At 33.2% G+C, this 135389-nt stretch overlaps 8 protein-coding genes and 1 long non-coding RNA gene across 9 annotated transcripts; 6 read left to right on the plus strand and 3 right to left on the minus strand.

The window, feature by feature from the left end:
• The first annotated feature begins 8110 nt into the window (after nucleotides 1–8110).
• On the plus strand, nucleotides 8111–29779 carry LOC134257918 (chitin synthase chs-2-like). Its single transcript, XM_062740491.1, has 17 exons — nucleotides 8111–8166; nucleotides 8382–8982; nucleotides 9067–10193; nucleotides 11076–11166; nucleotides 12149–12258; nucleotides 12803–12900; nucleotides 14434–14587; nucleotides 16183–16777; nucleotides 19678–19815; nucleotides 21463–21646; nucleotides 21749–21949; nucleotides 25085–25482; nucleotides 26027–26191; nucleotides 27391–27587; nucleotides 28638–28684; nucleotides 28837–28881; nucleotides 28973–29779. Exons 1-17 carry the CDS (start codon nucleotides 8111–8113, stop codon nucleotides 29584–29586), a joined length of 4821 nt encoding a protein of 1606 aa, XP_062596475.1. The 3' UTR covers nucleotides 29587–29779.
• An 11251-nt stretch (nucleotides 29780–41030) lies between these two features.
• On the plus strand, nucleotides 41031–54417 carry LOC134257921 (chitin synthase chs-2-like). The gene is made up of 15 exons (XM_062740493.1): nucleotides 41031–41530; nucleotides 41713–41803; nucleotides 43028–43137; nucleotides 44761–44855; nucleotides 45426–45576; nucleotides 46736–47042; nucleotides 48153–48321; nucleotides 48401–48601; nucleotides 48914–49122; nucleotides 50745–50933; nucleotides 51588–51752; nucleotides 51949–52145; nucleotides 52729–52775; nucleotides 54117–54167; nucleotides 54251–54417. Exons 1-15 carry the CDS (start codon nucleotides 41031–41033, stop codon nucleotides 54415–54417), a joined length of 2649 nt encoding a protein of 882 aa, XP_062596477.1.
• A 5261-nt stretch (nucleotides 54418–59678) lies between these two features.
• LOC134257922 (uncharacterized) lies at nucleotides 59679–70646 on the plus strand. Its single transcript, XM_062740494.1, has 15 exons — nucleotides 59679–59907; nucleotides 62872–63536; nucleotides 64012–64171; nucleotides 65520–66308; nucleotides 66801–66979; nucleotides 67088–67253; nucleotides 67439–67506; nucleotides 67649–67700; nucleotides 68202–68323; nucleotides 68419–68577; nucleotides 68861–69064; nucleotides 69214–69317; nucleotides 69499–69646; nucleotides 69946–70094; nucleotides 70197–70646. The coding sequence occupies exons 1-15, from the start codon at nucleotides 59679–59681 to the stop codon at nucleotides 70414–70416; spliced, it is 3414 nt and encodes a 1137-aa protein (XP_062596478.1). The 3' UTR covers nucleotides 70417–70646.
• A 5644-nt stretch (nucleotides 70647–76290) lies between these two features.
• On the plus strand, nucleotides 76291–83211 carry LOC134257917 (hemicentin-1-like). Its single transcript, XM_062740490.1, has 9 exons — nucleotides 76291–76442; nucleotides 76619–76738; nucleotides 77407–77506; nucleotides 78512–78690; nucleotides 78932–79093; nucleotides 80129–80272; nucleotides 80522–80545; nucleotides 82036–82120; nucleotides 82209–83211. Exons 1-9 carry the CDS (start codon nucleotides 76424–76426, stop codon nucleotides 82813–82815), a joined length of 1440 nt encoding a protein of 479 aa, XP_062596474.1. The 5' UTR covers nucleotides 76291–76423; the 3' UTR covers nucleotides 82816–83211.
• A 5366-nt stretch (nucleotides 83212–88577) lies between these two features.
• On the plus strand, nucleotides 88578–97755 carry LOC134257924 (uncharacterized). Its single transcript, XR_009990035.1, has 4 exons — nucleotides 88578–88674; nucleotides 88821–89002; nucleotides 89100–89261; nucleotides 97620–97755. It is a non-coding gene; the product is annotated as an uncharacterized LOC134257924 (long non-coding RNA).
• Nucleotides 97756–98162: 407 nt separating this feature from the next.
• LOC134257919 (uncharacterized) lies at nucleotides 98163–100787 on the plus strand. Its single transcript, XM_062740492.1, has 3 exons — nucleotides 98163–98238; nucleotides 98329–99008; nucleotides 100228–100787. Exons 2-3 carry the CDS (start codon nucleotides 98492–98494, stop codon nucleotides 100281–100283), a joined length of 573 nt encoding a protein of 190 aa, XP_062596476.1. The 5' UTR covers nucleotides 98163–98238; nucleotides 98329–98491; the 3' UTR covers nucleotides 100284–100787.
• Nucleotides 100788–102728: 1941 nt separating this feature from the next.
• On the minus strand, nucleotides 102729–107342 carry LOC134257915 (glioma pathogenesis-related protein 1-like). Its single transcript, XM_062740488.1, has 7 exons — nucleotides 107262–107342; nucleotides 106529–106657; nucleotides 105074–105130; nucleotides 104086–104215; nucleotides 103507–103616; nucleotides 103122–103207; nucleotides 102729–103002 (listed from the first exon to the last, which is right to left on the minus strand). Exons 1-7 carry the CDS (start codon nucleotides 107262–107264, stop codon nucleotides 102897–102899), a joined length of 621 nt encoding a protein of 206 aa, XP_062596472.1. The 5' UTR covers nucleotides 107265–107342; the 3' UTR covers nucleotides 102729–102896.
• A 2929-nt stretch (nucleotides 107343–110271) lies between these two features.
• LOC134257923 (GLIPR1-like protein 1) lies at nucleotides 110272–113851 on the minus strand. The gene is made up of 5 exons (XM_062740495.1): nucleotides 113840–113851; nucleotides 113459–113588; nucleotides 111088–111194; nucleotides 110698–110786; nucleotides 110272–110514 (listed from the first exon to the last, which is right to left on the minus strand). Exons 1-5 carry the CDS (start codon nucleotides 113849–113851, stop codon nucleotides 110346–110348), a joined length of 507 nt encoding a protein of 168 aa, XP_062596479.1. The 3' UTR covers nucleotides 110272–110345.
• Nucleotides 113852–128542: 14691 nt separating this feature from the next.
• LOC134257916 (BTB/POZ domain-containing protein 7-like) lies at nucleotides 128543–135312 on the minus strand (the record flags this gene model as incomplete). The annotated part of the gene is made up of 6 exons (XM_062740489.1): nucleotides 128543–129178; nucleotides 129622–130000; nucleotides 131564–131739; nucleotides 131951–132258; nucleotides 132498–132573; nucleotides 135104–135312. Coding segments are annotated over 6 exons (1301 nt in total), but the record flags the coding sequence as incomplete, so codon positions are not given.
• Nucleotides 135313–135389: the final 77 nt, after the last annotated feature.

Below are 135389 nucleotides of genomic sequence, written 5' to 3' on the forward strand. Positions count from 1 at the left end.
CTAGGGAGTTTTGATGTAAAATTATATTGCACAAGCTCAAAATCTTCTTGAAATATCGCCCGGAAATGATAGTGTTACACACAGACAGAATTTTATAAATTTACGACCTTGAACTTTGACCTTTTGACCTCAAAATCAATAGGGGTCTTCATTAGGCCACAGGGAGTTGTTCTGTAAAATTTCATTGCGAAAGCTCAAATGGTTCTAGAGATATCGTGTAAAAACGAAAGTGTTATAACAGATATAATTTGCTTATTTATGACCTTGACCTTTGACCTTTTGACCTCAAAATCAACAGAGGTCTTCTTTAGTCCATAGGGAGTTGCTATGCTAAAATTCATTGCAAAAGCTCAAAGGGTTCTCGAGATATCGTGTGGAAACGAAAGCGTTACAGACAGACAGAAAGACGGACGGACGGACGGATGGACGGACAAACCCAAATTAATATCCCCCACTTTTCAAGCGGGGGACAAAAACCGATGCATGTTCAATATGAAATCGTCCAATTAAACATTTGGAAAGGAAGGCGAAAGTTTTTGATGTAGCAAATATTTTGCATATTATCATACAGGCAACGAAGGGAAATATCATCATATATGTCGTACTTACAGAATACCATATCCAGCTTGAAATAGAGAATTACTATAATTTTACAGATTTGTAGACAGGACACATAAAAGTACCTCTGGAAACTCCGTATACTGAATCGGATTCATGCAAAGAGTAGAATTAGATGCCTTAGAGAAGTAAGCATCCCCTGTCGATCGGTCAAACCGCCTTCAGATCGCTATATTGATCAGGTAGACAGAGTGATTTAGTATAAAACAATTATCTAATGGTAAGTATGGAAAAATGTAAGCAGTAATGTAGCCAGATGGTAGATTGTATTTGCAAATTATGACAACATAACTCCCATATAAAATGTTCGAAATGCGGGCATTAAAAGTGGTGGTTAAAATTTCCGTAACATCTACTTATTTGCCAGTACCATTTACCTCAGAGCATGCACAGGGGCCGGTAACATATAATATTTGATTAAAATACATAATACAAATTGTATATATAGTGATTTGGTAAAATCAAATATTGTATGTTACCGGCCCCTGTGAGAGCATGCTAGCTACTGTGTATCAAATGTGTTTGGATGTATATACATTAACACATAAGCACGTGATAGTGAAATGAAGCTTTAAGAAAAAATGAATTTTTCAACATCAGGGGATGCTCACTCCTTTATGGCACCTTATCCCATGATTTGGAGGTCCGTGTTTGCTCTGCTCTTATTTTGCATTGTTTTATGGACTTTTGATTTTGAATACTGTTCGTTATCTCCTTATGTTTCATACAACGAATCCCGGTAAAAAATAATATCAAAGTATATTTGACATAATAAAGACAAATGCTTCTTCATTAAGAATGGATTTTCGAAATTTCCTTTCTTCTCATTGTCATCTATAAACACTTGCTTTCCAAAAACCATTGCAGCTGAACACATAGGTAAATGTATATTTAATCTTATATTAAAGATTATCATAAAATTCTTATCTTATTTTAACTATGATATTATCTTAGAAGATGTCTGAACTCCTCAATGACAACCAGCAATATGTTTAAATTCCTTTGTTCTTTTTTTAGAAGACATGTTTTTGTATACTCATGAAGCAGATTTAAATTATTTTTCGATGAAGTTTTATCGATGAACAACACAGGTTTCGTGCAAATGTTGATATTGTATAAACCTAAATTGAACTCTTTACTAGAGAAGGACACTGATGGTAAACTAATAACCAGATTCTGCTGATAATTGTGATATCTTAAACAATTCTGCAAGAGATTTCGGTTTCTGCAATAGATAAAATATAAAAGTTTCAAACTTATTGACAAAATTTGAACATTCATAATTATAATGCAGTCTTTAAAAAATTTAAAAAAGTAAAAGTATAGTATTTTCCTACAAATAAGTTGAACTTGTTAAAAAATTGAAAAAAAGATCAGTAAATGTTGAAATTTTCAGTCGCAATCAATATAATTACGCTAAAATACTCTGTTTAAAACATTTACATCACAAATCGTGCAGTGTATTTTAAATTTATAAAAACCCAAGGTATTCTTAGTCTATTATGCAAACTACGGCACACTGAGTTTTAACGATTATTACAAAAGACGCATTCATTTTATCCTGCATTAGTAGTAGTAGTGTTTATTTGTGTTACCAGACAATTTTGTAAATATTTTAGACCTATTACCGGTATTGGGCAAAAATACAGCCCTCAAAATTCGGGGACATGTTTGTTGAACAAACCTGTATACCTTGATTGGTTGAGATCGGTCGGGGATATGATTTGAATGCACAAGTATTTGCTGCTCAAAACTAAACAATCAAGAATATTCATCTTGACATAGATTGTACCTTACAACCAATTATAGACCCACAGGCGTTTAAAGCATTTATGAACTATCAGCTCTTTTTCTCTCCCCCATTATAACGTGCGCAAACGACTCAGAGTCCAAGAGGACACCAAACACTGCAAAGGTATGAAATTGAAAATTCTTTTAGCAGTTAGTAGAAATAAAGTAAAAAAAATAATGGCACATTTTTGGTTTGATACGATATGTTAAAAAAACATTTATATAGTTTTTCGATGGTTAAAATATAATGTTGAAAACAGGGTAAATTTCGCCCCGTTTTATTTTCGCCCTAAAACGGGCGAATTCAAAGAATTCAGTATAATTTATTAATTAAACGGAAGTGTGACTGGGCGAATAAATTCAAGACGGGGAAAATTCTTTGCAAGTGTGAAGGGGTGAAAAAAAAGGCGAAAATAACCTTGTGTACAGTAATTATATTTTATTGTATTCCTACGAAAAATTACGATTAGGAAGCACACATGTCTAAAAAAAAATCATATTAACAATAAAGATTTTGTATTTATTAATGCGGTAACTCACATTTTTATTATTTGTATTTATAATAATTCACATTTTTATTATTTGTATTTATAAAAAGAATGCAAATACAACGAAGGTTGAAATAATCTTGGGACGAAGTGCAATTTGCTTTTCAAGCATTTAGAACATAAATGTTTACTTCCTAGCAACAAAACCCTTCTTTTTCAACATGCAAAGAAATGATAAAATATTTAAAATTTCTTTAAATCTTTGGTTTGAACATACTAGTATTTTTATTGTTTAGACGTTACAACAATAGTATCAGACACAAGTAAAAAAAATTTAGAACGTCCTCTCTTCATAACAATTAATTGCACAAAGTATTAATCAAAAATTTATTTACACTAGAACCAAAGTTCTTTGATACCATGCAGATCAAATTCTTTATTAAATTAGAAAATCTAGCATAACCCCGCTCTTTGGCCTGTGTAAGGAAAACATGACAAGGCTTGTTAATCTAAGATTATAAGTTGCTGACGGCGTAGATCATTGATTACGAAAAATACACACAACAATGGACCTTGTGCAAAATAATGCTCGATGCAACTGGTTTTTAAAATGCAAGGAAGACCTCGAGAAGCATTGTTTAACAAAGCTACGCAGTTTTATAAAAGAAGTGAAGTTTAGGTTTCAGTCAGTTTAATACAATGAACGTCACTCATAAATTTCTATCACAATAGCTAAAATAAAAAAAAAATAAAATGATTTGCTGCTGCGGCTCCAATGCACTTTTAAACAATATAGAGGTATGTCCTACCGTACATAGGTAAACTACTGGTATCAAAAAGATTAAATCATCGATTAAAAGCTTTTCAAGGATCTAATTCTTCGTTAATTGGTCAATTAAAAAATACAAAAAGATAATGTCAGATTAGATAAAGGCTAACTTCACCTAGATGGCGATTTTAAGGTTCATAAATCCTCTGCTCACTCATATAGAATGTTGCTTTAACTTTTATCATTTTCCAAAAGAAATGCATTTTATAAGTGAAATACAAACATTTATAACATAGCTTGCTGGGCAAAATTAAACAAAAAAGACATTTCAACTTGACAAAACTATAAAGGAATAATAGACATTTAGGTCAATAAGAGTTATCTCTCTTATCAGACTATCAATGAACCTTAAGAATTTATTTAACGAGGTTGGTTCCTGATATTTAAAGTCTTAAACTTTTTTTTGTCAAGTATATTTATAATTTTTAAACACATAGCTTAATTAAAACTCAAATTAAAGAAAAGATGGGGGTCCATGTGATTTTGGGGCGTTACAGTACATTAAAAAAGACCTTTTTGCACTGAAAATTGTGTCTTAATAAAAAATTACATCGACATTTTCCCTCCAATATTCTTATCCAGATAAAGCATGTAACAAAATAAATTATAGTCTATCTAAAAAAGGCACTTTAAAATTCTGACTAGCAAAAACTTTTCAAATTTCTTTGCATACTCAATTATTTGAACTTTCTGCACTCACAAAATGTGATTTTTCTGGCATTGAAAATTTGATAAGCAAGCAAATTATTCTTAAGTCTTAAACTTTTGCTGAATTTAAGCAGATAGATAAACGTTGTCTTAAATATTCAGAAAAGAACATCAGAAGTGGAGGTATATGATGTTAAATTTTAGATATTATTTTTTAAAAAAAGTGTCACTTTTATTTTCAAATTGGCTCAATATTTTCCTGGACTTTTAGAATATATTTACTATATTTGCCATAACTCATTGAAAGAATTCATTAAAAATTATTTGATATTTCAAAACCAGCATAAAACATTCACTGCAAAAAACATCTTTGTGTGCGACCAGCATGGGAAAATACAATATCCTCTGCAGAGTTGTCGTTTGTTCCTCTCTCAGGCAGTGGTAGAGAGTGGGGGAAATTGGAATCTGAAATTAACAGTACTGTATATAGATTGGTCGTTTTCTTCTTAAAAAAAAACCTCCCGCCACAAAATATAGTTCCTGATTTAATCTTACTTGAATGGAATTTAATCGCGTTTTTGTCATTGAATATAGTTCATTCTGCATTGTAGAATCCAGATTTAATGTTAGAATTTAAAAATGATGCAGAATTTTAGAAATCATATAAATCATATAATTTGACTTTGGTACATATGTATCATTTGATATGATTAATAAATAAAGCGCCTCGGTTGACAATGGTTTTCTTGGGGTGAAAATTTTCAATATTATGCTTTCATGTAAGTAAGTTGAATCTGATTGGTCGAGAAACATTTGTTAAAAACACTATTACCCGCTGAATAAGGAAGCCATGCACGCCCTCCAGCGTAGCAACAGTCAACATTGCTTGACGACGAGTGACTGCGCAGGATTTATACGCGCATGGTTCTTTTAAGAAATAAACAACAATGTTAACAAGAAACATATTGACGCAAGCGGCCGCAAACCAATTAATTAATTCTTTCATAAAACAATTAGAAACTGAATTCTTATATTTATCTGTTAATTGATACGTATCCCTGTGACATTTAACATTGGAATGCGACATTCCAGGATTTTCTTCAGTACATAAAACATGTACATTGCTACATGTACAATGTATTTAAGCAACTTATTCATAGTCCTCTGCGTCCCCCGCACTCAGATTCATTTGTACAAACGAACTCTGGCGGAAGTTTGATGTTTAAGTAGTTTTACAACTTAACCATTAAAACTAACGTTTAAACTTATCTAACTAGAGATAGTTTAACTTTAAATAAAATGTAACAACTATTTGGGGCTCCTCGCTTGCTCAGAGGATGTTAAAACCCCAAACTCCCTCTAGATCCGCCACTACATTTCTTCTCTATCTTGTTTTGGTGTGAGATGTGGCGGGAAAAGGCTTGGCATATTGTAAAACGCGCTTTATCCTTGTCTGTTGGAGAAAAATCTCCTAATATTCTGTCTGATAATAAATTAAGATTAAGTCATATTTTTGAAAATTTTCCGTATTAAAAGTATATTGTATATATTTATATTTACACGTCATTTTAAATTACATGTACAAAAAATCCTGTTGAAGTAGAGAAAGTAAATTTGTTTGTATATAACGCGGCCCTTGCTTTAGACTATGCCCAACATGTGTGCTTATTTCTCCGCACTTCAGTTACGTCGGAGTTTGTCAATCATGATTGGATGAAACATTTAACCCATTATTTATAAAATTTTAATCTTATGATTATGTGCGTTTTTGTTTAACATTTAGTCACTCTTTCTGAATATTCTATTACATGAATGTTAAATATTTTTTATTCAAATTGTTCTAACTCCGCTGAAACGCACGGCAACTTAAAACTTTCATATCATATAACCGACCGCCTCCTGGCGGCCGGTAAAAAGTTCTCTGGGAAATGAACTTTTAGTTGGTCCTGTGAAGCCCGAAGGGCTTCTCAGTAGATTTGATCACGTACCAACTAAAAGTTCATTTCCCAGTGAACTTTTTAACATTGTTGTTTATTACTTATATTTACATTTGAAACGAATACATTTCGAGTTAAATTGTATTTATTACACGAACAGGCCAACGAAGTGCTATGTAATGACGCGCAATAACCTAGAAGTTGTTTGGTCAAAATATCACATCGCTCTGTGATCCGGTCGCGCTATGACCTCTGACCCCCAAATGAAATTCACATAGAATTGAACGTATTTTCTTTTCAATAGGTTCATCTAAGAAAGATATTTGCAAATGTAAATATTGTTATATGTATTTTTATATAAACATTCAGTATAATATAATAAATATTGCATGTAGTTGAGTGCAAAGACATTGGAAATGTAAATATAAGGCCATTAAAGGAAGACAGCTCTGAATTCTTGTAACATAAACTATTCAGATGTTTACTACATACAAGCATATACCCTTGGTTTGGAAACGTAAAAACATACGTAATATTACAAATATTGCAACAAATATACCTTGTTTGAAATGGATGGAAACAGAATTTGAGAACATTCCATGTATCTTCAACAAAAAAAGAAACGCATAGTGTTTTACTCAAGAAATTTTGAAAAAGTATGTGGAGCAACTATTTTTTTTATCATTGAATACCTGTGACCTATTTAAAGTACAATATGGGCTTTTAAACACAAACTCTGGAATTATTTCCCTTAATTAATTATGTTTATGAAAATAGTGTTTCACATGATTTCTTGTAAATCGGGGGTCTATTTTCATTGATACTTTGGATTTAGAGAAACAATAAACACTCCTATTAAACCCATATTTAAGTTTTGATTGCAATGTTGATGCTGCAATGCCACGCCTAAACAAAGATGAACGCAACATGGCTTTTACAGTGAAACTAACCGGAGCTTCACAACAGGAAGTTGCAAATGCATTTGGTGTACATCAATCGGCTTTGTCTCAAACAGCTAGGAATACGGATGACAGATCAAGAACTGGCCGTCCGCGGGCTACCACACCCAGACACGACCGTAATATCCTCCTTCAGCACCTGCGCAATCGACCCAGAACTGCTGTACAAACTGCTGAAATCAGCGTAAAGTGCACAGATTGTTCGCAGGAGATCGAGAGGAGCTGGTATCCGTGCACGACTTCCTACGGTGGAAATCCACTAGCGCTGCGAGGTCGCAAAGGACACATGGATTGGATAAGACGTATGCCTCTAGAATTTGCAAGCGTCAATGACATCAACTTAACTTGTCAATTTGGAACATAGGACATGTTTGGTTTTCATCCCAACACACTCTAAAATCACTTTTAAATATCAAGATTTAAACTGAAAATTTAGATATCATGTTTTATCTGAATATGCGTTTCTTTTTTTGTTGAGTATATAAGAAGAAGGTATGGTTTGGGCTTTATTATTCCCTTAAGATTTCATGTTCTTATAAATTTATGAAATTGTTTGAGTAGATGAATATTATAAATCATTCAATTATATGGCATAAAAAAGGATCATGGATTTTCAATGATTCAGAAAGACTGAATTTTAGTTTCTTACATCACTTCTAAATTTTAGAAAAATACAGGACAAGATTTGTATTGAAACTGTACCCTGTTCTTCAAATTCTAAAAGTAGTTGAGTATTCATTTAAAACTTAGCTGAATATCAAATCGATTTATTAAGATATTTTGCTTGAATAAGATTTCCTGGATTTTTCTAAAACAGAAAATTAGGTTCTTATATTGGAGATGACAAGCGTTCATCATTTGGATCTTCCACAGAGCTCTTCAGCTCCGAAAAAACGGTAAGTGGAAAAACCCTGAAAGGTATTTATATAATTCTTCAACTAAAATTATAAATTGGCAGTTTTATAAGGTAATGTAATAATCAAGATGTAATTGGGAAATTAAAATAACTGTACATGTAATAACAGTATCTTGATGCTGAGCTCAAAGTAATGCAAATGACAGCTGCTAGATCCAATTTTTTTAAAATATTCAACTTTATCCTATATTTCAGTAAATACGACATTTTTGACAAAAGTCCCGAGGTTGTCGAAGATGACGTCAGGCGGAACTGGTTAGATAGAACCCATGGCTGTCTGCGCCTTCTCTTCCTCTTGTCCTTGTTTGTTTTCATCTTATTCACGGCTTTTCTATCTAGATTCAGTTTTCATATAATTTTGATAAACCTCAATCCTCCAACTGTTTTTACAACCTTGAACAAGTTCGGGGGTGACACAACCAACACGACGGCTTCTTTTGTACCAGCGGATGTTCATATATCATGGGTCTGGGCATGTTTCCTGGTTTTGATAGCGCCATCTTTACATTCGTTTGCTTATTATTTTTTGCAATTTTACAAAAATATTGGTGTAGTCGAAAATAAAACAACACGTAATGACAAAAAAAACAGTACGGAAGACGATTTTAAAAATGATACAACACGTGATGACAAAAAAACACGTGATGAAATAGACACTCGTAGTGAAGATGATTCTGAAGATGAAAAAACATGTGGTATCAAAAAGGCCAGTATTGAAGCTGATTTTGGTATCTATATTCCGAATAAAAGAGAAACAAATGGGAAAATCGAGGAACAAGTCATACCACTTAATTGTGTAAGTATTTACAGGTCAATTGCCTAATAAGTCTTAAGTTTAGATTTGTTTGTGTATTTTTTATCGTTGCATTTTCTTTTATAGTGTATCCAAGCAGCTTTAATGATAGAATTTGGAGTAGTTCAAGCTATTGGAGAAACTTTGGCTGTTTTTCTGCTGCTTCCCACATTTGATCAGGCGTCTGCTGGAATAATTGCTACTAATATGACTTTGCTTGTTCCTACTATATTAAACGGATGTGTGAATCCTTACTTTCGTTGTCGCAAGAAACTTTTTAAAAATGCTGACAAAAAAGAATCCGAAAAGAAAAATGCTACCAAAAAAGGGTTCGAAAAGGAAAATGCTACCGAAAAAGAGTCTGAAAAGGAAACTACTTCCAAAAAAGAGTCTGAAAAGGAAAATGCTAACAAAAAAGAATCTGAAACAGATGGCAATCAACGAATCAAAATCAAGCTATTGAATAATTTTTTTCGATTTTCCATGGGTTTTTTAACTTTTTGTTCGTTTTCTTGTCTTATTTCTTATGTTTCCTTGCTAGTAGATAAAAATGATGTCAACTCTCTTGGTGGTATAATTGCTCTTACAATTATAAATATTTTCTTTTCGTCAATCGGATTTTGGGAAAATGTTTCTGGTTTCAATTTTGAAAGACTTCGAAACCATAGGAGGATAATAATGATGGCATTCTCAGCGTGTAAAATTGTTACTTATTTTATCACTTTTTTGGTAGCTTTTAGTGTTCTGGGTGAACACGACAGCATTGAAGTTTTGTTTGGAATAAAAACCAATGCCACGGTAACTATGCTAGAGAAAAGCATTCGTCTGGTCAGTACAGCAAGTTTCCGAGAAAACTGTTTTACAGAGCACCCGTTTTACGTAGCTCTTGTTAGTTTGTTTGCATCGTACTTCTGTTTCAAGGCTAGCTATCAAGCTTGTAGAACATATCTCCAGTGGCCAAGCTTTTCTATTCCGCTCATAATAAATTTGGTTTTAGTACCTATACTCGTTGGACTTTACTTGAAACCAAATGCTTTCTACACGACGATTGAGAAATGTAGTATAATTTCTGAAGACTGGGATTTCAATGTTGACAGAGAAGACACAACCAGTAAATGGATGATTGGGATGTGTGGTGCCCTCACCTTCGTTAGTATTCTTATGCTGACGACCTACGTTTGGCGAAACGGGATGAGGATTAAAAAATTAGAAAAGTAAGTTTTACTTACCATAAACTTAACTAAACATTATTCAATAAAATACCATGCATGTTTATCATTGTTTTTTTTCATTTTTAGTATTTACTTATTGCAAAAATAGTATTAGCACATGGTTGCCCTGCTTTTCCGTGATTTACGGTGCTACTTTTCCGCGATTGAATGGTGGATATGCAGATAACAAAAAGTATTCAATATCAAAGTCCATTAAACAATACAAAAATAGGAGCAGAGTAAACACGGACCCCCAAAACATCATGAAGTGGGATCAGGTGCCATGGAGGAGTGAGCATTCGTTATAAATCAATTCTCTCTCTCTCGATAGATCGATACATTATCTTGCCTTTTTTTTTTAATGATAGCGGTAGGCACTTATCTGTAATTTACATGTATTTTCCCCATAGAGTTCTACTTGGTAGTATTTACAGTGTAATACAAAATTGAATGAATTCTCATTACACTACTCGATGATGTTATAGATGTTATGGAAATTGGTCATAAAGAAATGAATCATGATTTACGTATTGAAAAGTCATGCAGTGCGTTAAAGAATGTGTATTGCCGATGAAGTGTAGGTAAATAAAGCAAGGCTTGAAAGTTACAGTTACAACAGATACCGTCACAGTGGTAGATACAAGAAAAAAATATTCTCCACCATCTCAGTAGAAAAATGACCGAAGCTGGTGGTAAGCAGGTTATATATTACGAAATAGGCAGATGCAAAGAAGTCGCGGAAAAGGAAAACATATTATCGCAGGAAAGCTGTATATCCTATCCCGGAAAAGCAGGCGTAGGATTTATTTTACTCGGAAAAGCTGTGAATCGCGGAAAAGTGGAATCTTCAACTACAACCACTAACTTTTTCTGATCTATTTACAGGATATTTGCTATGCCTTTTTACGCTGGTTATGCTATTGACATAACGTTACTTTGGTCAAGAAGACGGATAAGGAAAAGCAGACGTGTACATGTAAGACTGTAATAATCTCTAATATGAAAGTGAAGTAGAATACAAAACATTGAATTTTCTATTTATTACATTTTTTAAAAAAAATCTTTGATTTTTCCTTTGCCTCTGTCTTTTTGTAATACAGTCATAGGCTCGTGACGTCATAGTTGAGCGGTTGAGACGTCATAGCTATGTGAGGTGAAAACAATGTAAACATGGATTTAGCAACATATTTTTGGTAATTTTGACAGTTTTATTCGCTGTCAGAATGGTTTATTTATTTCCATCTATCTTATATTAGGCCAAGGAAGATTTTTTACAGCAATCTTCGTTATGGGAAGGGAAATCAACTTCTTATATTCGTCACACTGTACAGGATAATTGATATCCTTTCACACTGTGACTCAATGAATAAATCACAGTATTTCACAGGTGATTACTTTGTTCCATATCAACCCAATGTATCAATTTGTCTGTGTGATTACGATTCAAGTAGTCCGATCCTCGGGTTCATAAAATCAACAGTTAAGGATATTTGATCCTCAGCTAGGAAAGATATCTCTAAAAATTATTATCTAATTAAAATGCATCAAATTGAAGCTTAAAATTGAAAAGCTTAACATGTTCTCTGCCTCTTCATATATTTGAAAAATATTAGATTAAATAATTTATGCTAGTTACCTACGGTAATTTAAAAATGAATGACATTAAATAATGTGTCGTTTTTTTACATATTTAAAATTTAGCCTTAAGGACAAAAGAACTCTTAGGAAAAATTTACTTATAAACAAACTGTCACGGATAAATATAATTTTTTCAAAAGTTAATTTTGTATACATGTACTTCGTATAGCATGCGTAACATCAGTGACAGTTTGTTTATAAGTAAACATCGTTATCTTATTTTCCTAACGCTTATGCTTCACGGGGATCACATGTTTGATTATTTGTTAACTAGATTTGATTTCAAGAATATGGTAGAATCTCGAATTTTGTTTTTTTAGGCTCAGGTCAACAATGTAGATGAAGAGTCCATTCCAACAATATACCTCTGTGCAACTATGTGGCATGAAACAGAGCTTGAAATGAAAACACTTTTGAGATCTATTTTCAGGTAATATTTATTATAGATACAAGAAATTTGGAAGTTGAAGAATCTATTTGTATAACTTTATGTGCAGTTCAAGTAGATTTGATTCATAACAAAAGAATACAATTCTATTCCATTTGCATTTTGATAGCATATTTTAATTTTATAACTGCTACACGTACTCCCACTTTTAAGCTCACCTGAACAAAAGGTAAAGTTATAGCTTTTCAGATCAAGGGATATCAGTTGTTTGTAATACAACCTGCAAATCTTTAAATATATAATATTTTCCACAGTTTACGATTCAACAGAAAGAGTTATGTAATTAACTCCTACTGACTTGTTGGAATTTGGACTCACACATCCACTTGGGATGGTCTTGATTTTAGTTTTTCCTTGTAATTTTTGTCTCAGGTTATGCTTACAAATTCTCAAACTTTATCTTTAGTGTATTTCAATTCATTTCTTTCAAAATGTCTATAAAACATAGCGAAAATTTAAAAAAAGTTTTTTTTTAAACTTTGAAAAAAACACACGCTTAATATAATAGCAATTTGACTTATTATAGATTAAATAGGCATCAGTTTATGATGGCAGTGAAGCAACACTACTTAGCAGAGAATGGAATTCGGGAGAAGCCAAATGATGAATTTTATCAGTTTGAAGGTACATGTATTTTTAAATTCTAATAAGTTTTTAGCTCACCTGAGCCGAAAGCTCAAGAGAACTTTTCTGAGAGTTAAGTGTCCGTGTGTCGTTTGTAAACTTTTCACGTTTTCGACGACTTCTCAAGAACAACTCGACCAGTTTCAAGCAAACACATCATAAAAAATCTTTAAATTGGTAAAGGGAATTTAAATTATTTTCAAAGGAAGTACCGCGCCCTCTTTTGAATGAATATGATTAAAACATAATTGAAATAAGTGACATATTTAATCTATTATTTCTGCACCATAAATGAGAAACTTGTTTATAAGCTTCTTTACACAGTGAAGATTCAAGTTTGTTTAAATTATGACCCTCTACTATAGGATCATAATAGAAGGAAATATTTTGCAAAAATACTAGTAGATGGGGCCATATTTGATGATCAAAGTTTTACATGGAAATAAGGAAAAATATTTAAAATCAGCTCCTTAAGAACATCAAACAAAGCCACGATTTCAAATGTGGAAGTATTCTCAGGTATATACGGAATTTAGATTCAAATTTGTTCATATGTTGAATCTTTTGTATAAGGTGGTACATGCCACAACAGAAGAACAATATTTTACAAATGAATATATCAGAGAAAATCAATACTGTAAAAATAAAGCCATGATTGGTCATATAGATATGGAAGCATCTTCAGTAAGTGTAAATTCAATTTTGTTGAAAATAAGAGCCCCTCCCCGCCGATCTCGGGGTAGGTTGGGGCAGCTTATGTATTTTAATTTTTTTTTTTTAAATCAATACTGAACTGACTTCTGCTTTTTGCTATTCAAAGTGCTCAGATTAGCACATGGGCTTGTTGTTTTAATAGACTGTACAATGAGAAATTGTCATTCAATCATGTTAAATTTTAAGTGATTTTTCAAATAAAACTTAAGATATTCATTGCATAAAGACAATAATTTGTATCCAATTAAAGACCTAATAGATTAAGTATCCGTCTTTGAGATAACGGATGGATTGTCTGATATTTTAACCATAACATATTGAAGGTGTTTTTAAATAAAAATATATACACCACTAAGTGAAATTTCAAAATTTTGTGCATTGTTAAATTTAATACACCCTGAATTTACATGGAAGTCTATGGACAGCGCATGTGTTACGATTAAGATATTGTGAAAACTAAAAAGTAATCTGAACTAAATATCTTGGTGAAAATATGCATTAAACTCTCTTTATTTAAATATGAAATTTTCTTCTTTTCATCAAGGACAGAAAACTCTTCAAAAATGTTTTAGGTGCAAAATGGCTGGCTTATTATATATTATCAGTCATATGAATTTTGCTCATTTCACTTTCATCGTTATCTAGCAATACGTATTTAATTACTTTAAGACAATTCAAAATTGTTCAAATCTACTATCCCTTCATTATACATTGAATACCTTAAAAATCATGTCATTATGTCAAATATTATAATCAATAATTTTGCAAATATCGTAAAAGTGGTTTCAGTAAAGGTGCATATATGTATCGTATTTTTAGCCCACATTTTTTTTGATGACGCATTCAAGGAAAGTAAAGAAAAAATAAAACCAAAGGGTCGCGTGAATAACACAGAAAGAAGGGGATTAAACCCTGGAGAAGAAACCAACGAATATGTCACACAATTCATAAAATGTATCGAAGATACTGCAACGTATGTTTCCTTACACCAGTTCAACTTGTACACAGTGATTTCAACGGTTAAATAGGATTTTTGAAATCCCTGTAACATCGACTTATGTGTGAGTATCCTACCTCTTTTTAAAAATTGAGCGTATTGAGCATTTCTTCAACATCGAAATAATTCGGAGATGTTAAGTCCAGATTCCAAGACCATAAATTGACAACAGACTTCAGTCAATCAACATTTTACAGAAAAAATCAGTTATTAAAGGACAACAATTAGTGCCTATCTGAAGTTAAGTTAGTTAGAAGACGATCTCTGAACACAACATAAAGGTTTTTATTAAGGATCGAACTCCAGCATCTTTTATTATCAAATTCAGAATATTTTTTCTGCAGAATCAGAGTGCTTTTTAACAAGTATTTTTAAGACCCATTCAAGTTTCGAAAATTTCAGAGTTCCATAGATTGCATTTGGAAAATCTTCTTTTCTGTATTGGGTATTTGGGTATATAGCAGACAAACTAATTTGCATGGTCATGATGAGCAGGTACTCCTCTTCCAAAATTATAAAAATCCACAGCCCCTGGATCAGTTAGGGCGGGGCTTTGTTGAATGTTTATCATGAGAATGAATTATTTCAAGAAAAGCTGTTCCTCTGTTCCTTCGACAAGCTTAGTGCATTATCACCCTCTGGTTTTCTCCACCTTCGTGATGAATTGGAGAAATAGCTGTGTCTGATGTGAGATACTCACAATCACAGTATAGATCTAAAAACTTAAGACAGAATCAAATCCATAGAATTACATTGAACTTTATTGCATCAAACTAGATCAGTTTTAAATACAAATTAGAATAAATGAATCATATTAAATTTTACAAACAGTAGTACAACATCTAAAGTGTAAAAAGTTAATCATTATTATTATTGTAAACAAAGTCATGAGTGCTATGTCAGAAACACTGTCAGAGAAAAACTCATTTACGAAAGAATATACATACATGTACATACTTTTTATAAAAACAATAAACTATAAAGCTTACCAAATAAACCATTGTAAAAGTTTGTCATGATGATTAATAGATAACCGAATATCAAAGTTTAAATAACTTTTAACAATTTTAGAATTTTAACATTAAATGTTCTTCAAAGAACAAAAGAGGCCAGCATGAAAGGGAATGAGATGTATGTTCTAAAACTGCTAAAGCACTATTGCGTAATCGTGATAGTGACAAATGAGGGCAAGTACATGTACACGCAAATCAATAGATTTACTAAATTACAGAAAAAAATTGTTACTGAGTACTAGCTAGTTATTTTGTTGATCTTTACCTATCAGTTTATTTTATAATATTTTATGCTTCTATGGGTCCTTTACAATTAATACTGCATTATACTAAAATGGCTATTAAGGCCCTAAGTCTTATTCCCCAATCCAGACTAAACTTGCATTGATGATACATTAAGAAATGAACACTCTTGCTTACATTTTTCGGATGACAGACAAGTTTTGAATTTTAAAACAAGTCTGTACCTACACATTGACTGCGGACCAAATTTGCAGCCAAGAATATACACTCCTTTTTGAAGGTCACCAGCTTGATTATCTATTTTTCATCTCATAGGTCTTTTTATCGGATAAATGAATTTTCCACCTCAAAGAAATATAGGACACCATATGGAGGAAGACTGGAATGGGATTTACTTGTTCCAGATTTAGATGAGCTTAAAAAGCTTCTTAAATCGAAAAAGGATAAATCATCTTCAAAAGATAAACAAAGATACCATTTTCTCGGCTGCATTTGTGGAGGTAAATCCGAAGAGAAAAACACAAAATCCAACAATGATGATGGTATCTCTAAAGCAAAAAACAATGAACCCAGTGTTGAAGGTAGTTCTGAAAACAAAAACATCGAATCCAATATTGGAGGTAGTTCTTCTAAAAAGAAAAGCAAAAAATCTAAGGGTAAATCGCCTAAGAAAAAGAAGAATCGATCTAACTCGGGATGTATAATTGAAGACAATAAAATCAATGAATCCAGTACTGTAGGTAGTTCTGACGAACAAAGAAAGGAATCCAGTTCTAAAGCAGGTAGTTCTGGTGAAAATTCATCTGAGACTTCAACAAAAAACCTACCAAATACGTGGACAGTCCCATGTAAACTAATCCTCCACCTTAAAGACAAAGCTCTTATCCGCAAAAAGAAGAGATGGAGTCAGGTACATTTAAGAATATATACATTTGTGGTATCTTTCCATTATATAAACATACAGAGAGAAAATATCTTAAATTCTGTATGAAGTTTGTCAGAGGTCAATATATGGCCGAATCACACGGCGCAATAATATCTACCGTTACATAGAAATATAGAACGACTTGCTTTTTAGCTCACTTGAGCTGAAAGCTCAAGTGAGCTTTTCTGATCACATTTTGTCCGGCGTCTGTCTATCTGTCTGTCTGTCTGTAAACTTTCATATTTTCATCTTCTTCTCAAGAACTACTAGGTCAATTTCAACCAAACTTGCCACAAAGTATCCTTAGGTAAAGGGGATTCAAGTTTGTTCAAATGAAGGGCCAATCCCTCTTCCAAGGGGAGATAATTATGAATTAGTGAAAAATTAATGACATTTTTAAAAAATCTTCTTCTCAAGAACCACTGGGCCAGGAAAGATGAAACTTATAGGGAAGCATCTTCAGGTAGTGTAGATTCAAGTTTATTCAAATCATGTTCCCCGGGGGGAGGGCGGAGCCACAATGGCCTACTAAAGTTTTACATAGAAATATATAGGATAATTCTTTAAAAATCTTCTTCTCAAGAATAATAAAGCCATGATTGGTCATATTTACATGGAAGCATCCTCAGGTAGTGTAGATTCAAGTTTGTTGAAATCATGACCCCCGGGGGTAGGGTGGGGCCACAGTGGCCGACCAAAGTTTAACATTGAAATATATAGTAAAATTCTTTAAAAATCTTTTTCTCAAGAATAACAAAGCCATAATTAGTCATATTTACATGGAAGCATCCTCAGGTAGTGTAGATTCAATTTTTTTCAAATCATGACCCCCGGGGGTAGGGCGGGGCCACAATGGCCGACCAAAGTTTTACATAAAAATATATAGGAAAATTCTTTAAAAATCTTCTTCTCAAGAATAACAAAGACATGATTGATCATATTTATATGGAAGCATCCTCAGGTAGTGTAGATTTAAGTTTGTTCAAATCATGTTCCCCGGGGGTAGGGCGGGGCACAATGGCCGACCAAAGTTTTACATAGAAATATATAGGATAATTCTTTAAAAATCTTCTTCTCAAGAATAACAAAGCCATGACTGGTCATATTTATGTTGAAGAATTCTCAGGTAGTGTAGATTCAAGCTTGTGCAAATCATACCCCTCTCCTTTAAGGGGTGGTAGGGACTACTTTTGGGTTTAAACTTTTCAATAATAAACTAGTTTCTGTTTTTATGCTAGCCGCAGTGCTCAGGTGAGCGATGTGGCCCATGGGCCTCTTGTTAATAGTTTTCAAGTATAAAAATGAACAAAAATAAGCAGGTGAAATAATTGTGTTATTTACAACGTAAACAAGACAAGTACTTCATACATTTTTTAGCGATCGATTTCATTTAACCTGTGTATATAGGACTAGAGAATATACTAGGCTAGCCTTTGTTCACAAGTTGTACGCGTCACTTTTTTCAGTTGCACAGTCTCTAACTTTTATCATTATTTTTTGGTAGATTTTAAGTTAAATCTTCATAATATAGGCTAAAACTATATTTTCCCCATTAAATTCTACTCACGATAAATGTGTAAATCTATTGGAAATTAAAACATTGCAATCATGCCACGAACAGCTGAGAAACACCTCGATCGTAGCTGTCGTACTTCAATGTAAGCTGTCGCCAGTGTACATGTCTCCGTGTTAACATAATAAATATGACTTCAGCTACTGAAATCGTAGATTAAATGTGTTTTTATCAAATTTAATACCTGATTGCAAATTAACTGTCTCGGACAAGTGCCTCAACCCATCGGATCCATCCATCCCTTTCAGGCGACCGAAATTCCTCCAACTTTTTATCATTAATCCTCGGGCGTGTTTCTTGTGTCTTTTCAGTATTAATTATCAATTTTCACAAATAAAAATATTCCCAGACAAGAATCTTTTCACTATAACTGATCACAAGTAGCCTTTAACAAAATAATCCCTTGGAAATAGAATTCTTAGCCTGACGAATTCAAAGCGTAACCGCCTTTCAAGCCGATTTACACCTTGCATACTTTTGACGGAAATCTAAGGCGACCGGTTAGTGCAATATTTATATCCGAATATAGATCTATCTAATTTAATGTTTAATTGTCCATCTCAAATGTATATATAAGTAATAAATAACAAGTTTATAAACTTCAATGGGAATAGAAGTGGGTCGGTACGTAATCAAATCTTCTGAAAAGACATTCGACGTTCACAGGATTTGATCACGTGACCGATCCACTTCAATTCCCATTGAAGTTTATAAACTTGTTATTTATTTCTAAATTCAAATAAGATACGATAGATATGTTTATTATACCTGTACTGATTTTTTTCCTAGTTAGGCAGTAAAATGTGAATAATTCCTTAGAATTCTCTGTGAATGGCCTAATCACCGTGCCTTAATCAAATGAGCATATCCCTGCTTCGGAAGCTAATTCCCCGGTTATCCGTAACCCTCTATATATTAATTTCATATCGGTCTAATATGTTAATGGATTAGTCCGGTAGCTTATTCCCCGTCATTCGTAATCCTCTATTATTTTTTTTTACTTTTGTATCGGTATATAATAAAACAGTTAAAAAGTATATTATTGAGGGAGTTAGCAAGATACCAGTTCCCCTCGACCAGGACTATTTCCCGAGGCTGCGCGTTGGATAATAGTCCTGGCCTTGTGGAACTGGAATTTTGCTATCCCCCTCAATGATATACTTTAACTGTATACATATACACATAATATCATTATTACAACTTGATACCAAGAGTCGTATTACATCGAGTTAACAATCGCAGGTTATCAGATCAACTTTAAATTTAATCTGATGATCCAGATGATTTTTTAATATATGGAACCTTTTTGTAGGTGATGTACATGTATTTTCTTTTGAGCTACAATTCGATAGCTAAAAAAATTGGATTAAAGGGGACATTTACCGAAAATTCAGAAAAACCAACAACAAGTACATCCGAGGCTACTCAATCAGAAAAAATGAAAGAAGGGGTAAGTCGTTGCTAATGAATGCTTTGGTATAAAGCATCTGTGGGTAAAGTGGAACCAAAATTAATTTTTATGGTCTCTACCGCTTTGACGCTCAGGGTGTGACCAAATCATTACAATTTATACAATTACAAATGTATGTTAAAATTATATTTATTTCTGGACGTGAAGCAGTAAAATCGACGATATGATTATATTAAGTAACAAGTATTTAATAAACACCATGAATATAATGCCATCTATTTTCAGGATTCAAGAAAAGGCTAGGTTAGTCATGCATAAAAATGCATTATAATCCCCTCGCAACAGAGTTGCAGGGGGTTTTATCATTCACATGTTAGAGTATGTTTGTGTGTTAGGGAGGATGTGTGTGAGGGAGGGTGTGTCTGTTTCTCCGTCTGAAACGACAGTGACGTATTTTGCGTCAGATTTCTTCCATCGGAAACCGTTCAATTCATCTTTGAACCTCTTTTACTATGTATACATCTGTGATCGATATAAGTATTTGTGGAGTTCTCTCGTTCCTGGGTGTGTTCAGCTCTTTTTCCGTATAAACAGTAGTCAAACCCCACTCCAACCAACTCTGAGTGATAATTTGGTGCGCCGCATTATCGCTCGACGTTTCCTTTTTATTAATATCTAATTTATAGTGTGTCTGCATATAACGTCATATTTATGACGTCAGAGTATTCAATTTTTACACACGAGTACTTTAAATCATGAAGTTTTTCAGGATATAATTTTTGTCACATTATATGTCCGTATAGCTTGGTAATAAAGAAAAAAATGCTGTCAATGCTATTTGTAAATGTCAAGAAATTGCCGTGCGGCGACCACTGATATTTAACTCCAAGTAAATGTTGTTTATAAATGCCCAAAGAACTTTATTTGGTCATAACCAATATTTGCCCCCCAAAATCAAACTTTGACGGAGAAATATTTAATTATGTTCTTAAACAGGGGAATATATGCTGACTTCAACACACTGAATATTTTCATTAGCAATGATGTCATATGTTTGAAATGGCGTCGCGAAAATGGCGTAAATTTAAAATTTCCATGATTTGTATCAAAAAACGTATATTTTACGTCGATATTTTGAGTAAAAGTCACCGAGCGCAGATCTGATCAGGCTCAATATTTTGATTTTATGTGTAGAATGATAATATCAATGAAATATGTAAATGTTATTTCTGAGCAAACTTGCGCTCTATAAATTTTAAAGCTAAAATTGTTGAAATTTTGTACATTTCGTCCTCTTTCTAAAAAATGACATAAAATCGAACTAGTTTTTGACGTCACAAAAACAAAAATTGTCAATAAACTATTTTGAAACTATAATATGATCTGTTAATTTAAATTTCTTATACAATTTATAAAATTCAGCACATTTCAGGAATTTTTCAAAATTTTACTTTTGTGGGGGGCAAAGATATGCAAATACCGCAAATGGTTCTTTCCCAACTTTTTGCCAAAAATTGATTTTTGTCGGTTGGTGCATGAAATATCGCGATTTTCTGGGACAACCCTCATATTATATATATATATATATATATATATATATATATATATATATATATATATATATATATATATATATATATATATATATATATATTTTACTCAAGCATTTCAAGTGATAACTTGCAGGAAAAGCATAATTTGGAGGAGGAACGAAAGAAGTTTGCTGACGTTATAGCCCCAAATACATTTATCCTTGCTTTAGACGGTGACGTTGATTTTAAACCCGCTGCTGTCCTAAGATTGCTGGAACGGATGCAGAAAAACAGTGATGTGGGAGCAGCTTGTGGTCGAATAATACCAATGGGTGGAGGTAATCGCAAAACAGGGGGTAAAAATCTCTATCTTAATCAAATTACAAATTATTTTTGTTTCCTGCTTGCAAGATACATGTTTTTCATAAATAATTATATAGGCCCTGTTGTGTGGTATCAAAAGTTTGAGTATGCAGCTAGTCATTGGTTACAAAAATCCACTGAACATGTTTATGGCTGTGTCCTTTGTTCTCCTGGCTGTTTCAGTCTCTTTCGGGCTTCTGCTCTAATGAGCACTGATATCATAAAGATTTACACAAGTATCCCGTCAACTGCTTTTGAGTATGTCCAGTACGATCAAGGTAAGTAAGACTTTTACAGTACCTTTCTCTCTGAGTCTTTTCTCCCTTAGTGTTAGGAGTGAAAACATAAACGATAGAATTAATCAGTTAATTATCGCATCTTAATAATCACAAAAAAGTAAACATCACAACCTCGTATTTTCTCCAATATAGTGCTACTTGAAAATAAAAGAATGATACTTATATTAAGTAAATAAAAAAAATAAAGGAAAATGATGCATGTATGAGAGAATAAAACAGTTGAACTTTTTTTCATATTGCATAAAAATGTAATCGAATAATAGTATTTATATGAATCAGTTTTTTTTAAGTGTAATTACATGTAAAAATATGAATCAACTGGCTATCGAAAACAGTCTTGCTTCGTATGGTAAAAAAAGAATAACCCAATTCAAGTTGATATTCATCCTTGTGAAATTATTCAAATGACAATTCCATGAGGGGAAAATTTATTTAGCCTGTAAATCAAAAATTATTTTTTGCTTCTACTCTGAACATCAACCTATGTTGGGCTATCGTTAATATAAGCAATTCTTTTCTTTTATGTTTTCGATTTTGTGACCTTCACAGTGGAAATGTTCCCCAGCTGTTCCACTGAGTATCTTAGTTTAACTGGTCGAACGGTCATAAATGAATTTTCTGCAGAGATCTCCCGTTCCAACAGCACGTTATTTGTAAAAGCTGTTTAGGTATATGCAGTTGTTTGCTCGATAGGATATATTTCCTAGAATTAAGAAGTTGCAGCCAGTAAATTGGTAATGAGGCTGTTAAAGCTGTCTTTGTCAGAAATGTGCTGACAGAGAAGTCAGCTTCTGTCAGAGAATAGTTTGACAACAACTACCCCCGACTCCCATTAAGTAATGCGAAAAGGCTGGATGGCTGTGTATGTAGCGTTTTCATCCCCAGGGGAAGCATGTTTCTTTTCTTCGTTGTCGAGATTTTGATATTTAACAGAATTAATTGTTGAATAGAGAATTTTACTCCCCTGCTTCCTTCAAAATAGAAATATTATTAGGTTGTCTTTATTACACCACACAAAAAATTAAACACACCTTTCGAAAATGACGTTAATGATACATTTCACTTCAGTGTCATTTCATGTTTTATGTTTACGTACTCCTTTTTGAGGATTTTTTTTAAGGTCTTCCGTTCCCAACGGAAGACCTTCTACTGATTCTGATGATTAAGATTATTCTTATTATTCTTTTTTTTTTCCTTTTCCTAGACGCCAACTTTGAGGCCTCATATTTCACTCATTTCTCAATGGATTTTGCTCAAATTTTCAGAGTTTATAGACGTTACTAAACTCTATCAGAATGCTATCTAAAATTTCAAAAAGTCATTTCCGGTTTTGAGTTATTTCCCTTTAAACAAAAATTTATAGGCTTTCGTTTCCAGACAAAGACTCAGAGACGGCTAAAGCTGGAGCAGAAATTTTACTGATTTTAGATAATACAAGGATTGAAGTTGTGCATGGCGGTTTTTGTTTTTCGATTTCTCTATTCAAAATGGTGCTATATAGGGGTCAAAAATTAGAACGCCTAAAAGAACGAAAATTTACACATATTTTGCTTTTTATCTTCTAAACTAAAAATATTTTGTTAAAACATATAGAACAAAATTTGTGCAGAATTACAAGATCTTTCAAATGATATCTCGAAAAAAGGGCTGACCCCTAAATTAAGGGATCTAGAGGGGCCAAAAGTTTTTTCCAGATATCTCAAAAAGTATTGAGAATTTGTAATACATCCAAGAAGCAAAGTTGTTCAAAATGTCAAGCTTAATCTATTGAAGTCGTCAAAATGCGTCCGGCGACGTCACTTCCGGTCAAACCGGAAGTAGTCAGAAAATGCATATTTTTGCCGTTCTTGACAAGTTTTTGGGTAACACATGTCACTGGAAGCATAAAACTTAATTTTCCGTCCATCGACATCACTTCCGGTCAAACCGGAAGTAGCCAAAAATAGTTTATTTTTTGAAGTTTTGATGCAAAATTGAAGTTATAAAGTGACTGGAGACGACTAAGCTCATTGCTTTCTTTTGTTGACGTCACTTCCGGTCAAAACAGGACGGAAGACCTACTCGTTGCTTTGCAACGAGCTTTGCTCTAGTTTCTTTTTCACTGTTTGTTAATTTTACCATGATATGACAAAACTAAGGGTGTTACAGAAGTAGAATTATTATATATCTATATCCCTGAAGCTGTGCAAAAAAGATATCAAGTCAAGTATTGAAATAGGAACCCATAACAGCACAACTTAAACGGCTATGAAATTCTGCCCAATCCAATCATAATAGAATCTATTGCATGAATCGGCTTTAGGAGATTGATCTGTTTCTGAAACAAAGCAGTGGATGAACAGAAGGGACGAAATTTGGTGGCAAAATCTTTAAACACAACGTAGAATGTATGTGGTTGACAGTTACATGTAGCTGGATGTACAACTGGAAATCTGCATGTGAGTTTCGTGTGGTGACTGAACTCGATTTTGTCATCAGTCAGGGTATATGTAGCATTTAAAATATGTATGTTTTTAGAGATGCATAATCTACATTTGATATACTGATTGACGGTGTGGGAAGGAATTTCAACAACCTCGTATACGGTCGTTATATTGACCTTGTTAGAAAAAATAACCAAACATTAAATGCAAGATGTTTTTGTTTTCTTGTGACTTTTTAACCTTGAACCTTTTGTTTGCCCAAGGAAGGATTGATTGTGTGGTTGTTTATGATATTCACGCGAATATCTGTATTGTAACAGTTAATGATTATGTAAAAGAAAAAAAAATATTAAATAGCTATCTCGTTAAAATAAGATGTCACAAACATATATTTCTGTAGATATTCAGAAACAAACCTAATAATTAATCATGCCCGGCAGGTGAAAACTGATATCTGTTGACTTGGCCGGTGACTTGCGTTTACCTTTAGATATTACAAACTATTTGTGACGAACCCTTTCGTTATTAAAATATTTAACAATTCGTTATAAGTCAAAACTAATCAAATCTTGAATCAGTCTTCTGATTGGTTAATTTAGAATTTGGAATCTTGTAATTTTAATTTGTATTTTGACCCGAGAATGATCCTTTGTGTGTTTGTTACATTATAATTAGAATCCCTTGTTTTCAGGAGAAGACAGGTGGTTGAGTACTCTACTATTAAAACAAGGTTACAAACTGGAATACACAGCAGCCTCTGACGCCAATACCTATGTTCCCGAAGGGTTTTTCGAGTTTTTCAACCAAAGAAGAAGATGGTCCCCTTCTACTTTAGCTAATATCTTTGATATTATCTCGAGTATTTCATCTGTAACAACCGAAAATGCTTATGTCAGTAAGCTATATCTGGTGTACCATATGTTTCTTTTCGCTTCATCCATAATTACCCCAGGAACAATTTTCCTTATGATCCTTGGGGCTACTGTTTTGGCATTTCCAGTTATTCCACTCTGGGTAGCCTTCGTCATCAACATCACACTTATTGGAATCTTTATGTTATCATGTGTGTTCGCAGAAGAGAAAACACAGGTTAGCATAACAGTTTAAAGTTTTATACATTAAATTTATAGGGCTTCATGCGTTATTTAAACTCAGATTTTTTTTTAGCATAAATTAGATTTTATATACTGCTATATTGTGTAAAGTTATAGCAAATTTAAATGAAAAGTGATTGTTTATTTTATTTTATATTTCACTAATTAAAACGGGCCAGCCTTCTGGAAGAAGATGCTGTCGTGGGTTTCATAAAAGAGTTATTCCACTCTGCATTTGTATATCATATTCTACTGGTATAAAGGTTGTTCAAAGAGAAAAATCTTCTCTATAATATTTAATACAAAAAAGTATTTTTTTAGATTTAATGATTATTTAGATGTTTACAAAATAGATAAATAAATGCAACAAAAAGTACTCTTTTGTACATTAACTTACTTTAAATATCACGATGGACCAAAGTGATACGGAATTAATTTGTTGAGTTTATAATTCTCAAGCACTGGTCCTGAAAAGTTGAAAATAAATTGGGGTTGGTTGCAGGTAACATGCATTTTGTAATTTTACAATGTCATTGCAGCTCACCATAGCGTCTGTAATTTCTGCAATTTACGCTCTGATGATGGTGGTTGTGCTGTTCGGTCTCATCATTGATGCAATCAACAGTGGCTTTTGTTCAGTTACAAGCTATTTTTTCTGTTACGTGGCAGGGACGTTTCTTTTGGCGGCGATTATGCATCCAATGGTACGTATTTTGAGCAAAAGTCACTAAACGCAGGTCTGCTCCAGCTCAATATTTTGATATAATGTGTAGAATGATGATATCAATGGAAAACGTAAATACTGCTCTGGAACAGACCTCTCTGTAATTTTATTTTGAAAAAGTTGAGCAAATTTTGTCTATTTTTCCCTTTTTCTGAAAAGTAATACAAAATTCGAATAGTTTGTGACGTCAGAAAAACAAAAATTGTCAACAACTTACTTTGAAACTATACTATGTTTTGTTAATTTAGATTTCTTTTACATTATATACAAGTCAGCACATTTTAAGAAATTTTCGAAATATAACTTTTGTGGGTGCAAAAATTTGCAATTTTATATATACGATAGTTCTTTTGCTTCTGAATATGGTTTAGTGTAGTCTAGCATCTCTTCATACAATACATGAACCCCATTCATAAATGAGGAAGATGTTAATCAATTTTCTAAATAAGATTATTATAACTAGGCTAATCATGGTTGTGCCTGTTTAATTAAAGAGAGATATTTGAATTGAAGTTTCCTATATATATTATTATATAAAGCGTCTATGCTTCATGTGGCCTAACACTACTCTTAGGAGTCATGATTTGAACTAAGATTAATCAAAGCTATCTGATGAAGCTTTCAAATAAATAAGACCCATCTTCTTTTTTATTGAGAAGAATTTTAAAAGATTCCATTCAATTTATAGTTAATCTTAATCATCTTACCTGGAAAAGGTGAGTTCTTTATTTGAACAAACCTGAGTTCGTTTAGCTAAAGCGTGCTGCTATGTGACAAGATTGGTTAAAATTGGCCTGAAGGTTCTTTTAAAACAATTGAAGAAAATGTTATAGTTTACAGACGGACAGCCTTCTGCGGACAGACAGCTGGACGTTCACAGGATGTTTTCAATTTTAACTTTAAAATTTATTCTCGTAGGTAATTTAAATGTATAAAAAAAATTGTAAATAATTCATATATCTTTTTGTAATAAAGGAATACAAACTATGTTCTCCATTATAATTTTGAAAGGTTTTATTTATTTATTTTTTTTGCTTGATAAACTTGATCAAAAGTAAAATTAATATGTGTTATTTTGTATGAAAAATAGATGATCTTTATCATCCGATTTTTTTTTTTTTTTTTTTTTTTTTTTTTTTTTTTTTTTTTATTTTTTTTTTTTTTTTTTTTTGGCTACAGGAATTTCACAACATTTTTTATGGAATCGTTTATTTTCTGGCGGTTCCTACCACGTCAATGTTACTGTTGATTTATGCTTTGGGTAATCTACACGTGACGTCTTGGGGGACACGTGAGTCCAATAAACAAGGGAAGAAGCGTAAGCAAAAACAAGATAATCAAGAGGAAACCTCGTGTTCCTGCTTTGGAATATGTAGGTATGTGTACATATAGAAGTGAAACTTGTTTCAGAGTATTAAAAGGAAAAATGTCTTACCAAATAATGATATCACTGATATAACTTTTCGCGAAATATATACTCGTATTTAAAGATAAATGGTTAAATTTTCATCTATCTAATAAAATTTCCATTTGTACGGTAGTTGAGTAACCCAAACGACCAAAGAGCATTTTTGTCTACTCGAGTAGTGATTTATTCAATGCCTAATTTTGTCATACATTCTTAGATTATGCGTAAAACCAAATCACATTCTAATGATGTTGAAATTTTAAAGGTTCCCTCTTATGATGACTATGAAAATCATTCAGTTTGCATGGAGTATATAGTAAATATTGAGGTATCCGCCTAATAGATGACAGACTGTTGCCATAGACCTCCCTTGACTAGAAAAAGAATGTCTGAATCATAACTTGAAACCAAATGGAAACTTGAAACATGACCACCCGCTTGAAAAGTGGAAAGGTGTATATTGATCAGGATGTCCGTCTATTATTACGTCCGTCTGTATGTCCGTCCGTCTGTTAACGATGAGGTACCCATCTCATATCTGCGACTGTTATCTGTGTCAAAGCACCTTTGATAGGGTTTTCCCTACATACCGGTATTTCAATTTAAAACTGATTCACCAACATTTAAAGTTTTTCTCGTTTTATTTACACCTGGTACAGTCCACCACATGCAAGACTTTTAAAACTTACATCCAAGATAATTTCCTCTTCCACGTTTGATCTATGTTGGCGATCCAATCCAAGTTGCACGTGTGTTCTCTGAAAAGATTTTCAGATGATTTACACCCAAAGCAAAAAATAAAAATTTTTCGATGGATTTTAAATTAACAGATTCAGCAAAGATTAATTTTAAATAGAAAGTTAATAAATGAGTGCTCGAAATTCTTACCGATATTTAAAAATTTTAGGCTAACAATTAAAAAAAACACTCCATCCCTCCCAGATGGAAACAACATACTCCTGCTCATGCTATAAATGAAATAATGTGCACAATTCATACATTACTCTTTCGTTTAAAGGTGTAATTGTCTGCCCGCGGCAATGGCGAAGATTGCGAAAATTAAAGGTACTGCACTTTTACTAAGATCCCTGATTAACGGAAATGTGTTTGATATTAAATGTAAAAATTATGATTTTGAAAGTGGAATGTACTTTGTTTTGCTTATTTTCTCTATTTTATTAGAATCATACTCAATGTATTTATAATATTTTGTGTAGATAAAAAAAAGAAACAAGAAAAAGAGAAGAAAGAAAAGAACAAAGGTATTACTTGTATCTCTATGACTTCAAACATGGCATACACTTTTTTTTTTTATCAAATTATGTTGTTTCCGACGTTTTTTTTATTCCCCAGGGAAGAACCTCCCTCCTGTCGTAAATACAAGGACACAACTGTTAGACGATGCTCTTGAAGTTGTAGACGATGAAAAGGAGTTCTGGGACGAAATCATAGATAAATACTTGAATCCCAAAATGAAAGAGGATTCTAAGAAACAAGAGAAACTATTGAATCTACGGAATTCGGTCTATGCTGGATTTATAATGATAAATATAATCTACATAACTATTGTCTTTGTTATAACACAAGCAAATGAACTCAATAATGACGTATTTACCGTACGTCTACCTTGTCCGAATAGAACTGGTCACTTCGACGTAGATCCTATTTCTATTGTTTTCTGCATATCGTTTGGACTTGTTCTGTTTTTCCAGCTGATTGGGATGATTATTCACAGATTCTCCACCTTTACACATATTGTTGCTGTGTCCAAAATAACAGGGAAATCATTTATAGACAAACAGAAGAAGGAAAGAAAGAAAGCATATGATTCGGCGATTAGACGAATGTTTAATGATTCTAGTAGTAACATCATGGTGAAAAGCATGGCTGATCGAGGAAAATCTGAAATGAATACAACTATTAAAAATTTCAGAAAAACAACAGATGGCACCTTAACTGCACAATAACTTTAAACTTTCATTAGATATTGCAGAGTAGTTGATGAATGTCAGAGAGTGGCGTAAAGTGTAACTTTCATTAACGTATAACGACTCTCTCTCTCTCTCTCTCTCTCTCTCTCTTTGACGGTGCGAACGTGTGTGTGTATTTGTATTTTAGTTCAAAAATGATTGGTTATTCTAATTAAAATGTTCTATTTGATGTTTTATGAACTTTTGGGGGATATTTTTAGCTCACCTGAGCCGAAGGCTCAAGTGAGCTTTTCTGATCATATTTCGTCAGGCGTATGTCTGTCTGTAAACTTTTCACATTTTCAACTGCTTCTCAAGAAGTACTGAACCAATTCCAATCAAACTTGTCACAAAGTATCCTTGGGTGAAGGAGATTCATGTTTGTTCAAATGAAGAGCTACATCCTCTTTCAAGGGGAGATAATAAGGACTTGGTGAAAAAATAATGGCATCTTTTAAAAACCTCAAGAACCATTAAGTCACGAAAGATGAAACCTATATGGAAGCATCCTCAGGTAGTGTAGATTCAAGTTTTTTAAATCATGACCCACGAGGGTAGGATGGGGCCAAATTGTACTATCAAAGTTTTACATAGGAATATATAGGAAAAATCTTCTTCTCCAGAACCATTGGGCCATGCAGGAAAGATATGGAATCGTGCTCAGGTGGTGTAGATTTAAGTTTGTTCAAATCATGACCCCGGGTGTAGGGTGGGGTCACAATGGACCTTAAAATTTCTATATGGGAGTACATAGGGAAATGCTTTCAAAGTCCTCCTCTGAAGAACAGCAAAGCCTTCATTGTATGGAAGCATCTTCAAATAGTGTAGATTCAGTTGCAAGTTTGTTCAAATCATGAACCTTGGGGTATGGTAGGGGATGACGGCATCATATGAAAGTTTAGATTTAGGAAATCGTTACCCCCCCCCCCGAACTAGGGTAGGGTGGGGCCACAATTTGTAGATCAAATTTTAACTTAAGTAAATAGAGGAATAAATCTTCTGAAGAACAGAAAAGCTATATTTAGTCATATTGGCATGTAAGCTTCCTCATAAAGTGATGATCCATATTTCTTCAAATCGTGACCCCAGGGTGTAGGGAGGAGCAAATATGGAGAATCAAGAAATCAATATATTTAAAAAATATTTTAAAATCTACTCAAGAGCAGCATAGTTAAATGCTATTTTTACATTAATGTGGAGGCATCATTAAGTAGTATAAAATTCACCCACTCCAAGTTAACTTTTTAATACTGCAATGATCTGTTTAATCGCAAAAATTGCGTTTAAAGGCAATTAAAATATTTCTTTCTCTGAACTGGCCCCAACGATCTTCCGTAACCTAGTCTTAGAATGATGTGTATGGGAATAACGAACAGTTTTTAAGCTCAAAAGTCCATTAAACAATTAAAAAAAACAGGATCAGATCATACATGGACCTCTAAAACATCAGAAGTTGGATCAGGTGCCATGGAGAATTGAGCATCCACTGCCGACCGGTCTCACCCGCAGCATGTGCTCTTTTTCATGATTGGGGAAAATTGGAAAATCCGCCAACAATTCAGTGATCTACTGGTCTAATAATTACTATGAAAAAACGTCAGTCAGCATATGACTTAAGGATAAAGTGTATCTGCAGACAAATTCATATAAAAAATACAACAATCAAAAACGTTCAAAATTTATTTTAGAGAAATAAAAAATGTATTTTTACAAAGTAAAATCTTCATGAAAATACGTAAATATATGCCACTTCAAGGCAACTAGAGTTTAATAATAAGTCAAATTCTTTTGCAACTCAGGGGGCAGTTTAACCTCGGAAAAGCCCACCATTTCTTTTTTTTAGGGGGTGTATGTTTGGCAGTATCACACATCCAATATATAACAGTAAGTAGTAGGACTGACTTACGGTATAATCCCTGATCTTTATTAAATAACTGTATCTGCATTGACAAAACAAGTTGAAAATTTTCATAAGATTGGCAACTATTTGCTAAAAGATTGGCAACTATTTGCTAAAATATGCAGCGGTTAGATCTGTTCTTATTTCAAAAATATAATGACATTATTGTTTTAAATTGATATATTATATTAACATTGTTGCAAAATGTCAGCTTTTATTTTGTAACTTTTTTATTATTGGTGTTATTTAAAAACATAGATATGATAGTTCTGTGACTTCTTTGTTGAAACCCTGAATGGTTGAGACTGGCCGAGGATATGATTTGGATGCACAACTATATTGCTGCTCAAAACCAACAATAAACAATGTTCATCTTGACCTACCTAACAACCAATTAAAGATCTAAGGGTGTTTAAAGCAATTATGAATTATCAGCTCTTTTTTTCTTCCCCATTATAACGTGCGCAAACGACTGAAAATCCAAAAGGCTGCAAAAGACTTGCAAAGGTATGTATTCTTTAGCATTTGGAGGAAATAAAATAAAAATTGTAGAGCATTTTTGGTTTTTATATATGACACGATATATTAAAATGCATTTATGAAATGTTTTATATAAAAAGTTTTTGTTTTGTTTAAATATTGTACAAATATGGACTTTTTGGGTGTTGAATATGGTTTTGTTATTCACCAGAAAATATCAATATTGACCGAGGCGAAGCCGAGATCAATATTGATATTTTCTGGTGAATAACAAAACCATATTCAACACCTAAGGAGTCCATATTGTTTATTATATAGTCTGGATTTGAATAAATAAGAGATTGAAGGCTGCATGACGACACTATTTTCATATATTCCGTCATTGAAAATTTGAAGAAAAAAATGTACAGATTACAATTTGTAACCTATGTGTTTTTCTTCCCGAGTTTTGTTATGTGTAAGACGTCCAAATAATCCGGCGATAGTTTTGTCACAAAGCTGCTGCACTGACCCTCTGGTGAATACAGCCTAAAATCCGGTAAATGTATAGGCCTAAGTGTTATAAACTGTTTCCGCTTGTATAGATTATATAGGGACTATAAATAGACTATATGCATGTAATAATGTATTACTAAAGATTTGTAAGCACATGCACGTGTTTCAAAAAATTCCTATTGGAAAAAAAAAATTTTTTCTCTTTATTAATGCAGTAACTCACGTTTTAAGCAATATTTGTAATATATAAGAATGGAAATATCCTTCTTTGGTAAGATCGGAATATTCTTTGGGCCATGTGTAATTTGCTCTTCAAGCATTTTAGAGCATAAATGTTTACTTTCTAGCAACAAAACCCTTCTTTTTCAACATACAAAGAAATAATAAAATAGTAAAAAAAAATATTAATGTCTTTGATGTATGCAGACCAAATTGTTTATTTAATTGAGCTTTCTAGCAAACAATCGAGAAGAGAAAAAATCGCTTTTTTCTCCTGTGTCAGCAAAACATGACGAGACTTGTCAGTTGCATGGCGACCTAGATCATTGATTGCGAAAAGATACACATAATAATGGACCTTTGAACGAAATATTGCTCAATGCAATTGGTTTTTTTAATGTAACAAAAACCTTGAGAGGCAGCTTTATGGAGAATTCAAGTTCAGGTTTCAAACTTAACATGTTAACTAGTTAATTTCTATTTTATGATAGCTATAATCATAACAATTAATAATTTGTTGCGGCGGCTTCAATGCACTTTTAAACAACTATATAGAGGTATGAGGTCTTACCGTAAATTGGGAAATGCTATTATTAAAAAGATAAAAAATTGATTAAAGGCTTTTAAAAGTCTTGAAATTGGATAATTGGTCAATTAAAAAATAAAAAGATAGGTTTGTTGTTGATTGTACCTAGATGACGATTTTGAGAAATTATTTAAAAGGCATGTCAAAAAATTCTAATAAATTAAAAACCTTAGGTCAAATTTCTACACAATTTCAGTAAATAGTAATTGCACACAATACCAATTAGTGATATCGAGTTATCGGTTTGGGGGTCGAGTCAAAAGGGGAAGGTCCCTTGAATTTTGAGATCATCTGCGTATGCAGAAAAATAATTAGCAAAAAACTACAATATTTAATTTTCGGTTTACCGAGACATGCACCACTCTGGTATTTTACAGTATACCGTAGTAACGTACTTTGTTGCAATACAAGTTTCAATCTAAAGTTTAAACTTTTAATGTAACACTTTATTGGGCTAAATATTGGCCGCTAATTTTTCTACGATTTACACTGTAATGATCGACTTCATTATACGATCCCAATTTTAAATGGCATGGAATCCAACATATACAAGTAGTATGCAGTCAAAACGCCTTGTTTGAAATGTCTAATTCGAGGAGTAATTTTGAATTGATTCAAAAGTTAGCTAAATATCAAACTGTTTTATTAGAATTTTTTCTTGAAAAGGAATTCCAAAATATTTTTAAACAGCAAATGGTGTCCTTAAATTGAAGATGACAAGCGTTCATCCTTTGGATCTTCCACAGAGCTCGTCAGCTCCGAGAGAACGGTAAATGAAAATTAAACATTGAGAAGCATTGATTTTAAAAATTATCCTTAAATTAATATAGTTTGATATGGTAATGTAAATAATCAAGATGTAACTGGAAAATTAAAATAATCGTTACATGTAATAACAGTATCTTAATGCTTAAAGCTGACATGAACTCTTAAAAAGGCATCAGTTTTCATCTTTGTACGACTTACTACATTCCTGTACGCCCTTGTCCGCCATATTTCTTCGATTCCGCCATATTTAATCGAAGATTTTTGGCCACCTGTACCTGCTATATATAGCCTTGTAGAATTGTTTCACTTGAGTGATTTTCTAGCCCGGCTGTTGACATGTACACATCTCCGATGGCATAGTTTTTAGAAGTCCATAAACTGACCAAATACATGTTTGAAAAGTAAGAATTCGACCCAAAAAAAATTTGAACTATACCGAGAATTAAATTATTTTTGAATGCATTTGCTGCAATATAGAAAATACATTCATGTACAGCAAAAATCCATGAAGGTCGAGAAAACGCGTCAAACGCAGTGCTAAAACATTTACCTGAATATACTGCTATCGTTACAGGGATGTGCACATGTCGAAAGAATTATCCTATTTTACTTTTATTGAAAAATGCATCCCAGAAGTCATGTAATCCATTACTAACTCAACAGTAAAAGATGCTTGGACACACGTGGCCCATGCCGATCATTTTATTTCGTCAGGGAAAATATCAAAGGTTGAAAGCTCAGTGGGGTTGATTGAAAAAAATGCAAGTAATTTTTTTCAAAACTAAACATTACTCTTGTCTGTAAATGTTGCAAATAGAATTTATGGTTACATGGATTAAATTCATTAAATTTATAATAAAGCATGCATTATTACGAATCATTCACCTTTTGAAGATATTTTCCTGTGATAGGAGGGGGGGGGGGGTGTAATAAAACATGCATATTAACACTCTCATAAAAATAATTTAAGAAAAACGTCGGAAACAGATTGCATTTCTTTATGATCAATTATTATCAAATGAATACTGTGTATTGGCTTTATTAGACCTAATATAATTTGATTTAAAGTTATTTATAATTTTATGCACAGTGAATGAAAACATATCCCACGCACACCCAAAAGTCGAAGTGCTGAAATTCGAAATTCCCAGAAGAAAATTAAGGAATCGTAATTTCCTTGTTATATGCACATCTATGAACATTGTGTCCTAAATATCTGCAAAGTTTGACGAAATTGTGTGTAGCGGTTTATGAAGAATTTCGCTGACAAACTGCTCATCTTTATATTCAAGATATGGCCAAAATCTATATGTAAAAGTGCGGAAATTCCCGAAAAAATAAAGATTTCGGAATTTCCTGGTGATGTGCAAATCCAGACACATTGACTCCTATAAATATCTCGAAAGTTCGACAAAACTCTGTGCAGTGGTTTATAAGAAGTTGCGCTGACCAAAAAAAAAAGGGCTGACTGATGGGTCCAAAACATTATACCTCACGCAACTTGTTGCGAGGGGTATAATAAACGAGTTTGATTCTGTGGTACAATGATAATGAAAATAGAATTTAATGTGAATTAAATTTCTAGACATAAATAATTAATGATTACTAGAAAAAGCAGATAAAAAGAGAGAGGACCCACCCCCCCCCCTCCCCCGTGAGGATTTCCGCATTCTACCTACAATTACCTTTATAAAAATTCCATTGTCTGTTGTCCAGGTTCAGCATATAAGTGTCGGAACCGGCCCGGGGGTGGCTTTTTTACAAATACATGTATATACTTAGTATAGACATTGAATATTGCTGCGTAGGTTTAGTACCCCCCCCCCCCCCCCCCCACCGCTTTTCACAGACAAGTCGCAGTATAGGTTAAAAAAGAGGAAAGTGTTGGTGTTTGGAGAAACATTTGGTTACTGAAGTTTGAACCCCCCCCTTTCCCCCACACGAAATAGGATATTCGTGTTTAGGAAAAGGACATTTCCCCCCTTTTTTTAAGCTTGTCAGATTTTTTGAATGTATAAAAAAATTTCTTTGCACTTAGCCCCCCCCCCCCTTTCAATTTGCTTCCGACGCCAATGCGTTTGAGAAGGTATTTGAGAAAGTTCCCGATGTACCCATTCCTGTGATGTATATTTCACGTTTATTATATCTCCCGCTTGAAAAGTGGGAGGATATTTAGTAATAGTTATGTCCGTCCGTCGGTCTGTTACGCTTTGGAGTACCCATCTCTTATCCGCAAATCCTCTTATACCACTTAGTGAAATTAAATAAAACTTTCACAGAATCTTATAGGTTTATTACATATTACCATTGTGCACCTCCTATTTTACTTTTTGATCCGACACGTATTTTGGGTTTAGCGACAACAGCAAAATATGGACTTTGCCATTATAACCATATGGGAGGCGGGGGTATCATTTAGTGAGCTCATTGCTTACAATACCTCTAGTTGTCCCCCGCTTGAAAAGTGGGGGATATTAATTTGGGTTTGTCCGTCCGTCCGTCCGTCCGTCCGTCTGTCCGTCCGTCCGTCCGTCTTTCTGTCTGTCTGTAACGCTTTCGTTTCCACACGATATCTCGAGAACCCTTTGAGCTTTTGCAATGAAATTTAGAATAGCAACTCCCTATGGATTAAAGAAGACCCCTATTGATTTTGAGGTAAAGGTCAAAGGTCAAGGTCATAAATAAGCAAATTCTGTCATATTTATAAATTCATGTTAAAACACTTTCGTTTCCACACGATATCTCTAGAACCATTAGAGCTATTGCAATGAAATTTTACATAGCAACTCCCTGTGGCCTAAAGAAGACCCCTATTGATTTTGAGGTCAAAAGGTCAAAGTTCAAGGTCGTAAATTTATACATTCTGTCTGTGTGTAACACTATCATTTCCGGGCGATATTTCAAGAAGATTTGGAGCTTATGCAATGTAATTTTATACCAAAACTCCCTAGGACGTCTCTCGCCCCTCTCAAAGTGCCCCGCCCCGTTTGTTTTATTAGTGTTTATAGTATTACTTGTCGCTATTTTTAGCGCAGGGGCATGAGGAGAGTTATTGCGTATAAAACAGGTTCTCGGCGGACTTTATGTTCTTATTACATCTATTAGAACTGTTTAATAAAGGCTAAATAAATCAAACACCATGGATTGTGTAAAATTTTGAGAATACCGAACATGAAAACATGAATATATACATGTATGTGACTTTAGTTCTGCATATACTTTCCACCTAGAAAAGCGACACCGTGGTGTAATGGTTATGTCTCTCGCTTCAAATGTGAAAGGTCCCGGGATCGATAATCGGTCGATCCTTTCTTTTTTTTTTTAATACCTTTTTTTTTTTTACTAAATGATAGTATTCAGCATGTGAAATGAAAAATTTATGAGATTATAAAATCATCATTACAGTGTGATAAATATTCCATATACAAAAATCTTCTATACACATAATAAAGAATAAGCAATCAAATCTTTATATGCATATTGACATACATGTATTTTATTTCCTTCAGTATACATGTATACATTTAATAATTCTACAAATTCAGTCAGGGGGAGCCGACTTTTTCCCTAAGCGGGGGACACGAATTCTCTGAATTAGCTTGTTTCTCTTTCAATTTGGCCGTTTGGGTTATCTTTTCGTCCAAATTAAAATTATTATTCAATTTATGAAGTGTCGACATCCCGCCTGAAAAAAAAACCCCTTGATCTGTCCTAAGACTTAATAAATGGACAGCACAAAGTGCGTAGGATCTTATACCTATTATTGCCCTAAGAGATGGTTACAGAGTGAGAGAGAGAGAGAGAGAGAGGGAGAGAGAGAGAGAAAGAGAGAGAGTTAGTTCAATATACAAAAGAGTAAATAAAAATCATCCGTATTCAACCAGTGTCAAGTATACCTACCCTAGCTTTTAGAATTATCTCCCAAATACTCCTACAGAAATTATTTCTATATATGAAAAAAATAGCTAGACTATCACGCAGAGATACTGAAATCTTGGAGAGAAGTCTCTCTATAACACCATAATTATAAAACATTTATACATACCTCAAAATCATAATGCACGTCTAATCATACTTTGTGGTCGGAGTGACACATTTTAAAAAAAAAATTAAAATTGAATTCGGCAGAGATGTCTGTCTTCCAAGAATATTTAGATAACGGTCATGTCAATTTTTTTTGCACGCCCCCCCCCCCCCCGCCTAAAAAATCAAATGCCTAAATGTCAATCTGAATAGGGGATGGCATTTCTTCGTGTATTTGTGTGTTAAAGAACGTATAGATTTATGTACACATAAAAAATTGTATTCTGGTTAACTGCTTTTAAGATTTGAAGTAAATAATTACCGTACATCAAATTACTTGGTTTAGATTTGAGATTAGTACTACAATAATCAGTTATAATTGACAAATGAATTTTGCGACGCAAACCAACTGCAGACTATATACATGACTTTGTATAGAATGTATATTAGAACTACATGTAGATAGACAATTCACAATTATAGCCTCTGAACAGCAGTTATAATACCCCCCCCCCCCTCAGCCGCGCAAATACCAAATAACTTCTCTTTCCACTTGTGATATTCTCCCTGACCAAAATCTGATCAGCACGGACTAGGTGTATCGACGTGCTTGTCTGTACGGAGTAATGACAGTGTGTTTACTATTGAGCTTCTACGGAGTTTATTTCTTTTTTGTGATGCATATTTCAATAAATGAAATTCAGGGTGTATATCACTTGACTTGTGCACATCTTCGAACTGATGCAGTAACCTTATTACCAGGTATGGGTACGTTTACAGCGTTCGAGGCGTTTTCTCGATATGCATCAATTGCATAGGGGCTGAAAATCAAAGACGTTGATTGTTTTGTGCCATTCAAATGATAATAATTTCAAAATGTGTTTGCAGATTTTACTGCTTTTTATTTCAAGTTTATTCTGCATAAATTGGCGCACTGTAAAAATACGTACTCGTGCATCTAAATTTCTCACCAAACTTGCATTTTTTTTCTTTTGATTCAAATCAATAATTATTCAGAAATATGATTATTATTTTGTTTATTGTGGTTTTGAAATGTCTTGATCTCCTTATGTGTTCTCATATGCTTTACCATCGGAGATGTGCACAAGTCGATACCCAAACCAAAAAATCATTCAACTGTAACGAGCGCATTGGGGTATACATCGTTACAATGAGACAAGGTATCTGAAAGAAATATGGCGGAATACGGCTATCGTTGGTATAAAACAAGTCGTACATAGATGAAAATGTTGCGTTTTTAAGAATTCATGTCAGCTTTAACTTAAAAATAAAGCAATTGACAGCCACTAAGCCCAAAATTATTTTTATACTCTACTTTATCCTATTTTGTAGTAATTACGACAGTAAATACGACATTTTTGACAGAAGTCCTGAGGTTATCGAAGATGATGTCAGGCGGAACTGGTTAGATAGAACCCATGGCTGTCTGCGTCTTCTTTTCCTACTGTCCTTGTTTGTTTTCATCTTATTCACGGCTTTCGTATCTAGATTTAGCTTTCATATACGTTTGATAATTCTCAATTCTCCAACCATTTTTACAACCTTGAACAAATTCGTGGGTGACACAACCAACACCAAGTCTTCTTTTGTACCAGCGGATGTTCATATATCATGGGTCTGGGCATGTTTCCTGATTTTGATAGCGCCATCTTTACATTCGTTTGGTTATCATTTTTTGCAAGTTTGCAAAAGATCTGACGTGATGGAAAATAAGATAGAACGTGATGACAAAAATAACAAATCGAACATTTTCCCTGGTTTTCATAAAAGAGGAAAAGATGGAAATGTTGAAGAATGCTGTGAAAAACTTAAGGAACTTGATTTTGTAAGTATGCATTGAGATCAAAGAACTTTATTCGGTAATAACCAATATTTGCCCCCCAAATCAAACTTTAATGGAGATATATTTAATTAAGTTCTTAAACAGGGGAGTATATGCTGACTTCAAATCACTGAATATTTTCATAAGTAATGACGCCATATGTACGTAATGACGTCACAAACATGACGGAAATTTCAGTTTTTTATGAATTTTACAGAAAAATGTACATATTTCGTCGATATTTTGAGTAAAAGTCACCGAGCGCATGTGTGTTCAGGATCAATATTTTGATATAAAGTGTAGAATGATAATATCAATGAAATATGTCAATATTGTTCCTGAACAAACTTGCGCTCTATAAATTTTAAAGCTAAAATTGTTGAAATTTTGTCCATTTTGTCCTCTTTCTGAAAAAGGATATAAAATCGGACTAGTTTGTGACGTCATAAAAACAAAAATTGTGAATACACTGCTTGGACACTATAATATTTTCAGTTAATTTGTATTTCGCATACAATTTATTGAATTCAGCACATTTCAGGAAGTTTTCAAAATTTGACTTTTGTGGGGGCAGATATATGCAATATACCGCATATAGTTCTTTGTGATATGTTCATGCGTTTCATTCAAAGTTGAAATAAAGAATTCGCTTGTAAATAATTTTTTAATTGAATTTTATGCTACATTTTCTTTTACAGCGCATCCAAGTAGCTTTATTAATAGGAATTGGAACACTTCAAGCTATTGGAGAAAGCCTAACTGTTTTTCTCTTGCTTCCGACATTTGACCAGGCGTCCGCAGGAATAGTTGCTACTAACATGACTTTGTTCGTGCCCTCTATATTAAACGGATGCGTGAATCCTTACTTTCGTTGTCAAAAACATCTTCAAGATACATGTAGGCCTAAGTGTTTGATTATATTTAGATTGTTCATGGGTTTAACTACCCTTTATTCTTTTGTTTTTCTTATTGCATATGTTTCTTTGCTAGAGGAAAAAAACAATGTCAATTCTCCAGTGGGGCTAATTACTCTTACAATTATAATTTTCTTTATTTCGTCAATTGGATCATGGGAGAATGTACTAGGATTCAATTGTAAAAGACTTCGGGATAGAAAAAAAATAATGATGTGGTTATCTGTGTGTAAAGTTGTTACTTATTTTATCACCTTTTTGGTAGCTTTTCATGTCATGGGTGAACATGAGAGCATCGAAGTTTTATTTGGGAAAAGAATCAATTCTACAGTAACTTTATTAGATAAAAACATTCACCTCATCAATACCGTTAATTTCCGAGAACACTGTTCTACAGAGCACCCGTTTTACTTAGCTCTTGTTAGTTTGTTTGCATCGTACTTCTGTTTCAAGGCTAGCTATCAAGCTTGTAGAACATACCTCCAGTGGCCAAGCTTTTCTATTCCGCTTATAATAAATTTGGTTTTAGTACCTATACTCGTTGGACTTTACGTGAAACCTAGCATAATAGCTAATGACTGGGATTTCTATACCGACGGTTATACCACCGGTCAATGGATGATTGGGATGTGTGGTGCCTTCACCTTCTTAAGTATTCTTATGCTGACGACCTACGTTTGGCGAAACGGGATGAGGATTAAAAAATTAGAAAAGTAATGTAATTTTTCTTTCCACAAACTGAAAATATACAAGTACATTATCATTGCTTGGTTAATTTTTTATTTAATCTTTGCTCTCCTGTTCCTTTCATGTTTTAATATAATATTAATAATATTTTAAATTATTTATTTGAAGTACATGGAATTAAAACTTTGCCTCAATCTTATTTTTACAGAATATTTGCTATGCCTTTTTACGCTGGTTATGCAGTTGATGTAACATTACTCTGGTCAAGAAGACGGCTGAGGAAAACTAGGCATGCTCATGTACGATTTTGTTATCTAACTTGAAAAAAAGATTCTTTAATCAGAATTCTTACTTGTATATACCAGTATTGTAAAATCAAATATATTCATGGGTGCAAATTTTCGAGGTTTGGGAAAAATATTGATACATGTATATCGGTATTTGATTTGATTTGGTTAGGGAAGTATAAAGTAATAATGCATAGTATTAAATTAAATTTTACATTTTGTAGTGGTCATAAATCCGTGGCTCTCTACATACCTCGAAAGCAACGAAAATTAACCCCCATCGAAAATATGTGCTTCACAGTATTGCATTTCCATTTGTTGTAAAATATAAATTATATTTGTTATAAATTGAAATTATTGTCTGAGTCATTTATGATATGTTTAAATGACGAAAACATTTTTTCCACTTCTGTATAAGTGTTTTGTGCAATTGAAAAAATAATTGTTTTTTTTTATTTATACCTTCTGAATATTTTCCCGTTACCACTACCGCTAATCAATCAGTAAACAGCAGTAAGCATTACAACTGTGCAGATTTCTTGATCAGTTGCTCTTCCATCAATGAATGTTAACACACAATAACATACATATCAGAAATAAAATATTTAATCGGCTGAATCCTACTTTAGATGTTTATTCCAATCTGCACTAATATAAAAATAAGTCACTTTTTATTCATTAGTATGGAAATAATTTTTTGCAGCTTTCGCTGAAAAAAATACTTTACCCACTTACTCGCAACAGCTGCAGCATTTGTTCCCCAACTTACAACCTAAAAACATTTTGTTGTCTAAATATCAATTTTAAAAAATATAATAATTCAGCGTAAAGATCTTTTTTTTTTTGAACGATCGTTTGACCTTTGGGTAAAATACATGAATTTGTTTAATGGTAGAATTTCAAACTTTAACCCACATATATTTGTTTCATGGTAAGTAAGACTGTATAAGTATGGGTGCCATTTATATGAACCGCCTATTTACCTCATACATTGTTCCTAATTTACTAAGTAATCAGATATTTTGTATGGCCGTTCCTCTTTTATGTGTCAATTTTGTCGTAATAACCAATTCGTGAATTTGTTGTTTACGACTGAAGGTAAACTGGTTGTTGTGCACAAGTATTATAAGCGATTGTAAATGTTGTTTTGTGGTATGGTAATAATTTTTGTTTCCTTTTGTTTCCTAGCTAAAGACGCTTTCTGATGCTGAAAATTTTTTTACTATGCTTTTGTAGACGGATTGCAATAAAGCAGAAGCAATGCCTTCTCCATTTATTTACCTCTGTGCAACAATGTGGCATGAAACAGAGCTTGAAATGAAAACACTTTTGAGATCTATTTTCAGGTAACAGTTCTTATAGAAGCAAGCCATTTTAACTGTTTTGGTAAGAGTCCGGAAGAGGTTGTGCATAAGCTAGGATTCTGTTTGTATGTTTGACCTTCCATTTATAAACAATAGCCTTTCAAAATGCTTCTGCTTCTACAGTCAGTTAAAGTCAGTTGGCACACAGCTGTATTTTACATTAATAAACACAATACTAGTATTATTAAATCTCATTATTAGCTCACGTCAACGAGTTCGAGATGAGCTTATGCTATACTTCGACGTGACGTTAGCGTGTGCATAAGCATCGGCATACCAGGTTTAAGCAACTTTATGGCCTACCTGAACTTAAATGGATGAAGCATCTTGGGATGGACACTACCAAGCTTGCTTCAGATACGGGATCTCACCTTCATTTCCAGATGATTGATAAGGTTAAAGTTTTTGGAGCAGGTCCATTTCCAAGTAGCTATAAGTACTACATCGACCATACATGCATGTATGATGCATATAGGGCCCAGACTTGATTCGGGTGAACCTGAAGTACATGCACATTTTCTTGATGAGTGACCAGTTTAAAGTTTTTGGAGCAGGTCCATTACCAAGTACCTATGAGACCTACCTGGACTAAACTTGCATGGCTGATGCATCTATTGATGGACGGTACTTGAATTGCTCTTGATGCAGGATCTAATTACCTACATTTTCGTGATGAGTGACCAGGTTAAAGTTTTTGGAGCAGGTCTATTCACAGTAACTACATGTATAAGCCCTTCCTAAACCAAACTTACATGGATTAAGCATCTAATGGTGGACTTGCTTCGGATGCTGTATCTGACATGCAGTTTCCCGATCAGTGACGAGGTTAAAGTTTTTTGGAGTAGGTATATTCCCAAGTAACTAAAAGCCCTACCTGAACCATATTGCATGGATGAAGCATCTAGGGATGGACACCAACAAACTTGGTTTGGTTGCTGGATCTGACCTACATTATCCATATTGATGACCAGGTTAAAGATTTGGAGCAGATACATTCTCAAGTAAATTTGATGGCCTGTTGTGATTTAACTTGCATTGATGATGCATATTAGGATGGACAATTCGTGACTTGATTCTGATGTAGGAAATAGAGACATTTTCTTGATCAGTGAGTAGGTTAATAATTTTGGAATGGTTCAATCCCCAATGAACTTTATGACCTTCATAAACAGAACTAGCATGAATATTGTTGTCAGAATACACACTTGCTATTAAAAATAATGTGATTTGTATTATTAAAACTGATAGCATTCGTCGAGGTGAGCTTCGTTGTCTTTGACTTCGTATGTTTTATTTAAGTAATCGATGTTGTTTTGTCATAAATGTGTTATGTATGTGAAATTCTTTTTAAACAAATCATCCTACATTTTTTTGTTTGATATCAAAGTACTTTGTACTTACTTGTATTATGACAAATAGGGTTGCCAATAATTCTTTAAAAATTGACAATTTTGTCAAATTTTAAGAAGACTCCACGCAAATTAACAACGGACGTACAATTAATAGCACTGATACCTACCCATCCTACCCTATCACCCCAAAAAGTAATTACAAGTTATGGAAACAAAAAAGTGCAAGTATTTTGAATGTTTTGAATGATTGTAGATTAAACAGGCATCAGTTTATGTTGGCAGTGAAGCAATACTTAGAGAAGAAAGGAAAACGGAAAGAACTAAATGAGCAATTTTATCAGTTTGAAGGTAAAGTTGTTTCAGTAGAATCAGTACACACACATCCTCACAACCACACAAACATCCACACATATTTTATTTATCCTATAATTTAGGAAAATGCAATTATAAAGACTATAATATTATTTGATCGATTTATAATAATTCATGTAAAATTTCTGAGCCAATAAAACACAATGTTTTTAATGCCCTTGAGACCTCTATTTGTGAAACTAAAAATTTGAAACCTAATTGCATATCTACAGTACAACTTTATTGATAATTGGGCATACGAATACATTTTGTGTTATATGATCTCATCGAAATAAGTTTGTTTACCTCATAATGTCTTCATCATAAAAACATTGGATAGTTTAAATATATTCTACAATAAAAGATGAGATTATAAAATATGAAAATCTGAAATCGTAAAAATAAATATATGAATACATGTGTCTGTAAGATTTAATTAATTTTCAATCAGTCTCTGAAAAACTTTGAATTTTAAACATATTTTAGGTTTAATCAATACCATTTGTAATTATGACTAGAATATCGTTTATCCTATTGTAACTAATATTAAAAATGCTTTATTTTTAGCCCATATCTTTTTTGACGATGCTTTCAAGGAAAATAAGAAAAAAGTTAAACCAAAGGCTCGAATAGATGGTAAAGAAAAGAAGCTTTTTCCTGGAGAGGAGACTAATGAATATGTTACACAACTTATGAAATGTATTGAGGAAACTGCAAGGTATTTTTCAGGGCAATTCTTTATCCTTTACCAAACCTTACTTTTATTGCTATAAAATACGAAAATATATATAAAAAAAAAATAGTGATTGCCTCTCCTCTGCATACGTTTTTTCCGCGGCGTGATAAACGTCTAAAGAAAAAATGAAGTTGCAACGCCCGAAGCCCTTCCCCTTATTCCAATTTGAAAGAGGATTTCAAGTTGGGACTATGTTTCTTTTTGTTATTATATGTCAATTTTTTTTAATGAAAGTAGTCATACATCCCCCCACCCCACCTCAAAAACCGCATCCCACCTACATGCGGTATAAATGTATAGACATTGAATTCATTCAAAGTCTTAATCTGAGGGGAAGGTCAATATATGTCTAATTTAGACTACGGCACACAAGTAAATAGACATTTCTCATAACATTGACTACAGTTTTCACCACTCAGACAATCTTGACAAACTGTAAACGTTCGATCGAGAGAGTGAGAGGAAGTTAGAGAAAGACTGAGAGCGAGTCAAAGTACCGTATTTAATACCTTTAAAATACATATTTTGCTATACTTTCCAGAGACCAGAAAAGCTTATGCATAGTAAGGCGGAAGTCATCCGTCCGTCTGTCTGTCCGTCTTAAAAAAGATTTTTAAAACACTACTCCTTCTACAGTTTTGGGTGATTTCAATATAAATCAGCACACAGATAGACAACGCTAGGATGCATAGTCTGTTTTATTAATTTAATTGATTTAGATGAACGGTGTTGTCATGGTTACAAAAAAAGAGATTTGTCGGAAACTCTTTGAAACGTTACCCCTCTTGCAGTTTTCGTCTGATTTCAATAAACTTGGCACACTATTAGATTATACTAAGATACATAATACTGTATATATAAGCTTTTGATTTCAATGACCGGTATGCCATGGTTACTAAAAATAGAAATTTCTGTAAAAAAAAACTTTAACGCTATTTTTTCCTACAGATTTGTTTTGATTTAAATATAACTTGGCACAAGTAGACTGCAGTAAAATGGATAATTTTCTCAGTCTATTTTGATTTTGATGAATGGTTTTGCGATGGTTGGTAACTTTTAAAACTTTCAAGTCCAACTGATTCTTTTATCTACCTTTGTGCATGATAATCTCGTCAGAGACTTGGTTAATTCTACTCTTCAGGTCTTTTTATAAAATGGATGAGTTTCGTACCTCAAAGAAATATAGGACACCATATGGAGGAAGATTAGAATGGGATTTAATAGTTCCAAATTTTGATGATGAACCAGTGAATAAATCTAGCGCGGGAAGAACATTTAGTTCTGATGAAAACAAAGACAATGGATCTAATTCTAGTGCAAATAATTCTTCTGAAAAATCTTCTAAAACTCCATTAGAGAATCCAGAAAATTCTTGGACAGTCCCATGTAAACTTGTCCTTCATCTTAAATACAAAGCTCTTATCCGCAAAAAGAAGAGATGGAGTCAGGTAAATTTTAGATTTATAGGACACTTTTATTAAAGAGATAAAGCTTTCTTTTTGAATTCGTCTGGTTTAAAAATTTGTCGACTCCAAAGAGGACAATAGAGACGAACATTTTTCAGTTTACGATAGCATTTTCTTGTAGGTGATGTACATGTATTTTCTTCTAAGCTACAATTCGATAGCTAATAAACTGGGAGGAAAGAAAACATTGACCGAAAATTCATCAAGTTCAACTGAGACTTTTGGATCTGAAGAAATGAAAAGAGGGGTTAGTCATTTTCAGTAAACGTTATGATGTCTATGGAAAGAGTCAAAATTACGATTTGCATGGTCTTTAGGTACTGTAATTTTTGGCCAAACCATCAAAATAAATGCTCTCTCACAACCTCAAAAATTCTTTCCTCCTGGATATTTTAAAAAAGTCATAATTTCTAATTATACGATCACAATGAGTATCTTTTTACCCTGTGACTCTACTAAAAACTAGCGTTGTTACAATCATTATCTCTCGTGTTAGCGGTCGCCCACGTGGCGCAGTGGTTAGAGTTGCAGAGTAAGGAGTTGATCTTTGCGTCCAGGGTTTGAATCCCACTAGACATGAAGAGCGGTCCTTCGGATGTGACCGTCGAAAACAAGGTGTCACAGTAGGTGCTGGCACGAAAAAAAATCCCTCACTTCTCCATGGCCATCAGTGACGATTATAGGTCTGAATTTTAGCCTTCCACTGGCAAGTGGTGGGGTCTCTATGTGAGTGAAAATTTCTCGAGAGGAACTTAAACAACATACAATCAATTCATTGGTCTAGGGTTAAGAGATTTCGTAATGGGTGTAAGTTTGTCAAATTTTAAAGATACGTTATAGCTTTTACAACAGATACCAAAGTGGTCATAGAACGAGAAACTTGATACCTATAGGTGACCGCACTAGCCCATGAAATTCCTTTTAATGTGTAAAGCAACTATGACACTCAATGGATTCATGAAAATCAAATTGTTGATAAAAATTTTGAAGAAACTTAATGAAACTGTGTTTTATTTACGGAAAAAGTTACTAGTTTATATTTGAAAAATATGAAACGACGCAATTTTGAGCATTCTACATGATAATTGGCAGCAAAATGGCATTTCGGAGAAGGATCGTGAGAGATTTGCAAACACATATATCCTTGCTTTAGATGGCGACGTTGACTTCAAACCTGGCGCTGTTCTAAGATTGCTGGAACGAATGCAGAAAAACATTAATGTTGGAACAGCTTGTGGACGAATCATTCCAAAGGGCGGAGGTAATTGCTCAACATATTTAATCTTAAACTTGATTTGATTTATCAAATCAAGCTTACAAGATTTTCTCTACATCTGTAGGTCCAGTTGTGTGGTATCAAAAGTTTGAGTATGCAGCAAGTCACTGGTTACAAAAATCTACGGAGCACATTTTTGGATGTGTCCTTTGTACCCCTGGCAGTTTCAGTCTCTTTCGGGCTTCTGCTTTGATGAGCACTGATATCATAAAGATTTACACAAGTATCCCGTCAACTGCTTTTGAGTACGTCCAGTTTGACCAGGGTAGGTTTAATGCTTTTGTGTATGTTTATATATATTACGGATGGCCATTTGTAAACTGGTTAACCGATTACTCGGTCGGAACGATAAGCATCGGCTAGAATTTCTGTAATCGGTTAGTTGCAAAACATAAATATAGGTTTTTCAGCACATCTTAAATATGACACTATGTGAAAGGATAAAATTTTGAAAACTTTTTACACTCTAACATTTTTTTATTAAATAAATAAACTGTATTATTTCACTGTTGAAATTATTGTAAATATACATGCATGTATCATGTCATTTCATGCCACAACACATTTTTTTTCTCAGGAGAGGACAGGTGGTTGAGTACTCTTTTATTAAAACAAGGTTACAAACTGGAATACACAGCAGCTTCTGATGCTAATACCTTTGTACCTGAAGGGTTATTCGAGTTTTTCAATCAAAGAAGAAGATGGTCTCCTTCTACTTTAGCTAACATTTTTAGCTCACCTGAGCCGAAGGCTCAAGTGAGCTTTTCTGATCACATTTTGTCCGTCGTCCGTCCGTCCGTCCGTCTGTCCGTCCGTAAACTTTTCACATTTTCGACTTCTTCTCAAGAACCAATGGGCCAATTTTAACCAAACGTGGTACAAAGCATTCTTAGGGGAAGGGGAGTTTAAATTGTAAAAATGAATGGCTAAGTTCCTGTACAAGGGGAGATAATCAAGAAAAGACAAAAATTGGGTGGGGTCATTAAAAAATCTTCTTCTCAAGAACCACTGGGCCAGGAAAGCTGAAACTTATGTGGAAGCATCCTTGGGTAGTGTAGATATTAAATTGTTAAAACCATGACCCCCGGGGGTTGGGCGTGGCCACAATAGGGAATTCAAGTTTTACATAGAAATGTATAGAACAAATCTTTAAAAATCTTCTTCTCAAGAACCACTGGGCCAGGAAAGCTGAAACTTATGTGGAAGCATCCTTGGGTAGTGTAGATATTAAATTGTTAAAACCATGACCCCCGGGGATTGGGCGTGGCCACAATAGGGAATTCAAGTTTTACATAGAAATGTATAGAACAAATCTTTAAAAATCTTCTTCTCAAGAACCACTGGGCCAGGAAAGCTGAAATTATGTAGAAGCATCCTTGGGTAGTGTAGATATTAAATTGTTAAAACCATGGACCCCAGGGGTTGGGCGTGGCCACAATAGGGAATTCAATTTTTACATAGAAATGTATAGAACAAATCTTTAAAAATCTTCTTCTCAAGAATCACTGGGCCAGGAAAGCTGAAACTGATGTGGAAGCACCCTGGGGTAATGTAGATTCTAAATTGTTCAAATCTTGACCCCCGGGGGTTGGGCGGGGCCACAATAGGGAATACAAGTTTTACATAGAAATATATAGAACAAATCTTTAAAAATCTTCTTCTCAAGAACCACTGGGCCAGGAAAGCTGAAACTTATGTGGAAGCACCCTGGGGTAGTGTAGATTCTAAATTGTTGAAATCATGACCCCCGGGGGTAGGGCGGGGCCACAATAGGGAATACAAGTTATACATAGAAATATATAGAACAAATCTTTAAAAATCTTCTTCTCAAGAACCACTGGGCCAGGAAAGCTGAAACTTATGTGTAAGCATCCTGGGGTAGAGTAGATATTAAATTATTAAAATCATGACCCCTGGGGGTAGGGCGGGGCCACAATAGGGAATCCAAGTCTTGCATAGATATATTTAGGAAAAATCTTTTAAGAATTTTTTTCTCAAAAACTACTGGGCCAGGAAAGCTGAAACTTATGTGTAAGCATCCTGGGGTAGAGTAGATATTTAATTGTTAAAATCATAACCCCCAGGGGTAGGGCGGGGCCACAATAGGGAATCCAAGTTTTACATAGATAAATTAGGAAAAATCTTTTAAGAATCTTTTTCTCAAAAACCACTTGGCCAGGTAAGCTGAAACTTATGTGAAAGCATCCTTGCTAGTGTAGATTCTAAAGTATTAAAATCATGAAAGGGGAGGGGGTACGGGGGGGCATGATAGGTATAGCAAGAGGGGAAATCGGGTAAAGAACTTCATCACCCAAGTTACTCAGGTGAGCGATGTGGCCCATGGGCCTCTTGTTGAAATTATCTCTAGCCTATCATCAGATACAAGAGAGAAAGGATTTGTTAGTAAGCTGTATCTGGTGTATCACATGTTTCTTTTCGCGTCATCCATAATTACTCCGGGAACAATTTTCCTTATGATCCTTGGAGCTACTGTATTGGCATTTCCGATCATTCCAGTCTGGGTAGCCTTCATCATAAACATCACACTTATTGTAATCTTTATGTCATCGTGTGTACTTGCAAAGGAGGAAACACAGGTAAATATACCGATTCGTGTTAATTTATACTGATTGAGGGAATTGGTCAAGTTCCAGTTTGAAAAGACCAAGTAGTAAAGTATTTCCCAAGGAGAGAAATAAGTTTTGCTCTCGGGAAACACCAATCTGACTGACTCGTTAGTTCATCAATATGCTTAGTTTTATCAAACAAAATCCGCCGAAACATGGCTGAAAAATTGCTGACTTGGCGTTAGACAATATACAATCAATCAATCAATTAATTATAAAAAAAAAAAAAGAGGATAACAAACAGTGATCAACGGCATAATTCAGTTAACAAAACATACTTAAGGTTAAACATCTACATTCATCAGAGATTGGATCAGGTGCTTAGGGGGAAGAATCATCCCGTGTCAATTTGGACACGTACATGACCTCGAGCCCATTTCAATTTTTGATCAGGAAGGTGAAGTACAGGTCAAATTTAGTATAAAGGTAATGACTAAATACATGATAAAAATACATTTAGAATATCAATTATTTTGTCCCCAATTTTGTTTTTAGTTGTAAAATTCATTACTTTACAGAGTTAAGATATATTTTTATTTCGTGTTCGAAAATGAGGCATATTTTGGCACATCCTCGTTCTCATTTACCCTTTTAGACAAATGTTCTTTTGCATTTTAATTACAGCTCACCATAGCGGCTGTGATGTCTGCAATTTACGCTCTGACGATGGTGGTTGTGCTGGTCGGTCTCGTCATGGATGCAATCAACAGTGGCTTTTGTTCAGTTACAAGCTACTTTTTCTGTTACGTGGCAGGGACGTTTCTTTTGGCGGCGTTGATGCATCCACTGGTAATTGTTTGAAATGTCTTTAATTATCAAAAAAAAAAACCATTGTTTTTTCTTTGTAAGCATTTAGCAAAGTTTTTATCTACTGTTATTAAAAATTACAGATACATTTTAAAACAACTTAATCATGTACTCAGATTATCTTTACCTGCATCTTATAGTTATGTAAGAAAAGTCTTTTTGAAATGTTAAACAACAGGAATTTTACAACATTTTTTATGGAATCGTTTACTTTCTGGCGGTTCCTACCACGTCAATGTTACTGTTGATTTATGCTTTGGGGAATCTCCACGTGACTTCATGGGGAACAAGAGAGTCCAACAAACCGGGAAAGATAGGTAAACAAAAACTAGAGGACCCAGAGGAATCATCGTGTTCCTGCTTTGGAGTATGTAGGTATGTCCAAAACTTTTGGAGTATGTAGGTACATGTATGTCCATAACAAAGTAATACGTATGGTATTTAATTCCCATACCTGAATTGTTTTGATATGGTATAAAAATATGTAACGAAAATGGCAAAAGGAATAAGGCATCAATCAAATTTTAAATTATTACCAGTAACAAAAGATATAATTTTATGTATATGTAAGTTCTATGGTATGTCTATTGAAAATTGTTAGCAAATATAACCCTGATTTTAATTAGATCGTATATTGAATGACACTTTAAATTTAATGTAAGCCTTAATTTAAAAAAAAATATTTTGATACAAAATATTTCGTCTAACAGTTCTATACATAAGACGGGGCAAAGGGAAATGCTTTATCCTCCAAGGCACCTTGCCCCGGGATCATGAAATGTCTTAAGCTTAAATAAAAATCTTCATACTGTACTTAAATTTTATAGAAGGTAAACAGATCAAAATTGAAATGTGTTTTAATTTTGATTCATAGAAATGTATTTTGCAAATATTTAGATCAATCCAATAATTAATAAACATTTTACAGGCAATTTTATTTCTCTATTTTCATTTATAGATGTATTTGTCTGCCAAATGCAACAGTACAGGTGAAGAAGCAGAAAGGTACAATACTTTTACCGGGAATTCAAAATTTAAATTTTTACATCCCGTTCGAGAATTTTTCACTCATTATAGAATTGTACGCATCTATCGATGAAGCCTCTTACTCGGCAGTTTAGGCCATTGATCGGTGAGGGTTCTTTATCATGCCAATGCCTACCATGACACGGTATATTGATAAGCATTTTTAGCTTGCATGAGCCGTAGGCTCAAGTGACCTTTCTGCTCAAAATTTGTCCGTTGTCTGTCGTCTTTGTCGTGAACTTTTCATGTTTTCATCTTCTTCTCAAGAACCACTGGACTTATTTCAACCAAACTTGCCATAAAGCATCCTTGGGTAAAAGGGATTCAAGTTTATTTACATGATGTGCTACATCTATGACCCTTTTAAGGGGAGATATTTAAGAATTCGTGAAAATTTGATGTCATCTTAAAGAATCACAGGGCAAGAGAAGATAAATCTTATGTGAAAGCTTCCTTACATATTGTAGATTCAAGTTTGTTTATATCATAACCCTTTGGGTAGAGTAGGATATAGAGATAACGAACAGTATTCAATATCAAAGTCCATAAAATAATACAAAATAGGAGCAGAGCAAACACGGACTTCCGAAACATCAGAGGTGGGATCAGGTGCCATGGAGGAGTGAGGATTCCCTGCTGACCGGTCACACCTGTTTAACGCCGAGTCGCAATACTTCAGTCAGTCATATTTCGGCGAACAATCCTTGGAATTGACTAGTCTATTAAAGAGTTATATAAGGCAAAGCTTTTGTAAAGTCAGGCATTCAGATGGTAGCTGAAGAAGTTGGATGCTGAATCAGCAATAAAGAAGTTAAGGTATCCCATCCTCACAGCAAAAGATTAAATAAAAATTGAAAGCATAACAGATGTGTAGGTGTTGAATTCTCAGTATATTTAGACATACCCCGATAATTCCCATTTATTACTTATAGCATGTAAAAGATTTGTCTTAATTTATGACCTTAGAATGTGGTAAGAGTTATCTCCCTCTGTGTTCATTAATATCAAATTTAAAGAAACTGAAGAACAGCGGTAAGTATTCTGTGGAATTGATGTTAAAATTCCATGGTTAGTAATATTGATATAGAAGCATCCTGAGGTAGCTATAGTGTAAATTAAAGCCCCCCCCCCTCCTTTAAAGGGGGCATAATGTTTAAACATTAAGGTTAGTCGCGACCTTCCAATAACAGAAGGATTGCTCTATTGACAGAGCAACCGTCACGGTGAAAACTTGGAATGAATGTAAAAAAAGTTTGATTAGATCTTTGTGTTCTCTACTATTCACAAACAGCATATAATCTTACAGTATATCATCTGTAGATAAAGCAAAGAAACAAGAAAGACAAAAGCCAAAGAAAGAGAAAAATAAAGGTAAAAGCTCCAACGATTAATTTTCATTTATATTCTTTATCCACATTGTTGTTAATGATATGGTTTGTTTTTCATTATCCCAGGGAAAATGCCTTCTGCTGACATAAACACAAGGACACAAGAGAAAAAAACATTGTTATCTGATGCTGATAATATGAAATACGATGAAAAGGAGTTCTGGGACGAAATCATAGATAAATACCTGAATCCCAAAATTCAAGAGGACACCAAAAACAGGAAAAATTATTGAATCTACGAAATTCGGTTTTTGCTGGATTTATCATGTTAAATATAATCTACATAACTATTGTCTTCACTATAACACAAGCAAATGAACTCAATAATGACGTATTTACCGTACGTCTACCTTGTCCGAATAGAACTGGCCACTTCGACGTAGATCCCATTTCTATTGTTTTCTGCATATCGTTTGGACTTGTTCTGTTTTTCCAGCTGATCGGAATGATAATTCATAGATTCTCCACCTTTACACATATTGTTGCCGTGTCCAAAATAACAGATAAATCGTTTAAAGACAACAATAAGAAGGAAGTGGAGAAAATGTGGGATTTGGCAATTGAAAGATATAAAACTAATATTAATAAAAAGGATTAGTTTCCTAGGGCTGGGGTTTGAACTGAAGAATAACTTGGAAATGGTCAATGAATAAGAGTATTGAGAATATAGCAACAGTACTTTAATTTCTATAAAATGAAATACTATTAATCTTTTTTTATATATTAAGAACCTAACAATTTCCAAAGCATGATTTAGTGCTCTTAATTAACCATATGCAAAAATGATGCAAGTATGTATTAGCTGTAGTGAAATAAAAATATTCTAATAAAGCTGAAATTATTTCAGTTCATGTCAAAATCTTAGCTTAGCTCAGCCATCCTCACTCACATATACCCTCACCCACACACCTTTGCACGCAAACACATCCTCTCACTCTCAAACACACACCCAACACTTGTCTCTCTCTCTCTCATATACACACCCTTACACACAAACACACCCTCTCTCTCTCTCACACACACACACACACACACACACACTCTCTCAGAGACACCCTTCCTCCATCACATACATTGAAATACAACTTGGTTGCTTTGTGTTTCCTTATTATTGAGTTTTTTTTCAGCCTTGTCCATAACATATGGTTAATAATGTTGTTTTCGCAATCCCGACAAACTTTTAGAAACTTAATAGAAACATACTGACATAACGAACAGTATTCAAAAAACAATACAAAATAGGAGTAGTGCCAACACGGACCTTCACAACATGAGAGGTTGTCAACTCAGTGGATAAATAATGGACTAACAATTAGTATTAAAAACTTTAGTCAGCATTTGACTCAATGATAAATTGTATTTGCTGACAAGGTCATTATATCGACCATAGAACTTACAAAATGATGATTTTAAACGAGACTGATATTCTTGTTTCGTCAACTTGTTTGTCAAAACTTTACCTAGTTTTAGAAATTGTTATTACTGAGATGTATAAACTCTGTATGCAGGTAATGAAGGTATTTTGCTGCATTAGTAAGGGAAGTTGACGATTAGGAAGTTTAAGTCATCACGTTTATCATAGAGCATGGTTGTTAGATTACCATTAACGTCTTTTTCAAGTAATACATCCAAATAAGAAACAGATGTGTCAGACTCTGTGGTATCCTTTATCTCAAGCTCACCGGGATATATCGTGTCGACATAAGAATGGAACTACCATTATTACTTGACAATATGTCGTCGATACATGTATATCTAAATGAAGAGTTGAAGGCCACAGAAAGTGTTTTTTTTTCTTTTTTGTATAAGATTTTGGACAAATTCTGCTTTAAATTAATACAAAAAAGGTCTGCTAATAACGGAGCGCAATTGGTACCCCTGAGGAATACTTGGTCTCCAAAAACTACTTTAGTTAGATATTATCAATCATGCAGGAACTCAAACATCTTTTTGATGTCAACTTCGGAGTACTTGTGTGTGCAATCATAATGTTTTTAACGAAATAATTTTGCAAAAAACCAATGATAAGGTAAAAAAAAAATTAGAGTTTCAGCTCAGATGAGCTTTTCTGATCACATTTTTCTGAAGTCCGTCTGTCTGTAAACTTTTAACATTTTCAACTTCTTCTCCAGAACCACTGGGCCAATTTCAACCAAACTTGCTACATAGCATCCTTGGGTGAAGAAGATTCAATTTTGTTCAAATGAAGGGCCCCGCCCTCTTTCCAGGGGAGATAATTAAAAAATAGTAAAAATTTGGTGGCGTGTTTGAAAATCTTCTTCTCAGGAACAACTGGGTCGGGAAAGATGAAACTAATGCGGAAGCATCCTCAGGTAGTGTAGATTCAAGTTTGCTCAAATCACGACCCCAGAGGTAGAATTAGGCCACAATGGACGATCAAAGTTTTACATAGAAATATATAAGAAAATCTTTAAAAGTCTTCTTCTCAAGAACAACAAAGCCCAGTCATATTTATATGGAAGCATTCTCAGATTCAAATTTGTTCAAATCATGACCCCCGGGGGTAGGGCGGGGCCTCAATGTACTCAAAGTTTTACATACGAATATATAGGAAAATCTTTAAAATCTTCTCAAGAACAAAGCCATATTTGCTCATATTATATGGAAGCATTTCTAGGTGGTGTAGAATCAAGTTTATTCAAATCACGACCTCCGGGGGGAAGTTGGGGCCAAGATGAAAGTTCAAACTTCTAGGGAAAAATTCCACAGTAAGTCATAGAATATGCAAGCATCCTTAGTAAGTATAGATTGATTCAAATCATAACTCACCCACTCCCTTCCACCTTTTAGTGGTAGGTTGGGACCTCATGCATTTTTAAAAGCTCCCAAAAATGGATTGATTATTTTCTTCCAGTACTCAGGTGAGCGATGTGGCCCATGGGCCTCTTGTTGATGAAAAACCAGCTGTCGCTGATATCAAAAAGCCTGGACTTTAATTTATCGTGAGCAGTGCTTCTTTATAGAATTTAAAAGTAAAAAAATTCAATGCTGGTTTTGGTAAAGTTCTGTGATTTCAGATTATCCAAACGTTCATTGGAATTTTTAAGTATTCATATCTGATTTACACCACACAGTACTCTTGAAGTTTCTCCTTCACTTCTGTTTATATCTTAGTGAGAAGTAAAAAATGAGGCTTGGTTTAGCATTAACTGGAACCCGCTATGTATTTTTGTAAGGAATTTTATAAAGTTTCGGAATCCGATATAGATATGGTAGTTCAAATTCATTTTGGTTCTTTGGGATATTAAAACTGACATATGATTTTAAAGAAGTTCTTCCTTGGAATGGCAACTATGAGTATAAGTTGGATTACCACTTGTAGAATTAAATCTAAATTCTTCTACAATACAATTTACATATTAGTAATGGGCTTTACAAACGAAGACAATGTTGTTACCTACTTTGTCGGCAGAGACCAGTCCGCACTGATCATGTAATTAATCTAATTCTTTTTTTTCACTTCTTGATTATTTAATACAGAAAGATAGATGGTTTTCAAATTGGCCCTTCATATTTTAATTCGCGATTGTAACATAGATATGATACATTTAAATCCATTCTGTCAAAGTGTAAATTATTATCTTGCGTACAAGATGTTCAGCTAGATTATACTTTTTTTCTTTAACAAACACGATTGTATATAATTTTTCAAAGAGATTACGTGGTGAATCTTATTATCTTGTATGGGATACATATTTTGTCTTTAAAGTAGTATTGAGAAATAAAACAATGGTATATATTTTTGGAATAAAACTTGTTTAATCAGAGATCAGTAATATCAAATCACTATGAAAAAGATGAAATGAAAATATCAAAACTTTATGAAACGGGACAAGAACTTTAGTTCATTTCGTTTTAAATAGTTTTACTCCAATTTATCACTTTAGTAGTTCCAAGTACATTCATAGTGATTAAATATTTGACCAAAAAAATGTTTTGTTGTGTTTAAAAACACTATGCAGAACGTACTGGACAAAAGTTTAAGCAATGGAGAAAGTTCATTTCTGAGGATATTACATGTATATTTAAATTTTCTCCTTTAGAGCGCAGTTAGTTTTTTCGTACAGAGTAAGGATAAGGGATAGAATAAAAATAATTGAAGTCTTCAAGTTTATTATAGATTTTTTGTTGTTTTTTAAAGCAATAAAGATTTTATTGTTTATTTTCGATAGATAGTAATTAATCAATAGAGACATCGTCAAATAGATCGTTTATCATTTATCTATTCCTACCTATGGTCTTTTATTACTTGAACTGTTGGTTTCATCAACAAAGAAATAAAAATGATACGAAAATTCAGAAAATGAAATTTATGATCAGGAACCATATCGATACTTTAAAAAATGATCTACACCCTACAAATGAAATCATATTGTTTCTTTGAGCATTTGATGCATATAAACACATTTCTAAGATTTCCGTCAAGAAACTAATATAAGGAACAAAAAGGAATACGGTATATACAATGTGATGAAAAATGGGTTTTTTTTATTGTATTCAGTATGAAATGCCAATGATAAAGTTCGTATAAAAGGTATCTGAATGAAATGGGGAAGTATATGTACCTTTCTAATTTGTTTGGTTTTATGTCCCCTTAATCGAAGAATCAGAGGGTATGAGTGAGGTAGACGATGGAAAAAAGTTACAAGCTCTTAGTTTTTCAAAAAACCGAAAGATTGCCGAAAATGAGATGTTTATAAATAAGTCTTCGAGACGAAAGGGTTACAGTATGACATAAACATGTAATGCATATTAAAATGAATAAATAATAAAAATTGTTTGTCGATATAAGATTTAAAGAAAAAATGAAACGGAGGGTTTTTTTTTTCAAAGTAACTGTGAAACAAACTTACTTCTTCTTTATGTTTCACAATAAAACCACATGATTGCTTTCATTGACAGTACAATGTGCAAACATACGATAATTAATATATTACCTCGTATAGCAATGAATGATATACCGAAAATGTTATGGATTAAAATATCAAATTCTATTTCTTTACTTCAACCGCTGTTTCTCATATCGCCAGCAATTTATGGAGTCTAGACCAATCAGATTTTAGTTTTTAACGGGAAAATATAAAAAAAAAAATGATTGTAATTAAAGATAGACCCCTAGAATTTCGTGAAAAAAGAGCATTGTTAAATAATGAAACGGGGAAAATATCGATTATTTTCTACGTCATTGATCTGACAAATCAATTTTAAGATGTCACGTTTAATTCAGAAAAATGAACAACGAAATACTACCTGAACAACTTAAGCCAAATAATTCTTCCTGTAAATACTTTGAAAGATAGATTTCAACAAATGAATTCTAAATGTGGAAATATATATATACACGTATATATTCTTAAGGAAGTCTAAGCAATAACTGAAAAGGAAATAATTATTCTTTAGTAGATAATATTCTGTTTGTGCTGTCAATGTCATTTTTATTCTTCACTTTTGATTGTAAACATGCAGAGGAAAAATGAACGCAAATAACGATGAACATGGGAATACAGGGATGGAAAAACTTGTTTTGAAAAACGAAAACTCACTTCAGTCCAATTCATCTTCGGGTTCTTCGGGATACAGTGCTTGTTCAAGAGTCCCAAGTCTTGAGGAATTACAGCAAGACGAATTTGTTAGCGTTGAAACATTTGAACGGGAAGGAATTGACGAACCAAATATACTCCGAAGCATAGTGCAGACCGAAGGTAAGCAATCTTACATTTACCGTTTAATGAAAGCAAAACATATCAAATGGCAAATTTTTAACCTGAACCTGATGACAGGGAAAATAATATAAAGCTTTAAAATAAAACACATGTAAGAACTACCCAAACCCATGGGCCACTATTTTATTCATTCCTTATAAATCGATTTTATTAATAAACCTTGTTATACCCCTATTAAACAATCCCCATGTAGTCTGTACTTTCTTAATTTAAAAAGTCTAAGATACTGACTGTTTTCCCCGACGGTCGGTCCAGCAACTGTTAAAAAGACATTGCCCGCTGTTGTCACTGAACTGAATTATCTTTTCATTTGGCAAAGGAGAATAAAAGAACAGTTATCGACCGATTTCTGTTGTTTTCACTAACTTGAATACGCAACATTCCTTCTACCTAAATAAAAGATATGGAGAGAACAGTATTCAATATCAAAGTCCATAAAACAATACAAAAAGGAGCAGAGCAAACACGGACTTCTGAAACATCAGAGGTGGGATCAGGTGCCATGGAAGAGTGAGCATCCCCTGCTGACCGGTCACACCCGCCGTGTGCTCATTGTCATGATCGGGAAATAACGGAAAAATTCGTCGTCAATTCAGTGCATGTATAAATAATGGACTTACAATTAGTATGAAAAACGTCAGTCAGCATTTGACTCAATGATAAATTGTATTTGCTGACAAGGTCATTGTATCGACCATAGAACTTATGAAAAGATTATTTTAAACGAGACTGCTGATATTCTTGTTTCACCAACTTGCTTGTCAATAATTACCTCGTTTTAGAAATTGTTCATACGTCGTTTAAGAAATTGTTCATACGTAGAGCATGCTTTTGCGTATCGAATCAACTGAGATATGTACACTCCGTATGCAGGAGATGATGGTATATTGCTGCATAAGTAAGGGAAGTTGACGACAGAAAAGTTAAAGTCATCACGTTTATCATTTAGCTTGGTTGTTAGATTACCATTAACGTCCTTTTCAAGTAAAATATAAGTATGAAACAGATAAGTCAGACTTTGTGTTATCTTTTATCTCAAGCTCACAAGAATATATCGTATCGACGTAGGAATGGAAATTGCTATTGTTAATTGACAATATGTCGTCGATATATCTAAATGTCGAGTTGAAGGCCAGAGTAAGTGTTTTCCTCTTTTCACGCATGCTTTTGCACAAATTATGCTTCATATAGATATAAAAATAGGTCTGCTAATAACGGAGAGCAATTGGCACGCATGGGAATTCCAGTAGATTGTTGGAATACCTGGTCTCCAAAAACCAAATTGATATTGTCAATCAGAATCTCAAGCATCTTTCTGATGTCAACTTCTGAATACTTGTGTGCGCAATCAGAATGTGTTAAAACAAAATAATTTTGCAAATGAGGTAAGTAAATTTACGAGTTCTATTTTTATGAAAAAGCAGCTGTCAATGATATCAAAAAGCCGGGACTTTAATTTATCGTGGGGAATGGATGTGTATAAAGTTGAAAAGTCATAAGTTTTTAAGCTGTTGATTTTGGTAAATCGTGTGATTTCAAATGAATATAATACGAAGTCCCGATTGCAAGTGTAACGGATATCAGGAGATGCTTACTCCTCGGCACTCTGGAACTTCCAGAGCTCCTTGATTTATACTCTGTTTTCAGGTTTTCAAGTACATGTGTACATGTATATACTGTTTGAATATCTTTTCATATTTATCTTTTAATCATTTTTATTGATTTCATTAATAAGTCGACATGTCGACTGCGTGCCGCAATGGCTAGAGCCATTGAATAAGGACCTGTGTGTGTGTGTGTGGGTGTGTGTGTGTGTTTTAGAAATTCACATTTCCAAAGAGACTAAGTAAACTTTGTTCTTTGCAGCCTGTTTGCTTTTCACTGGTAACCATTGGCTCCTCTTTACAAATGTATAAGTGAAAAATTCTCGAAAGGACGTGATACAAAAATAACATATGTCGACACGCATTTTATATCCCAGTGATTTAGAAATAAGAGATAAAACAGAGTCTACATACCTGTTGGTATATTTATTTCCCTGATTATACGCTAATGGCCAACTGACAATATTACTCTATTATAAACGGGAAGACTTCAGCTTTATCGTCGTAAACTTCTGTAATATTATATGCAATTGTATTCTTCTGTTAAGTGTTTGTATCTCTAACTTCATTCATACTCAAGAGAACGACTATTTTTTAAACCGAGGAAAAGTACTGACTAATAAGTTATAAAATCTCGGAAAAAGTCGAAATTTTGAACGTTTTAAAATCTTGAAAAGAAACAATCTCAGTTTCGCCATATTTTCAGTTTACATTTGTAGTTATTTGTTGGATATAATTTAATACTTTTCATATCTGCTCTGTATAAAACCAATGGCGAGCGTGACCAGTCAATAGTATGTACATTTATTGACTGGGTTCGAGAGCAGCATGCGTTTTGACTTCAACCAAACAGTTTGGTTCGAGAGGTCGACAAAACGCATTTTGCCATGGAACAAAGATAATAAATGTTTTGTTATAGCTTTTACTATTTATTTTGAAATATTAGAATTTAAATTTTGTTTACCTGCTGCATTGAAGTTCTGTCGAACTCCAACGAATGGAAAGAAGTTAAAGTTGTCCCGCCCACCCTGTGACGTAAGCGGCCGAACATCTCATCAACTGGTCAAACATGTCACTTTGCGGCCAAACATTGAATTCTATGCCCTCTCAGTAAAACATTGGAAATGACTTTTTTTGCATACAATTTTATAGGACACAATTTTTAGTGGTATAACAGAAATACTTAGTCCATTTATGAACTTGTCCTGTTCATAATTTTTCATGTTTTTATAATAATCATAGGATCGACTTTTTTATTATTGCCTTTATTGATTGTTTGGTGATTTTTTTCTATTTGATGATTACTTTTGAGCATGTGTTTTATTTTTTTTATTTTCAGAAATAAATGAGATTCATAAAGTCGAAGACTACGTTGAAAAACTTAAGACGTCAAAACCACATCAAAGAACAGATATAATAAAATTAATACAGACCGAATTGTTGCCCCACTTAAAAGCTAATGACGACATACGGAATCTGTCCACTTTACTTACATGTGGTGATGAGGACATACAATCCATAACGCTAAAATCCCTGAAGTCAATTTTATTGACGCTAGAAATCGGTATGGTTGAAATACAATCTTTGGAAAGTTGCTTACAAAACATATTAGTGTTGATGATGTCAGATGAAACATCCCAAGTTTTGTGGTTTTCTATATGTCCAGTTGTTTTGCGTGTTATAGCATTTGTTTCCATACAGTTTTGTTATGTAAAATCAGAGAGGAAAAAGACGTCTGAAATAATGTCCCCAATAGTAGCCCATTTAAAGGACTACGCTGAAAAACTAACAAAGCATTGGCATAAGGAAAATACGAAGGTCCACAAAACTATTCATTGTATTGTGCATTTTCTTTCAAAATTTGAAAAATTTAAAATGAGTGAAACTCTCATAAAAATTCTTGGAAATTGGGAAGATGCATTTTCAACAAAAGACAGTGACAAGGATTTGGCAAAGCTAAGGATACACGAGCAATACATTTTCGCATTTGGATTGATCTCAAAGGTATAATTTTAATGCATTTTAACTGTCTCAATAAAAGCTACATGTACATGTATGTCAAAATTGCAACAATGAGTAACTTTACTCTTCAAAAGAACCATGGTAAGTAAATAAAACACTATCCTGTGCCAGTCATGGATCAGTTATTTGCATTCAAGACTTAGTCGAAGTTAATTGCTATTCTTGGGGGAGTGAGCGGAAGAGGAGCAAGTTAGCAAATAATGTAATGTTGTTGTTGTTTATTGAAATGCATAATAAGACGGAGACAGTAGAATGAGAAGGAGATTGAGTATTTAACAACATTGTAAAAGTAATACTGTAAAATAACATATTTTCAAGGGCTCAATATGCCCAACTAAAGAAACATGTTTAATAAAGTAGAAATGGTTCTACGATTAATAAATTAAAAGCTTGAAAGATTATTAAAAATATCAGTAGCTAATCGCAGTTTTTATTAAATTGTTTTATTGGTATTTAGATGGCGAGAAGTCCATCGTTGTTTCGCTGCAACTTTATACAGTTTCTTCGAGCAACATACTGTTGTCCTCATCGTCTTGTGGAGAGGAAGTGGCATGAAGAGTTATTTCATTCTCTTACAGAACTACTCCTTACTGGAGTAGCCGACGTCTTTAACAAAGGTTTTATCTTAGTCTTTAAAGATTTATATTTTGTTTACAATTTTGGAAAATTTGAACTGGTTATCTTTTGATATATACACTTAACAAAACTTCTAAGTGTTCATTTTAATAAATGTATTATTTATTGGAAAAAAACTTAATAGAATGGTATGAAATTTTCAAATTATTACAACAAATGAGTCTTCTCAACAATTATAGAAAGAAAACCAAATATCACCGATGAAAACCAATGTTCCGTGACGAACCTTAAAAACAATAAATCTGTACTTCGCGGCACGTGTTTTGTTTAATTAGCATCTTTTTGTGATCATTATCAAATTTTAAAAAACTGGTTTCACAAAAAAACACACAAAACATTGGCAAAATGACCATTGAGATAGAAGGGAAAGCCGTTGGAATGTTGATATCTGGACCATATTTGCACCACTTTTTACTCACTTTTATTTTAGTGTTTAATTGTCCTTGACATTACTTTTAAGAATTAACAACCATTATCAAAACCCATATAAACACATTTTTCTATAAGCTGTGCGTCATTTTCATCGCCAATTTATCACAATTTGAGAGCTTTGGACAAAATTTAACCAAACCGGAAGTGACCTTGATCTTCTTCTGAGGCCAAAATTTTGCGTCACATGAGGTTAAAAGAGTGTTAAATTATTCTGAAGCAATCTTAGAAACATGAAAACAAACAATTTTAATCATATGAAAATGATAAGAAATCCGTGCTCATGACAGTCAAATATCAGCTCAAGCAGTCTGAATCATCATTAAAGCGGTGCACTTACGAGCTAAACGCCCAAGGATATTGACCAAAAGGCCTCTGTGTGATGATGCACAGTAAAATTACCGGATCTGAATCCCATTGAACACATTTGGCAGTTTATAAGGAATCTCAAAGCCCCCCCCCCTTCCATACCATTTCAACGGTTTGGAAAGATCTATGCAGTAGGTGTAACAGCAGATGGGTCAATCTCCTATTCAGGGGTACATAGTATCCAACAGTAAAGAACGTCTTGCAGTAATTGGAGCGAGTGGTGTTCTTACTCCATAGAGATTATTTTGTGTGAATTTTCATTTTGAGGGTATATAATTTCCTTGGCACTTTGCTTAAAATTCGGACGATATACATAAAATTTACGCAACATCGAACTGAAATATGCATCATTAACCTGAATTAAAGAAATTTTCTATAGTATGCATTTGTTCTTTAAAACTTAAAAATGTTAGGTGAACACTTAGAATTTTGGTTCAGTGTATACTATTGCCTTTATAATATCAGGTGTGTTTATACAATTTAAAAAAAATCTTCCGTGGGATTATGCTTACTTTCATTCCTTTTGTTTAGTTGATGAAAAAAGTGAAGATTTCCAGACCCTCTTGGAAGTATTAAAGGTATCTTCTCAAGGTTTCCATGCTAAATGGTCTTTCCTGCCAATTCCAGAGGAAGTTCACGATCTTCTTTTTACTCTTGGTCATCCAGTATTGCAGTTGGTTGTAAAAGCTTTAGATTTATCAGAAACAATGATTCGAGAGTTAGCAGAAGCCAATATTAAGAATACAGTGCCTGGTCTTCATATACATGACAAAGTTAGGGAAATTTTTTCCAAGACAGATGAAAGGAATTACTGGTCGATATGTGGAGGAAGATTGTATCATTTTAATGTCACGATATCAATTCTGATTCCAGATATTTCCACCCTTAAAAATACTGATCATACTGAAGAAGCAAAGTCAAAACATGTGCGGAAAACCAATGAGTTCGAGATTTTGCTCTCTATGCAGAAAGATTATAGGCATACATGTAATTCAATTGCAAAACTTTTGGCCTACGGGTCCTCTAGCTTGCCGTTGCCATTTTATGTGGTTGAAAATCATCCTCAAGGCTTGTTGGAAAGGCTGTTGGAAGCAAGAAGGTCCCACAAGTGGCTTCCTAGATCATGGATGTACGAACGCTTGCAAGAGATGGCGAGCTGCTTTACCTATCTGCATTCACAGCGCATTGTGCATCGCGATATTACATTGCATTCATTCTGTTTGAAAACGTGTCTGACCTCAGGAAAATGCATGGCTGTGTTACAAAAGTTGGAGCTTGCTCACAGCACAACAAACACCTCTTCGAGCACGCATATTTCAGGTAAAGGAATAAAAAAAAGTTACCATCACAAACCAGTTGTAAATTTATCAATAATGATTGGTTAATAAATGCCGTGTGAGGACAGGAAAGATTCAGTGTATGGTTTTTTTTTTCATTTGTTATATGTAGCAAACACTCCAAATTGAAGCAAAGCTTTGTAATATCATTGTACAAGTGCTTTATTCTCATTATTTTGGGGTAAACATAAATATTTTTGCTTATATTCGTGACTGAATTCATGGTATTTGACATTAAGTATATCGGTATTTCATTAATGAACTTGGAAGTGATTTAGGTATTGTAATTGAAATATTTATTTCAAAAATTTGATGTTGATTATAAATATTGCTAAGAAATAGAATGACCTTTCGTAGACAACGTGGTGTTTTTGATAATCAGTGGTTCTTCCAGATGCTTCTGAAATAAAAACACTAAATTATACGCCGTTCGGAGGTAGGATTTTCTATATAAAGCATAAGTAAAATTTTACAGTCATCAGTGGGGATTGGATACCTATCCGATGGTCGGCTCCAGAATCTATACTACATGGAAAGTATGATTCAAAAACAGATGTGTGGATGTTTGGTCATACTATACATGAGATGTTCACATACGGTTGTGAACCATATACAGAACTTTACAGTGAAAACACAGAGGAAGTGATCATAAGGGTAAACCTGTAACTACTAGTATAATAAAATTACTTTGGTTTATTGAATTATCTATATAATTATCATTATTTTTTATCTTATTGATTAAGTTGTTTGCTTTTACATCAGGTTGTTACGCGGAGGCTCAAGCCATACAAATGGAAATGCATACCACATTCATTTCACATTCTTTCAACAAAATGTTACGATATACATCCTGAAAAAAGACCACCCATGCACGTAGTTGAAAAACATATACAAACACTAAGAGACCAGTCGTGTCCGGGAAGCTTGGGTAAGTGTTCTTATATATATATATGGATTAAGCTTAATCTGTATGCAACAATCTCGCCCAGAATGTTATACAATCATATTCGAATTATTAGCTTCGGGGTGAACGAGCTTCGCCAGTATACAAAGAAACAAACACAAAATATCTTCCTACTTTGAATGAGACATTACAAATTTTTTTTATAACAGATATTGGTGGTAATTCTGTACCACATATCGGGGATAAACAACTCAAGAGGGAGCACAAACCAGAAAGAGTAGGTTTTTTGTAAAATAAACGTGAGGGAAAGTTTTACACTGTATTATAACATAACATGTAAATGATATATGACAAAAAACTCTTTGAAAAAAATCATAGCTATATGTTGATAAAAAATGAAAATACATGTATATCAATAGGGAATTCCAAATGTGGTCAACTTTCTTCGAGAAAAAACAACCGAAAACCCAGGTATGAATATTTTGTCTCTCGCATTAACGATTTTATGTTAAAAAAAAAAAAACTTTTGATAAGATAATGCCTCATCGTTTTCAAGTAGTTTAATAATAATAATACTTTTTTGGTCGTGAAATATATGCTCAGAAAAACAACAAAGGATCTGTGCAAAATCAACAATTTGGTAGTACATAATATTTCCATGGACAAAAACTTGGGTTTTTATTGGATTCGCCAAAAGCTTTTATAGTGAAAGGGAACTGATACCGTATTATAAACATCTAATTTAAGGCCCTAAAACCCAATTCATTGTTCAATAAACTTATTTAATTTAAGTATTGTAAGTTTTTTCATTTTGTAAAATTGTAAAATAATAGATAATTTTACATATGTCCATTGTCAGTGCACTATTTTCTCCTGCTTTTCAACAACAATTTTTCACTGCACTGCTATTCAATTTTATGAGATAAAAAGTTTCATTTTAATATATATATGCATCATGTTTTATGAGATTAGAAGAATTTGAGACCTGTTACAAAACTTTGAGGTCAAGTATCTACGGCAGAAACAAATCTTTGGAGTTCAATTTGCGAAAAGAAGACCTTGAGTCGAGAGAAGAATTTAAAATAACAAATGAGGTTAATTTTGTCTGAAACCCCTTTTCCAAAATATTGAAATGATTTGAATAAAATTATTCTTATAACACCATTAACATTTATTTATTTATTAATAGATAAATTGCATCATTGTTGAAGAACTAGTATCTGATACCTTTTTTAATCTAATGTTACCAAAATTAAGTGGAACGTTGGCTGAAAATTTGGGTTTAAAAGAATGTGCAGTAAAGAAAATTCGACGATGTTCATCAAGCACAGATGCAAAAATGATCATCGTAAGACGTTTTATTTTTATTCTCTATTTCATTTAGAATTGCATATCGATCAAATATGCTCAAATCTCTATGTTTTTATTGTTTATTTTTTATATATACATGTATATTTTAAAATTCTTTGTTCATTTTGTATTGCTTTTCTTTTCTCTACCATAGTTAAATGTTATCAAACATATCAAACATCAATATATGTTTGGCATTATTAGAAAGTATGAAAAAGAGCATTAATACATACAGACTTGGGAAGTCTACTTTATAGCTAGCAATATAATTTTTGTTTCAGCAATATACGTTTCCGTCAAGTTCCAACATTTTGTGTATAGCTGAAGAAATGTCAAAGAATTCAAAAGAGGAAAACGTAAACACTCTTTTGCGATTTTTATTTGCTGTTGTCAAGCATGTGAAACAAATCCACAGCAGGAAGTGGTTGATGGTAGACTTGATTGGCAAATATGTTTTTATTATTGACAAGCAAGAAATGCCAAAGGTATTTCAAAATTGTAATAGTACTACTAAAAGCACTAGTCAGCAATAATTTTTGTGAAAGAGAACAATTATATTAGATTAGTTTCCATGTATTTCTTGCTTTGATTTCTACTTCAGTAATATGGAATTTTTTTTTATTTTTGAGTTTAGGCACTTATGATTAGAATTGGTAGGATGCAAAGCTTGCCACAAGAATGTAATATCCAAGAATATAGCATTATAGTCAATCAGGATCTACAAGATATGCTTTATTGGTAAAACTGACCTCTTTCTGCTCCTAAGAATTGATAAAAAAACTTAATCTTAACTGAAAAAAAATTCCGTACTTTTTTAACATAAATCAATGTCATTGGAGTTAACTGAAGCAAAAGGCAATATTTCCTGAATCACTTGTCAACGTAAAATTAAGTAAAGCATTCATAAGTGATTTTTAAGGCTTCCCAAGGAAGTAATCGGGCACAACGAACTATCGTGTGGCAGTGATGTTTACACAATGGCAATGCTTTTCTATGAAGTTTTTTCCGTCCTCTCTGGTCGTGAACGTCTAGATTGTGTGCCATTTGGGAACAAACACAAATCCAAGGCAAGTGTAACAGATTCATATCTCAATAACTAGTACAGAAATTTAAAACTTCCGGATAGTCCACATTTATCTCCCTTGTAAAGACTTAATTATAATTACCGACCTCCCCTTATTTGTTAAATCATATGTCAACGTTTTTTCAATGTCTTAAAACAATTCGTCTCAAAGTGTTTTATTAACTTTTGATATATTTTGGGATTAAATATTTCAAGGTACCATATGATTCGTACGTTCATCATCTATAGAAAATGCTCATACATGAAAAATTCTTGTCTAACATATAAATGTTTGATATGCAGCTGTTAGAACATTTGAATGAGGGACAGGTTCCCGAAAAACCGGATCTATGTCCAAGCTGGTTGTATGATGAAGTAATGTTAAAATGCTGGGACCTCGACAGAACATGTCGTCCACATGTTGATGAGATAATTTCCTTATTTTCGAGCAAGTAAGTCGACAAAAAATAGCGATTTAAAATGATTTATGATTTTGAGAAAAATTTGATTATCATAAAAATTTCACTATAGAAGAAACTGCTTTACCATTTAAGGTTAGATTTATCTGATGCCCCATTGTCCTCGGCATCAGGGTCTATCAGCAGCTACAAGGGATTTGATGAGAGTAATTCAAACAGGGGTGATGGATACTTGGACGTAACACATTCCTCGGATAGTCCCCACACTCACAATGACTATCACAACCCACTAGAGGATGAGGAGGAACATTATGATCTCATCGATGAAAATCTTCTCCAAACTGTACATTTATAAGTCGTCAATTTTTACGAGAAAAAGAGATAAGGAAATTGTGAATGCGCAAATTAAACGTCGACGTAATGTGTTTTCCTTACATATGTTGGTTTTTATTGAAAAAGAGAAGCAAGTGACACAATTGATAATCGTTTGAATTTATGATATTAATTGCGTTTTCATTTAAAATATCTTTGATGCATATTCTGTATGTGTTTGTTTCCTTTACTTAATATTTATGATTTTGATGAGTATCCTAATTTTGTTTGTTTTGTTTTCAAATTCTTTCAAAATTTGAGGAGTGTTATGAAAGCAAAATATTTTTCTCAGGAATTAGACTATATGATTTTTTTAAAGTATACATGTTTTTTTTTGTTTTTTTTGTTTTTTTGCTTTTTTTTTAATATGTTTAATACACCGAATTCTATTAAATACTTTAAAAGAGAAAATATCATGCATCAATAGATTCAAGGCTTTTTTTATCATTAAAATTTTTTTCTCATTAGAATTTTATTATAATTTTTCAGTGTACATTCTTTTTTTAAATTAAAGAAAACATAAAAACATATCCGAATTGACCAGTACTAAATCACAAATGACAATGATTTAGAACGAAATCATTCAAATAGATCATTATTTACATGTACATCCTTCATAAAACTTGGATCTATTACACTCCAGACCATAAAAATATTGACCTGAAACACAGACAACCCTGTAATTAATAAAATTGTTGGAAAATTGTTCTGACTTTATTTTACAAAAAAGAAATCAGAGAATCATTTACTTTTAAAAGTTTTTCCATGCATGGAAGCAAAACATCCAACGTTGCAGTCTTGACATAATTCAGTGTAAACAGATACTTATTAATGCTGCCTGTTATATACATAACGCTTTTAAGTTTTAAATTATTTATCAGTTTTGATTTACACTTTGACGAGCTTAGAATTTGTGAAATGTTTTACTTTATATCAACAACTTATCTGGCAATAAGCATCTTCGTTTTAGAAATCGTCCATGCTTAGAATTTGCTTTTTCAAATCAACAGCATAAAGACACTAGTCTAATATATGCAGATGATACATGTTATAATCTATACTTATAAATTAGCAAATTTTGCAAATAAACTCTGAAACGGTGCACAAGAGTTCTTACTTAAGCCTGTAGGAATACACTAGGTATAAGGTGATGTCCTTAAACTATATTTAGATTTCACGCGCAAAGTTATTATCGTAAATTTAATTAAAAGTCTACTTTCATTTTCGAATAACAGCCTCGAAATAGCACTGAAGAGAGTAAAGTGGTGGCGGATCTAAGTAAGTGGCATTTTATAATAAAACTGACAACAAGCAAGCGCTTATTTATTTCATAAAACGTCATTAATGAATTATTCAATCAAAACTTGATTTAAGTGATATAAAAGAAATAAGCTGTGGTCATTGATTAAAAAACAAAATGTGTAAATTCTTTCCGTTTATGTCCGATCTCGCTATTTGTTGAAAGTTCTAGAAAGTCAGGTGTCATCGAACCCGATGTCTAAAAGAAAATCGAGGCGATTGTGTATCATGAATGGACATGAAAATAAATGTAAGAAATTGGTAGCACAATGAGTTTGTGAATATAGCTTAGTAAGTTGAGCTTTTTTTATATAAATAAATGTCGATTAATGGTCATGGTTATTTGTTTTGACATTTAAAATGGTGCAATTTAATTTTTAAATAATTTACCTAAATGATTTTCTACATACAGTCATTTATTTTTAAAACTTATTTATACCTTTTAGGCCTGTATGTACATTTGTGATGAAAACTAAGCTTTTTTCCAATATTTTAAAATGCTGTCAAATTTATAGTTAAATGTGCACATCCAATATCTAATCCGTGATGTAAGTATAATAAGCAATGATATAGCTCAAAATATATTATAATAAAGATTTTAACATGTAAAGAGAAAATAACAATGAGCACCTTCATATAGTACATGATGTATATCATAGTGCAACAGAATAATGTTGCTTTATAACATGTAAGAAGAAGAGGCCTTTAATGAAATTGATATTTGTAGAAGTAAAAAAAAATCCCAAAATATTAGGAAAATTAATGTATTTCTATAATTATCTATTTATGTTCCTACACTAATTGCGGGACTTTGAAGTATTTTGCCATGCAATATTCCTGTGTAATAAATTGTCAATAGAATCTGAAAGATAATTTTGGAATAGTTCTGTTAGCAGTAAAAAAAAATTAATTTCCCCCGCGCTTGCGAGGGATTTCAGCTAGTATATTAGATTGTAACACAAGTAAGGGAAATTGATAAATTTTAGAAAGAGGTGTCTAGAAAGGGACTCTACATGATGTTCACAAGGGAAAGAGGAAATTCATTTAGATAAGTGCAGGTACGTGCAGTGCAAGTTTTTATTTAAAATAGTTCGTTCAATTGAATCATTTCCTTACCTGTTTTATGACCCATGATGTTAATGCAGAGTCATTTAAATGTTATGACGTTCAAACAATAGTAAAAGGTGGCTATAGGTGAGTACTAGTATTTCTGTCTTTTCCGCCAAAACTGAGATTATTTGGTTCATAATATTACTATTATGAAAGAGGATGTTGCAGTTCTTTTGTTATTTCCCTAAATTTGTAGCAATTTAAAAGAAGAATTTTTATGTTGCAGAAACTCATATTATTTTTTTTCAAATGCAACAATATATAAAGCACAACGAGAAATTAACAGTATTTGGAAGGTGCGTATTGACTTCCAATTTGCCATTAAATGATGTGAAAATTAGTCTTACGGCAAAATATATCAGGTTTTCCCTTTTTTAAATAGGGAATTCCCATTGTCCTGAAAAAATGCCTCCTTGAAACAAAATAATTTTGATATCACAAAGAGGCAAGAATTTTCTTCAAAACTGTCATTTCCGATTTTTGTTTCAAAGAGGCACCCATGGTCTAGTGGATATGATGGTGGGATTCCAGTTAGTACTTTTACCGAGAATGGGTTCGAATCCTGGTATGGAACATAAAAAATTTAGTTATACGTACGTACGCATGCGAATTTTTGTAAACGGAAAGTATAGTAAATTAATTGTAAGGCATTGTATTTTTGATTTCTAATTTAGAAAAATCAAAGGTGAATTGAAATTCGTACTTATTCTAGTCATAAATATCATGGACAGTGGATAATTATCATAGGTATTGTCATCTCACTGCAGTGAAGCGCTTTAAATTTTTTGTATATCCCTACAGGACAAGCTTTTCTGCATCACTTAAAAAAATGGGGACAGTCTTGTTCAAATGGGTCATGGGTACAAAATAAACATGCTGCTTGGTATCAGTTTGACTTTTCATTGATTTATACAAAGACCTTGATGGATCATCGAATCATCTTTCATTAAAAAATTAAATAGTGCTCTTGCTTAAAATTGCTTAAAAATCAATTAACTGAATCAAGAAATAAAGAATTTAATCGATAACTTTACTCGTTTATGTCGTACGTGTAGACGTCTAAACGTTCTAAACTTGTAACTTCACGTCGGAATTGACGTCATGATGTCGAAGAACACAATTGATGACGTCATAATAATTATTTTTATGGATCCAGCTGTTTCCTGTGATAAATTTATATCTTATAGAGTTCGAATTTTGCTTTGAAATGAAAAATCGTATCTACATAATGATATAAAAGCAGAAACAGCTATGGATACTAAAGAGATTGCCATCTTCCTTCTATGTGTTAAAAGTATCGCAATCTTCTGTAAAGGTAATGCATGCACTTTTTCTGATGAGTTAATCTTAAAGCGAATTATGCAGAAACAACTTTGAATTTATTCAGCACTTATCTACAGTTTATTTATCCATGTTTTCCGAAGGAGCTGGACATGTTGGACTTCCTCCTGTGATAACGTCAGAGTTTGAACCGGAATATTTCTTTCCTCCAGTCCACTCTACCTCACTGAGTCTCCACTGCCAGGCGGAAAACGGAAATATCACGTTAAGACTCCACTTGGATTATTCCTTTGATAATACAAGAATCTGCGATTATTATAAACACCTTCTAACTTTTGAAACCCCTATATCTTTTCTGCATTCTACTCGTATCATACAACATTTGATGTATTTTTAAGGTATGAATGGTATAAAAGTTTTATGAAACTTGAAGATAACCAAACAGTTACCTCTTACTGGAATACAGGGGAAATTTTCTTCTCAAATCTCACAACTGAGGATTTCGGAATGTATTATTGTCTAGCAAACCAGAAGTCTCTGTCGAGACTGAAGCTCTACTGGTTTGTACTTATAGCAAAGGAAAAGAAAGGTTCTTAAGCAGTTGGGAACTGAAACTTTACCACAGCAATAAAAAGAATAATGATCCTTGATTAAGTCTCTTTATGTTCTTAGTGTAGTCTACTTGCATGCCACATTATATTATAATCAGACTTAAACTGTATTTCGAGTAGCATTTTGAGAGTTTTTAACAGAAATTTCTATTTTTAGTAACAATGGCAACACCGTTCATCGAAATCAAAAATAGAATTATGTATCTTAGTGTAGTGTACTTGTGTGCCAAGTTATATTGAAATCAGACCAAAACTGTAAGAGGAGTAGCATTTTGAAAGAATTTCACAGAAATTTCTATTTTTAGTAACAACAGCAACACTGTTCATTGAAATCAAAAACGAATAAACAGAATTATGTATCTTAGTGTAGTGTACTTGTGTGCCAAGTTATATTGAAATCAGACCAAAACTGTAAGAGGAGTAGCATTTTGAAAGAATTTCACAGAAATTTCTATTTTTAGTAACAACAGCAACACTGTTCATTGAAATCAAAAACGAATATACAGAATTATGTATCTTAGTGTAGTCTACTTGTGTGCCAAGTTATATTGAAATCGGACCAAAACTGTAAGAGAAGTAGCATTTTGAAAGAATTTCACAGAATTTTCTATTTTTAGTTACAACGGCAACACCGTTCATCGAAATCAAAAACCGATATAACGAATTATGTATCTTAGTGTAGTCTACATGTGTGCCAAGTTATATTGAAATCAGACTTAAACTGTAGGAGGAGTAGCATTTTGAAAGAATTTCACAGAAATTTCTATTTTTAGTAACAACGGCAACACCGTTCATCGAAATCAAAAACCGATAGACAGAAATACATGTATGTATCTTAGTGTAGTGTACTTGTGTACCAAGTTATATTGAAATCAGACCAAAACTGTAGGAGGAGTAGCATTTTGAAAGAATTTCACAGAAATTTCTATTTTTAGTAACAACGGCAACACCGTTCATCGAAATCAAACACCGATACACAGAAATATGTATCTTAGTGTAGTCTACTTGTGTGCCAAGTTATATTGAAATCAGACCAAAACTGTAGGAGGAGTAGCATTTTGAAAAATTGTTTACAGACAGACAGACAGACGGACAGAGAGGACGGACGGACGCATTACTATCGCATAAGCTCTTCTGGTCTCTGACCAGTAGAGCTAAAAATGAGTTTGGGGCTTCAGTTTCTGCTTTTGTCAAGATATCAGAAACAAGTGAGTGTATCAATTTTCAGTTATTTATATTTTTAAAAAGTCAATATATCCTGAAATATCATTAATTGGAAAGATTTAAAAAGTTTACATTTTTTACCTTTTAAATAAAGAAATTTAATTTATTTTCATGGTCTAATAGGTTTGTTTCATGATGTAGGTATAGATATAACTCGGAAAGAAAAATGTACACTTTTTAAAACTTCTTAAGAATACACCTATACATTTACAGAGTTACGAAATAGAAATCATACTGTAAATTAAGATAATTTTATATATATTTTTTACGATCATAATGCTTTTTTTCTTTCTGGTAGGAATTGATTCATTTCCATTTAAGAATGAAAGAAACGAAACATGTCAAGAATTTCATCACTGCAAACTTTCATGTTCTAACAAACCCATCTGTGTACCAACAAACAACTGTCGAATAGAATGGAAAAATGGGCCTGGAACGTTAAATAATGTGGATATAAGTGAAAACATGACGTTAGATAGAGAGGGTAATAAATACTTTGCACTATTGTCAGAAAAAAATTACTCAAACCTTCTGGATCAAATCTTCTGAAAGAAAATCCGTTGAAAACCTGTTAAATGTTTTATTGTTAGTTCTCCTTGATTTTCCTTTCTTTCTTATTTCTTTTCTAATTTTCCTTTTATTTTATAAAATAACGGCCAGGAAACCTTCATTTTCTAAACATCAACCTATCTTACGGAGCAAAAGATTATTACTGTGGTGTTTGGAATGACAACGAACAAATATTTCGGAAGGGAAATTTATTGAATCTTATTGTACAGGGTGAGTTATTAGTGATTTGTATCAGATATGTAATTCAAAACAACAACAGAAATCTGCAAATGCAGAAGAATTATAATAATTGTTAATATAACAGCAATACCTTTCGAATAAAACTAGTTGTTATACCTTCAAAAATTTGTTCCTATACAAATCTATACGAAAACGTCTAACATTTCTAATGTTTTGCTGAGCGGGCATAAAAAATCGATGTTTGACCGCTGAGTGAGATGTTGGACCGCTTACGTCACAAAATGGGCGGAACTTAATCTCATTTTCATTTGTTGGTGTTCAACAGTGTCAGATAGTACAAAATACATGTACATTTAAAAAAAGAATTAAATGAAAGGTTTAACAAAACATATTGACTTGAGTTCTCGGGCAAAATGCGTATTGTCGACCCTCGAACCAAACTGTTTGGTTCTTAGGTCCGACAAAACACATGTTGTCCTTGAACTCAGTCAATAAATGTATGATATTGTGAAGTACTGGATTTGCAAGTCGTCTGTATGAAGAAGCTGACAAACTTGTTTCTAGGAATGGATTAAGCATTTGAAAATCTTTGTACAAGTACACCACTCATGGATTTCCAAATTTCTTTTTAAATGTAAGGTTTATTTAAAGATGAATGAACGTTATCGGATATAGTTATAACCATGATAATCTTGTAGATTCTGCTGACAGTTTTGTTCCTCCTCGAGCTGTTTATCACAGTGGGTATAAAGCTTATCCTGGAGAGAATGCCACCCTGCAGTGTATTTTTTCTGGAAAGTAAATATTTGAAATTTTTAACTATAGACAAAAAACTGTTTGTTAATTTATGTACACTTTGCACAATTTTAAAGATGTGGTATAAGTGAGAAAAATTTGCTTCAGTTTTGTCAAGAATATATTTCATAATTAACGAATAGTACTAGTGTACTTCTGTCATAATTTTTTTAACTTTAAGTTGTATGATTTCCAAATTTGGTATCCTTGCCTTAACAATAAATTCACATTTAAATTTATATTATTCTAAAATATTTCTTACAATATTTAAAATGTATTCAAAAATGGTAAGAACGGAAATGCCATCACGGAGCGGATCCAAAATAAGTGATTTACATATTTTTATGCATGTATTCATATCTCTGTTAATTGACACAAAACTTTTTTTTTTTTTAAATCTACATTATTATTACGTTCTGAATTTAGATTTCTTAATGCAACATATAAAAAACCAACACTGTCCATGAAGTTTGCGAAGTATTCCTCGTACATATGCAATATTCCTAGTGGTCAAAATAGGTCTCCAAACAGCATTTCAATGATTTTGCTTAATATTTCATGAACTAAAAAGTTTAAATTAAATGTTGCAATCTTCAGAATCACGATAACTTTGGCAAAAGTGTTTCATGCAATTTTAAAATACAAAGAATGTAAATCCAATTTGAAGTTTTAGAAGTAACATATATATCTCAGCACCAAAAAAAAATATCGGAATAAGATGTTTTATTGTCATAAACATCATGGTCAATGGTGGTAGCTGTATATATCGTATATAGAGAATAATACATACTACCTTTTACATACTGGATATCATATGGAAAAGTATTATGTATTATTATGTTTATTACATAATAAGAAACATTATTTAGTGTGAACAAAATCATATACGTGTGAATTACCATTGTTACTGTTTTTTTAATATAAGGATGATATGGCAATTGTTGCGTAAAACATGGCATATGAATGCAAAAAATTATTTATAACTAAACATGTAATGAATTTTCTAAGTCCGGTTTTGGAAGTAACATGGCAGACTAGAAATGGATCTCACATCGTAGAGAATCATAGATACAGTATCCGTCATGGTGGAAAAGAGCTTCACATAAGGAATGCAACATTTAAAGATGATGAGGTTTATAAATGTGTATCTAATGACAACATACAAAATCCATATCTTAATGTCACAGGTAAGTAAAAGCTGTTCCATGTAAGTCATGCACAAGAATTTTGAGAGCATATTTTTAAAGATAATTATGTGTATATCAAAGTTGTGTGTATGGGGGTTTTTTGTTTTATTTTTGTTTGTTTGTGTGTTTAAATACAGTACCAATTATTTCATAGAGTTCACAAACGTAGTTTTGAAGACGTTTATACATGTACGTATATACCATAATTGTGGGTTTTTTTTCGTTTAATTTCTATCCATAGCCTACCCATTTTTTCCTAGCGTTCACAAACGTTTTATGATGAAAATCGACAAATTTACAATAAACAGGAGTACGGAAATAATGTGCAATGCAATATCTGCACCAGATGAAATGGAACCAGTTGTGATCATGTGGATGAAAAATGGAAAGAAATTAAATCAAGGTTTTTAATTACTCTAAATATTCTAGTATCAATCACTGAACTATTGTTTTACTGAAAAGAAATTTTTTAAAAAATGACAAAAAGCAAAGTCATTAGCATTATTGGGGAAGCATATGCACGAATATAACTTGCTTAGGAATGTCTGTTCGGATATAAATAAAGATGACTTTTTTTCAATAGTTCAAAAAAATAAAATCGGTATAACAAATCACTAGCTCTTAATTATCAGGATCCTGAAGTTTTAAAACTTATTTACCTGACAATTATGATACTGGAATTTATTAGAGGACACATGATGCTATTCAGAAACTATAAAATCAGTCAAAATGATCACAATGTCTTTCATAGTAAAATTTGGATTTTGCATGGTTTTCTCGTAGACACGCACTTTAAAAAACACTTAATGGGATCTGTATATAGCTTCCCATCCTCAATTACACATGACTAACATTATCTAATAATTATCACATTTAAATTGTTTTGAGACGTCTATATTGAATACCGTGCACACGTTTAATTGTATGATGGTATGTTCAGGAAGATTTTTTATGCAATAGCCCATATTTTGATATACTTGTTTTGGCTTACTTTCTTAACTTCATGTTACATGCATGTGTATTGATAAAAATTAGAAAATTAGTATAGATGGGAATGTAAAAAGAAAGTACTTTGCTCATGAATTATAATAATTTCATGTGGGTTTTTTCCTTCAATTTTTGATATTCAAGCGGACGGTTAATAAAAAAAAATTAATTTGAATTCTTGGCTTTCTCCTTTTCCAACATCAGGGTCCGCCGTTATAAACCTTTGAGAATTCTCATAAAAATTCTCAACTCAAGTCTTGAGAATTACTCGCCTGAGAATTTTACAATCAAACAGAGTTTAAGGAATTTTTCTCAACTTTTTTATGACGGCCGCTGAGTCTGAGAATTTTGGATTTGAGAAAGTTCTTAGACTTGAGAGCATTCTCAGACTTAAGTATGTTTTATAACGGTGGACCCAGGTTGATTTTTACAATTTTCAAATAATTTTTAGAATCTCGTTATCAACTCTCAGACGATAAAAAGAAATTACACATTTACAAAACAAAGTTAGAAGACGCCGGATGTTATACATGTGTTGTAGAAAATAGTGAAGGAACTGCAGTAGCCAATTTTTTACTACACGATAGTTATACAGGTATAAAGAAATTCATTTCTAATATTGCTGAAATGTTGCCGACTCGGCGTAAAACAGCAAAAATCAATCAATCTAAATTCAAATGGCATTCATAAATCAAACTTTTGCATGATTGAAAGAAGTTTATAAGCATACAAAAAGTAAGCAATTGCTAATATTCCTAATTTGATCATGTTATTTATGATGATTTATTTGAAGAAGTACTTGAAATAAAAACATGAAATATATTAAAAACTTAATTTTATGTAGTTCCGTCACCTGACCAAATGCCACGTAAGTAGACTCTAAATATGGATATGTATCGGGTTCTCTAATAGGTTAACAGGTTTTTAAATAACTTTTAAGTTTCCGCATTTATGTATATTCTTGTGTTAAGGATATACGCAACGTAGTTTAAACTTTTTTATCTTTTTCCAACAAGTCGACGAGTTTCAATTGCCGTAAAGGAACCGTGTATTATATTTTAATGTCTATATATGGTCTTGCACACGTCTTCTAAAATAATTTTGGAAAAAAGAAACATGTAGAATATGTGTTTTATATTTTTATATACAGTGTATTTGTCTTTGAGTCATCCGAGAATTCTCGTCATTTGATATATATCAAAAACCCATTGTATTGTATGCTGATTTTTTTGTATGTGAACATCTAATGACACTTTAATCTTAATATATGAATATCTTAAAAAATCCTTTGTAAGTAAAGTACGTTGCTTATGTCATAAAGCGCAATTGCTCTTAGATCCTCAAAAATTTCGTTAGGTACTAGTATTACAATAATGTATTAAATAAATCCGCAGTTTCGTGTCTTTAAAGTTAGAATTTTTAGCTGCACCTGAGCCGAAGGCTCAAGTGAGCTTTTCTGATCAAAAGTCCGTTCTCTGTCGTCATTGTCGGCGTCGTTGTTGTCGTCGTTAACTTTTTACATTTTAATCTTCTCAAGAACCACTGGGCCAATTTCCACCAAACTTGCCACAATGTATCATTGGGTGAAGGGGATTCAAGTTTCTTCAAATCAAGGGCCAAGTCCTCTTCCAAGGGGAGATAATCATGAATAAGTTAAAAATTGATGGTATTCTTTAAATTCTTCTTCTCAAGAACCACTGGGTCAGAAAAAATGAAACTTATGTGGAAGCATTCTCAGATTCAAGTTCGTTCAAATCATAACCCCAAGGGGTATGGTGGGGCCACAATGGGTGATCAAAGTTTTATGAAGGAAAACGTAGGAAATATCTTTATTCAAATCAATAGCCCAGAGGGTTTGGTTGTGCCACAATGGGGTATCAAATTTTAACATAGCAAAACATAATAAAATTCGTTAAAATCTTCCTCTCAATAATAGCATAGTCATAGTTATATAAGAGCATCCTCGGGTTGTGTAAATTCAAATTGTTCAAATCATGACCCCCAGGGGTCGGGGTGGGGTACAATGGGGTACCACAGTTTTAGATAGGAAAACAGGAAAAAATCTTCTTCTCGAGGACAACAAAACTGTAATTGTTTTATTCATATGGGAGTATTCTCAGGTAGTGTAGATTCAAGTTTGTTCAAATCATGACAAATAACCCCCCTTCTGAACCCACTTTTATTTTTAAAGTGTTCAATACTGAACTGATCTTTGCTATTACCTAGCTAGTTGCTCAGGTGAGCGATGTGGCCCCTGGGCCTCTTGTCTTTATAGTAATCATATGAACAGATTCATTTGTTGAAATATAGTTGTTCTTTCTCAAATGTGAACTTTTGATTTGTTGACATTTATTTCAGGTAGACCTCTGATAATCAAAATATTACCTCTAATTTGTATAGCTGCGATATTCTTATTGATTGCATCTATGATCAGCACAAAGAAGTAAGTGTCAAAAAATTTTTGTTTATAATATGACAGTTAAGTGATTTAACAAAACTTAGACCAATAGTTTATCCTATAAGACTTTCAGAATTCGACAGATTACAAAAAACAAACAACGACTACACGTAGAAAGAGAAGGTGATGGAAGATTTTCGGGCGCAATAGTTAATGTGTATAGTGAGCCTGATCCAGAAAATCAAGACCATTTACACATTGAACGTGTAAGTGACTTGAACGCAAGTTCAGAAGGAGATTTATGGTCTGAAGTTGTTGATACTGAAAACATCTATGACATTTTAGGAGATTTTTCTGCAGTGGTTGCTGACTCTTCCGAACTACGCTCCTATGATTGTATGGAAAATATCCAGGGGATTTATAATACGAGTTACAGAGCAAATGTTCAAACATTCAAAGACGCAATCAAAGGACCTGAAACAATGGGACAAAGAGAGAGTGTTGAAATTTCAAGAAATTCTTTCCCCATGATGACTGGTGAAAACATTTCAGAATGTAGAATTCTTGTTAACTCCGAAGAATATTGCGAAATCAACTTCAATGAAAAAGACTTATTTGATGACGAATCGAACGACACATTAAAAGTGGCCGCGTCAGAAACAAATAATAAATCGGATGATGCGTTGGATAAAACAGAGGGTATTTCGTCACAAAATTCCGAATCATATGGTTGTAATTAATAGGAAAAAAATTTCAAAGGAATCTACCAAATTTGTATCACCATTGTTAAATACTGTAAAAATACAAAGAGAACTTTCGTCATCCAGACATGAACATCGAAATACGGTTATACAGAAACCGTCCATGATAACTACCAGTTCTAGAGAAAGAATTGACACACTGTATAGAAACGAAAAGGAAATTGTATTGGCATCTTTGAAATCATTTCATGATTACATGTAACTCCGCCTGAGTTCACGGATAAAATCTTCATGATAGATTTCATGCCACCATGGTGCTACCATTCATTTGTGACTTTTCTTTTACATTTATCTCTATATGCGTCTTGAACGCAACATATTGTTATGATTTCTTAACATAAAGAATTTTTAATGCATGTTATATACTTGGTATCTAAAAATGAAAATAAAATTTCAGCATAAAAGTTAATGCAATAAAATATTTAAAAAGGAGAGACACGTTTTATTGCTGTAAATAATGTATCGGGTAAAAATTCTTGTGGTTTTTACTCAGTATTTAGAATTATGGTACGACCGTTTACACTCATGCGATGAAATATATGGAGTGAAACATATGGAGATAACGAACAGTATTCAAGATCAAAAGTCCGTAAAACAATACAAAGTAGGAGCAGAGCAAAAACGGACCTCCGAAACATCAGAGGTGGGATCAGGTGCCATGGAGGAGTGAGATTAGATGGGTGACATATGAGTACAGGCTGAATTAGTGTTTCAATTCTTTTGATTGCATTCAATGAAATCAAATATAATACTTGCGAGAAAAACAAACCTCGCACATCATTAAGTCAAAGAGACTATTGAAAATTTCTTTTTCGTTGTGCTTAATTATTTTCCGCTTTGATGAGTTATTTCCGCGAAGAACGCGGAAAGAATTCACAATGCATGCTTTTCGAGAAATATTTTCATTTTCATCGATAAAAATTGATGGAATGGTGATGAAAAATATCGTATTCGCCTATTTTTTGGTTCTCAAAGAAACCGTCTACCTAGGTATTTTCTTTGTAAATCTAACATATTAATATTTTTTCTCAAATTAAGAAACATATTTTTTGCAATTTATGATGAGAATTATTTTAAGTTACAGGTATACCGAGTATTGATATTCTTCCTGTTATAAGCTCGGAGTTTCAACTGGAATATTATTTACCAATTCCTCATTTAACTCCACTAACCATCCTTTGCCAGGTTGAAAATGGATATGCAACGTAAGTAACAATCCAGTATCAGTATAGTTTTTGAGAACCAAGTTTTATTCTCGCACTCTGTTGGGATTTAAGTAGACACTATTTGTGCTCCTTTAAGAGCTGGTCAGTTGATATATTCATATAAAAGGTGGTGATATCGAACGAAGATCAAAAATAAAAAATAAACAAACAATAAAAAAAATTGTAAACAGGGGATAAAACACCGACCCTTGAAATCTCAGTGGTGAGATCAGGTGCAAGAGGGAGTGAGCAACCCATCGTAAACTCTTTGTGTTAGACAGTAGACAGATTATGCTGTAGCCAAATTCAGAAAAAAGACCGAACAATAAGATTGAAAGAATTAAGACAAAAAACGAACCGTTTTTGGATTAAATTTGCTAGCAAAGTCATTGAAACGAGCATAGAATAGGTTTTAAACGACGTAGTTAAGATCCATTAACATACATTTATCGGTCAGTAGCCTGCGTCGTATACATGTAAGACAAATTATACTCAGGGATTGCTCTTTTGTATTCAAAAAGTTGGAAAACATAAACACCATATACAGCATCTTTAAGATTATTACCAGTACTTAATAAAAAAAAAATGGGGGGGGGGGAAATAATGACTTAAGGACATACGCAAGGTACCTTACCTACTGATAACTTTTCAAGATATTCTAAATGTAAACTTATGATACCATTACATGTTCTTAGACAAAAAAAATCAGCATGTGTTACCAGGGGTTTTCAAAAAAGATATCAAATTCTGAAATTTTTTGCATTTTTCAAAGAACAGTGTACAAAAATTACAAAACATAAATTCCAGAATTTTTTATTTCATCAAAATTGTCATAGAAGAGAAGTACAAATCCATGTATAGACATTAAAAGTATTGCACACAGGTCCTTTATTTAGTGGAACTCTTCAACTCCAGAGAAGAACCCAGTAAAGTTCAAACTACGTTGCGTATGACCTTAATGCACTACTTTATATACCACGTTGATGGTGGAAAAGAGATTTCACTTGAGAAATTTCTGTTTACCATACATTTAAATTGTTGGTTGATTTAACTCGTCAGTTAAACATCCAGATATGACATATATTTGGCAAACTCTGAGATATGACCTTTAAGTCAAGATTTAGATATATCATCGACATTTCATCATTTTACAAGTTACTTTCTTTCACAAGTCGGCTAGACGTATGTTACAACGCACTTTGAAAAATTGCGCAGTTTGAAAAAAAAATTCAAAGTGCGTTAAATTTGCGACCAAATCAACGCACTTTGAAAAAATAAAATTTCTTTGCAAAGTGCGTTAATATCGACCATATTAACGCACTTTGAAAAAAAATTTGTATGGCTTGGTCAGTATTCTTGCAAATCTTGGGTATGATAAATAATTGAACCTGTTTGATAACTCTTTGGTGATGGGATCATTTCAGGATGTGAAAGTGAGCGATTTTGATTTTTCCATACTTTGAAAATTTTATCTCTCTCAAATGATTTTCTTCTTAAATTTTGCAGTTTGCATGCATTTTATATGTAAACTAAAATTTATTTGAAAGTTTTTAGCGTCATACCAGTTATGCAAAAAAATATTTTTGGGTGTAGCTTAAGCATCGGTACCGGGAAGGGGGTCTTGGGAACTCAAATGTTTTGCAAAAATATATAGGCATTGAAAATCGGGGCTTGCCTTTGAGGGGGGTGTCCACTTTCAATCTGCTACCGACGATTATGTACAATTAAAAATATATTATATATTATATATTATTATATTATATTAAAAAAAAAGAGTGGGGCTGCGAGACCTTCTACTCGCCTTTTTCTTGTTCCCAATGAGGTTAAATGAATACATGTAAATTAAATTTTTTTTCGAAAGATATAATTAATAAATGCATGTTGATTCTCTGAATTACTAAAATCTAAGTATAGAGATTTTTTTGTTTTATACATACTTTTTTCAAAGTGCGTTATATGATCCAAGGTAAAAAAAATGTTCATGTACAATCTAAACGCACTTTAAAATATTTTTTCAAAGTGCGTTGAGTGTATCCCAAATTAATGCACTTTAAAAAAATTTTTCAAAGTGCGTTGCCACAGGCGTATCTCTTTGATGAACTCAAATGAGACACTATAGACTCAGCCGCATCATATTTCGATATTTTATTGACAAAGCTACTGACAATTAAATTGGTGTCATAAGGACTTCAACATTTCAGATAAAATCATTTTTTTTTCAAAAATCTATAGTAAATACAATTTCATTGATAGATTTTATGTTGTTTATGGTCCCTCTCGAAAATACGATGACATGGTTCAACCTATTGTTTAGTCGCATTTTGTCAGTCACATTACTTAACATTTTTGTCATTGCTTTTTATGTTAAATTTGACTCCATCTATCTGATAAATACATTGTACTCACAACTGGTAAAGCGATGCTTACTCCTCCTGATGTTTTCCTCTGGGTTTTTTCGGGGGTCCATTGTTTTAAGCCTTAATTTGTTAACATAATTTATCATCGATTACTGTTCGTTTTTCACCTTTTATTTTCCTTTTAATAGACTTTAGTATGATTGTGCATTTTTATTTGTTTCCTCATTTGTTTAATTTCTTCTAATGTATTGAATTTAACGAAATTAAAAGCTTTGAGTGGTACAAAAGTTATTTACAACTTGAAAACAATCGACGGGTGACGTTTAATCAATATACTGGGGAAATCACATTCAGAAATATCACGAAAGAGGACCTAGGAATATATCACTGCTTAGCCAAGAACGAATTCGGAGCTTCGTTATCTCCCTTTTTCAAGATATTAGAAACAGGTAAGCTATTTATACTTCTAAAAAATCGAGAAACGATCTCAAATATAGAAGCCAGAGCAAAAAGTAAGAAAGTATCGCATTGCCTGTTTCTCGGGCAAAATGCATTGTGTTAACCCTTCGATCCATGCTATTTGCATAATGCCTGAAAATATGGTTTTTAAGTTATACAAAAAGCGTGTTTTCCTCCAACTCAGTCAATGAGTGTATAATTTAGCGTATTATTTTTTAAACTTTTATTATCATATATTCAGGATACATAAAATAAAAAGGTACAGAAATTTATTTTTCTAACATCCCTTAATGAAAATTCTTATCCTTATTCAGTTTAAGGTTAAGGCAAACAGAAACATATAACAATTAGCATTACAATAAATTGACCTTTAATTACAGTTAGATAGTCCTTAGTGACAAAGACATTGTGATACAAAGTTTGTGTCTGTTTGTTGATGCCAATTAAGTCCAATAGTTTGTTCTCTACTGTTGTGTGTTAAACATTCATTTTAAAAAATATATGGTTTTTTTTATGTGGTTAGAGATATACTTTATTAATGTGAATTCATCATACATAACAAAGAAATCAGAATTACCTAGAATTTATAGTGACTTTATATATAATATATATACTTAATATATACACTTTATCCTACCTCTGGAATTTTCAGGGGTCTGTGTTTTATGACCATATTGGTATTTAGTGGCGGATCCAGAAATTTTGAAAGGGGGGGGCGACCATTTTAGGTCAGGGTAGGGGCCTACAGCAACACCAAAAATACATTGATTTATCAAATATTATGTATTTTTTGGACACAAAAGGGGGGGGGGGGGGGCAGGCCCCCCTCTAAATCCGCCTGTGGTATTGCTTTCTTTTAGCTTGATCAGACTACATTATCTTTATCTTTTATATTTTAGTGACTATATATAAATAGTTACGTAATTATGTATTTATTTTTTTTGCAACTGAAAGCATTAATGACTTTATGTAAACATAACTTGTAGACCTTTATTCATTATCATCTCATGGACCAGAAGAGATTAACCAAACTTGTGAAGAATTCCATCATTGCAACCTTACTTGCTTTGATAAACCACAATGTCAGCCGAAACATGAATGTAAGGTACAATGGACGATAGGAAGTGGGACATCCAATGTGGTGAAAATGAATGAAAATGTAACGCTAGATAGTGAAGGTAATAAATGTAATAGTTTAATGGTATAATATTATGTTTTACTTAAAAGTATTTTTGACAAATAAAACTCAAATGCTGCAAGATGTACGGTTTTAGTATCAACTGGGGAAAAATATAGACATGGTTGAGGCCTATTTTAAGACCAAAAAAATTAAAACAAGAAAGGAATATCACCGGTGTAGCATTGTTGTGTAATTTTCAAAACACCAAAAATATCGAATCAAAGTTAATTTTAGACAATAATTCGAAACTTGTACAAAAGAAAGGTAACGGTTCACGTATATCTTTTACAGGAAATCTTCATTTTTTAAACGTCAAAAAAATAAATGCAGCAAATGATTATGGTTGTGGAGTATGGAATGAAAGATTGAGAAGACTACTGAAGGGCAGCCCAATAAACCTACATGTAATCGAGAAAGGTAGCTAACTTGTATATATATATATTTTTTTTTTCTTATCAACCCATTTAATGTTTAGCAGTTGGTTAATCCTTATATTAAGAAATTTAATATATTTTTTGAATATTTATTGATATGTTGTAGATGTTTATGAAAAAGTTTCTTCTCGTGCCGTTTATCGCAGCATCTACAAAGCCTTTATTGGAGAAAATGCCAAACTTCAATGTCTTTTCTCTGGAATGTAATTTTATTTTGTTTTCTCGCAATACTTTTTTTTTGCTGTTATTTTTAATATTTAATAGTGTTGAGAGATTTTGAGATTTTTGAATTGAATTATGAACGGTAATCAGGTTAGTATTTGATATAAAGTTAATATCTTCTTTGAAGTCCTGTACCAGAGATAAAATGGCAGAATATAAATGGATCGTTTATCAGAAACAATCATAAATATAGTATTGGGCAGTTTGGGAGAGAACTTCAAATATTTAATGTTACCTTTGATGATGACGGTGTTTACACCTGCGTCACAAGAAACAACCTTACACTAAATCCGATGCTTAATGTCACATGTAAGTTTCAATTTATTTATCTTTTATAACTTCTTTTGTATTTTACATAAAAGAACAGCATTTACTTGCTTTAATTTTTTTTATTAAAAAAAAATAGCCACTCCGTTATTCCCCGATGTACACAGGAATTTTGTGACGAAGATAGTAAATTTTCGGACTAGAAATGACATCAAACTATTATGCAATGCTGCATCTGCGCCAAGCGAGCTTGATCCTATTGTAGACAGGTGGATGAAGAATGGAAAGGAAATAAAACAAGGTTTTAGCAATGCATTTTTTTCATAAAAGGATGTACATTTGTGTTTTTTATCTCTTTAGTCATAACAAATTTAAATTCTAAAATTAACAATCTGATAATTAAAAAATATAACCCTCAATATATGTGTATGAATGTTTTATAGTTTAACTTAATGTTAATTATCTCAATGTGATGTTATTTTATTACAAGAGACACATTTTATTGAAAAAAATGAACATAAATATAATGCCGGATGGCATGGGAACATCTTTCATTCATACAACGATTCGTCACATAGTAAAGGCGTCTCAATACTTTTTAAGAAGAATATAAATATCGAAATATTAAATGTTAAAAAATCAATTGATGGTAGAAAAATGTTGTTAAATGTTGAATATGATAATGAAATTTTTACAATTGTAAATATATATGCACCTAACGACATAAACAAAAGAGTTGATTTTTTCAAAAGAGTGCATACATTTATTACCAAAAATTGTTTAAATGAAAACATAATTCTATGTGGAGATTTTAACTGTCGACTTAATGACAAACAAGATAAAAGTAAAGATTATCTGATTAATATATTAAAACAACTTAATATGGTAGATGTCTGGAATAGAGAACATCCTGATTTGAAAGGCGAAACGTGGTGTAATGCTCAAGATATCCCTTTTAGTAGAATAGACTATATTTTTATGAATAATAATTTCTGTTTTCAAGTAGGTAATATTATAGTGAGAAAGTTACCGGGTACTCATTCCCGAGGCACAAGAATGAGTGATCATAGATATTTAAAAATGTATCGTAATATCTCTAAAAATTCAAGAGGTCCGAATTATTGGAAATTAAATATTTCATATTTAGTTAATGAAGTAGATAATGTACAAAATCCGATCGACAAATGGGAACTTTTTAAACGTAAAGTTAAAGAATTTTCAATACTTTTCGCAAAAAATAAACGAAAGAATATGAGAGAAAAAATAAACCTAATTGAAAAAGAGATAGAAAATATAGAAAGTAGCCAGTATAACAATATTAATCATAGTAAACTTAAGTAGCCAGTATAACAATATTAATAATAGTAAACTTAAGGCACTTTATACAAATTTAAATGAACTATATGATAAAAAAAAATAAAAGGGGCGCAAATAAGATCAAAAGCAAAATGGATAGAGAGTGGCGAAAAAACTACAAAATATTTCTTAAATCTGGAAAAACAAAATCAAACGTCTAATTTTAAGAACTTAAATCACCTACTGGCGATTTAATAAATACAACAAATTCATTAATCGGAGAAATGAATAATTATTATACGAATCTGTTTAAAACTACAAATATTTCAACCGCTAAGATTTCAAGTTATCTAAGCAAAATTGAAGTACCAATGCTGAACGAGAAGGACAAATTAATATTAGATGAATTCCCTACACTTGAAGAATGCAAAAATGCCGTATTTGAAATGAAAGGAGAAAAGTCTCTTGGCTTAGATGGTATACCATGTGAATTCTACCAATGTTTTTGGAACATTATTGGGCCAATTTTTTATGACGCACTCAAAGAAATTTTTAAACAAAAAGAAATGTCTGAATTTCAAAAGCTGTCTGTGATATCTTTAATACACAAGAAAGGCGAAAAACAATTGTTAAAAAATCATAGACCAATTAGCTTAACAAACACGGATTATAAAATCATAGCTTGTGTTTTAGCTAAAAGGTTACAAAATATATTATCATTTACAATCAATAAAAATTATACGGCTTATGTTAAAGGCAGATACATTGGTGAAAATGCTCGATTAATCTTAGATATTTTTGATTATTGTAATTCAGAGAAGAAAGATGGCATATTATTTTTTCTCGACTTTGAAAAAGCTTTCGATTCTGTAGAATGGAACTTTCTTCTTGAAACGTTAAAAAAATTTAATATTGGCGATCAATTTATTACATGGGTAAAGATATTATATAAAAACCCTAAATTCAAAATGAAAAATAACGGATGGTTATCTAAAACATATAGTATGACAAGAGGGATCCGACAGGGATGTCCAATATCAGCTTTACTTTACTAATTTGTAGCTGAAATTTTTGCCATTAAAATAAAAAACGAACCAAATATATCAGGAATTAGTATAAATGATAAAGAAATTATTAATATACAACATGCAGATGACCTAACAGTTGCTCTGAATGACAAGAAATCTCTCGATTTTTGTCTGAAAATTATTAACGAGTTTTGCGATCACGCCGGATCAAAAATCAACATAAACAAGACGGAATGTATCCTGATAAGGCCCTGTCACACAAAGCCGCGTCCCCACGGAGTTATAACGGCGTTGTTAAAATTTGAAAATCGCTGTGGAATCGCAATGAAACTTCACAAATTTTTGTCAAATTTTCAGAATGAGAAGATGTCACGGAGTCCTTACGGCGACTGGCGCGTTTCTACGGCGTTCTCGCGGCGAGCTACTGCGATCTCACGGAGATCTCGAAGCGATTTATTGCGCTTCCACGGCGTTTTCACGGCATTCAAGGAGTTGTCACCTCGTGTGTACGGCGTTCACAATGCGTTCTTCACCTTGCTATATATACAGAAGCAATACAAGCATCGCCATTCATTTGCCTTTCACCATGACAAGAAAAAGGAACACAAAATCTAAGAGAGGGGCAAAAAATAGTCCTCGGACATTAGATTCAAATCCTACAGATTTAGAACCAGAGCAAAATCCAATGCCAACAAATTTGAATCAAGAATCACAACCTCATCCAGAGCGCGAGAAATCACCTTGTTCGATTTCCTCTAGAGCAAGTAGTCCATCAAACCCTTCAACCTCAGACAGTCTTCCAATACAGCCACAGAAAAGATCTAAGACTGATCTCACTGATGAACAAGAGGATGAAATGGCTTCTTGGCTTGAGGCAAACGAAATTTTGTACAACAAAAAGCTGAATGCCTACAAGGATTTCAAAAAGAAAGACACTCTTTGGGAATCCAAAGCAGCTAGTCTTGGCGAGGACGTTGAAACTTTGAAGTTCTGGTACCGGTCCATCCGTACCCGGTATACCCGCCTCCTACATAGAAAATCGGGTGATGGTGCAATTGAGCTAACAGAAAGAGACCGCTGGATTCTTCAAAATTTTGCCTGGCTGAAGGTTCATATCTTTGAAATCAAGAAGAAAACTACAGTCAGTGTAAGTACAAAAAACCCTTTCATTTTAATGTAGACCTCTTTTACATTTTAGTGTTCATAAAGTTCCCAACTTGTGATCTACGTTTCTTATGTTTTGTGCTTTTACAGATGAAAGAGAAGATAGCTTCCACTAAATCCACAGAGGATGATAGTAATTTAGAGAAACAATTTGAAACAGAAACTGACACTATCTCTCATCAGCAGCTGGAGCCTTCATCATCAGTATCGTCCAAAAAGAAAGCGATTCAAGAGGAAGAGCGATTGCTCAGCAATATTGCAAACAGAGGTGAACAGTCCATGGCTTTTCAGACGAAAGTATTGGAGATGCTGGCTCCTCCAAAGGCTACGGAGAGAACGGCATTCGCTGACTGGACAAAGGAAGTAATGATAAATCTGCATCCGTCACTGTGGAGTTCCAAAGGGAATGCTCCAACCTATTGTACACATACCAAGAAAAGAGTGAAGAGCTCCTCAATCCAGTTGTTCATCAACAGCCATATTCTGCTCATCAACTGCCATTTTCGCCAGCACAGCAGCAGTTCCATTCCTTTTCGCGGCCTTCTCCTTGTACTGGATCGACTAGCGCACTTTGGCAGCCTCCGCCTCCTCAGAGGCCTACAACGGTCCAACGGAATATGTCTGTTTGGGGATCGCAAAGTCCTGCTTGGGTACAGGCACAGATGACTGAGCTACAGCCCACAACAGTGGTGACCCAAGGGCTTTCTAACATAGCCACTACCAGCGCCCCAAATCAATCTGGAGAACAGTCAGTAAACTTAACTAGCCTGGTCAATAGCAGTCTGGAAATGTGCAACTCCCCTCTTAACAGAGTTTCCGGACCATATGATGAGTGTAGGGATGGGGAAGGACAGTAAACAATTTAGGGTTATTCGATACACAAGAAAAGTATGAACTGTAACTCTTTTTGTTTCCTCTTTTACTGTTACTCGTGAAACACAGGAAGTGTGAACTATGTTCTTCTTATTTTGTGATTTTTTTTCTGAACCGTTTTACAGTGTACATGTACACAGATGGGAGTGGTGAACTTTATTTTCTACATTTATAGGTAAATAAATGGTTTCAACATTGTTTTTGTCTCTTTGCTTATTCTAATGAAAAGTGGGTAAACATGAAATTTCATAAAATGCAAATAAACAATATGAAATTGATGAACATTCATAAAAATCATACTTAAGTAAATCGATTCATAAACACACATACAAAATTAAACTTCTTACCTATTTTCTAATGTTATTCATATCTTGGAAGAATTCAAATCATACGATCCTGCCAAGGCACAGAACCAGCTGTGGAGTTGAAATACAACTTCAGATACTCCCGCAGTTTCTTTGCTGCTGTGCTATCTCGATTGGGGCCCACAGCATTCTCCACATCATGCATATTTGTCGTGTCCCGCCATGAACCAGGGATTATTTGGTGGTCTGCGTTTTCTACGTCTATGTCAGCGTTTTGGAGTGCAGGGTAGTGCATACGCATTAAATTGTGAAGAATGACACATGTTTCGACAATTATAGCGATTGTTTCGGGTTCTTGTTGCATTGTTGTCAGTAGAATCTGCCAGCGCTGCGCCATGATTCCAAACGCATTCTCAACAATACGTCGACTCCTCGACACTCGGTAATTAAAAATCCTTTGCTCTTGTGTCATTTGGCGCTGTGAATATGGCTTCATGAGGTATGTGCGAAGCCCGAAAGCATTGTCACCCAGAATGAAGTACGGTGTTGGTATGTCTTCATTCGGAAGTGGGTCTGCAACAGGAAATCCAATGCTGTTGTCCTCTAAACACTCCTTCAGCTCGGACGCGTTAAAAATCTGAGAATCGGACATGTGTCCATATCCACCTACATCAATCCACAAGAATTTATAGTCTACATCAACATGGCCCATGAGCACGATTGAGAAAAAACCTTTATAGATGTAATACAAACTACCGCTGTTGCGAGGACGTCTACAAGCAATATGCTTTCCATCAAGTGCGCCACATGCATGGGGCATGTTCCATTTGCGACAAAACTCTGCAGAAATTGCACGCCATTCTACTTGAGTGATTGGACATTGGAGACACTCGTCCTTATACTCATTTATGATGGCCTGACATACTTCACGAACACACAGAGAAATAGTGTTGTGGGGTACTCTGAAGTCAAATTTCATGCTTGCATATCTTTCCCCGGTCGCAAGGTGGCGTAAAGGCATAGCAAGTTTCATACCTGGTTCGATTGCTTTACGATAATTAGTGTCTTGCTTGGTAATATATGGACGCAATCTTGCAAGGAGCGCATCAAACATAGCAGGCGGCAAAAAGAGAAAATTCATGAAACTTGCAGGATCTTCATTCCGTAACTCAGGCATTAGTCGATGAAAGTGACCATAATCAAGCCTTCTGTTGACGTCCAACCACAGCCGTACCCAGAATCTCCGACGCCTTGTGGCTCTCCTCTGTCTTCGTCTTTGGACAATAAATAAAGCGTCTTCTTCTTCTTGAGCTTGTTGCACGTGTATCAATGCAAGGAGCATTCCTGTTTGTCGTTGTGCAGCAGCCATTGCTACTGTTTTTGTGAAGAGGCTGACAACGCTCTAACAACACCGTGAAAGCGCATTGTGATCGCCAACGGACGCTGTAGAAACGCCATGGGAGCGCAATGGTCGCAGTGACAACTCCGTGTTGTCGCCGTGTAATCGCAGTCGAGAAAATCACAAGACGATAAATCTCATTAGAAGCGCCATAAAAACGCGATAGAAACGCAGTGACATCTCCAAGGACTCCGTGGGGTCTCCGTGGTGTCTCCGTGGAAGCGCAGTCTACTATCACTGCGTTCGTGCCGCGATCATCGGCGTCTTCACGGCGTTCGTACTGAGCTCCTACTACGTTGATGGAGATCTCACCGCGCTGCTACGGCGATCATACTACGTTTCTACTGCGTTCTTATCAGACGGCGATCACACGGCGCGTACTTTGTGCATGCCCAAAGTGATCGCCGTCCCCTGGCGTTCTAGGAGACCCTTCGCGACCGTACGGCGTTCAGTGGAGATCTCGCCGCGTTGTCACGGCGCTGTAGGAGACTCTACTGCGATCACCTCGGCGTTTTGCAATTTTTGAGGACGCCATGCAGTCGCCGTGAGAACGCAGCCCTGGTGTGACAGGGGTTTTAGGGGGGCTTAAAGATATGTATGATGAAATCAACGGTATTAAAGCAACAAATAAAGCAATAAGATGTCTAGGTATTTATATAGGACACGAGAAAGAAGAATGCTACAATAAAAATTGGATGAAAATATATCACGACATTGAAAAGTTATTTGAGTCTTGGAAACGTAGAAAATTAACGGTTTTTGGTAAATCGTGTATAATCAAAACATTAGCAATTTCAAAACTAGTTAATACTGCATCTATATTGTGTATACCAAATAAAGAATATATCTGTAAGGTCCAAAGACTTTTATTTAATTTCTTATGGGACAAATCGGAAAGAATCAAACGAAATACACTGATAGGCGATTTAACTGACGGAGGTTTATCGATTACAGATATAGAAAGTAAGTTTAAGGCTCTGAAAGCAGCGTGGATACCGCGACTGGTATCTTCTAAGGGCACTCTTTTTGAAATCTTTGAGAGTTTTTTGAATAAAGCGAATTTAAATCTGAATTACGTCTTACAATTTTCTGAAACTAGTTTAAATGCACTTGACAGAATAGGCAAACTTCCACTTTTCTACAAACAAATTCTAAGCTCATTTAACGAATGTAAAAAAAATGTGTAACTTCGAAAATACATCACCTTCTGATATTTTAAAACAACCCATTTGGAATAATAACAATATCAAAATAAAAGGAGAAACATTATTTTTCAATAACTGGGTCAACAGTAATATTCTCTATTTAAAAGATTTAATAGATGATAACGGGAACATTAAAACACTACAAATGTTTTCCACTGTTATTAAAAGAAAGTCAAACTGGCTTTGTGAATACAAAACTTTACCATCAGCAATTAAACCATTGTGTAAAAAATGTGATTTATCTAATGCCAAATATTTAAACATAAAGAATGAAATGAGATTTCATTTCGCAACAGGTGTTTCAAATCTAAATGGTAAGAAATGCCAATTTTTTTTTTTATAAAATTTTAATACATAAGAAATTTGTTAAACCGTGTTATCAAATTAAACTTTCTGAAGAGTTTTCAATTCCTGCAAACGACTCAAGTATATGGCAAAATATATACAGGAGAAAAATTAAAGATATAAATGATAATAAAGTTGCTAAATTTAATTATAAAATGCTCCATAATATTCTCTGCAACAATACCTATTTAAGTAAATGGATAAAGGACAAGGGGGGCAACTGTACTTTATGCAAAATAACTGAAACCACAAAACATCTACTTTTTGAATGTAAAATCGTTGAACAGATTTGGAACAAGCTAGGAACGTTTTTATCTATTGATATAAAATGGAAACACATTGCTCTGGGCTTTTATCGAGAAAAAAACGATAAGATTGAATCTTTGAATTTATTAATATCTTTTATTGCATATAAAATATATAAATACAAAATGTATTGTAGAATTCAATCTCTGAAAGAAACCGAAGTAGATTTGTTAAAAAATGTCAAAAAATGCACTTATTCAATATTCTTCTGTATTACTTCTTATGAAATGTGATAAACAACATATTTTTACAAAATTTGCAGACACATTATAAATGTGATGTAAATGTTTTTTTTATCAATTAAGCAGCTACTTCGAGAGAACAGTCTCAAGTAGCATCGTCCACCAGGGAGTGTTTGGATGGACTCTTTTGTGGTTTTAGGACCCCGGTGGACCATAATTGCTATTTCAATTCTGTTTCAGTATATTGTTTTGTATATTTATATTCTGCAACACTTTGTCCTAAATAAACATTATTCCATTATATGTATATGCACTATAAAAAATTGTTATAATCGAAAAAAAAACCTAATTTACTTATTATTTTTATAATAACTTGACATAAATATGTAAACAATTGATATATTCAACAACATATATATATTCATGTTTCTCTATCATTATTTTTGTACTGTTTTCGTATTGTTGTTATTTAAAAATCCTGAATAAAATCTTATTAAAAAAAAAAAAAAAAAAAAAAAAAAAAAACTTAATGTTAAAGGACGATCTTTTATTTTAGGTTATCCTTATCATCTTTCTGACGACAACAAGACATTAAACATAAACAAAATGAGGTTACCTGACGCAGGATGTTACACGTGTGTGACGAAAAATAGCGAAGGGATTGCTGTAGCTAACTTTTTACTTCGCTCCGGTAAAATAAAAAAATTAAATGTATTCTTCATATTCATTTTCGAATTATGCAGACAATTAAATGAAATGAATTTGTTTTAGACTATCGTCTTAAAATAAATCATTTTCATTCATGATTTATCTTTTTTCAGACTCTTTAGGTGATGGAGAAAATAGTAAGTAATTATGGAAAACTCCGATTTACTGTAAGCAATACTTAACATGAATCAAGAAAGAAAACATACTTACTTCTAAGAAGGGTCAAACTGACATAATCGGGTGTGTTTTTCTTTTTATAAACCTAAATCTGGGGTTATGATTCAGACGTCAATCAGTAGGATGTATAATTATACAGCTTTTTAAAGAAAGTTTTTTAAAAATGGTATGATGCTTGTAATTGAATACTCTAAAATCTGTGTTTTAGATGACGTTTTAATTATTGCAGTAGTGACCACTTTCACAATCGTAGGAGTTTTAACATTAATTGCTGTGATTTTCAGACAAAGGTGAGAACTTAAAGAAAAGACCTCTTGATTTGATAAAATGTTATTTGTTAAAAGCAACATGATGTTAATAGCAGCAGTACACACTTGTAGAATTTACAAGGATAGAAAAGGCAGAGAAATTACTTCACAGATTCCCAGCCAACGTAATAGCATCATATATTCAGATGCAACAATTAATATCTATACGGAGGCAGATACGGAACAAGAGCACATATATATTGAAAATATTGGAGAGCTTAATTCTGGATTAGATATGCAGACTGAAGATCCTGAAATGGGGAAAAATTATGATATTTTACGAGCATGTTTATCCATACAACCTGACACCTCTGCATCTTGTTATGATTGTTCAGAAAACGTCGAAGGGATTTATAATTATTCTCTAAGGAGAAAGGTTTATGTAAATCAATCACTGGAAGAAACCAAGAGAGTTGAAAATTTTGGAGAACAGTTACCAATTCTAACAGACATGTACGCTTATCCAGAGAATACTAATGGAGAGACTGAAGAACTGACTAGTTACTCAAGCAATACAGGTGACATAGAAAATCCCGGCATTTCAATGGAATTTTCTGTTTTTCTACCACAGAATAACCAAGCTAAGGATTTTATTTTTGCGCAAAACATTCTCTCTGGCGATGGTTTAAAGGATATCAAAATATCAAAGGATTCATATGACCAACAACAAAACAAAAGACTTCACAATTTTGATGGAACCTTTATTCCAAAGAATTCCAATTCTTCATCCGTTGAGTCCCAAGACGGCTATGGTACATTGTCGGGCAGGGGGATAATTACTCCAAAATGAATTGAAAGATTCGTATAAATACAACAAAAAGTTTTGAATTTCAATAAACTCTTTAAAAATGTGTAAACATTCAGAAAGAACTTAATTCGATAATAACCAATATTTGCATCCCAAATCAAACTTTAACGGAGAAATATATATAAATATGTACATAGGAGGATATATGCTGACTTCAAATAACTGAATATTTACATAAGTAGTGACGTCATAGGTTTGAAATGACGTCACAAAAATGGCGTAAATATAAAATTTCCATGATTTCTACAGAAAAATGTATATATTACGTCTATATTTTGAGTAAAAGTCACCGAGCGCAGGTCTGATCAGGCTCAGTATTTTCATATAATGTGCAGAATGATAATATCAATGAAATATGTAAAATTGTTCCTGAGCAAACTTGCGCTCTATAAATTTTAAAGCTAAAATTGTTGAAATTTTGTCGATATTGTCCTCTTTCTAAAAAAGGATATAAAATTGGACTAGTTTGTGACGTCATAAAAACAAAAATTGTCAATAAATTACTCTGAAACTATAATATGTTCTGTTAATTTATATTTCTCATACAATTTATAGAATTTAGCACATTTCAGGATTTTTTCAAAATTTGACTTTCATGGGGGCAAAGATATGCAGTATACCGCATATAGTTCTTTGACCTTCAGAGTATTCTGAAATGTGTTATAAATACTTGAACACGAAATCATATGTACTTAGGTTTATCAGAAAAGGAGACAACAGATAATGAATTACTAGTACATGTATTCTTAAACAAAGACTTATTAAAGTCTTATTTACCAATTTTACAAGAACAGTGGCATTGTCGTGTATTTATTATTAGGGTAAAAGAAATGGTTTTACCTTTATATTTTGAGTAAAGGAAATTGAAGTTTTATATTAAAGAAAATCAAATCAATGCGTTCGTTATCCTCAATAAGTAATTATTATTTAAATGAATCTTAAACGTGGTCAATTGATAGGGAGTTTGTCCATACTCTCAGCTCACAAAAATCGGTAAAAGTAAAGATTCCATCTCAGACTTTTACAAAATATAATTTCCACAGTAAAGTAATTGTTATATATCAGCTATTTAAAAATACTATTTTGTATTACTGATCTGATTCTTTTAATTTGATGACAAGCGTAAGCAATTAATAAACTTATATACCAATTATTTTTTGTAGGTGTTGTAGAAAGGACCTTCCGGAGTACTATGACACAACTCGAAGGGAATACGTAGAATGTCACAACTACGAAGACATTTGAGGAGCCAAGAAATTCTAACGAGATGTGTTATTGATTCATAAAACATAGATAAAACATGCAAAAAGAAACAACCAGAAAACATTTGCATTTATCAACCCTCGTGCTATAGTTTCATTGTTTCCTTTTGCAATATATTATCATATCCATCTGGCAGATGAAGTAAAAACATCAAAGGCAGAGGAATTAGTCACTGCCTTCAACTTTTCTTGTCGGTGCACTTCTTTCAATCATAGTTATTACGGTCCACAACTGGGACTAGAAATTGATTGGTGATTACTTCCCCCTTTACACCTAAGACTGGTAGACCATCAAATTAGCTTTTTGGCCTTCTGATTGTTACTGAAAATAATAGAAACTGTATTTATGAAAATGTATGCTGTATTCATGAAAATTTGAGGAATAAGTACTGGAATTATGACTATTTAATAATAATGTATCAAAAGGTTGTTTTGAAATTTTTAAGGCAAAAATACATATGAGATACACTTCAGAATATCCCAATTTCAATTAAATTAATTCAATATCTTGCAATTTCGATTTTTTTTATCAAACATCGCTAGTTAAATCTTATGACCTCAATAAATATATATTTTTTGTACATTCAATCTTGTAAACATAAATTTCAATGTCAATAGTCTCCTTCATTATATATTATGATAATACTTTGATTAGACAGTTCATGTAAACATACGATACATCTGTACATGTACTATTTCTACGTTGTGTGTGATGATGCTTCTACGTTACATACTGATAGGAAATCACTCACTGTTCATACTTCACAGTATTCTTCACAATATTACGATATTTCATAATGTGATGATTGTTTGTATTTTTAGCTTTCGGTGAAAATTCTACAATGTTGTTGATTTATTCTTGAATTAAAACTTATAAAAGGAAGTTTCATTTCAATGAGTTTGAATAATTACATTATACTTATGAATGTTTCGGGAAAAAAATGTTGTTTTCAGAATATTTAAAATATGGTAGTCCTAAACTACAATGTACATGTATTCAGTTTGATCCCATCATACAAGTGATTTTTTGTTTTAACATAAACCGACTCTTTTTTTAAACGGCTTCAAATTCTTGGACAAACAGTTTAAAGCAATACAAATAAGTACATATAACTGGATCACATGTTTAGTGTATTGAAATTGGCCCATTCTTGCTTTATATATAACTTGAAAGAATCAACATATAATGAAAAAGAACCTTCATATAATAAAGATTTGAAAGCACAATGTTCAAAGTATATTTATTAGCATATAAAGACAAAAAATCAGCATGTTTTGTTTTAAAAATAATCCACATTTATTAAAGAGAGAGAAAGTATACGCATATATTTGAGAGTCATTGGTAGATAACGGAGACGTCTACTGCATACTGCGACATGTATCAGCATATAAAGATCAAAATACTGAAAGCACTCATGGGAGCTGAACATGGTGTAAAATAAAATCTTTGATCGGGAGGTTAATTGAGTGAACAATATTATTATTTCAAATACAGAAAACTGTTTCAGATTTTTTGAGTTGCAACAAACTTTAGAAAGACATTCAGAGACTTTGAATAGAAAAAAAATGCATGGGCCATAATGCTTGCCTGCCTACATTAGTCCTTTTTTTTAACCCCCTGCTTGAAAAGCAGGAGGGTATTTATTAATCGGGATTTCCGTCCATCTGTTTGTTACGCTTTAGGTATACCCATCTCTTATCCGCAATTCCTCTTACACCACTGAACGAAATTTTCATAGAATCTTTATTACATATTGCCGTTGTGCACCTTCTATTACTTTTTCATCCTACACATATTTTGGGTTTCCCATTGCAAAACATTGACATGCCATTATACTAGTATTATTAGAGGTGGTTGATCATTTATAATATAATTCGTTGCTCACAGTTTTCAAATTTGTAATATATTTTTCTTTGGCACCTTTACCCATGTGTTATGAAAATTTCAGTTTCGCAGGAATAATATCATTGTTGACAAAATGTGGATTTTCACACAGCATCCTTTTGAGAGCCGTCAGTATGTAGAATTGTCGTTCGTATCTCTTTCAGTGTATGACGCTACACTAAAAATGAATTCCATTACGAAAAACTTTTGAGGTTCTATATAATTTAGTTTTACTTTGAACGAAATTTAATATTCAAAATAAGATTACTTTATCATTACATTTACTTACATTTCAAATTATGAAAATTAGATCAATTCAGGAGAAAATGACATGAACTATTTGTGGTGGATGTTTATGCACGTTTTCTGTTGAATGTCATCGGAGTAAATTGGTCGACACAGTAGCCTCGCTTTCGGCTCTATATAATCAACACAAATTACTGCGCATGTTAAATGTGTGATGACCATGGGAGATTGAACATAGTGAAAAAATGAATCATAAAATGATGGAAAAGTGTCAGCATAAATAGACATTTTATTGGAAAAAATATGCCCAGAGTTGAATTTTCACATGTAAAAATGCTTTGAGGATAGGAATCTACTATATTATGATTTACGTTTGTTTGAGTGAAGAAAATATAATTTACATTTTTCCATCAACACAAAAATACTTAAACTTAAAAAGTTAAACATTAAAAAATCTTCTGCAGAGTTTGTTTTCGCAAATATATCCGAATGGACAGGCACTACAGCTGGCCGCCGGGATATACGGCCTGCCATCCAAATCACTACTGTAAGTAAAAAATAAAAATCATTTACATATATTATCAGGGCTAGTTGAAATACTCTCTCTCTCTCTCTCTCTCTCTCTCTCTCTCTCTCTCTCTCTCTCTCTGTTGTTTTTTTTTACCTTGGTCCATAATTACACACTACAAACGTGTTTGTCCCACAGTCAGCCTTTCCACATCCGACATATTCTGAATCTGCCCAAGTGACCTTTAGTTAAAAAATGATATACTAGTATATAAGTTTTTAAAAAACTCATTAAAGGTTGAAAAACCAATTATAATAATAAAAGAACCAGAGCATCAGGTCTTGTATTTCAGGTTACATATAGTGGAACAAGTTCAGGACTCGTTAAATTAATTTGTACTTCTCCAGTATCTTATTCACTGTATTGGAATACAACAATTAGTCAATTTTTTCATGAATCAGAGATATTTCTTGTAGGCTTTAGTGATATCACCTTTTTTTATTTTATATTTTTTTAATACAGTAGTAATGAGAGTGATTACCTGTGTGTAATATTCACAGAAAAAGAAGAGTTGACATTCATTTGTCTGGAAGTTGTAAGAGTCTCCTTGTTGGCTCCAGTATTGAATGGCATTAGAAATGTTTGACCCCTCTAAGTGGGAATAGTATAGACTACATCAATACTTCTATTTTTCATATTACAATGTTTTAGGTAGTGATATTTCTAGAAGCTTGCACAATTTGAAAAGAAATTTTAAAATGCCGTATGAAAACTCCTTCTTCAATTATTAAACATTAATCTTTGATATTTCAAGCTAATGAGATTTCAATTCAACACAAATTTTAATTAGCTAATTTGATTAAAAATAAGTGTTGCCTTTTCTGGAGAGTAAGTTTACAAAAAAGCATACACTTTGAAACACCTCTGAGTCAAATCTGTGCCATAAAGGGTGTCATACTTGTGCATACCAAAAAACAAAGAATAGGGAATTTTTTTCAAGATTGACTGTGGGACAAGTTTTCAAAGTAATCGCCCTTAAAGTCAGGAGGAAGAAAATTTGGATTCAGCTAATCAATTTGACAGTTGTCCCATTATTTGAATAAACAAAATATAAACTTACTTGTTCCGGTGAATATATTTTCACCAACCCTGCTGAATGTGCGCGATTCTCTTGATCGGTTATCATTGTGCAGAAATGAGCACCTGTTTGCATGCTGTTGTGCAATCGATTCAAGTTCCTGAGAGTACATCTACAAGAAAACAGCATATTATATCAAGAATTACATGTCTACATGTAGCTGTGTTGTTTCGAATGTCAACACATTTAGGAAAGTTAAGAATTCATCACACTATGTTATCCTATAGCTAGTTATTTTACGGAATTTCACTCTATCCCTCTAAGTCTAAACTTACTCAGAAGAATATGCTGTAATAGTCTAACCGAATACCCGGTATAGTGAAATGGGTTTTTTTTTTATTTTTCTTTTAAATTTATTTATTTATATATTTATTTTTTTGTATTTTAAGTCTATTGATCTTGGTTGTTGTTGGTCAAAGTGTTGAGAAAAAAGTATTTTTTAATCGTTTACTCTTGATTTTTCAAAGGTTATACTTGGCATTAAAAAATATCATTTAGAAATTTACAAGTATTTAGTTTTTACTCATTATTTGTGGTGTAATTGTAAAGAATTTGAAATAAATTTTGCAATGATAGGAAAACTCAGTGTGTAAATAATAATGACCTACCAATTAATATGAAAAATGTTAGCCACTCTTCGAATGAATGATAGATTGTTTTTACCAATAAGGTCATTGTATCGACCATAAAACTTGCGAAATGATTACTTAAATCAAGAATGGTGATATTCTTGTTTCATCAACTTAATTGTCAATAGCTTAGCTTATAAAAGAAATTGTTCGTTCGTCAAATTTTCTCTAGCGTATCAAATATGAAACAGATTGATTTGTCAGACTCGGTGATATCTTAATTTCAAGATTACTGGATATATTGCGTCAACATATGAATGGAAGTTTTTTAGTTCCTCCTTTAGTGTCGACAATTAAGTTAACACTAAATGATTGTCTTGTTCTGATAAGTCGATACTTACTAATTTCTTCATGTTTGCTGCCAGTGGACTGACATTTGATCGTATATCATTGTGCTCCTGCAAAAAACACAGAAAGAAGTTCAATGCAATGATTCTCTGAAAATGTATAAACCTAAAAAAATTTACTTTAGTTAATATAGTGCACTTTGATACTCGAATTACTATGAAACTTTAATCTAAAACTGTGTTAGATTTTGAGTCTTAATATTTCTTAATTCAAATTAAATACGATATTACACCAAGCCAAGATAGGATTTTATCCTGCAACTACCCCTTGCATTGACCTAATAAAGGTAACATAATAAACCAAAGCTTTATCCTGCAACTAACCCTTGCATTGACCTAATAAAGGTAAGCTTTATCCGGTCACTGCCCTAATAAAGCCTCGTGCATGTATTCCGACGTTCTAAAAGCATTGTGACGTCACGTATATTGCAATGTTTACGCCATGGCGTCATAGTTTCAACTGCAGAGATGTGCCTAAATCTGTCGGATATAGCTTGTTCTGGACGTTCAAATGTAAGAAATATGTTGCAGGATAAACAAAATACATGATAACTGTCTTGAAATATAAGCGATATTTGGGCTCGAGTCGAAAACGTAAGAGGGCTCGGCAAGCCTCGCCCTCTATCACGTTTTCTTACCCTCGCCCAAATATCGCTTATATTTCAAGACAGTAACCATGTATTTTATATTTATCAGGAAGGAATTTCTTTTGGTTTACATGTATTTTATTTTACAAATATCAGTTTTGAGTTATACGAAAGCCCATTGGGCTCATTTTCGTAGGTTAAAAAAATAAAATTTTTGCGCTATAAAATTTTCGCGTTATAACGCGTAACTTTCGTGTTATAACGCGAAACTTTCGCAAATAAACGCAAGACTTTCGCGTTATAACGCGTAATTTTCGCGAATAAACGCGTAACTTTCGCGAATAAACGCAAGACTTTTGCGTTATTTCGCGAAATTATATGCATATAGTAATGTTTTTCAGGAATCTTGATCTTCACTAACAGATAAAATCATGAACGCTGACATGATCTTTCATGAATTTGTCTAAAAAAAGACGCCTGAAACAGTTGGATTCAATACCAAGAAAACTTAAAAACTTAAAATTGTAGCTTGTGATGGTCCAAAATGGCCTTTTTGCTTTTCTTTGTTATGAATACAAGTAAACTAGATCACAAAATCAAGAAAAAGTTAAGACTTACGCAAATATCTTGGTTAAACAGTAAAAGTTTCGCGTTATAACGCGAAAGTTACGCGTTTATTTTCGAAAGTTTCGCGTTATAACGCGAAAAATTAATTTTTTTAACCTACGAAAATGAGCTCAATGGGCTTTCGTAGAGTTATGTATTTTGTAGAGATATTTTTTTTTTTACTACAGGGAGAGAAATACTGAAAATAAACTTGATTTCTATTTCCGATTTTTAGGCTTCAAATGAAACAACTTACCTGAACATACTCAACCCAATAAGTGGCATACACCTTAACGACCAGTAACAATGGAAGAAGTGGATATTTAACCGCCATGTTTGAGATATTCACGACTGTCTCAGACTGATTGGTAAGTTTAAGCATGTCCTGTTGGTACAACAGCCGAGTTTTTATATCCGTCGTTTTTGAAAGTGCACATTTATCACGCTATATACATGTATTAATGTAATTTCGATAATAGATGTGATTTTGATTAAATGTTTATGCACTTTTGTATTATCCCCATAGGAAGTAGACAAGTTAAGTCGTTTTTGAAAGTGCACATTTATCACGCTATATATTAATGTAATTTTGATAATAGATGTGATTTTGATCAAATGTATTTATGCACTTTTGTATTTTTCCAAATAGGAAGAAGACATGTAAACAGGCTTTGTTTTTGTTTTGGTTAAAAAAAATAATATATTTAAATTCAGCGGATAAAAAACAACGCATTAGAAATTCATCATTTAAGATAAGGAAAAAACAATTCATTAATTATCTTAGATAAAAGTACAAATTGATTGAAAAAGATCAATCAATGATTGCACAAATACATGTATAAATTAAACAAGCATATGTTAATGGAAAAAAATGTTTTTCGTTGCAGTGCATGGAATAAATATCTCCCTGAGCAAAGAAAGGATAGAATTAGATTAACATAAAAAATATTTTTTTTAATTGACAGAATGTTCAGAAGATCAGCACATACCATGATTTTGATATTCCAGGTTTAATTCTTATCTAGCTTGCTGAATAAGTAAGATTCATGTAAAACCAGTAATTTCCGAGTCATATGCATTATATTGCTTGATTCTTTAAAGCAGAAAAGAGCAGGTAAAGTTATCAATCATATGGTAATTTACTGCAGAATGTGTAAGGACGATGAACAACGCTCGTTTACAGATTGTCAATTTCTGCGCATGTTATGTCGCTTAACATTTATCTAAATCAATTAGCTGTCCGATTTATCTTTAAATACTTTAAGAAAGTATACGTTTCTTAAGGGTTTAATGTCACAAGGATTACATATGTGAAGTATGAAAGCCCTAGCCCTTACCTTTCAAAAGTTATGGCCAACGTTAAAGTTCTTAAAAAGTAGATCAAACTCCAAGGTTAAAGGGTCAAAGTTCTTGATATCAAATAAAAGGTCTTGTCACAAGGATTAGATATATGAAGTATGAAAACCCTAGCCCCATCCCTTCAAAAGTTATAGTTGAGGGTTGCTTTTTCAAAAGTAAGTCAAACTCCAGAGTAAAAAGGTTAAAGTTTTTGGTATCCAATAAAAGGGCTTCTCACAAAGATTACATATGTGAAATTTAAAAACCCTTGTCCTTATCGTTCAGAAGTTATGACCAAGGTTAAAGTTTTTTCTTAAGTATGGAAATCTCAAAGATCAAGGTCAAAAGGTCAAATTTGTTGGTATTCAGTAAAAGTTCTAGCCACAGAGAATACATATGTGAAGTATGAAAGTTTTAGTATCTACCGTTCAAAAGTTAAGACAAATATTTGTGTAAAAAGGTTAAACGTCAATGTCAAAAGGTCAAATTTGGAGGTACCAAAAGAAAGGCCTTGTCAAAAGGAATACACATGTGAAATATGTAAGTCATAGATCCAGTAAATAAAAAGTTATGGTCAAGGTTAAGGTTTTTGCGGACAAAAAGACAGACCGGCATAAAAAGAAGTCAGCGAAATCCAATTAAATCATCTTTTCTTCTAATGGAAGTATACATATGAAAACATCTCCAAAAAGCTTAATTTTATGCCCCGGATCAAAAGATCCCGAGGTATATTGTTTTTTCCTGTCTGTATGTTTGTCTCTCTGTTTGCATGTTGTCAACTTTAACCTAGGCCATAACTATTGAGTGGTTGGGACTATGGCTTCCATATTTCACAGGTGTATTTCTTGTGACAAGACCTTTCTTTAGTTACCACCAAATTTAACCTCTTTATTTCTTTACAAACACTTTAACCTTAGTCAAAACTTTTGAACATGTGGAGCTAGGTCTTTCATCCTTCACATGTGTATTCATTGTGTCAAGACTTTACATACATGGTATAAATATTTTTCATCGTGACCTTAGATTTTAACCCACTTTTTAAAAAAAACTTTAACATTTGCCATAACTTCTGAACAGTTAAATTTAGGTTTTCATATTTCACAGGTGTAATCCTTGTAACAAGAACTTCCTTTCGGTACCAACACCTTTGACCTTGACGTTTGTAGTATGACATACATTTGAAAGAATTCAAGACATAAGCTGCCCTAGAGGGGCATCAGTATTTCACAAAAGCATCTTGTTTAAAATTGTTTTTTCATTGAAAATGACGGCTTAGAACAAACTATTTTGTTGTATTTACACCCATGCACCTTACTTAACTAAGATATGGTATCTTGTTTAGAATTGTTTTTTCATTGAAAATTACGGCTTAGAACTATTTTGTTGTATTTACATCCATGCACCTTACTTAACTAAGATGTGGTAATTCAGAATCAACAAGATGTGTTTGTGAAACACTGATGCCCCTGTATGGCAACAAAGCGAGGATTAAACTTTTCTTAATTGCAAATTTAATATATTGGTACCAGAAGAAGGGTATTTTCGTTGGAAATACAATTGTGAAATATGAAAGTAGTAAAGGCCAAGGTTTTCATAAGTGCGGAAATCTCCAAGGTCAAGGTAAGAAGATCAAAGTAATTGGTATCCAATGAAGGTCTTGCCACAAAAAATACTTAGGTAAAGTATGGAAGCCCATGCCCTAGCCCTTCAAAAGTTATGGCCAAGGTTAAAAATTTTAAAATGTTAAACTCCAAGGTCAAGGGTCAAAGGTCTTGCTATCAAATGAAAGGTCTTGTCACAAGGATTAAATATGTAAAGTATGAAAGCACTAACCCTATCACTTTAAAAGTAAAGGTCATTTTTTGTTTTTTAAAAGTACATGTAGGTCAAACTCCAAGGTCAAAATCAAAGGGTTAAAATTCTTGGTATCCAATGAAGGGTCTCCTCACAAGGATTGCATAAGTGAAGTAAGAGATCACTAGCCCTTATCGTTTAAAAGTTATGCCCAAGGATAAAGTTTTTAATGAGTGCGAAAATCTCCAAGGTCAAGGTTGTTTGTATACAATAAAAGGTCTTTCCACAAAAAATAAATGTGTAAAGTATAAATGTCCTGTTATCTACTGTTCAAAAGATATGGCCAAAGTAAAAGTTTGGAATTTTTATGTAAAGTGGGTCAAACTCCAAGGTCAAGGTCAAAAGGTCAAATTTGATGGCACCCAAAGGTCTTGTCACAGGAAATAAACATGTGAAATATAAAAGTCATAGATCCACTTTATCAAAAGTTATGGACAAGGTTAAAGTTTTTGCCAAAACTGGCTCTTATCAAATATACTCCTTTGATGGCACCCAAAGGTCTTGTCACAGGAAATAAACATGTGAAATATAAAAGTCATATATCCACTTAATCAAAAGTTATGGACAAGGTTAAACGGACATGACAACGGAACGACTAATACCCCGAAACTTCGTTGACGGGGGCATAAAAAGGAATCCATCTATAAATAAGTTTGAGGAAAAGGAATGCTTATACCTTATATGCTTATAAGATATCCCTTACCACTTTCTATATTTTAACATCAACCCTTTAGTTATAAAAGTAATTTGAAAAACAATGAATCTCATTTAAATTACATGATTTATTCAGAATATACAACTATGTGTTAAGAAATATATCAAAAAGTGTCATTTAATTCAGGTAAATATATGAATATCTTTCTGATTTTGTTGGTGCTGATCTAACCATGGTGGTGTGGTTTATGCGTGGTGGTGGTATGAGTGGTGTGGGGGTGGGTGGTGTGGGAGGAGGAGGATTTTGTACACAGCTTATTCTCGCAATGATAACCGTGTGGACATTTGCTGCAGGGTGCTCCGTGGGTGTAAGGAATTTCTCCTCGGTAGTTTCCTCTAAAACAAGAAAAACCAATGCATTAATGCATATGTGGTAAAATGATGGGGTTTTACAAATTCTTTATTTGGAGAAATCAAATGAAAAATATTCTTCTTTGGACATTATGTTAGTACATAGTATAATAAGTAAAATTAGATAGGCTAATTTGTCGAAGAACTGATGTTTTAGCGTATATCTACCCCGGCCCATAGTCGCAAACGATAAAATAATGTCCGTCAGGGCAGTGAGATGTTGCACATCCTACATATTCAGTGGTCGCCCAAACTTCCTAAAAATAACAAATGTAAGTGATCAATATAATACCTGTCTGAGAAGTTTAAAGAAAATCCTGAATTTCCAATTACGCCAAATGTCATGTTTTAGATAACACACATAACAAACCATAAAAGCGTTTTTTTAATTTAAATTGCAGGCCTTAGAATTGTTTGAGGCAAACCTTTCGAGGAAGGAGATGTTAAACATATGAGATTATTAAAATTATATACCAGTATGTATAATAAAATCAATGTAAAAATAAATTAATGATAACTGGGAAAGGGGCCCACTAGGGGTCTGTAACAGGGCTTCACCTGTGTGTAGTGACCACAGTGTCCCTTTAAGCATGTGTTGTTTCCGTAACTGTAATTCACATGTTCTGCAAACCAACGGTCAACTGGGTACTCTTCCGTGTGGGCTCCTAAAATCATTAACATGAATGAAGAAATGCTTATATCAAGGAGAAACAAACAGGATGATCACTCCTCCAAGGAACCTGATCCCATCTCTGATGTTTTAAGAGGTCCGTGTTTTTTTCTGCGCCTGATTTGTATTTTTTCAATGGACTTTTAAGCACGATAACTGATAGTTATATTCATATAATACATGCAAGAGATCAAAAATGTTTGATAAAATGAGGTCAAACCAGGGTTAAGGGTTCAAACTACGAGTTCAATTTGGTAATGAAATGAAATATAATGGAGATACCGAAAAGTATTCAGACGCAGAGTAGGTAACAAAGAAAAATGCATTTCTACTAATCAGTAATAATCAGCAATAATCAGTAGTGCCCCTACCCCACAGGAATTCCTGACACTGGGATCATGAAATTTACAATTTTGGAAAAGATACCCTTGTTCATCATAAATGTTTGATTAATACCGAGTAGAAGATTTCGAAGTATTAATGAATATGGAGATAACGAACAGTATTCAAGCTTGGAGTCTATTAAACAATACAAAATTGGGACAGAGCAAACACAGACCTCCAAAACATCAGAGGTGGGATCAAGTGTCATGGACTAGAGAGCATTCCCTGCCAACCGGTCACACACGCTGTGTGCTCCTTGTCATGTTTTGGGGGGGGGGCGAGAATCCGTGGACAACAGTGTGTTAATAATGGCCTAACAACAAGCATGAAAAAGTCAGTCAGCACTGGACTTCATGATGAATTATATATTTGCTGAAAATGTCATTGTATCGACCAAAGACCAAATGAAATGATGATTGATTTAAAAGAGACTTCTGATATTCTTGTTTCAGCAACTTGTTTGACAATAATTAACTTCGTTTTATAAATTGTCCGTGCGTAGAACATGCTCTCGCGTATCGAATCAACTCAAATATATAAACACTCTATGCTGGTGATAAAGGTATACTGTTGCAAAAGTAGGGAAAGTTCATCATTGAAAAGTTAAAGTCATCCCGTTTATCATAAAGCTTGGTTGTAAGATTACCAGTAACGTCTCTTTCAAGTAAAATATCTAAATCTGAAACAGCTAGATGTGTCAGATTCTGTGGTATCTCTATTTCAAGCTAACCGGGATTTATCGTATCGACACAAGACTGGAATTAACCATTGTTAATTGATATTACGTCATTGATATATCCAAATGTCGAGTTGAAGGGCACAGCAAGTGTTGTTTTTTTTCTTTTCACATACATGTATAAGATTTTAGAAAAATTCTGCTTCATGTAAATACAAAAATAGTCTTCTTATAATTGGGCGCAATTGGTATCCATGAGATTTCCAACAGATTGTTGGAAAACCCGTCGTCAAAAACAAATTAGATATTGTCAGTCAGAAACTCAAGCATCTTTTAAATATTAAATTCAAATTCACTTCAAAAGTACTTGTGTGCACAATAAGAATTTTTTAACTCAACAATATTGCAAATGACCAATGAAAAGATAAGAAAATTTACGAGTTCCATTTTTACTGAAAAAGCAGCTGTCGATGATGTCATAAAGCCTGGACTTTAATTCATCGTGGGGAATGGTTCTATACAAAGTGGAAAAGTCGTAAGTTTTAATGCTGTTGATTTTGGTATAATTTTGTGATTTCAAAATTTCCAAAAGTTCCTTGAAGTTTTTAAGTATCCACATCTGATCATGATTTACACCACTTCTCAAATATATTGTTGCATAGTACTCTTAAAGTTTCCCCTTCACTACTGTTAATATTTTAGTGAGGAGTAAAGGAAAAGGTTTGATAAAACATTTATTGGAACCCGCTACGTATCTTTGTTTGTAAGGATTTTATGAAGTTAAGGAATCCAATATAGATATGGTAATTCAAATTCATCCTGGTTGTTGACATTTTTAAATATATTCAAAACTGACGAATGATTTTCAAGATTCCCTTCTTAGAAGGGAGCTATGGGTTTAAGTTGGATTACCAATTGTAGATTGAATCTCAGTTCCTCTAAAATACATTTTATATAATGAGCCTTACAAACAAAGACAACGTTGTTACCTGCTTTGTCAGCAGGGATCAGTACATACTGACCGTGTAATCTATCTTATTGTTTTTCACTCCTTATAATTACTAAACACAAAAATTACTGAACACAGAAAAGCTTTTCTGTCCGTTATCTCGTTGCATATGAATTGTACTTTGTTCAAAAAAAAATAATCTTATAATGAATATCTGTAGTTTAATAAATGTTCTTTGAATTAAACTTACGTGTGGACCACTGAATGTTTTCTCCTACATAATGGAATGTAGCAGATTGTTGAGATCTTAATGAGTTGTGTTTCAAACTGCAACCATCTGCCCATTTCTGGGCTATTTTTGCCAGTTCGTCGCTCCAGATCTAACAACACCCAAAAGATTGAATTTTAAGTAAGATCACAATGTAATGATATCATTATCAGAGAATTCGAAACGTGCAATATAAGAGAGAGACGTTCCTAAAAAAGAGGTTTACTGTATGAGGAATGGATTTACATACAAAAAAAATGCATAATTATATATATCCCTTGGATGTCAGTTCTCCGTTATGAGTCTTTGGATAAATATTATGATTTTTTGATTTGTAGTATCCTGTTGCTAGAAAAGACTCACCAATTTCTTCATGTTTGCCGCTGTTGGGTGGACAGAGGCGCGCATTTTGTTATGTTCCTGTAAGAATAAATTTGGGGAAGGTAAAATAAACTAGGAACAGAAAATTACAAAATAATTCCTAATTTGTTTCAATTACTTGCTGAATAAAAATCTACATATTTTGATTGATAATGCATTTAAATTCGGATTTCCAGAGTTTTTGTTGGCAATTATTAAAGCTTACTCACATATTGCTTTTTGCCAAAGTATTCCAAATACAGCTTTTCGTTAATGAAAAACGTTACAAAACTTTTCCATCAATCGTATGCTTTGGTCATTTTTAATTTTTTTTTTACTCTATTACCAAATTTATTAAATCAACATAGACAACAGCAAAAATATTTGAACTAGTTTTATGATCAAAAAGCCATAGATTCTTTTCTATTATTATTTATAAATGTTTTATTTATTTTGGTTTTCATTAATAATATTTGAAGGTCAATCCTTACTGAACAGATATTAAATATCAAAATTTGCCAAATAATCACCTATGATTTTGATTATCATTGGAATCAAATATTTTTGAAGTATTTTTGCTATTTTTCAAATAAAGAGCAGGATAAAAAAAGAAGTCCTACCGATAAAAAGTCACACCATGATGACACAAAGAAACTCGCTGTGAGCACCAAAAACAGAAAAGATCTTGGAATCGACATTTTAGCAAATGAGGAGGCAAATCTGTGAATCGAGGTTAGATTTTATACCACATAGATAAGGTTCTAATAATGTGGGTCTAATGACTGCTCTCAGTAACCTAGGTTAATAGATAACCAATGAAAAAGCTGTTTGTATATTTTTACTTTCGAGAAAACATGATTAATTGGAGTTTGGCCAAGACTTTAATTATTAATTATTATCAAAATTTAAATTGCTGAACATAAATGTGAAATACTTGGAGATTTTTGTCTAAATCGGGCGTTGCTTTTAAAAAAAAAACAGAAATTGATGAGTATTTTTAAAAATTTAGTTTATTTTAAAATATAATTGACCTTGCTCTAAATGAGAGCAAGGTCTAGTTTCGTGGCTAAGTTTCTAGGAGTATAATGTATGTTGAGCAGATAAAGTTATTTTAACATTTTCTAAGTTATTTTAATCTAATTTCGGTAAAGCTAATATTGCTTTTAGATAGTCCACTTCCCTTGTTTTAATTGATGTGTTATTATTTAAAGATTAGAAACGTTTCTGCTTAAAGAATCTTCTTTGTTAGTAAAAAAAAAGTTTTACTTTTTTTTAAAGCAGTTACAATTTCACAATGGTGTCCTTGAAATATTTTATACCTAACTTTTCCAGACATAGTGTTTATATAATTCAAAACCATAACAATTTAGTGGTTTATTTAACATAGTGGATACGATAAAGCCATCTTTAAAGGAATGTTTGGTTGCCCTTTCCTGACCAACTGAATACAAATGACCCAATAATTTTACCTTGAACATTGAAGATGGCCTAATTAAAACATAATGTTACATCTGTAAGAGAGAAAGAGAGCGAGAGTGTTGGACTTTTACGAGAAGCACTGACTTTTACAGTTGACGGTTTACGTTGATTTCATCATGTACGGAGATACAAAGTTGATAATTGACATGAGAAACTTTCTAGTGGTCAAAGGTATGGTGTTAGGGGCACTAACATGTGAAGACCAGGGGTTGAGGGTAGGATGGTTGTCTTTTTTATCAAGGACAACTTATATGTGCTTTGAAATAACCCAATATTTTCGTAAAATTAAATCTGTACATTGTCCTAGTGTAAAAGTAAATCGTCAACTGTAAAAGTCAGCGCTCCTCGCAAAATCCCATTAGGTACAGAAGTAGATTCACAAAACATCGTCTGTACAAAAACCAACATTATCAGTCGATTGCGACTGGGTAAAATTTGGTTCTACGTTTATATCAGTTAAAGCGACAACGTGACGGGAAAGCGGGAAAATTCAAAACAATAGTAGAATTTTTGCTTGACCAATCTTGTTCCATTTATGAAGATATTAGTTTTTACACACTTACAGGTTGCTGAAACTAAAATGTCTACTTTTTTGGGGGGGGGTTAAATTTAAAAATAAGTTTTGTATTGTCCGTTCATAAAATTTATATTGCTTCTTTTCTTTTTAAGCTGCTTTTTCAATAAATCTGAAACTCGTAAATTTACTCTCCTGGTCATTGGTCATTTTTAAAATCATTATGTAAAAAAAAAACATTCTGATTGTACACACAAGTACTCTGAAGTTGATAATAAAAAGATGGTTGATGTCATAGGTTTTTGCAAAAACTGTTATTACTATATACCCAATAGAACAATATCTTTTGGAAGAACGGTTTTCTATAGGTGTAATAATAAATATTGTTCAGTGACGTAGCATGGTTTTTTTTTTTTTTTTTTGGGGGGGGGGGGGGGCAGCCAGAGAACAAAATATTACTTGCATGAAAAATGTTGACAAGCAAAAATAAAAAACAAACAAGCAAAAAACAAAATTGCCCAAGCTCGAAAATACTATTTTCGGTGTGAGAGAGAGGATGTGTGTGTGTGGGGGGGGGGGGAGGGGGGGGGGGTGTTAGAGGCAAACTTTTTTCAATGTCAACTCCTTTCAGTGCCTTTTTTTTGCATAAATTACTTTATTTCCTTGATATCACTTCCCTGTAGTTAAAGGTGGAGGAGGGGGGGGCAACCTTTCCATCTTCATCTTCTATAGTAAAAGTATTGTTGGGAAAAAAGGGGGGGCTGAGCTACGTGCCTGTTGTTAAGACAATTAATCTAAAAAATGCATTTTTTATTTAATCAATTATTCAATCTTAAAAAAAAGTTGACAAGGACAATAATTCCTTCTTAGGTATCTTCATTCAGGCATTTGAAGCTGGGCATTTCTAATATGAAGTTTCCCTGATATTCACAATTTAAAGTTATCTTATAAGTAGCAAGTATTTTGGAACTTTCAGCATCAGAATTATGTACATGCATTTGAAACAGTTTTTACATAATTTTTATCATACTGTTTACAAAAAATACAATACGATTTTTTATGTTGACATATGCGACCTATACATTTATAACAATTATTAATAAATCTAAACTTTATTGAATGAAAATAATTGCAGTTTTTGTACTTTGAACGATTAAAATTGTAAGGTTGGAAAGACCTTAAGTAAGATCATATTGTAATGATATCATTATCAGAGAAACGTGCAATTAGAGAGAGACTTTCCTGAAAAAAGAGGGCTACTTGCAGGAGGAATGGATTTACATTAAAAAAAATTGCATATATCCTTTGGATGTCAGTGCTACGTTATGATTCTTTGGATAAATATTATGAATTTGTGATTTGTAGTATCCTGTTGCTAGAAAATACTCACCAATTTCTTCATGTTTGCCGCTGTTGGGTGGACAGAGGCACGCATTTTGTTAATATCCTGGTGAGCTTGAGATAAAAGATACCACAGAGTCTGACACATCTGTTTCATAATTGGATGTTTTACTTGATAAAGACGTTAATGGTAATCTAACAATCAAGCTTTATGATAAACGTGATGACTTTAACTTTTCTATCATCAACTTCCCTTATTTATGCAGCAATATACATTCATCATCTGCATACGGAGTGTATTTATCTCAGTTGATTCGATACGCAAGAGCATGCTCTACGCATGAACAATATCTAATACGAGGTAAATTATTGACAAGCAAGTTGATGAAGCAAGAATATCAGCAGTCTCGTTTAAAGTCATCATTTCGTAAGTTCTATGATCGATACAATGACCTTGTCAGAAATACAATTTATCATTTAGTCAAATGCTGACTGAGGTTTTTCATACTAATTGTCAGTCCATTATTTATACACTGAATTGACGACGGTTTTTTACCGTTGTTTCCTGACCATGACAAGGAGCACACGTCGGGTGTGACCGGTCAGCACGGGATGCTCACTCCTTCATGGCACCTGATCCCACCTCTGATGTTTTGGAGGTCCGTGTTTGCTCTGCTGAGACTATTTCGTATTGTTTTATGGACTTTGATATTGAATAATGTTCGTTATATCCATATCCTTCTTTCATTAAGTTCTCAAGTTGTCAGTTTGCTGTCTCCCACTTTAAACTGATAGTCGAAGATTTCCTGAGCAATTTTTATGCCCCCGTAATCGGTTGATTGATTGATTGATGATTGATTGTATATTGTATAACACCGAGTCGGCAATTTTTTAGCCTTGTTTTGGTAGACTTGTTAGTTTATATAATTGGTTTTTGAACTTTTTGGTTTCTCTGGCTGCCCCCAGTGAGCCTTCTCTTTTTCGAACCCCAGAGAAACGAGATCTTTTACGTGCCAAGGGGGTTAATAACGAAGATTCGGGGTTTTATAATTTTTTCCTTGTCCGTCCGTCTGTTTGTCCGAATATTAAGCTCATCTCGGTCAAAGTTTTACATGTAAGTGAGAAACTTCTTCTTTTACATCACTGATCCTACATACATAAAGACAAAGTTGATGGACAAGCTACAGTATATTACGAAGATTCAAATTTTATATTTTTATTAGTAAAATTAATATGCAAGCATTCTCAGATAGTGCATATTCGTTTATTTATATACCCCGGTGATGGGATGGGACCAAAGTAAAGATCTCGTACATGTAGTTACAAAACTTCTCTTGGGAAACTCCAAGTCCGTGAGACATCCAAGAATCACAATAAAGTATTTGTTAAAATCATTGCCCAGAAGCGTACAATGGTCTAAAATCGTTTGTTTTTTAGCCTTCCATTTTGAAAAAAAAGAAGTTCGCTTATAGATTGTAGACCTTAAAAAATGCCTTAAATGTTTCTGAACACTTTTTATTGCTTTAGATTGTCTTAAGTCAACTTTGTGACCGATCGCAAGCGACAAGTATCCTCGGGATGGAATGCCACAAAAGAAAAGTTTTTCATATGTTTTTATTCCCCGTAATCAAAGATATAGGGGTAGTTTTTGCCCTGTCATGTCCGTCTGTCTCTCCATTTGTCTGTTTGTCATCAAAAACTTTAACCTTGTCCATAAATTTTGACTGGGGTATTACTTGTGACCAGACCTTTCTTTGGAAACCACTACTTTTGACCTTTTGACCTTGACCTTGAAGTTTACACAATTTTACACAAAAATACCTAACCTTTACTTTGTTCGTAACTTTTGAACGGTTAATGCTAGGGCTTTCATCTTCACTTATGTATTTTTGTGACAAGAACTTCCGTTGGATACCAACAGCATTGACCTTTTGACCTTGACCTTGGAGATTAACTTACTTTTTAATAAACTTAAATCGTGTCCATAACTTTTGAACGGTAAGGGCTATGGTTTTTAAACTTCACACATGTAATCCTTGTGCCAAGATCTTTCATTGGATACCGACAACTTTGACCTTGGAAATTGACGTACTTTTAAAAAAAATCAATTTGGCCATAACTTTTGAACGGTAAGGGCTATGGCTTGTTTTTTTGTTTTTTTAATTTGTTCTGATTTCCATTAAACTTGGAACACAGTTAAACTACACCTAGTAACATTGCTGTATGAAAAATTTTGATACCAGCGAATAATGTTGCAATGTTTAATAAAAGAATTACGTGTAAAACGGTTTTTTTAATTACTTCTGCGAAAATTGGTAGAAAAACATGCTGAACTAAGCCTCGTAGTTTTATTTAGCATTGCTACTAAGCTTCCTAAAAATTTAAAAATGTTCAAATTGCTTCTCCTACTATTTTAATTGATTTCAATGAAACTTATACAAGTTTAGAAAACATTATGATACGTGATTATATTTGACTGAAAATATTATGAAAAGTCCATTTGTTACGGTAAAAACCAGTAGTTCTTCAGTCTCATATATGGATAATGATTGTTATTCTTAGACCGGATGTCCCTAAAATGGCCTGCTTCACCCTACCTTCGAAAAACAATGCTTGCTAAGTAAGCTGTAACAAAACAATGACAAAGTAAATTAAACCTTCTACAGGTTGTTTGGTGCAGTTTTGACTCTTTACATAGGGAATGGCCCTGGTGTTGCGATCTTTTGCCCTGGTGTCGAAGAAGATCGTGAGTTACTAAGATCCAGCGTGACAGTATAACATAGATAAGGTCATTTCGCTTTTCTATTCACCACTGAGTGGCGTCACAAGGTTAACAGTGCAACACAAGGTTACAAACATCAATGTCCAGAGATTACGGGGATTCAGTCTTATTTCATTTTTTCAATTTTTTTTTTTATTTTTGGTTGAGACATCCATCCATTTGTTACAGAAGTATTTTTTAATTAAAGCAATAAAATAAACAGCCACAAAAAAGGTCAGACGAGCAACTGCTTGAATGGCAAAGGATAAAAAAATAAAAGTGACTGCTTTGGGCTGTTCCATATGGTTAGGATCTGAACATCTTGTCCTTTTTCGAGGAGATTTTGCAAGTTTAACTAAATTTTATTAAAGCAGGTAAATGTGGAGGGGGAGGGAGAGAGAGGACTGTCGAATTTGTTCTAATATTTGGAAACATTTCTCCATTCCTCGGCATGCCAAATCCAGTTTGTATTCTAGTATTTACTGCCTTTCTAAAAAATATTTTATCTAGTTTAGATAGTTATAAACTAAAATTTCATTGAAGTGGACGTCCTTCAGGCAACATTTTCACTTTCCTAAAATAACCTTCTGCACATTTAATTGTTTTTTTCAAGATATTTGGAAAAGGGGGGTTATTTGTAACATTTGCCTTTATTTTTTTCCTCTGAAACATACGAGTGTTGCGTCAACGATGGCCATTTTTATCCTTTTATATAATATACCCGGTAGTGTTTGTGTTTCTGTACATAAGTGTGTGTGTGTGTGTGTGTGTGTGAGGGTGGGTGTGTGTGTGTGTGTGTGTGTGCATACGAGAGCCGTTCAATAAATAATGTCCTCGGTGCTCGGAAAGAAGCAAAAGACGCTTTTAAATGATTATTCTCTTTTAATTAAAACACATGTCCGTAACATTTTTATCCAATTCCTGATTGATTTTAGAACATTTTTTTTGAGTATGGCCTTTCATATACTGGACTTTTGCAGATCCTATGATTTCTTGGTCTTGCTTCTTCTTTCTGAAAAGTTCTTATTCCAAGTTTGAAAAATGAACCAAGTCAAAGGGTGACAAATCTGGCGAATATTGTTGGTATGACAAAACTTAACTTTCTGTTTATTCCCAAAACACCTTTACTCTTCAGGGAGTGTGGGTTTGGACGCTGTCATGAAGAAATTTAATGTAGTGGAATCCTGATTGTTGTTCCGTCCTCTCTTAAACCCTTCAATTTTTTGCAAAATCTTTGCATTCTAGACTCCTCCAGAAATTGAACTGCCTCACCGAATAAGAATTGGAACAACAAGACCATTAACATTTACGAATTTGGCATGTAAAACTGTTTTTGTCCTCTTGCAATTCTTTGCTCTTTTCAGACCTTTGCTGTTTTTGTCAAGTGCATCTTATTGTTTTGTTTTGCGGGTTTAAAGCAATGGATTCAAGTTTCATTATCTGTTTGAATTTCAGACAAACATGGAAAACTACAATTTCTGATTTTTCAAAATAATTTAGATATTCTTACAAACTACCGTTTTCACTCATTTTTCAAAACATAAGGTGACAATTGAGTACTAAGCTTTTCTACTGTCAAATGTTTCTGTAAAATACATGTAGTATGAACTACCACCAAACTGATGTCTATCAATGTTGCTATGTGTCTTAAAGGCAATCAAACATCATAAGTGATAATTTGTTGAATTTTGGCAAACAGAGGAATGGTTGTTGTAAGTCCTTGTCGCCAAGGACGGTAACCATTTTTGATAAAACAGTTATTGGGTGCTGTAATTTTCACAAATTTCAGTGATTATTTCTTTGTGATTCTTAATAAGTTTTAGAGCAGATTTAATGAAGCGTTTAATTTTACTCTAAGTTTACTGATTCTTTGCCATTCATTTTAATACAGTGTCTCGAATAGCCCTTGCTTTCCAGCTTCTCACAATGAAAATATGAGATGAAAAGTGGTCACACAATCATGAGAGAAATTCAAGCTTAATGCCATATGATATTTGTGTTGTGTGTCACAGAGTACGGAACAGCCCTATGGATTTAAAAATTTCGATCTTTGTGAGATTAGGCAAATGTTGGAGATTTGATATCAAGTTTACATTAATGTTCATTAAAATTTTGTTATGAGATTTTACTTTTCCCTTTCTCTATTACTCAGGGTAGAGTGCTCGCTCCGTGATTGGAAGGTGGTGAGTTCGAATCACGGCTGCAACTGAGGTATCAACAGTTCCTTTGCCAAGCACTCGGGACTTTGAAGTCAAAGTTGCGGGTCTTAAGGATGAGACCTTAGAAATTTATACCTTAGCTGTGTCATGCTTGACGTTGGCATAAGTACCGTCAACGATCAATGGACCTGAGTGTGCTGATGATTGTCTGCTGCACCGTAGGATAGCTAATGAGGAGGACATAATCACTCTCCAGGAAGACTTGAACCAGCTACAAGTATGGGAGTCTGAGTGGTTGATGAGCTTCAACCCAGAGAAATGGAGTTATACGCATCACCAACAAAAGGCGTATAATTGAGGCCAATTATTCCATCCATGGCCAAATTGGCAGTTCACCACCAAAGCAAAGTATCTGGGCGTTACCATCGATAAAAAGTTCAATTGGGGACCACATATGAACAACATCACAAGAAAAGCCAACAACACCACTGCTTTCCTGAGTCGTAACCTTTCTGGTTGCCCACGGTCCATCAAGGCAACCAGCTATAAGACCCTAGTGACACCTCAGGTAGAATATGCCTCTACAGTATGGGATCATACCAACAAGACCCACATTAATAAGATAGAAGCGGTACAACGAAGGCTGCACGTTACATCATGGGCGACTGCAGCAGGGAGAGCAGAGTTACATCCATGCTCAATCAACTCCATCTTGATACCCTGCAGACCAGACCGATAACATCACAAGCCATCATGATGTACAGGATCGTAAATGGCTACACTGACATACCATCTGGTCATTTACATCCTGTAAACAGCTGTAACACTAGAGGACATACTCTGAGGTTCCTACAACCATTCTGACACCTAAAATATTATCAGGACTCCTTCTTTCCAGCCGTAGTAGTAATCTGGAACTCACTTACACCAGCCATAGTGACAGCTGATTCGCTCGAGGCTTTCAAAGCTTGAATCAGCCCCAGATCCTACCCATTTTAAAAATTGAAGATTTTGTCCAGATTTTAACGAGGCCTTCCTCAGCATGATTTTAATCTTTTAAACATGTGCGATAATGCCCAACTTTGGTGCCAGGCACATTATTAGAAGAAGATGCCGAGTAAAGGTCTCAATTTGAAGTCCTTCGAATGGCTTCTTCGTAAACAAATTGGCAGGCAAGAAAATACGATTTCAACTGATTGGATTTCTGTAAACAGATATCTTTTTTTTCCAAATTTAACAACACCTAATAATATCTGCATATGTATGCAAGGGAATTCAGCGTGCACAGGCACCTGACGTTACTTTTTTTTCCTTTTAATTAAAAAAAACCCTTATCTTATAATAAACCGGTTTATTATAAGGTAAGGGTAAAGAAAAAATAAGTAACGTCAGGTGCCTGTGACCTTAACCAAATTTAACAACACCTAATAATATCTGCATATGTATGCAAGGGAATTCATTAAAGAATGCTACGATAACACGGGGCAATCTACAAAGAACAGCTATAACAAATGTTTTATAATGAAATAAGAAATTCCGTATCATCTTTTTTCCAGCGCAATAATTTTCAAAATAAATAAAAGACTCAATATTTACCGACCATTTGTCATCAAGATATTCAAAAAAGACAGATAAGAAGTTTAATAGGATTCCAATGGGCGATAAAAAGATTTGCTGGTCGTCTATTTATTCCTTTGAAATGCCGGTGCTCTTGATCAGCTATGTACATATTCCACGAGAAAGGGTTGTTTAACAACAGACATTACACAATAAAGGCCGATTAAATATCTATAAACATAAAAAGATTATATTTATTTTCATCTCCGCGATACCCAGGGGAGAGAGAAACCTTTCTATTTATACATATTTAGAAATTGTATGGAAAATTAATCCATGTGCTATGAACTGTATGATGTAAAAAACACCTTGATAAATTGCTTGTGCATTTTTTAAACACAAAGAATAGTCATGCTAATGAAACCTTTGGCAAGAAAAGTAGGTATACTTCGATATACATAAACAAATATACAGCAATAAGAGAGTAAAAGATAACTATGTAAAGGCAAAACCTTCTTTCATTTAAATACCTTTATTAGGTTTTTTGTGGCAGGAACATTGTTATCTCCTAAATTTAAAAACAAAAGTGAATAACTTATCAGTCTCTCACGCTGAAGTAGGAATTCAATCTATTGTTCATTTTCTACAGCAATAATTAAACTGCCTGTAAGCGCCCAAAAAACAACCTTGTTCCTTTGTCCTAGCGAAACGAGTTGATTGTTGACTTTTGCAATACCAACCATAAGTAATACTAAACACACTCCTCTACGATGAATTCTACCATCAGTTTTATAGGTCCGGGTATCAATCCTCAGTTTAAATCCAAAAATCAGTTTCACATCATCAATTTTGCTGAGAGGGTTCGTAGTACTTATGATTGATTTTGTGTGCTAAAGACTGCGAGCTTTTAGAATCACTTTTGCTTTCCTCCAACATGAGTTTTCTCCTCATTATATCTTCCGCGGCTCTCTGTTTCTTTTTTAAGTCATGGAGGTACATCATAATACCAAAAGAGTCTCCGTATCTCATAGATTTTGCCACATTGGACTGTACGGCCGGGGAAACCATGTCTCTGTAATTAATGTCAAAAATGTTGGGATAAATGAATCCTCCGATGATTTCCTCCGCCGGTTCCTCCTGAGGAACAGGGGTGGCGGAAGCTTCCTCCGTCTCCAAGTCCTCCGACATCCTCCCAAATTAGATAAAACCAACTCTAGATCTGTGAATTTCAACGTCTTAATCACTCAATTAAAATCAGAGAAGATTCATGTGTATCAACAGTAGCTGTCCATGAAGTTAAGCACAAACAAATCATTACTGGTCCAATATCGATGTCAGTAACAGGTTGACATGAGAAAGCGTAAAATTATCCTTCTTTATAAATATTTGTCTGTCGCTTTTCAAACAGTCCACTTGCTCTTCTTTTCTTCCATTTAAATATTTTTACCAATAGTCTCGTAATTTATCAAGTAATCAGGAGCTCTCGCTAAACACACTTGAGAATGCATGCAATGATATTCATTTTTAAATGTCCAGATGCGCACGTAATGTGTACCTTTCCCCTTCCTCGCTTCTTTGTAGAGCACTTGCAGCGCAAAACGATTCCTCTATGTTACATGGATTTTTTGGAGAGACTGCCAACAAATGGGTATCCCGCCAAGATATGCTTCTTATTCCTCGTATTTACGATTGTATATAGACAATATCCCAGATTTACAGCTTTTAGTTCCCCTATCAACTTCTAAGTGTCATCTATTGAATTTATGGCTATAAACAAAATACAGAAATTAAACCTACATGGCTATCCAGTAATGCTGTGTTTGTTCAATCAGAGTCCCTGAAACACATTAGTTGTACCTTTCAATGTTATCAAGAAATACCAAACCAACACGAAAAGGCCCTAATCTACTTCCCTCCCTCTCCTTTGTCACTTTTGAGGCAAACAAAAGACTCTTTCTCCAGGGCCGAAATATAAATATCAATAGGACCATTAATATTAATTCATCAATTCCATATACATATTCTTTGCTCACCTGTGCGGGAATCAACAAAATGACATAAAAAGAAATTAAGTTTTTTAACGAAACGCTGATCAAAGGTGACTTAATAATACGAGATACATCATAAGTACTGTCGAGGGCCTGCACAGCTAACAAGACGCAATATTTTAACGTAAACATCGGTAAATGACAATGGATTTTCGAAAAGATGTACTTGAAAGTTTCCATATTACTCTATTTATTAAAGAAAAATTTGAAAAAAAATTTTTATACCTTTACAACACTTAAACCAAAGTTTTCAATAATGACAGGTGAACTTAAATAATTAACCTGACAAAAAATGAAATGCACTCGAAGAACTAGTCAACGTGGGGTAGCTTATTTCCTGTACAAAGTTGACAAACCCAACTATTTTCTCAATCAATTAGGAACTGCCATTCAAAGTTAATTATTCTGGTAACAATTTAAAACTGGAATAATTATGCCAGAGTCAGCAACTAGCTAGAAATCAATAATTTACCGCCCTCTGATTCCTCAAACAAACATGTAAATCCCTCTCTATTTACTTCAAAGTCATTTTACCTGTTTACTTGGAAATTCATATTAAATATTCTATTCAATCTAAAAACCTAGATTTTTTGCAGATTTCATATTAATGAATTGTGACTAATTATTAAATACTAAGTACTTTGGAAGCATGCACTCCCTTAAAAATTCTCATTAACACATTCTTTACAAATTTTTAACATGTTTCCCTTTTTATATATCTAAAATCTGCAACATCTAAGATTCTCTGAATAATACTAGTTACATAAAAATCTGTCTTTAAGAAGTACATGTATACAGAATAACCAAGCCTTAATTTTCAACAGGACCATGAGATAATGGAGTTCCACATCTTAAAGTTCAACTGTAAATGTATAACATTACTAAATCAAAATTACATTGTAACATCTGTTGTATGATAAATTTTGACAACAAACATATTTTATTGAACCTTACAAAACTTCCATGAACTATTTTATTTTTAATAATATTTATTTTTAACATCTGTCAATTATTTACAACAATGAAATAATTGAGTGTCTAAATAGCATGATATGGGTAAAACACAAACGTAACACAAAGGTCAGACAGTGCAAATGGGAAAGAAAACTTGTAGGTAATATTCTCAATGAATATGAAATACTGGTACATCTACTAGTATATCTGAGTTCAAACATAAGTTCAGTGTTTCTACTGTTCTGTTTAACCTTAAAAATCAATTCAAACCCTGTTATCTTGAACATTGCAAGACTTTGTTAAAACTTTGAGATACAGTGTTTCAAGGATTACTTACTATCATGCTGTTTTCATTGTAATACATGTACACAAACTGATGTTCCAGATAAAAAAGTTCAACTGTAAACTATAGACTTCATAGCTGCAGAACTGTAGCTCTGCAAAAAAATATATTGAAAGACTGGAGGTCAGAATTTGGAGAAATTAAATCCCCCAAAAAATCAAGCATAAGTTTTTGTGCTCAATAAATTTTTCTATGGGTGGCATGAGAGCTCTCTGGTCATCCATCCAAATTTTTCAGAGCAGCAAGCTACAGATCTGTAGCTAAAGACTTCATAAGTTTATTTTTTCCAAAAACTTATATTCAGATTACAAAGTAACTGTTGAACACAATTCCGGCCTTATGTGCTAATCAGCAAGAAGAGGATTAAGTTAGTACAATTCCTACAAATTTAGCAGATTTTTCTTAAATTTTCTGACATAAACCCAAGTTCCTGGCTTATATTTAGATCATATACCACAATCTTAAAATGTTAGAGTCAATTAGGGAGAAAACATACCAAAAATAACATGTGTACCTTCAGTGTCAAGGGCATAATAATCAATAAATCAGATTTCAGTACAAAGCTTTGTAAAAGAACTGGGACAAAAAATACAAACATAGATAGAAAGTTCAGACTCGCTAATGTTTGATTATAACACAAACTATCACATGAATTTGCTCTCACAATACCATAGGGTTCAACAGTATCACAGTCTAGAAGGTGATATCTGAGAGCTTAGTGTCAAATACAGCTACTCTTATAGGTAAAAAGCAGTAAACAAACTCACAGAACATTATTCCTCTTACTTAGCTTTTATGCAACCTAAATAACATCATCTGTGTCATTTAACATGTTAATCTAAAGCACAGTCATTGTTGTTAATACTTTTCAAATCTGAACTTGATTGTGTCTTCTTACAGTGATTGTTTTCTTCTTAATTGGCCAGAGATACCAGTGCATTATAATAGATGTTAAACATGGATCAAGTTAATTCAGGGCACTGTGTAAAGAGAATCTGTGGGAAGTTTGTTGAAAAAAAAATTAAGATCAAATAATCAAATTTCAAAACATGAACTAAATATACAAATATATATCAAGTTTAAAAGATTTTACCCCACTGATTGAGCTACTATGACTAAATATATTAATTCTAAGGGGGAGATAAAATCTTCAAAAGTACAACATTTCACAAACAAAAGGTACAATGAACACAGGGTAAATACAAACAAGTGATTTTCTGTAAGACATCAGATAAAATTTAGAGCTCTTTCCAGCTAAAGAACCCCAAATCACATAAAACATTTTCTTCAGATTCTTTGCTGCAACTCTTTGAGCCAAACATTCAATGGTATAAAATATTTCAACATTTGAAGGGAAATAACAACACTAACAAGTTATGAAGGATGTATACCAGAGTAAATTGGAGTGATAAATAGACAAATAACACTAAGTCAGCTCTACAATGTACACTAAACCAACCCCCCCGATTTACCGGGAGTAAATTTTGTAATTTCATAGATATCACAGTGATGCCAATAAAATACACTTTTTTATCTAACAAAGGATAAAATACACTTTTTTATCTAACGAAGGATTCAGATAAAAACATCAAAAAATTTCAACTAAAGAAAAAAACTTGCTTTTTGAATTTGGTAACTACAAAATACATGTACAATAAGTAAATTTACCATTCAACCTCATCAAATTGTTGATAACTGTCTTTCCATACTGAATAAAAACTACTTTTAAACTAGAATTTTAATACAACTTTGGCTTGCTAATTTTGAATCAGTACTAAAAAAATCTGATAAACATTTAGCATTAACACAAAGCAGAGGTAATTCAAAAAATCAACAAATTATGTAGAAACTGTAAATTCAATTCTTTTATGAGTGAAATGACCATGCTACACATGTAATGAAATGTTCTGATATGTGACAACAAAGAATAAAAATAGAAATCTTTTGGATAATAAATAACACTGAGGTGGTAACTCTAGTCTGTAATAATAAATAAGACAAAAACAATCCCAGTCATGTGACACAGGTATACATTAAATGTACAGTGTGCCATGGTGACTCCCTCTATCTCCAATGTCAAGGTCAAACTCATCCTGAAGGTTGATCTGACTGAGTGAGGCTGATGCCATTGCTATGTCAGGCATGGTGTCACTTAAGGCACTGTCACTACACGGACTCAAGTCAGTCTACAAAGAAAGGACAATAACAGATATACATGTATGACAGGAGTTATTCCTCTTTTCCTATACATAAAGTACAGAAGTGAAATGACCTCAATATAAAGTTTTGTAGCATTGTCTGAAATTTCTAGATATGTTTCATTTTTAATCCACAAATTTCTGTCTTTCAAAACATCCTCTATCCATCAACAGTGCAGTAAAACACAGTTAAAGTAAATATGCTTCATAAGCAAATGGAGGGTTTTAAAACGTATTGTGAACTCAGAAGATATAACCAATTACAACAAACTAAAATTGCTGCTCCCTGGGACTTTATGTGCATTTTTCTGGTTAAAAAAATGTTGAAATGGTACTTATCTATAACAACTACATGAATATAGGTAACCAAATTCCTCATTAATAAAACAAAGATAAAAATAAGCAATGCATAGTAAATATATAAAATTTACCTCTCTTGAGGCCCCTTGTGATAAGCGAGTGGGAGGAACACACTGTACAGGTTTGGTGGGGCTCCCTAAGGGGGTCCTCTTGCTGAGAGGGGGGCTCTGCTTCCGTCTTCGTGGAGATATCAGGTACTTTTTCAGTGAATGTGTTTTAGCTGGGAGAGCTGGAGGTAGTGGATCGGGCGGGTAGTAAGAAGTCGTGTTCTGTAGCACCTCTACTGTAGAGTCTGGCAGTCCAAACTCCCGGACTGTTCTCAGCCGGAGCTGGTAGAAGACGGCCCGACGATCACTTAATGGCAGGGTTAGAGCTCTCTGGGCAGTGGGACTACTTTGTAATTCTCTTTCTCTGTGTAGCATTCTGTGTATTGTGGCATTATCAGGTACTAAGAGAAAGAAAATTATTGTTTTCAAGCATAAATTTAAGTGCATAATTTAATTTTTAATACATCTCTTCTGCATTTATCATTGTTTATATACTACCGTATAATCCCTATTAACCGCCCCTACCCCTATAAGCGCCCCCTTAGGTCTTTTTCAGTTGTAAGGAAATAAGGGCCCCCTGTAAGTGATTAAAATCAACTAGAATCTTATCAAAATAACCACCCCTTTTTGCAATTTTCTAAGCGCCTGGGGCGGTTATTAGGGATTATACGGTATACAGGTAAACTTCGTTAACTCGACATCGACGGGACAATCAGAAAATGTCGAGATATCCGAGGTGTCGAGATATCAGAGTTGAGACTCGACGTCCTTAATTTTACTGCATATATAGTAAAACCATAGACCTAAACTGAAACGACATGTAACTACCTACATGTCTTCAATAGACTGTAGCTCGTCTGTTTCGGCTATCCCTCTATATTTATTAGAAAATCAAACAAGTTATTCACAAATATAATTTATGAAATGCTTTCTTTTTTATCGAAATCTTCTCATTTTACTGCTTTCAAAGCAGTTCACAGCTTTGGATCCGCGTGTGACTAGCTCTGTCAGAACAGGATAAGAAATGCGCTCTATAAACTCCAAACCGGAATGGTACAAAGTCGACTTCCGTGATACGGGAAAAAAAATAAGGTATTATATTTTTTTAATTATTTCATTTCACTTCATTTTTATTTTATAATCATTCATCATTAATTTTCATTTCATTTTCTAACCAAAATTAACTGGATTGCGCATTAGACAAACTTTATGATGTTACACATGATATTACAGCTGATGCAATAGTCGTGCCTACATGTCGTAGATTTGATTGTTTTCTGTTGAATGCATTTTACCACAATTTTTAAGTTAAATTAAATTCAATGTGTATATTGTTCATTGTTATTCAGTTACTTTTTTTTTTTTTTTTACAAAATGTTAAAGTTTTCTTAGATTTCGACATAAATAAAAGGTTTTACATTTATGCAGAATCGAGAAATTTATCAATGATATTATCCAAGCTGAACATTAAACAATTAACGTCTCAGAGTTGCCGCAGGAGCTTAGGATTCCTCTACAAACACATTTTGTACATTATGTACAGAGCAGTATGTAGTCAAAACATGGGTGTGTGTGTCTGGTGCATGACGAGCGACCAGCTGACAAACAATTAGGTTAAGTAGAGCAGAAAATTATCCCGATGTCGACATATACCAGGTAAATTTTGCTCTTGGGACTGTGAATATACGTCGAGATAAGCAGGGTAGTCGACATTACCGAGGTCGACATATCAGAGTTTTTGCAAATCTAGTAAATAATGCAGGGACCGCGGACGGACGTCGACATATCCCAGGTTGTCGACATATCCGATGTCGAGATACCGAAGTTTACCTGTACTTCTTTTTGAAATGTATAACAATTATCAAACTCAAAATTTAAAAATCTGTATAAATTTTGAGATTTATTATAATGTGTAAATTTTACGTCCTTTTTAACAGACCTATGAAGATACAGATTTGTAGCAATTGGTATGGTTCCTGCTATGATATCCACGGTGTTACAGCTAGGAGGGTTGACGTAGTTACTGGGATACTGGCTGTTGTCGACCATGTACAGTGTGTCTGGTATGGAGGACATCTGAATGGTTCTGACACGCCCCGACTCGTGATCCTGACCCTGAGAGAGGCGCTCCTCCAGTACAGCCTGTAGTCAAAACAAATTCAAATCATTTTCAACAAAAAAAACTTATTAGCATTTCTTTTTCAGATATATATTTTTTAAGGTTGATGTGATGCAAAAAATCTCCAATATCAATTTTTTAATTCAAATTTTTATGTCAAAAAATTAAAACTCTCTAATTTAAGAACGACATTTCATATCACTTCCTTTATTATTTAAGTGTGAACTTGAGTACCTTAGCATCTTCATAATATGGACCAAATAATCGGGGCCTAACAAACATGCCATTGTTTTTCCCTCGTATCCAGGAAGATGACGGCACTACAAACCCCTCATCTCCGATCATGTGACTGGGCGGTCGACTGACAAGCCCTCGTTTTATTGCACTGTTAAGAACATCACTGTTATGGGGTAGGATATGATCTGTCCTTATTAAGCACAGGAAATCAGAGAGAATATCCTTTAATTCTTCATCATTGAGATCGCGTTTCTTCACACCCTTTTTACTGATGCTGTGTGCTGTATGGCTAAGTAAGTTGGGCTCTGGGAAAAAATTTAATAAAATTAAAATGTCTGTAAATCAAAGGCAGTTGTGAGAGACTCTCTTAATTCTGTTCAATATAATTTAATTTGCCTTCTATTTACAGTGTGATAGGCAGAGATAATCTTTCTACACATTTCTTATTTTCCAAATTGAGCAAATCATAACTTACGTCTTATGTATACAAGTTAAGTGTAACAATGCAATACTGGAGCTAAAAGTTCTCTGAGATGTTAATTACCTCTTTCCTCTAGTCTCTTCACTAAGTGATTCTCTCCCCACTTGATAATGGCTGACAGAATCTCCAGTTCACCTGCCTACAATGAAGCAATTAAAACAAGATCAAGTTTTACTTATATACTAAACCTATAAATTAAGATTTGGGTGTACACTACAGCTTTATGCTAACTCATTCTGCTTTTCAACAACCCAACTTTATCATACAATCTGCAAATTATATGTTCCTGGAGACTGAAAATTTATTTAATTGTTATAATAATTAACAAAATTGAATCCAATATGCTTTACATGTAAAAAGTAGCTAGTTTTTAACAAGTGTATAGAAACTATAGTTGTTGTAAGCTGATACAATTCTGAAGTACCCGATTCTTTTCTGGTAATCAATAAACATATTCAATAACGCACAGCAAGAACACTGTTATAATGGAGTTAGTGATTTTATGATTGCTGTAAATGAGAAGTTCTAATCATAAGAACTGAAAAATAATGACAACACATATAGAGTTACAGGAGAAGACTGATATTTCTGGTAATAAATAGGTGACTGAACCTTCATACTAGTCAACAACCTCTGGAACTACATAAAAATGTACAATGTACATGCTGAGGAAAAAAATCTTGGCTGTGGAGAAAGTTATGTACCACCTAGAGAGAGAATGTGTTCCCCTGAACACCACACAACAAACAGATAGAATAAATATCTCATCATGTAAAATGACCTTTTCAAGGTCACTGTCATCATGGTCATATCATTTCTGTCACTGATAAAAGCTTAATCAGGTATTTTTATTTAAAAGGTAATAAAGTAAATCTAAATTATTTATAATTTATTCACTATTTGGGTCCATGAATTGTCATCCTCAGCCTTTTGCATGATTAGCATAAAAAAAATAAGGATAATCTGTATTAGCAGCAATAACACTTTGCGTTGACTTTATAAATTTGAATTTCTCTAATGAATTTGTATTGATCTGTGAAGTTTGATATGTTGATCAGTTTCTTCAAAAGTTATGGTAAACATAAAATGACAAGAAATAAAGTCTCGTCACAAGTTTGAAATTGAGGCATTATTGAGCATGTTGAGCTAATGCAAAGTGTGATGTATTGGCAAATGGAAGATAGAATGACAGGAGACAGACATGAAAACGCTATCTGTACGAGGGCTGTTCGGAAATTATTGAGACAATTACATTTACTCCAAAAAGGACGGAAATAATTTCATGAAAATTCATCAACATCTTATAAAGAACGACTGAAACACTTATGCAAAATTTCTAATTCCTACGATAATTAGATAAGTTTCGGTGAAGTAATAAATATGCATATGTCTATCGACCCAGAGCAGCATCGCTACGTCATGTAACGTTACGTTAGCCGTAGATTGTTTCGCATGTGAAACGATCGGGAAGCGTTTAATTGTGTACTCTTCCTTCTTTGTTATTACATATAACATTACAAAAATCAAACAGTCTCTTTTCTTAAACTATTCTTTAAAATGTTTGCTGTTGCTACTCCGGTGAAAAATTTTCATTTGTGAGAAAGGATGACATAGAATCATGCAGTGCCGATTTATACAACGCGGGTTTAATACCGTAATGATATCAATACTGTACGTAATAACCCATGGTCATCCAGAGCTTTTAATTTTACTCTGGTTAAATTAATTGTAGAAAAAACATGTATACCGAATAAATAACAAACCTAACACATTATTTTTTCTCGTTGTTATTGTTTTAGCAGGTCGTTCAATCTTGAAAAGAGTTCTAAATTGCGCTATACAAAATTTTAGGTATGCTGGCTGCTCCGCCCTTGACGTCAAAATCCATTTTGTCGTTGTTAGATTTCTTTACCGCGCTTAAATGATCTCCGTATTTCTGATCAAATATTTATCAAAGTTGCTGAACATGAATTTGAAATAAAGCTGAAAAACTATACACTTAAACTGAATTATTTTCGCTCTCATTATGGATCCACGAAGAGTTAGAATTTTGGTGTTACATATTTTCAATATTTGATTAAGCGACTGCTCCGGGTACCCCTACTATTGACACATTTATATACCATTGTAGAAAAAATATTTAATATCTGTAAAATATTTCTTGCTCGTATTAACTCTTAGTGTATGTCAAACGTATATGCAAATTTTCACCAAAAGACGTTCATTAGAAAGCAAAATATACACAATGTCTCAATAATTTTCGAACAACCCTCGTAAAAACAACTATCACCCATGAAAACTTTTCATTACTATTTGTTGTTGCTTTGAAAGTCATCTGCAGCAATTAGTTTTTGCAACTAAGGAAACATTCTACATAGATACTCAACTAAAATAATGTTTCTCAGTGAGAAATATTTTCAAGTAAAAGAAGATTTATAAACTTGCAGATATACCGGTAATAAAAGTTGATTTAGAGTATGCAGCTCCAGCCATATAAATGGTGGTGCATAAAATCTCCAATTTTGATACTTAAATGTTACAATATATTCTTCTAACCAGATCTCTTTCCATAATGTTTGCTTTCACATTACTTTAAGAGAGCGAGAGAGGAATTGTCTGCAAGGGCACTTCAATACCCACTCCTACTAGATTTATGTTCGGGCTCTTACCTGTAAAAAGTCTGAGGCCAGGGCCTCCTTCAGGTACTCTCTGGACAGTTCAGTGAGGACTGAGGAGTGAACAACCTGAAGGAATTCCTCACGGATGAAATGGAGGGCCTGGTTATGGACCCACTTTGACCCGTGGGGTTCTGAGCTCCATGACAACACACTGATCAGATTGTCCAGGGAAATACCCTCCGCGATTATATCCTCACAACCTTAAATAAAAGTACATCAAAACTATGAAAACACTGAAATGTTATTTCTGCATGATACATGTAATAAATTCAAAATG

This window comes from Saccostrea cucullata, unplaced genomic scaffold (genome assembly GCF_032062105.1).
Source record: "Saccostrea cucullata isolate Sc308-1 unplaced genomic scaffold, CSIRO_AGI_Scuc_v1 ctg2836, whole genome shotgun sequence".
NCBI classification, from domain to species: Eukaryota; Metazoa; Mollusca; class Bivalvia; order Ostreida; family Ostreidae; genus Saccostrea; species Saccostrea cuccullata.

Bases quoted from the DNA above. Each gene is read 5' to 3' on its own strand.
- LOC134257918 (XM_062740491.1), top strand. From the start codon at position 8,111: ATGACAAGCGTTCATCATTTGGATCTTCCACAGAGCTCTTCAGCTCCG. The intron at 10,194-11,075 runs GTAAGTTTTACT...ATCTATTTACAG, and splicing joins AGGATTAAAAAATTAGAAAA to GATATTTGCTATGCCTTTTT. The intron at 28,685-28,836 runs GTACTGCACTTT...TATTTTGTGTAG, and splicing joins GAAGATTGCGAAAATTAAAG to ATAAAAAAAAGAAACAAGAA.
- LOC134257921 (XM_062740493.1), top strand. From the start codon at position 41,031: ATGTGGTTATCTGTGTGTAAAGTTGTTACTTATTTTATCACCTTTTTG. The intron at 45,577-46,735 runs GTATTTTTCAGG...TCTACTCTTCAG, and splicing joins TGTATTGAGGAAACTGCAAG to GTCTTTTTATAAAATGGATG. The intron at 54,168-54,250 runs GTAAAAGCTCCA...TCATTATCCCAG, and splicing joins AAAGAAAGAGAAAAATAAAG to GGAAAATGCCTTCTGCTGAC.
- LOC134257922 (XM_062740494.1), top strand. From the start codon at position 59,679: ATGAACGCAAATAACGATGAACATGGGAATACAGGGATGGAAAAACTT. The intron at 64,172-65,519 runs GTTTTATCTTAG...CCTTTTGTTTAG, and splicing joins AGCCGACGTCTTTAACAAAG to TTGATGAAAAAAGTGAAGAT. The intron at 70,095-70,196 runs GTAAGTCGACAA...TTACCATTTAAG, and splicing joins ATTTCCTTATTTTCGAGCAA to GTTAGATTTATCTGATGCCC.
- LOC134257917 (XM_062740490.1), top strand. The intron at 76,739-77,406 runs GTGAGTTATTAG...ATAATCTTGTAG, and splicing joins ATTGAATCTTATTGTACAGG to ATTCTGCTGACAGTTTTGTT. The intron at 77,507-78,511 runs GTAAATATTTGA...GAATTTTCTAAG, and splicing joins CAGTGTATTTTTTCTGGAAA to TCCGGTTTTGGAAGTAACAT.
- LOC134257919 (XM_062740492.1), top strand. From the start codon at position 98,492: ATGCAGACTGAAGATCCTGAAATGGGGAAAAATTATGATATTTTACGA. The intron at 99,009-100,227 runs GTACATTGTCGG...TATTTTTTGTAG, and splicing joins TGAGTCCCAAGACGGCTATG to GTGTTGTAGAAAGGACCTTC.
- LOC134257915 (XM_062740488.1), bottom strand. The intron at 105,131-106,528 runs GTAAGTTGTTTC...TGTTTTTTGCAG, and splicing joins ATTGGGTTGAGTATGTTCAG to GAGCACAATGATATACGATC. The intron at 104,216-105,073 runs GTAAGTATCGAC...GTTTTCTTGTAG, and splicing joins CAGCAAACATGAAGAAATTA to ATGTACTCTCAGGAACTTGA.
- LOC134257923 (XM_062740495.1), bottom strand. The intron at 111,195-113,458 runs GTAAGTTTAATT...TAATGATTTTAG, and splicing joins AAACATTCAGTGGTCCACAC to GAGCCCACACGGAAGAGTAC. The intron at 110,515-110,697 runs GTAGATATACGC...TTCTTGTTTTAG, and splicing joins GTTTGCGACTATGGGCCGGG to AGGAAACTACCGAGGAGAAA.